Source organism: Chelon labrosus, assembly GCF_963514085.1.
Source record: "Chelon labrosus genome assembly, chromosome: 6".
Classification (NCBI taxonomy): Eukaryota; Metazoa; Chordata; class Actinopteri; order Mugiliformes; family Mugilidae; genus Chelon; species Chelon labrosus.
Window position 1 is genome coordinate 9,915,987 of NC_140342.1, and position 112,928 is coordinate 10,028,914.

General features: G+C 42.0%; 4 protein-coding genes across 6 annotated transcripts; 1 reads left to right on the plus strand and 3 right to left on the minus strand.

Annotated features, from left to right (window-relative positions):
- The first annotated feature begins 10,203 nt into the window (after positions 1-10,203).
- Positions 10,204-18,998, plus strand: nr2f6a (nuclear receptor subfamily 2, group F, member 6a). Of its 2 annotated transcripts, none has more exons than XM_084547410.1 (6): positions 10,204-10,927; positions 11,269-12,048; positions 13,344-13,438; positions 14,877-15,208; positions 15,350-15,596; positions 16,238-18,998. In XM_084547410.1, the coding sequence occupies exons 2-6, from the start codon at positions 11,780-11,782 to the stop codon at positions 16,510-16,512; spliced, it is 1,218 nt and encodes a 405-aa protein (XP_084403536.1). In that variant the 5' UTR covers positions 10,204-10,927; positions 11,269-11,779; the 3' UTR covers positions 16,513-18,998. The 2 variants fall into 2 exon arrangements, with proteins under 2 accessions (XP_084403536.1, XP_084403537.1); XM_084547411.1 differs by having other exon boundaries at positions 14,880-15,208.
- Positions 18,999-19,182: 184 nt separating this feature from the next.
- Positions 19,183-29,362, minus strand: LOC311489929 (occludin-like; the record flags this gene model as incomplete). Its single annotated transcript, XM_084547242.1, has 8 exons — positions 19,183-19,668; positions 20,392-20,433; positions 20,711-20,882; positions 21,854-22,105; positions 23,656-23,813; positions 27,367-27,510; positions 27,595-27,798; positions 28,814-29,362. The coding sequence occupies 8 exons, from the start codon at positions 29,360-29,362 to the stop codon at positions 19,567-19,569; spliced, it is 1,623 nt and encodes a 540-aa protein (XP_084403368.1). The 3' UTR covers positions 19,183-19,566.
- A 2,713-nt stretch (positions 29,363-32,075) lies between these two features.
- On the minus strand, positions 32,076-35,775 carry LOC311489879 (MARVEL domain-containing protein 2-like; the record flags this gene model as incomplete). The annotated part of the gene is made up of 5 exons (XM_084547189.1): positions 32,076-32,192; positions 32,414-32,464; positions 32,574-32,745; positions 32,851-33,059; positions 34,645-35,775. The coding sequence occupies 5 exons, from the start codon at positions 35,773-35,775 to the stop codon at positions 32,076-32,078; spliced, it is 1,680 nt and encodes a 559-aa protein (XP_084403315.1).
- Positions 35,776-44,186: 8,411 nt separating this feature from the next.
- Positions 44,187-87,421, minus strand: kcnn1a (potassium intermediate/small conductance calcium-activated channel, subfamily N, member 1a; the record flags this gene model as incomplete). 2 transcript variants are annotated; one of them, XM_084546166.1, is made up of 9 exons in its annotated part: positions 44,187-45,654; positions 47,508-47,577; positions 50,145-50,272; positions 51,194-51,304; positions 51,976-52,117; positions 61,908-62,326; positions 62,803-62,898; positions 66,197-66,670; positions 86,004-87,421. In XM_084546166.1, the coding sequence occupies 9 exons, from the start codon at positions 87,273-87,275 to the stop codon at positions 45,349-45,351; spliced, it is 3,018 nt and encodes a 1,005-aa protein (XP_084402292.1). In that variant the 3' UTR covers positions 44,187-45,348. The 2 variants fall into 2 exon arrangements, with proteins under 2 accessions (XP_084402292.1, XP_084402293.1); XM_084546167.1 differs by lacking the exon at positions 86,004-87,421 and having other exon boundaries at positions 62,803-62,895; positions 66,197-66,586.
- Between the last annotated feature and the right edge of the window lie 25,507 nt (positions 87,422-112,928).

A 112,928-nucleotide genomic window follows, 5' to 3' on the forward strand; every position in this document is an offset into this window, starting at 1 on the left:
ACCGTGATTTAGAAGGTTTGGATGAATGATTAGCGGTAAAATGTTGTATTTTAGGAAAACAGTATAGTTCTGTTAAAAGAACAGCAAACCACCAAAATTTCAGTTTTTTGTTTGTGTTAACACTATAGAGTGATGTAAATTAACAGCAATTTTTCCCCACAGTGCAGTGACATGCTGATCTGTTCTAAATTCACAAAGCACATTTTGTTGTAGTTTGTAGATTTTGTTAAGACTGATAATGTATTTTTAAACAAATCAATTTACTGTAAAGTATTGTGAAAGTAATCTTGAAAAACAGTAAACGCCGTATTTTTCAATAACAGTACAAAACTGTAAATTTTAGTGACAGTAAAAAAAATGTTAATTTAACAGTAAGATAATGGCAACCCTGCTGTAGTTGTTTACTGTTATTTTACAGGAAAATACTTAACAGTGTGGTATACTTGAACTTGAACTTCAGACCTTGCTGGAGCAAACAGTCCAGGGCAAATTGGCAGTCACTTTAAATCTACAACACTTGTAGATGATTTTCCTTACAGTGCAATCATTTATGGAAATGGACATCTTATTAAAACCTAGATTCTTAAGCATTCAAAAACACATTATTGAAAATAGATCTTAGCATGGTGACACATGCAACAGTACAACAGTATCACCTGATATCAGAGGTTTAAATAAGGACACTCCATAATTGACAAGTATCTGAAACCAGTCATTCTCATTTTAAGGATTTAACAGTGTGTCAGAAATGTTCAGTTTAACGTGTCCTTTGTTTGAGTGTTAATCTGCAGGCACTCTGTCAAAGAGGATCATATAATGGGGAAAAAAACAAGGATTTCCAGGAGGTCTACATGTCTTCGGACTATAAATATAAGACAATGAATAGCGTGATTAATGATCATTTTAACAGACTGTACGAACTGCTTTATGTTAGAAATTCCAGCAGTTAAAGTGAAATCTAAATCTGTTTATCTAAACCAGTTGTCTCCATATCACCAACACACTGTTTATTTCTCAGTCCCACGACTGTTATCAACAGCTGCTCGTGTGTGTCTGAAACAGCCTCCACTGCCAGCACCTCCTACGCACTATGAGCTGCTGGAGGTGTGCAGCATCTGCTCCCACGGCTGAGGTTACACAGTGTCAAACGAATGGAGTTTGGCAGGGGGCTCTGGGCGTCACAGATTACAGGTAATGAGGGAACAGGGCTCTATTGTGTTGGTGGTGTTTAGATATGAAATGTTCTGTGCAACACAAAGCAAACTGAAGAGTGTTTACATGGATGGTTTCCTGTTTGCTGGTGGAGTCTTTAGATTTTCGAGTTCTTGTTTTAAGTGCTCTTTGTTGAGCATGAACTGTACAGTGTGTCCTATTACACTTTAGGCTTGAGTCGTGACGCAGTCAGACAGACTCCCTACTTAACTATAATCTAGTTTAATTCTAATTTAAACAGACAATAAAAAACAAAAAAATTACTAAAATACTTTAACAAAGACATAAAATGTCATTCAAGGCTTGTTTATCTGTCAAACTGGAAGGGTGTGGAGGCTAAAAAGACGGTGTTTTCTTTGAAACCTGAAAACCTCTATTATGATTGTGTTTCTCGAAACTGAAGACAACATACACCCACACATAATCCACTAGAGTTCAACAGAAATTTGCTTGGGTTTGCGTTAAAAGTGTGTACACAATGTACTCTTAGTTAATTTAAAATATATGAAGAAATCAATAAATGGCCTTGCTTTTATATAGCTCTTTTCTGCCTTTTGGTACTCAAAGCGCTTTACAGTCACAGACACATCTACCCATTCACACACCAGTGTCACGCACTGGAAACAACTGGGGGTTCAGTGTCTTGCTCAAGGACACTTTGGCATGTGGCAGATTCCAGGGATTGAACCGCAAACCCTCTGGTTCATGGACAACCCGCTCTAACTACTGAGCCACAGCCGCATGTAGGTATATTCTTCTTATAAATGCTGTGTGCTTAAAAATATGGCTCACATCTCAATTAAAATAATTGTAAAGATTCTCATTACGTTTGTTATGATGAAATATATAGATATCACATACAGGTTTATTTTTTATTTTTGTCTTTGGGTATATATAATATATATAAGTGAACATGAAAGACCAATCTAACATCAGTTCTTGTATTAAACACAGAGATGATGTAATTTGCTTGTATACCGACTAACTAGTGGTCAGTGATCTAAATTTCATTATTTTAAACAAGAGGGGCGGATTTTAGTCGTGATTATGCCTCTTTTGTTATTCTAAACGTGCATATCCACTGATGGCACAGAGACTTGTGTTCGGTGCAACATCTTGCAAGCGATTATCATGGAACACACTGCCACTTAGTGGGAATTTAATACTACTGCAGCTACAGATGTATTGATCAGCGTGGTGAATAAATGCAGCTTCTGAGACGTCTGAAGTAAGCCATCCTTAAGTAAAGCAGCGAAGAACAAGCAGGACAAGGGAAAACGGCTGTACGCAGAATTAATAATGCTTTGAACGAGCAGAATATGTCATGTTAGAAAGTGTTTTTTACTTGTTGTTGAGATCAGAATCAATATTTGATGGACTGAGCCTCACACAGTCCGTGCTCTTGAATTTTTTAGCTATCATCCATGTATAAAAGATGCAAACTAACCCAGAATCTGACTGACGTGAATGTATAGGACTGAATGTTTAAACTATCATTAAGGTAAATTCTACTTCTTAAGAGAATCGTTTCGGGAAATACTCTTATTCACTCTCTAGTGCATTTGTCAGATATGGAAGTGCATTCAGCAGCTTTTTAGCATAAAGACTAGAAACAAGCTAGCCTGGCTATGTCTAAAGAAAACAACGCCCACTGACTACAACCTCTAAAGCTCTAGTTAACACACGTAGCACGCACACAAAAAAGCTGAAGTGTTTATCCACAGCTGCATATACAGTGGCTTGTAAGTCCACTGCGAAGCAACTGTTCCCATATTCAGTTTTTATGCTAAGCTAAGCTACACCTCTCCTGCTGCATCTTCATATAACAGATGCCACATTGTACTCTGTTCTCATCCAACTCATTCACATCATCAGATTTATCTCATGTATGTAAAATTCAAAGTGAATCAACAATTTTCTGTTTTACCAGGGGTGGTGTGGGTTATTTGTCAGACTATGTGTCGGCTGGGAGCACTAACTTCCTGGAGTCTCCACTGGTTGCCTGGCAACTGCTTAATGAGCGCATGGTGAATCTTAAAACGTCTAACTCTGCTTTTAATAACAAATATTTGGACAAAGAATTCAATGTGTGTGCCTCATTCTCACTGCAGCACTTCTCAGTCCTCCCACGGCACATATTGTCTGATGTGCCCTTACGAAAAGCGCAAGTTTCCTAATGATAATAATGCCGGAATAACACAAAGAATCACACCATAAGGTTTCCCTCCAGAGATGTTTGGCTAATTGGTTAGTTGCTCTGAAGGATCTGGTTACCCATGCAACAGCCGCGTGCCATATCAGGTGGCCAGCCTGAAGAAAGAGGTCTCTGTAGTGAGAGATAGAGGGGAGACATGGGTGAAGTGGTAAATACCTTAGTCAACAACCAGACTGAACAAAGACAAATAAACAATCCGGTGCTAAATTACACCATGTGCAGAATTTGTGTTAAGTGGAGGAGGAGAGTGGAAATTCTTCTCTTTGCTGTGTGTGTTTCCAGCCACAGCGATGTCCCGTCGGCCGCACTGAACCGACACTGTACTGCTCCAGCGGGGTTAAGAAAAACTCATTTATCATGGCACTGCATGATGATATCAAAGAAGGGATTGTTCAAATGAATTTTCTCAACGGGCACTGTAACGTGCAATCCTCTCAGATCATTTATTCCAGCTCAAATTTAATTTAAAAATGGTGGTCAAGCTGTGGCCAGTGCCTCCTGCAGTGATGTGATAAGAAAGACAGCAGAGTTCATATCAAAGCAGCCTCCCCCTCCTCATTTTGTATTTATCTGGGGGTTTTTATATATTTTTTTAAGTCATTTTTTTCCTGCTGAGCCAAGTGACAGCTGGGACATTACCGGGTGAAATGAGGAGGATTTCACTCGTAATGATGCAACGACAGTGGCTTTCCGCATGTTCCCATCAGGCACCTCTCATCTGAGGTGGCTGAAAAGACCAAATAATGAATACCCTGAGAGTTAATCCCCCTCTTCTCTCTGTGTCTTCAACACGGCAGATGTTTTCCCTTTGACCCGCACAAAAGGCCTCTGTTTTTGTTACCAGGCTTGTCCATTCCTCAGAGGTCACAGGTCACTCTGGTCTCAGGGTGAAGCTGTCGCTGCAAGTCTAAACATTTGACGGCCACCAGAGCGTGATGAAAACGCCGTCCCCGCGAAAAGGCAGCACAGACGCCTCATGACTACTTTAAGTAAAGACCTACTTTCCATATGCTGATGCAGTTGACAGCCCGCAGCTTACACTCGGAGATTGAATTACAGTGGTTGCAGGGGATGCCTCAGGGAGAGTGCTGGCCTAACATTAGACATTTAAAGGTTAACTTAAATAGTTGAAATGTTAACTGAATCAATAGCTGTGGGATTTGTGTTTGGGCCTGCCCAGAAATGCCAATAGGTGGGGGTTGAAAGACCCACACTGTAATTTCAACCCTAAAGAGTGTGATTATACACAAGGAAAACTGGAGTTACACATTTAATGGGTATAAATTTAAACCCTAAACCGTCTTTAATGTTGAATTGGTGGCAAAAACAGCCATTTAATCATAATCTGGAAGATGGACTGCTGCAAAAATGTGTTTAAACAGTCAAACAAAATACTAATTGTCAGTTGACAATTAGCTATATAACTTCTCCTCAGATTTAATCAAATATTTAAGATATGCAAATTTCTCTTTGATATATGAAGTAAAATGTGTGTATTGCTAGGTGATTTCTGCAGCTACCACAACCTCTATTTAGTATCCAATTAAAAAACCAGCTGCTTGTCAAAGGCTTCACATTTGAAACAAAGGACAATTTACACATTCACCATCTCTGACAGCACAGTAGCTCACATGCTACAATCCCGATCAGGCATGCTCAACCTCAAAGAAAGGTTTCAGATTACAGCCAGTTAATTATGTCCGTCAGATCCACAACAAACTTAGAGACCTTTCACCCCAACAAAGAAAAGACACACCCAGCCGAACGAAGATGTTTGGTCAATGACAAGCTGCATTGTAATGATCTGAGTGCTTAAAACACGCCATGGCACTGATGCTGCTCTATGCACAAACACATTATTCTCATAAATGCGCAGTTACAAAAAGAAAAGTGTCCTCGAGGCAATATCAAAGCAGGTGGTATCCATAACAATGATGTCTAACCTGCTGGTAGAGACACAGACCATCATGGTGCTGCATACAAATGTGTGTACACCTACTGTAGTGAACAGTTGTTTAATTATTTACACCCACTGCTGCTGGTGCATGGAGACTCAACAGGTGTGTTTAACGCAGAGAAACCAGAAATAGAAAATAGCAAAGCAGTTTGCAGATTTAGATCATCCTTAAAACTAGAGAAATCCAGACTAGCTCAAGTTGAAGTACAATCCGAATTCCAGAAAAGTTGGGACGTTCTTTAAATTTAAACAAAATGAAAACTAAAAGACTTTCAAATCACATGAGCCAATATTTTATTCACAACAGAACATAGATAATGTAACAAATGTTCAAACTGGGAAATTGTACACCTTCATCCACTAAACAAGCTCATTTCATATTTGATGCCTGCTACAGGTCCCAAAAAAGTTGGCACAGGGGCAACAAATGGCTGAAAAAGCAAGAAAGTTCAAAAAGATTCAGGTGGGAGACCATCTAGCAAGTAATTAAGTTAACTGAGATCAGGTCTGTAACATGATTAGCTAAAAAAGGGATGTCTTAGACAGAGTCTCTCAGAAGTAAAGATGGGCAGAGGCTCTCCAATCTGTGAAGGCGTGCATAAAAAGATTGTGGAATACTTCAAAAACAATGTTCCTCAACATCAAATAGCAAAGGCTTTGCAACTCTCATCACCTACAGTGCGTAACATCGTCAAAAGATTCAGAGAAACCAGAGATGTCTCTGTGCGTAAGGGACTAGGCCGAAGACCTTTATTGGATGCCCGTGGTCTTCGGGCCCTCAGACGACACTGCATCACTCATCGGCATGATTGTGTCACTGACATTACTAAATGGGCCCTGGAATACTTCCAGAAACCACTGTGGGTTAACACAATCCACTGTGCCATCTGCAGATGCCAACCAAAGCTCTATCATGCAAAAAGGAAGCCATATTTGAACAAGGTCCAGAAGCGACACCGTCTCCTGTGGGCCAAGACTCATTTGAAATGGACTGTTTCAAAGTGGGAAAGTGTTCAATAGTCAGACGAGTCCAAATTTGACATTCTTGTTGGTAATCACGGATGCTGCATCCTCCGGGCTAAAGAGGAGGGAAACCTTCCAGCATGTTATCAGCATTCAGTTCAAAAGCCAGCATCTCTGATGGTATGGGGGTGCATAAGTGCATACGGTATGGGCAGCTTGCATGTTTTGGAAGGAACTATGAATGCTGAAAGGTATATAAAGGTTTTGTAGCAACATACGCTCCCCTCCTGACGACGTCTATTTCAGGGAAGGCCTTGTGTATTTCAGCAGTACAATGCAAAACCACATACTGCAGCTATTACAACAGCATGGCTTTGTCAGAGAAGAGTCCAGGTGCTGAAGTGGCCTGCCTGCAGTCCAGATCTATCGCCTATAGAGAACATTTGGCTCTTCATTAAAAGAAAAATATGTCAAAGACGACCACAGCTAGAAACCTATATCAGGCAAGAATGGGACCGTATTCCAACACCAAAACTCCAGAAAGTCATAACTTTGATGCCCAGACATCTTCAAACTGTTTTGAAAAGAAGATGAGATGCTACACCATGGTAAACATGCCCCTGTCCCAACTATTTTGAGACCTGTAGCAAGCATCAAATTTGAAATGAGCTCATTTTGTGCATGAAATTGTAATATTTCTCAGTTCAAACATTTGTTACGTTATTTATGTTCAGTTGTGAATAAAATATTGGCTCATGTGATTTGAAAGTCTTTTAGTTTTCATTTTGTTCACATTTAAAGAACGTCCCAGCTTTTCTGGAATTCGGGTTGTACAATAAGAGTTAACTTCACACAACTCCAGCTGTCTTTGATATTCATTAGTTTGCAGGTATTGGTGAATTGAAGATACATATTTTAAAAAAGTGAAGAGATAAAGATGATCTCCAAACTATCCTTTTCAAATGGCAAAATGAAAAATTTGAAATTTTATTTACTTTGGCATGTCACTAAAATGGAAACAAATGTGGCCCAGTTTTATTTATTTTATAATCTTAAGTGTGTCGATGATACACAAGTATTACAGACAGTTAGGGTAATTTTTCTTTAATGAAAAATATTAATTTCAAAATTGAATGGAAATTTTTAATTTTTAAAGTGTAATCGACTTTTTAAAGTGTTGATAGGCCTCAAGCCACAGACAATTACTACCTTGATTTATGCAGTTTGGGTAAACTGTTTGCACACTATTTGATGTTTTACCGTGTGTCACTGTTTTCTCTCAATTTGTGTATACTATCAGACTGGCAGCTTGACAGACATGTTTTTTGCAGTATTGCATTTCTGGATTCCTCTCCGGGACTAACCACATTCCTGACTGTCAATTCGAAGGTCACGTCACTCCTGCTCCCAGTGGTACCACTAAATCAGACACTGAAGTGGAAACGCCAGGCTTGTAGAGCATATTTTTCTGTGTACAATACTCCCCTCACATGTGAACCATACAGTCTGTCGACTGAAGTACTGACAAACTGTCGATAGCCTTCAAATACGCTAAATAGGTTAGGCATGTGCCACAGCCATGTTTACGAAGGCAAACTGCTGCAGATTGTTGAGCTAAGGCAGAACTTTCATGAGGAAATGACAAAGAGGAAGTTGACTGGCCAGGGATTAAAACCTGCAATGGAAATTAGGCAGGGTTAGGCCACGTCCACACGTATGAAAACGATCTTTTCCCTCTCAGTTTCCGAGAGCATCGTTTCAAGAAATATCCGCGTCCACACAGATCCGTTTCAGCTCGACCGAAAACGCTACTTCATATTCCAGGCCTATAGGTGGCGCTGTTCCAGTTTCATAAATTCACCAAAAACGGAGAGGAAGAGGCGGAACATGCGCACAAATCTTGAGCGCTGTTTACAAATCGCCTTTTTTGCTCAGCGTGGTGGCACAGGAGCATGATATTTTGCCCTAGTAACCCTAATAGGCTCAATATCTTCTCCAGCAGGAAAACTAGCATGTAGTCCGCCATTGTTGTTGATGTTGTTATGAGACGTCTTGCGGGATGTGGAGAGGCTGCTCGGGAGTGTGGCGATGACGTCATCGTTTTCTCCGTTTGTGTCCGTCCACAAAGAAATGCAAGAGTTGCGTTTGCGAATTTCTCCACCCTGGGACCCGTTTTCAGAAAAGTGCGTTTTAGGGCAATGTGTTTACAGGATACGTGTGGACGATCGGCCAAAACGATGCAAAATTTCTGCGTTTTTGCGTTTCCGTGTGGACGGCCCCTTAGTTTTACTGGGATCAATTTGCAGTTTTTAAAAGACGACTGCTTCCAACACTGTTTCCAGACATTACTGACTGCAACCAACAATGTGATAAACTACAAGTCTTAAGACTTAAACATTTAAATTGATAAAATCCAGCTTTAAGTTGATCTCATAAACAACAATTAGTTGAAACAATGTACTCAGATTTACTGTTTTTCAGATACAAACGTATTGATTAACAGCTCTGTTGGATATCTCATCTACTTACACACACAGTCCTTTTCAAGCGGCCTTTATTAGACAAGCCTAATCTTTCCCAACACAAGAAGTGACAATAAGCAGGCACAGAGGCCTAATTAAAGGGACTTTCATTCAAATTAACACACACAACCCTCTGATGACCTATTAGCTGCACAATGGTTGGGACAATGCTTCTCTGTCACACACACACGCATTGTTTTCTCCGGGGGGTAAAGCCAGGTTTGGATTTGTTGTAAAAGTGGGGGGAAAAAATGCCTTTAGATAAGACAACAAGTTGCAAAGGGTGAATCCCCCAGGACACTTTCATCTGTCCATATCTGTAGCTGCAACCCCCCCCCCTGAATCTGCTTGTAAATGTGCAGCTCTTTAGGGGGGCTAAAGAGCTGCACATTTACAAGCAGATTCATCACTTATCTCTTAAAGCTCTTATCCAGGGTTGTTGTGCGCCCTCGCCTCCCCTTTATCTGCATTTGACCCTGGGCTTTTAGCGTCACAGGGTGTGTGAAAGTCAGTTTGACCTCTCGGGCTAACCTCTAACACAAATCACCATGTGCTCCACAAAGTGCTGAGACAGAGGGTCTTTGAGGAATGAGCAATGACCACAAAATGGTAACCCTTATTTCCCAGCACAATAAGCTGTTCTCAGGCGGGCTGCTCGCAGGATCAAAGTGTGCCATTCAAGAGGGAGAAGATATATCTTTAAGGTGGGAAATGAAGTTCACCTTTTCACCACTTTGCTTGGCTTCTTTAATAGTTTGTTGCAGTGTAAAATAACGTTAACATCTGATGCTCTCTAAGAGACAAAGGGCAGGCAGGAGATGGGCTTGCATGCATTCGTTGCAGGGCTTCAGGGTAATCTGGTATTGTCGGGCTGGTTTTTGAGGCCTTGGGGTCATGCTCTCTGCATCTCTGAGGAGACACATCCTCCACATTCTTCCTGTGCATGTGTGTGTTTGTGTGTGCGTTTGCACGCTGCCCCACACAAGCCCACTCTCTTTGCTCTTTGACTCCGATGGCCATATAAGGCAGCCAGCACCATGGTAACCACGGGGCTTGAATAGCAGTGTCAAATCCCTGGGAGCGCACACACACACACACACACACACACACACACACACACAGGCTGCCCCCTCCCCCTCTGCATACACTCCTGCTACCCTCCCTCCCTCCCTCCCTCTCTTTGCTTGATCTCTCTCTCTCTCTCTCAAACACACACAAATAGGTTGGAAGAAAACAGACAGACGAGAGGAAAGAGGGGCAAGCAGAAAAAAAAAAGCGGACGCTGAAGAATCCAGGCTGCCATTTCCTTGAACCATAATCTGATTTGTGGACTCTGAAACCAGAGAGAGAGAGACAAACAGAGGGGGAAGAAGAGGAGGACCCATCTCTTTCACCCCCTCCGCCTGTTTGCCCGAGCCACAGGGAAAGGCTTCACACACACACACAGGCAGCACACAGGGCTAGGCCGCAAGTCATTAGTTCTTGGTGGGCAAGCACTGACAAAAGGTTGGAGGGAGAAGCCCGCATGAGTGCCTGGAAAGCAACCACAGGAACTACAGAGACCTGAGTGGGACCGACACTCCTGCATTCTTAATTTTTTTTTTTGTGTGTGTGTGTGTGTGTGTGTGTGTGTGTGTGAGGAAGGAAGCAGCACAGAGGACACTGTCACAACCGAGCACTCGAGCCACAGCAAGCAGGGAAGAGAGGGCACTTCCTTGTGTTGAGGATCCGCTGCTCGTGTTGTGTGCTCTCTGTAGGGGGAGGCAGGCAGTCCACGTCGCCTCGTCATCCGCTGCTGCTGCAGCCGCAGCTGGCGTCGCCTCAAACGAGCCCACGGCCACATGAAAGCGATGTTGTTGTTGTTGTGTGGACATCAGCTTGATCTGGAATATCTCCACGACGGGTCACAATGCTGCTGCTGCTGCCGCTGAGAGGATTACGGCAGAATAGGAGAGCTGTGTCAGCCTCGCTGCATGGAAGGAGGAACTAGAGCAGAGAAAGGGATTTCTTTTCCAGCGAGGGAAGCCATGCACACAACACATCACCGCTTGCTCTGAGGTAAGCTTGACAATATTTCTAGAGGAACTAAAGGGGGAATATTTAGCCACACAGACTCCTTATATGAGGAATAACCGCTATGAGCAGAGAGCGAGATTCAGCGTGAGGGGTACTTTAAGAGGGGTGGTCAAATCCTCTCCAGGCATGTGCTAAGGCGAGCTACACCGAGGTCCTTTTTCAGCCATTACTGTTGCTACAGAAACAGGGCTGTACGTGTGAGGGTGAACTACAGTATGTGGAGCGTAAAAAAGATTATCACCTCGTGTCATTTACCGGCAAACATTTCTGTCTCTGCTCTCTTTTTGTGAACGGTGTGTTTGACTCATTGTTTCCCCTGAAAGGTGCTCTGGCCGAAGAGAGCAGCCGTTCGACCGGGCGGCGTTGGAGCAGGCTAGACTGTGACCATCTCAGGAACTGGCCTAAAGAAGAGGACGAGGGAGCACACTGGGGGCTGCCAGACAGACAGGAGAACAAGAAAAAGGAGGAATTGAAATCCACAGGCATGCAAAACTAAAAGTTGCCACACTGAGACTATTTCCAGGTCATAGTGGAGTGGGAGGAGACTGAACTGCTCTTGTTTTTTTTTTCTCTTCTGCTAAACACCCTCTTCTTCAAAGCTTTTTTTTCTCTCATTGACATCTGCTTATTTAGCCGGAGGACTTTTTTTCCCCCCTCAAATAATCTAGAGGCTTAATTAACAAATGAGAGCAACCAGAAAATACTGATTGTCTCCAGGTGAGGAGGAGGGGGGAAAGCACAGGACTTTTTTTTATATTTATGTTACCTTGACAGCAACCAGGTCTCTTGGCTGCCTGTCCCCATTTTCTTCTGCGGTGGTTCGGTAACCAAGCGATGGCCATGGTGAGTGGGGGCTGGGGAGATCCCAATGGGGGCACCAACGGGTTGGGGGACAAGGGATACCTGAGGGGGGAGGAGGAGGACGGCTCTCCCCAGGCGGGAGGCAGCGACATGGAAGCCGGGGACGACGACAAGGCGTGCGTGGTGGACTGCGTGGTGTGCGGGGACAAGTCCAGCGGGAAGCACTACGGCGTGTTCACCTGCGAGGGCTGCAAGAGCTTCTTCAAGAGGAGCGTCAGGCGCAACCTCAGCTACACTTGCAGGTGAGCGAAGCATCATGGGTAATTTTGTGTTTCGCCAATTCATATGCGGATAATTGAAAAATATAAAATAATAATAAACGTACATGTAATGTTGTTACGCACGATACTGAGCTCATGCTTGTGTGCTGAGAGATGATAGTAGACAGAGGACGCTCATAGAGGATATGAGTCATAAAATGAATCGCGGCGTTTGCATTGCACATATGGCTGCTGTCTTTTCTACGCAAACAAGCCTCGTGTTGCACTCAGCTTTTTTATTTACATAAAAAAGCTCCGTTTTTGTTTGTCTTACAAATGTAGAAATGAGCTATAGGCCTACGTTAAAATAATGAATAAATAATATTAAGTCTCTAAAAAATTTCTACTTCTCAAATTCTCTGCTGTTAGGATGAGGAACTCCACATCAGTGCTTTTTTACATTTTGGAGTCAAATCAAGCAAACTGTTCAGCTCTGGGCCATTGTTATGGTTATTTTTCAATTTACATTTTCCCATTTTAGTAACTGTAGTATAAATCTGTCAACTGAGTAAAGAAACCAATCATAAAAACAGCTGTACTTTGTGATGTGCCATAAATGACTCACCGTCTCCATGGTTACAGTCTTCAATTTAAGGTGATTATTTTCACCACCTATAATATGTCTTTGAAACAACCTGAAGACATCTTCTCGATAACTAAAATGATAAATTCTCATGCCAACAGACCAACTCAAAGACCTTCATGTTGATGAAGCTGTAGCCACTTGATTGCTAGGTGTTTATGCTTGAAAACCGATTATATATATATATATGTTTTGTGTGTGTTGATGGACTAGAAGATGAATGATTTCTACATGAGTTAAACTAGAATGGAAAAGTTTATTTGGAAGAGTACAATTAAGAGCAGCCGAGATGCGTGATTGAAATAAGACTGAATGCCATCTGCTTTCTAATATTCCAAGCAAGCCTTATGGAAAAACTAGATGCGTTATGAATTATTAATGTTCAGAAGCTCAGTAAAAAGGAAGTGTGGGCATCAGGCTGTAGACACTAACATAATCTGTGATCAGCTTTGTGTGTGTTCAAATGGAAGATAAAGACTTTACAAGATTGAGCTGCTTTCCTTTTCACATTTTTATTTGCTGTAAGTAAAGTAGGAAGACTGAGTATGTGTTCGGATAGAGTTGACAGTCTGAGTGAAATGAGATTAAAGCCTGGAAACCACTTGTAAATCTGCTGTTATTACATGAGTGCAAATGTATTACTTTCGTTGTTTTGATAACACATATTGTCATATTTATTTGTTCGTGTCCTCAGGTCAAACAGAGAGTGTCAGATTGACCAGCACCACAGGAACCAATGCCAGTACTGTCGCCTGAAGAAGTGTTTCCGAGTTGGCATGCGGAAAGAAGGTAACTATCCTGCTCCATGAATCCTCTCTCATCCACTCTGATCCTCTGCGCAGGATGAGAGATGTTGCTGAACATGTTGTGAGTGTACACACAGGAAATACCGCAATTAAATACATATGAAAAAGGGAAATGGGTGATATTTACTGAAGCGAGAGGCCTCTTAGAGTCTGCTTAGTAAAACCATCAGCTGCTTTTAGAGAAGAATCAATCGCGCTATAGTGGTAATTTGCCTTTGTTGTTATCTTGCCTCCTCTCCTCTGTAGTGCAGCGAAAATGCTACACGTGGCGGCCTAGGCCCTATCATGGCTAAGCTAGCCATGCGTGTCAGCTCAATGCCATGCACTAAGTGGCTTAATCTAGTGCCTACGTAAGAGTGACTGAGACGGATACAGCGCTAAGACACCTGCGTCCCAGAGCCATAAGCCTCTGGTTGAAGCTACAGTAACCCTCTGACTTGTTGGCTCGATCACGGAGAATCCAATACAGGGATTCCACCTTAAGTGGTGGAGCTCAAGTGAGTCATCAGTAAAAATCCCTCTGACAGATACGGTGAAACAAAAGACAAATAGATGCGTGCATACAGACGCTTCTAAAAGCCTTTCAACATTGAAACAATAAAAGCATGCTTAGCTTTGTTTTTTGTTGGTAGCTTGGAGGTTTGTGATCGTAAACACAGGCTCTCCGAGTTGTTTCTCTCCTCATAATCACAGATCATAAAGCATGCTAGCGAGACACATTATGGCTCCCTTTGCTCCACTGCCTCCAGCAGGAGGTCAGAGGTCAGAGTCAGTCACTACATTCCTGTGTCTGGTATGGATTCTCACTCAAGGACACTTAATCAGGACAGATACTACACAGATTCCCTAAATGAATGAGTCTCCATTCAATAATCTGCCCCTTTGCCTCAGATTTGGTTCTAATGCTGTCTGTCACAGTTATGGATTGTTCTCCAAGTGATGATTGGTGTCTCACAGGATGCTTTTGAATGTTCTTTGTGTATGAAGATACAAATACACTAAGGCTACAGCAGTGCAATGTTGTAATTTCCCTCTAGAATTAATATTTTAAAGGTTTAAGTTTAATGGAAAGCAAATGCTTCTCTCAAAGCCTCTGTTTATATAGATAACCTTCATTTGTCCCAACAAGCATGAAAATGAATATTTCACTACAGTTTCATGGGTTTGATTTGTGTCTCCTCTTCATCTTGGAGAAGAACTTCCTAATTGGGTCAAGCTTGTCAGCTTATAATCAGACATATACTACCAGCTGAACTCAGTTTTAACTTTTCTTTCCCTTGGTTTTTTTCTCCAAACCCCCTCCTTCACCTCTGTTTGTCCTTCACAATTTTCTCTTCTCCCTTCATCTCATCTAAATCTCGCCCCTCTTCTCTCCTCTCCTCCTCTCCTCCCCTCCCCTTTGTCCCCCAACCAAAATACAGCAGTTCAACGCGGTCGCATCCCACCACAGCCGAGCCTCAGCCCCTCTATCACTCCCATAGGCGGCGCCAGCGGCCTCGGAGGTGGCGAGTTTTATAACAACAACAACGGGGGAAGCGGTGGAGGTCAGCCAGTGTCAGAGCTCATTTCCCAACTGCTGCGAGCCGAGCCGTACCCCAGCAGTCGGTATGGACACCAGTACAACCAACAGGCCGGTCCTGATAACGCTATGGGAATCGATAACATCTGTGAACTGGCTGCCCGGTTGCTCTTCAGCACAGTGGAGTGGGCCAGGAACATCCCTTACTTCCCTGAGCTGCCTGTCTCAGACCAGGTTAGTAGATTGCATTTAACATTTAAACTACAGTTTGACTTACCTTACATCAGGCATGCATACAGAATGAGTACAGTTAACATTAAACGTACATGATAAGAGTGTAAGAATATCTGATTTAATGCACCAACAAATGCACAGGTGGCCCTGCTGAGGCTGAGCTGGAGCGAGCTGTTCATCCTCAACGCGGCCCAGTCGGCCCTGCCGCTCCACATGGCGCCGCTGTTGGCCGCGGCCGGCTTCCACTCCTCGCCCATGTCGGCGGAGCGCGTGGTGTCCTTCATGGACCAGGTGAGGGTGTTCCAGGACCAGGTGGACAAGCTGACCAGGCTGCAGGTGGACTCTGCTGAGTACAGCTGTCTCAAGGCCATCGCTCTGTTCTCGCCAGGTGATTGTTCTTATTCATCTGTGTTACTGCGATAACCTCCTGCCAGAAGCAGCCTCTTTAGATGTAGTTGTTGGAAAACTTTAAATGCCGTTAGATATGCTGCCTTTTCAATGGATCCTAGATTTCTTGACAGTGCCTGATAAACATCCATATTATACGCCACCGCTTGACAAAGGCCCATCAGACCTACAGACGGCACTTTGTAGCTTTTTTCACTGGCTGAAGCGTTTCAGATCTCAACCAGCCTACAAGAAAGTTGACCTACTATGGCACCACCTCCTGGCTTATTAATGACAATGCATGGGTCATCTTGTATGTGTTGTGTAATTAGTGGCGCCACTGATCAATATCACTCAGCATTTGATGGCTTATGTCATGCATAAGTGACTACCTTACTGTGAGTGTAATGTCTGATAGCACAGATTTTTGTTAAACAATACTTTCAGTCAGGTTTAGAACAAGCACAGTGTGCGTTCATCCTATGATATGATGAGGCGCTATATTTGCCTATGTTCCCCTCAGAAGCATTTTAAATTAAATTACTTGCAGGGATATCAACCTTCTCCTCGGCTCATCACGACTCTTTATGTAACCTGCCCACACTATTAAATAACTGCCTCCTCCTCCTCCCTCCCTCTCAGACGCCTGTGGTCTAACAGACCCAGTCCACGTGGAGTCTCTGCAGGAGAAGGCTCAGGTGGCTCTGACAGAGTACGAGAGGATGCAGTACCCGAGTCAGCCTCAGCGCTTCGGTCGCCTGCTCCTGCGCCTGCCCGCCCTGCGTGCCGTTCCTGCCAGCCTCATCTCCCAGCTCTTTTTCATGCGCCTGGTAGGAAAGACCCCCATCGAGACGCTGATCCGTGACATGCAGCTCTCCGGAAGCTCAATCAGCTGGCCGTATGTCCCTGGACAGTAGCTCCCTGACGGGCGAGGTCTCCGTCTGGGACTAGTGACGACAAACACCCACGGGAAACCTCCTGACTCATCACTATCCATCTGTGTGGTTATCAAACTGAAGTGCCAGCTGGCCGTCATATGTACTGTACTGTAACCGCTCAATTCCCCCTTATGAAACGAGCCCTCGGTCTCCACATGGGCCTCCAGAGAAGAGAGCAGCTTGTGCCAGGCTGGAGCTGTCTCGCTGCCAGCCCAGCCGTTCTGGTGCCAGGTCTCGGCCCAGAAAGCAGCTCGTCATGCTGGGCTCCGATATGGCCTCCACGGCCAGTCATGCCACCACCCACATGTCACAGTGACTAAAGACAACGCAGTTTCATGTAGAGGGCAGCAGCACCCTGCTACAAAAACATCTAGAGGACAAAACTGTCCCGCCACTGAAAGTCAGCGGAACCATTTTTCCCACACTGGGCTCATTTTCCATGGCTCACCATTTGTGATACCTTTTCAACCGCATAACTGACGATACAGACTCGTGACTATAACGGATCTGAGTGAAAAGAGCGAAGCATTAGAAAGCGGCGGGCCTCGTTGTTGAGGGGAAACTTCTGAACAACATTGAGGAAGGAGTCAAAGAACTGCTCAGAAAGGAACAGAAATGAAATTAAACCAAGGGAAAATCACCAAAGTCTATCATTTCATCCTCAGAGATGGTTTCTCAATAGAATAATCAGTACACAAAGCAGAGAAAAAGAGACTCTTGTGACTGCTCGACCATCAGAACAGTGCATTCATCCATAGGGCTCACTGTTGCTGTAGATGAAGATTTAAAAAAAAAAAAAAACAGTTACCGAGAACGGACTAATACCTCACTAGACATCAGAATGCTTTAGTCTGATATTTCCTAAACACAAACCTCTGTAAATTTTTTTCACCAGAAACCGCCTTCTTTTTGACAACTGCCTTGTTATTCAGTACAAATTTGGGACAAGAGCATCACAAGCATTTGTCTTGTATCTTTTTTGAAGAAAAGAAAAAAAAGATCCCCAAAGTGATTTTCAGTTGTCTTTTGAATATGCTTTGATTGGTCAGATATCGTGCATTGTTTCAATTTTTGTTTTTATTGTTTATTGAGAAACGGCAGGCTGATACCGAAATTTGGGTTCAACTATGAGAAACCGTTTAATATAATAAGGATTGGCGAACGCAGCTGGTGATCAGACAGTTTATGAACCAACACTACCAGTTTAAACACCAGTTTACATTAGTTAAGACTGTTTCCGGGGGTTTCTGGATCTCTTGAAAATGTAATGAAATGTGTGTATATATATTATTGAGGCCAACTTTTGTCTTTTTGCATGTTCAGATGTTGTTTTGGATCTCTACGTTGAGACTGTTTCCTTCTTTAACATTATGTAATTCAAGGTTCATTTAAACATTAAAATATTGTTTTCACTGGTAGCTCCTAAATGTTTTTTTCCCCCCTACTTGTATTTTACATGAAAATACCTCTGTCATCTGCTCAGATGTCAAAAAAAGAAGCTCATCTTAATCCCATTTATTTTTATTTTTATTCAACTAATATGACACAGAGCTTTTTCGTGCTCGCATCTGTAAGCGTCTCGAGTGAGCATCTGCTGTCGTGTATGATGTGAGACGATGTGTCAGTGGATGAGATTCTGGTGGAAAGACTGCACTTGGAGGATATTCAATGCCAAAACGTAACGCTGTCTGTCTGTGACGGGTTGAAAGGAGACGGGCCCTGATTTGCTGGTCCGCCAGGATTTACCTCATGCACGTATTTCGAGAAGCGAGTTTACAACATCCCAAGTATTTTAAAGGAAACAATAAAACATAACCCAAATACAACATACTTTGTAAATCGAAAGATGTAACTCTGCTTCTTGATCTACCCGCGGGCCTTTCTGAAGTTATTTGGATCTTCTTCTTTTCATCATCTTTTCGCACCACCATGTTGTAGAGAATTAAAAAAAAAAAAAGATGAATATACTATTAATGCTTTCTTATCTTTGTGTTACTGAGTTTTTCAATTTCATGTGTATGGCGACGTTATTAAAAGAATCCAACTATGACGATGTGTCCTTTTACGTTTGTTTTTCCCTTCTACTTGAAATCGTGTTGTAATTTCATCTGTATGAAGAATGCCAAATAAACACTGCAACGTGGACCACGAATGTTAAAGCGTTTCAATGGAAACAGATCTGTACACCAAAAGCTAACGTGTTTATTTACATACATTTTGCTTGTCTTCCAGTGTATACATTCACATGGAGCCCAGGGAAGGGACACAGAGAGGAGGAAAAACAGAAAAAAAATAAATCTTGTGAGATCTTGTAAATCATCGTAAAAAAAATTGTCAATTTTCTTCCTGGTCAATTTTTAAGAATCTGAATTCAGAAAGTCAGCTGTGGATATTTATATGGCAGATGTCCTGATCCATTGCTTTTTATTCTGTGGGCACATAAATATACGGCTGTGCAGCACTTACTGTAATGTTACTTCACATGGTGTCTTACTGACCTGGAAGTAAATTGACCCAAATGAAAACCCTTTTATTATATATATATATATATATATATATATATATATATATGAAAAGCGTGCAACATCTCACAAAAGTCTGTCAAGCTCTCTCAAAAGTGTATCTTTCTGATTATATCTGCCACTACATGTACTTTCCAGGCCTCCATACAATCAAGACGTACAATGTTTTCATATAAAAACTGACATTCATTAGTCCCAAAAATAACAACCATCTGTAACAATTAATGTGTATTAAAATTAAATTGAAACTGAAAGTAAAAATCTAATAGTCCATGTGGCATATGGAGATTTTAATTCAGGCAGACTTGCATTAAAACCACACAGAGTAAAGTATCAGCTGCCAGTGTTATGACATTAACACTAATGTGAAAGAACAGAACTGAGCTTAAACAACTGTAAGGCCGATACGTCGGCAAAGTAAACAGGAGCCTTAAGTGTAGTCGGTGTATGCCGCACACCCTTGTCAGTTGCCAGTGTACCCTCAGCTGTCTGGACGGAGGATGAACATGCGCTAACAGAGACCCTGGTCGTAGGTTTTCACCAAACGTTTGATGTGGAAAAGTTTTTGACGGAGTTCTTTGCTCTGCTTCCTCTTTGCTTGGTAGTCTGCCGTCTGGGAGTATATAAAGCAGATATTAAGGAATTGACATCAGCATTAACAGTGGGCCAGGGGATAGTTTCACATGCACATTTCAGAGAGTTTAGGTGCAGACACACCAAATCGACATCACAGAACTACCTGCAACAAAGGCTGACTGTGACAATTTCGCATGTTGTTCAAGACTGCACCAAAAAAATGTACTCTTAAACACGCAGCCTCTTGGAGACTATAGCCAGCAGCCACCTCGCACTTTTGCTTGTGTAAAAGGAAATAACTCTTCATAACAGCAGGTGTCTGACAGGTGTCTGTCTGAAAGTAGCGTGACTAGCGCTGATTTCAGATGTGGTACCCACTAACCAAGAAATGTTACACATGAACTAAAGGTCTTTATGCTAAGCTAAGCTAATTGGCTGTTGGTTGCAGCTTATTGTTTGTTTACGTGATGTCAGACTAATTGGCAAAATTAGTTCTTGCGTGTGAAAATCAAGTGCAAAACAGCAAATCTTGTTTTTGGAAAACCTTGGTACACAATCTGTCTGATTATTGACGTCATACATGCAGAAACATGGTGGAAGACAAACCTGAGCCAAACTGCTGTTACAGTTTTGTCACTTGCAAGCTGCATGTTCATCTCTTACAAGCACTGAACTCCACATTTTGGAGCGGATACATCAGTTTTTATGATTAACATGTTTTATTGTCACATTATGATACCGTAAAGCTTACTCCACTCACCTTTCTGAGGTTTTTCAGTCGACTATACTCATCAGCAACTCCCTGAAAATGGAAAATGCAAAATTGATCCTCAATGAATTCTGCCGGCTTTGTGACAAACATAGCAGATTTTAATGTTGTAATTCAAATCCACTATATCCTGACCATCTTTTAAGTCAAAAACAAAACCAAACTGATTGAATTCTGGCTTGGTTAATTTTCATTACTTTGTGTTTGTACAGCCACTGGACTTCAGATGAACTAAACTGATGGACATGATTAAAAACTATATTTTCCTGGAAGTCTACTCTATTTGGTCCTCCCTCCTGTTTTTCTCTACCTGGTACTTCATGGAGCTTTTGTCCAACGTGTCCAGCTCTCGGCCCAGCCTGTGCATCTTGTCACTGATGTCGTCCATTTCGGCGCAGAGGCTCTTATATCGAGACAGGTCCGAGTCAAACTCCTTCTTGTACTTCTGACGCTGGCTGTCCGAGATAATCTCTGGGTACAGCCTGCGAGGAGGCATGAATACATGAATGAATACAAGACATGACATGATAATTGCTTTTAAACTATTATTGAGTCAGTCTTAAAATTGAATGGGGAGTGATCTTTTTTATCGGGGTCAACCAGTATGAAATAAAAACTAATTAGCTAACCTGCCTTAAAGACACTCATCCTTTGTAACATTTCTATCTGAAATAATATACACAGTCTCATTTTCCCTATTAAAGCTGTGATTTTTAAAAATAATTAAAAAATACTTAATTTAATTGTAGAACTAGAGGGTTTCAAAAACTCACACTTTTTTGCTTAGTCAACACCTACACTGGCATCCAACATATTTGAATTTCATCCTCTTCCTGCCTACAACTACAAAATATATAATTACAATGAAATTCATACGTAGCAGAACTTCATCTTTATATTTAAACTAAATAAAAAATGAAAAAAAGAATACATTATTTCAAAGCCTCATCAAATTACTTCCTGGAGAATTTTAATTCCAAATGTGGTTGCAATTTCTGATTAGATATTCTTGATTAAAGTCTGAGTACTTGTACAGTAAAATTCAAGTCAAGATATTGCTAAATAAATAAATACGCAGGTGTCCTCTCAGGACCAGGCATGTTGTCGATAACCTTGAAATTAATTGGAAGAGCTGCAAGTTGTACAACACGGTCAATCACCAGAGGATTACCACAAAGAGTGAGTTGGTAATGCAGCAAAAATAGTGTGATGAGTATTTTATATTAACACATTTCTGTTTCTGTGATGTTTCCTTATTGAGACCCCATGCAACCCTTCTCTGTAAACTTCCACAGCTGATGCCTTATTAGTTTTCATGTAGATCTGAATGTTCTCCAGACAGATACATGTTATATGGCCTGCTCTTATTCCCTATTTTGACTTCTTAAATGATTCTGAATTAGTTCATTTTTTTAACTATATACACTGAGGCTGCAGCGGAGCCTTGACCCACCTGTAGAGGTAATCTGTGCGGTCCAGCTCGTTGCCTGTGTCACCTGTGGTGTAACCAGTCTCGTACTGGGACTCGACCATCACCTGAGCAGCCGGCACGGCGTTTCTGTGCTTCCTCTTTTCCCCCTTCGCAGTGTAAGGAAGAGGGTTCCTGATGCTGTCCATCTCCTCTGAGGAGCTGCTGTAGCTGGCCGCGGCCCTGCTGCTCTGGTGCAGAGGCTCAGTGCCGCGTCTGTTGCTGTTCTCTGCACAACTGTAGAAACACAGAGTGCAGGTATTAGATGATTGGAGTCATTCTTAACCTTAACCCATGTTAATAACATGGAGGACCACAAAATCTCAAACAAACAAATAAACAGATGACTAATCCACAATATGTGACGTAAGTTGATATTGCTGTTGTAAGTGTTTCTGTGATTACGCATTTATGTCCATTTATTTCAGTTTTATTAAACAATGTGTTTCTTTTAAATTGTATCATTGTTTTCCCTTTGCATTTTTTCCACTAACGTATTTATTTCCATAGATTCTTTTTCTCTACGCATTTCTGCTTCATTATGCCAAGCAGGGTGCAGTCCTTATTAAGTGTGTGATAGAGTCAACGGCTGATTGACATCACTGTGCATACACTGTCCACTGTATAGTAGTACACTCATACCAGCCCCACAACAATGGATGCCTTCAGTCAGGGGAATCCTAGAGAACTGAGGAGCTCAGCTTATTTAGCTGACACCAATACTGTCAGTTCTGACTGATAGTGTATTTCAATAAGCAGCACAGAAAATAATTATGTGGGGACACTTGGATGATGTTTTTATGCTCGTGGGTTGACCTGTCAGGGACATAGTGAGGCTTTTTTTTTTTTTTTGCATTGCTGAAGGACTAAATCACTTGTCAGGTAGAAATCTAAACATCAACTTGTGTAAATAATTATTTATTTATTATATTTTATTTTTATTATTTTTATTATTTATTATAAATGTAATATATTAATAACTGCCACGGAAAATTAAATGTGAAAGTAAATAAAATGATGAATTTACACATAGTATAAATAAATGAACAAACACAGAAGCAAATTCAGACGGATATATCAAATTAGGCCACATTTATAAATGAATAGCTGTATTTACTTCAATTTAATATATTTTGATTTATGTATTGAGTCATTTATTGTTTATTTGATTTTGGCAGTTTTGGTCCTCCATGTGTTGATATTAAGGTTCAATATCTATCACTATATTAGTTTAGTTCAGCATGTTATTATTAATAATAATTTCATGTAATTATTAATTGTTAAAGTAAATTTAATTATTAAAGTAAATGCAAGATTTAACTTCATCTGGAAATTAGATAAAATGTCTGGGGATCATCAAGACCACCAGAGTGATGAAAAGAATCCTCCTGAAAGGAATTGATATAAATAGCTTCTGAAATATCTGATGGACTGAATAACAAAACAACATAAATTTATAATTGTTCAATCAGCTCCATCTACAAACTTGTTTTATTAGACAGTTGCATATTAAAAAGGAGAAAACAAGTGAATGCTTCTCCACCTAATATTTGATCGCTTCATCACATGAACTTTAAAGGAGACCACCATCAAAAAACACATCACCAGTACCAACATTAGTTACACTGATATAAAGCCGGTGTCTTTTTGTTGTTTGGTGTCTGGCACCCATCAGTGTCCTGACAGGAAGTAGGAGGTGTGTGTTTTTTAAGGTTCAGGTCGCATGTTCTTTTAATGTGTCCAGTTTTCTGGGCGCAGACCATACTGTGGCTGTAACCGTCAATCACCTGTTGCTGTTATAATTGTGTGGAACACTGTGGACGCTGACTGTTCCGTTGCCATAGGAGACCACGCTGGTCCCCGTCCTCAGGCCAGGCGCTGCTCTGTCCGACATGACAACAGTCGGTGCGTGCTGGGTGCTGCGCACATCTCCGCCACGGTCAACCTAGGACGATATCAGGAGACTCCAGTCATAATCAGTTCATTTACTGTTTCTGGATGATTCAGTTTTTCGGTGTTGAGGTTTTAAATATTTAAACAGGTGTGATCTAATTCACGACAACAGAAAACACAAACATAGTGATCTTTATGTCTTTCAGTAGTTCAGGAAAATATTTAGCATTGCAATATGTATGTGAGCAAATCCTCAAAACGAATCAAATGAGTTTTTCATGCTGGAAAACACTGCGCTAAATCCGTCACACAAGCAACGACGTGCAGAGCCGGAGAGTCCTCTACACTGAACAGCACACTGTGCACAAAAAAAAAACACTTGGCAGAGAGGAGCTGTGTCACTGCCAGACATGTATGCGTGTAGCTAGACAGATACAAGGACAAACTCACACAACAGCCCTGGCTTCAGTGTGACACAGTGTGACAGCGCTAACATCCTTTAGCCCCAGAGAGCACAAGTCCTTTCCTCCAGGTCTCCAGCTTGATCTGCGTGTCACCTCCAATCTTTTCTTTCCACAACTAACAGAGGACAATTAACCGGAAGGACACAGACAAGAAGCTTCTCAGCAGTGCCTGACATGAAATGCACATCACCAGCGTGTTACCAGTGTGAGTCCTCGTCCATATCATCATGAGCACGCTGAAAAAAGGCTGACAGGAGTGAAATCAGCATGTGTCTCTCAAACAGAAAACACCCACAGTGCAACACACAGCAACCGCTGAAGAAGGAAGAGATTTCAACAACAAAATGACACAAGAGAAAGAAAACACGCTCAGATGATGCAAACACTAAAATGCACTATGCTGCGTGTAATCTACTGTCGTACTGTATAATGCATCTTTAATGGCTTCTTGTCTTTGACCCATTTCTGGATCATAGTCGCACAGGGCGAGGATCTAGTGAGCTGATGAGAATGTCTGAAAACAGGAGGCTGTGAAATGGATCTCATGGATGTGGAGTCGTAGGACGATCCTTCGCTGTGTGGAAAAACCTCGCGGAAAGCTGCAGGGAATCTGATACGCAGCAGGAAGGCACTGTGACAAACTCAAGTGTTTTTCACTAGAGTGTTTTTTAGCCCAAGCTGTATTTGTGATCAGTTTCCAGCGATATGAAATTCACTCATTCATGGGATGAATTGGATGAACCAACTGACCGATTCTGGACTGTTCCCATTCCAGTTTTTTCCCTTGATCATCGCTTTGATTCATTATTTTGGCCACTAATAAGGTCTGCGGCATAAAATAAATGACCTTCCCCCACAAATTGAAGCTCTCATCTTGAGGCTCTCATTTTCTTTGGAGGAGCTACACCCTCAACACCTCATCACACCATGATTACAATCCGAGTTCTGCAGCTGATGATGACAAATATTCACTTGGTCCCCCGCTCAACGCGAGCAACAATTCATGCAGAGTTTGCTTCTAATCTCGTTTTCCTCCGTTCTTCTCCCAGTTATCGCTCTCTCCAAGTTGCGTTTAATGAAAACATAGCACGAAACACAGGGAAGTGACTTCTTTGCCAGGAGTCTAATCTGCAGCAGTGTGTAGCAGCCCCTTCACAGACTGAATCATTTAGTGCCACCACACTCTGTGGGGATTCACACAGCAACACAGAGGCAACTCAACCCTTTTTATACATTATACATGCCACATACATTATATATGCCTCCCTGCAAGGCAAGCATCTTCACTGAGTGCCCCAGAATAGGGCCTGCATCTCGATGAAGAGACTCGATACTCCGCTGTGATAGGCAGTATATATATGTAGGCCAGGGCCTCGCTGGATCAACTGACTGAATACGTTTCTTCCCTTTCAGTAATGAGTCATGATGGACATGATACATTTATAACACAGAGCTGCTCTAATAGATAAATCACTGCTAAAGACCATGTGAGGCTACAGCAGTGAAGCACAGCTCTACAGCAGCAGAGGTGAAAAATACAGAAACACGTGTACTGTACTTAGGTAATGTGTTGAGAGAGTAATTTCATTTTATGCTACTTCACAACATTTCAGAGGTGAATATCACACTTTCTGCTTTCAACATCTGCATAAAGATTTGACACAGTAAATAATATAAAACGAGTAAAAGATTAAATCAGTGGCATCAACCATTGTAGCTTCTGGCACATCACAAAAATCAGTGCGTCGGGGTGATGTGTCAGATGTCTGCGAGTTTTTCACAAGAAATCACAGATTATAGAGAAAAAAAAAACAAAAAAAAACTGAATTTAAGTATCAGTTGATCTGTCCGTACATAAACCTATGTCTAAGTATCTAAGTATTGTGTTATGTCCGCAGCTCTTACTAAAACACTGTGAACCCTTAGTAGACAAATTAGGACTAGCAGTTACAAGCCTTTTATGTGTTCAATGTAATTTTTGGCACTTTGCATATTCATCCCACGGGCCAAATTGGACTCTCTGGTGGGCCTGTTTTGGCCCACGGGCCTTATGTTTGACAACCCTGGTTTGGGATGTGCTGTCCAACCTACTCTACATGAACTCCACATTTGCTCCCCCCCCACCCCCCACTGAAGCTGTTTGAGCCTATTTTTGTTGAACATGTTATTTGGTAGTTTTTACATCTTCAGTTTAGTTGTAGAATGTAGAAACCAGTTATAAATAATGAATAACCTTTGAATGAATGGCGTGTGCAAACTTGTGACTGTAATCAATTCCTATGTTGATAAAATTCTTATTCATACGGCCGCAAGAGGTCACACGTTGGACGGGAATGCCACCAGAGCCGTCAATTTTACGACGAAGACTCCTAATTTATTTCTTCACAGCTGTAGTTTTTACTGCTGCCTTGTTATTTTTGTTAAAGTGACGGCACGAAAAAGACAAGAGCAGATAGGAAGCTGTTCAGTTGTTGACAGTGGACAATTTCAAACCTTTCTTAAAGACTTTTGAGAATTGATAGATGCTCTTTTAGAAGGAAGCAGATGTTTTTGGCTAATGCATAGCAAATCAATAAAAAAACTTTAACCACTCTTGCGTTGGAAAATTTCACTGTCTACACGATGCTTTGTGTTTCAGACATGCTAGTTTTGTGTTGTGACAGCTTAAAGTTCAAAACAAACACAAAAACTTTACAATATATTTGTCATGTGAAGGAAAGTGTTCCCAACAGCTTGAAACGAGGTCAATAACTTTATGTGTGTCTCCCGTCCTGTTTCCCGTCACAAAGACCCATCTCGTGCTGCCTGGCTGTTCCTCTTTAAAAGGTTTCTGTGTGGCTGTTATCACTACTCTGGTTAATCATCAGTCAGAGTGAAACTAGGGTGTGCCGAATATCAACACCAGTGTTCTCTGTTTGTGTAATGAAGATCATGACGCTGTGTTTACATTAACCCTGATCATTCATATGGACTAACCACAGTAAATAGAAGCAGTATTCTGGCTATTGTTTCTTTATGTAGCTGAAAGAAAGGAAAACTAAAAATAACATTTTGTTTGTGTGAACTCATTTATTTACACTGAACTGATTATTCCCATTCATTCTCGGTTGAAACATCATGAAAACATCAGAAGTTACTCACCCAGTCCTGGACACCCTCTGACGGCTGGTCCCAGTAGATGTTATCTTTTCCATGGCGCCAAATCTTGCTCCGGGTCTTGTAGGCAAAGTAAGCAGAAAAGGACAAAGCCAGCACCACCATCAGACCCAATGCAAACGCCACTGCCTGAAGACAGAGAGTAAAATATGGATCAGAACAGAATAAAACAGAATAGAGGCGAATAGAGTAAAGCAGAACATGCCCTCGAACCTCCTCGGGGTCCATGTAGCAGTAGTGGTGCAGGTATTGATTGTACATGGGGAACCCTCCAGGGAAACCGGCTCCCACGCTGCCGCTGAGACTAGGACTTCCCTGGATGTTCTGACACATCATCAGCATGGGGTTGTACAGCATGCTCTGTGAGCTCTGAGACATCGGGTTCACCCCGATCACAAAGATGATATCGATGATGGCCTGGAAGTCAAAATAGATGAGGATTTAATCACAGTAATGATTTAAATTCTTTATATGCGTGATTGCATCATTGGTTCCTGGCATAATTTTGTGCTGGGGTAGACACTGACTGATCAAGCTTAAAGCTGCACTAATCGATATTTAGACAATAGCACTTGTTCAACTGGCAATATGTAATGTGAAAGGAGTCGCTCTTATTGATGAACCAACAGAGAATCGTCATCTAATTATCCTCTAGGCTCTATTGAGCAAGCAGCAAGCATATTTTTCTAAGAATAGACAGCTGCAATAGACAACTGCTAACAAGTTGGCTAAATTAAAGGACCAGTGTGTAAGATTTAGTTTCACTGGCGTCAAATCAAATGTAACTACACATTTCTCTGCTTCTGTTAGCTTAGAATAATTTCTAGAATGAAGTTTATCATTTGTGCAGTAGCCCAGAAAGGACTGTCTTCAGAGAGGGCATATAATGGATGTTGGTTGCAATCTGCAACCTTGCCACTAAGTGTCACTAAATCCCCCACACTGACTGGACCTTTAAATGCAGTATATACTGTACAGTGAGTCAGTGTTGTGATTGAGATTTAAAATCACAAAAAGTAATATCTTAAAGTATATTTCTGGCCTTTTTTAAATAAGAGGGAGAGAGGAGGGTCCGGACAGGTGGGAATCGGACAGTGGACACAGTAGCAATGTGGCATGTGCCCTGCAAAACTAATACTATGATATCAACATTTCTAGAAATGTCAATCCCAGAGACACTTGGTATGTGTAATCATACCATGCAATTAAACAATCATACACAGTGAAGTCCATCATAGAGGGATAATGATGTGGTTTTTGAGTAAAAGTCTCTTTTACTAGAAACTAGAAACACTGGCATTTACTTTTAATAACCTTCAACTGTAACTGATGCTTAAAGTGAAATATCATTATGTGTTTCTAATGTAACACAACCTGGCTGAGAGACTTTTTATTCAGTATTTATCACTTGATTTGGGTCAAGCGGCCTCACCTGAAGGACAGCTAAGATGATATCACTGATGAACACCGTGAGGTAAAACTTGCATCCCCGCATGGCCCGCGACCGTGAGAAACTCCCCACCAGGAACCCCAGAGAAATCAGGAAGTTGATGGCAGCCACAGAAATCATTGCTGACTTTGCAGACAGCGGCGTCATGTAGGAGCTGCCGTAGCCGTAGCTGCCTCCATAATATCCGTTCTGGGTCCCTCCGACACTTGCGGAACCCCCGGCGCCGTAGCCCCCGTACCCAAACCCGTTCACGTCCCAGACCAAGGTTGAAGCCACGCAGGCGAAGATGATGAAACACATGATGGCCGTGGCTCCTTGGAAGGTTTTGACAAAACCAGGAGGAGAGAACCAGCGGTAGAAGAGTTGAGGCTTCCCCTCCGTGTAGTAGGAATCTGGAGGAGGGTCGTAGGTGTAGGGGCCATTCTGGCTCTGGGGTGAGTGGACGCTCCTCGGGGGATAGATGCTGTGGGAGGTGGTGCTGTAAGGTGGGGTGTACACAGGGGGACTATCGTAGTACCGAGGCTCATGCATGGTTTAGTAGATTTTGCTGCAAGGATGAAAAATTGTACAAAATGAATCACTGTATAAAAGCTTCATATTACTTTATATAGTTTAAACATGTTTCACTACTATGTAGTAATGCATAGTAAGTAATGCATTTTATAGCAGCTTTGAAGGTAGTTCATAGTTCACTTCTAACCTTTTGTCGCCCCAGTCCATCCACGAGTGACCTTTACAGTACAGACATCTAAATGCCTGTCACTGAATCCTTCCAGCAATTTGTTTATTTCATGTAACTAGTTCAAGTTTGAAGCCCTTTCCTGCTGCACAGCATGCATCTATCTGCCCTTCATTCACCTCAGCCCATCCCCTGAACCCTCTCTCTGGTATCGCTGACCCGCACTTCATCACTCCAGAGGAACTCGACCCAACGGGCTTCAATAATTCAAACGGACAGCAGATAAGAGGCGAGCCGGGGCAGCCATGCGTGGTGGTGGTGTTTACTGCGGGGTAGACCCACAGAACCACTGTGTTCCCTCCCTGCGCCGCAGCTACAGAGTGTTACCTGCGTGCCCCTGCTGAGTGTCAGCCCACTGAGGGAGGGGGGACACTACAGAAGAAGCCCAGTCAGGCATGGCACAAGTGTTGGGAATTTTTTTATTTTTTCAATCAATTCTGTATCTAACATTTGAAATTTGCTCTCAGGCTAAACAACAATTAGTCCTCAATTTATTTATCCAAAATTCAACATAAATATATTACGTTTGACTGTAAAAAGTAGTCAGCTCCAAGTCATATTAAATATTTAGCTTCTACTCCAGCTGTAAGATCAGTACTTATTCATTGTGAAGTAATTTCCATTCTTCGAATCGGCTCATTTAACAGTTACTAACAGCAAGTACTATTTTAAATACAGCATATGAAACTTCAAAAAGCACAACTTACCCAGCCTCAGTGGCGTTTGAACCGTTCTTCAACTTTGCCCCCTTCCAGCTCAGCTGCTTTCATTCCGCGTTATTTACGTCTCCTTCTCTAACGTCACAGTGTCTGCTTTATACCTCATCAGCGATTGTAAATCATTTCCAATGACAGATACTCGTTCCCAGCAAACGTACCCGCAAATGAAACCTATATACGGAGCAGCTTGACTTAGCGTGGGTCTCCGTGGGCCCCGCGGATCTTGTGCGTGTCTCAGCAGGGACACAGTTCACCCAGTGCTTGTCCCACGTGTTCTCTGATAGGTTACAGGCTCCAGGTAGATTCAAATTAAACATTAAAGTCTGCATATTAACTACTCCCTTTTCCACGAAGTTCAGCCCAGTTTATACAATAGAATAGTTTAAGTTTACGAATGTTTTGATAAATTATATTATTAAATAATACGTTATTTAAATGATGATCCGTAGCTTCCTGGTAGTTTAAGAATCAACAACAATGTAATAACAAGAAGTAATAGTACTAAAAGTAATAGAAGAAGAAGCATAATAATGACAAGAATATGATGAACAAGATGTACAAGAAAATGAGAATAAAACCAGAAAAAGAAAAAGGAGGAGAAGAAGAAAATGGATAATTATAAGAAGAAAAAAAGAAGGAGATATGGGAATGAGAATGAGAAGGAAAAGGAGAAAACGTATAGGCTAAAGTAGTTGTCCTGACTGAAGCAATAAAAATTATTAATTCATTTGTGGATCAACAGAAAATCTACTGTAACCTACTACATTTGGTAACCACTATAACCACTATCTCCTTGCTTTTATTTGTGCTGTGTTGATTTATGTTATATCAGCTGGGATGTTTATAACATATGTCTATGTTTTAGTTGTACCTTTGTACTTTTATAAATTACCATTAGAATACATAATGAAAACACATTACTGTCAATTTCTGTATCTGTACTGTATCTGTTTCTGTGAAAGATGTTTGCTCCGAAGTTTCCAGAAAGGGTAAGTAGAGTCAGTTTACAGCATGTTTTACTGCATTGGATTGTCTCATTAAAGATATTATGAGTAGATGATTGACATGATCTCCAGCGGTGATTCATAAAGGAGAGGGGAGATTAAAGGCATCTCAGGGTTTTCTCAGATTGTTTTGTGGTGTTTTAGAGTGAGCTGTGTACTCGTCAAATAAGCCAAAGTTCAACAATCAAAGATTTGTGGCATCAGTTTACTGATGGAGTTTTTAATTCATGAGTCAAAACACTCAGATTCACAGCTTTTAGTACTCTTTTTTGGTACCTGCAACATTTATCCCCCTGATATTTAAGGACATCTTATTCTGATGGCTGTCGAAGAAAATATACTGATTATCTAACGCACATTTATCAATAAGGTGCTTAACTAGTCAGTTAAACAAGATGTCAGAATGGGAGTAAAAAAAAGGAAAGAAAGAAAATACAAAATAACTACCAGCATACAGAGAATGTAAAAAAGAAAAAATACTTCATACATGACATTCTTTACTGAACTTTAATTAGAAATAAGTGAGAAATGCAAAATGACTTGTAGAAAAGGCTACACAAAAGGAGTCTGCTGCTGTACCCGTTTCATGTTGTAGCTCAGGTGTTATAATCATGTTACAAACCACAACTCTTGAAAAATCTATTTTTTAATAGAAAAAATAGATTTGGAATGAAAAGCGCATGTCCCTCTGAAGACAACCCATTACATGGATTCAAAGACAAAGAGATGCAAAAAGAATCAAGAAAAAGTCCATTGCTGAAGGTATTTCTTCCTGTTCTTCATCATTTCCAACCACTTCCTGTGGTTTCCTGGTCAAAAGTATGAATTCGGTTTTTAATGTGGTTTAATTTAGCCTTCAAGTAGTCGTAGCGCTCCTTTTTCTCCATGAAAGCAGGGTCCTGTGAAAGACACACACACAAACGTCCATTAGCTAAATCTGTCTTTTTTCTTTTCATCTTCCTCTCCTACCTGATCCGTCCTGTACAGTTGCACTTTTCAGACATATGACGGAAGCAAAGCTATTATTTATCATCAATGAATCGTGTGTTTTCAACTCTAAATTTTAACACATCGCTGGGTTAAATATCAGAATTTCATTTAAACAAACTCCATCACTTACATTCTTTTTCTGCTGATATGTCTTCAAAATGCTTTGGATCCTCTGTTGTTCCTGTAGATAAAGCAGAGAACTAGTTATTAATACTACCAGCAAAACTGGAAGCCTATCATGAAAATGGTTTATATGGAAATAATTAAACAAAGGTATCGATCTGACTCACCTGCCGACTTTTTCCCTCTCTGGGGAGTCGTTCCATCACAGCGTCCAGCTCTCTAAACTTATTCAAGGTAGTGCTGATATCTTTGTGGAGGTCTTTGTATTCCTGATACTGGTCGTTGAAAACTGCTTTGTACTTGTCCCTTTCCTCCACACTGCTGATCTCTGGATACTTCCTGAAGAGAGAATTGACATGATACGGCAACTACAAACTGTTTTCTTTGCTTAGTGTTCAGTATATGAGGCTAACACGTGCAGGCACCGCTTAAATGTTAACTTACACAATGTAGTCTGGAATGATGTGTATTTTGGGGAAGTAGTCGGATGTTGTGTCTCTGTTCACACCGGCTGGGTTCTTCTGGAGCTCAGGGAGGAGTGTTTTCTGATGAACAGGATCTTTATTCATGGAGTTATCCGTTTCATCCTTGAATGATATGTGTCTTGATCTCTGGGGGGCTAGCGGGATGGACTGCTGAAACTCCTCTCGAGGCTAAGACAAAACAAACCATTCAGATAATATAAATCAACAAATCACATTGTTTAATACATCGATTGTATGCAGGCATGTGTGATTACCAACTTAAGCCATTTGGAAACTAAATTTGGATAAAGCCAAGAGAAATTGAAGGTTAAAAGCACAGCTGGAATAACTGCTCTATTCTTTGCCTTTGAAAGTCAAACCTCTGGAGCTGCACTGCCCTCAGCTTGAGACAGAATTATCGCGTTCACTCCTGGACTCTCACTCTTTTCTTATTTGACATTAAATACATTTGCTGACCGCGCAGTTTCTCACCTGTAGTGTGTGACTGCGGTGCTTTAAAAACATGCCATGTCAGTTATTTTAACACACTCGTTTCAGAAGGACTGCACGAGTTAATACTTAAACATGTTGTATTGTGTGGGATGGATTATGCAGTGGACATGCCGTGCTAAACAAAAGCTGAAAATGGGATCACATGAAGTATGGTCCACATTTGTTAGCTATTTGCTTTTAGCCTCTAAAAGCCTCTGTGGCTCTATAACATAGGGAAAGTCAGTTAGTTTGTGGTGATCCAGATATCCCAGCAATATGCTAACATGCTAAACTGAGATGGTGAATATCAAGTTTATATTGTTAACATTTGCTAGTGTTACTGGTGTTAGCTAACAACCTCAAAGAGCCGCTAGCATGGCCCTAACCCTAGCCCTACCAAAGAGGTAATCAAGTGTTGATCTGCACAGAAAAGAGTATAATTAATAAAATAACTTGTGCTGTCCTTGTGTCGGAGATACAGGTGAAAGCGACGTTACCAGCATTTACACGCTGTGTTCCTGCTATAAGCCACACATCTTTTTAATTATTTTCTTTTGGTGGATGAAGATGTGGGCCATTATATACAGTAAAAGTAAAAGGAGCCACACAAGCAAGGAGATAAATGCTGTGCATATTAATGGAAATTGAGAGGGAAGCCTGCGATAGTGAACACCTTAAAGGGGAACTCTTCTCTCTCGCTGAAATAGTAATAGGTTCCCCCGTCCCCGAAAGCACCGGGTCCGCGTTAGACATGAAGCGCTTCATAAATAAATGCCAGTTTCATATACCCCAGACTCACACTGGACAATCAGCTCAGCATTGACCTTCACATCAAGGACATTCAAAAAAAGGAGGAAGCAAAGACTAGCAGACTTCCGCAAAATTAAATGACTATTAAATGACTATGGTGCTTCCCACCATCTCCTCCTTCTATTGTGCCAAAGAAATGTTCAGCCCAGTTCAGCCCAGTGCATTATTATAATGTACCTCATGCATGTTATGTTGAACCACACAAAAAATCATGGTGTGTCTTATGTATGTTGTCATTGTGCTGTAACCCGTCTCTCTCTGCTTGTTACTGACATGCAAAGTCAATGCATAGTTTGGGAAGAAATGTATTTCAATTAAGTCTTACTAGCTAACTTCTATAGGAGTTATACAGTGAATCTAACCTAACCTCTGTGCTACATTCACAAGGAGAACTTTTTATATCCAGCTTTGAAATGTATTTCCCTCACACTTTGAATTTAGAAGTAGAGTTTCTCTTTCATTTTTTTTTTACATTAATCAAGAACTTTACCTTGTTGTCAAAGAACTGCCTCTCCCTTCGTGTAGCTTCATGCCTCCACATCTTCAGACATACCAAGAAGCTTCCCAGGTACATGGTCATGTTGATGAAGATGAAAGCTGTCCCTGCCATCTGGCCCCCGTCAACCCGACACAGCTGGGCCATAATGGGGTTGACTCCTATGGTCATGTAGCAGAGCCCTCCGCGGTTCAAGTCGTTCAGGTATACAATCCCCGCTGCCATGTAGAACAGGAACAGAGCCACGTTGGTGAAGGCCTCCGTCAGGGGCCACCAGGGGGAGTCGAGAAGGATGGTGCGATAATACATTGTCATTCCAATCACCAAGAGGCAAAAGGTAATGATCCAGGAGACTCCAGCTGCAGCTAGAATGAAGGGGGTCATAGGTCCTCTGTAGCTGTAGCCAGACATACCAAGCCCATCGTTATACACACCATTATAGAGTCCGTAGCTGTTGGACCACTCATTGTCTTTCTGAATGTAGGCGACGACACATGCAATGACCATGGCCCCAAATAGGAGCTGAAGTCCAGCCAGAAGCCTGAGCAGACCCGGCCATGATTTCAAATACGAGTACTTCTGGTTGTAGACCTCCAACTTCTCAGCGTAATACTCTGCTGGGTGGATGCTGGTCAGCAAAGATTCTTCTTGTGGAAAAAACAGATCATTAGTAGGACTCTCCCTTAACAAAGGCTTCTGTGAGCTGTGGCTGGAGTTTCCCAGTGACTCGTTGTAGTTCCTGCGCTCCAGCAGCGGACTCACAGGAGGGCTCACCCTGGTCCCATTGGGAAGAATCTGGATCCCAGTCGTGCTCGCTTCACAGTCACTTTCCTCTGTTTGTTTGTGGAGGATGCTGGCCCATGACTGAGGGATGAGGGATTTCAGCCTGTACTTCATGCTCCTTTTTGTGTCACTGTTCTCATTTTCGGCATAAGGTGAAGGGCTTGATGAGCGGCCTGTGGAGTTAGTACCATCTTCATTGTCACCTGTTTTATTGCCAGGAGTGGGTGTGTGAGTGACCCACACAGGCACTGGTGGATCCCCAGTGGAGGGCCCGGTCTCACTGCCCTGCTCTGATCTGTTAAATTTCCAGCTCCAACTTTTCATGCTGCAGCCTGAGTCTGGTACTTCATTGAGAAAGAAGTAAACATAAATCTTTATGAGGCGATGTGAAGAAGAACTGTGTGGGACAAAATAAAACGATATTAGCATTACAGAATTAACATGGTTCTATAATAAACCTCTGTGAACTACATTCGATTAAAATAAATCACACTAATGATCTCTGAACTTTACATCACATTCCAAAAGTCTCTTTTAAGGAAAATAACCTAAACATTTTTGTGTGAGGCCTGTTTTACACATTGAGATTAAAAAAAAAAATAATGAAAACAGTCTGAAAACTATTAGCACATACTTTTAACTGGCACTAGCTGTTCTTTTTGGCAAACTTTTAACAAATTTCTCAAACAGGGAGCAACATTTGTGTCTGTGCCTTATCAATGTAAGTCCAATATTCATATTCCTTTTAGCTTCGATTTGTTCCAGGAAGTACTAACAAATAAATGCTGCTCTGCGTTTACCAGCTAGTTGATAATTGATTGTGTCTGTTTGGCACCAAACCGATGAAAACAACTCAGAGCTGCATCTGAAAATGTTGTTGATTCAAACATCGAGACTTAAAACAGAAGAGAACTGTAGCGCTTGGTTACGAGTATCTCTGGGTTTGTAACAGCTTTAAAATTTAAGTTCAGTAAGTAAATCACATTTTTTTAAGCACTTTTCCAGGACAAAAACTTACAAAGTCAAAAACCAGAAAGGCCCCAATATATAGACACGATCATCATACGGTCAGGACAAAAAAATAAATAAGAATTGCAGTCTTGATGTTCATTGTGGTTTGTCAACTCATAAAAGTCTGCCAAAAGACATGGACAGGAAATAAATTGGTGCCAAATGGAAGGGAAGAAAAAATAAAAAAACAGTATAAAACCACCTGAAGTTTCTTTAACCTACTAATCACAGCATGTGAACACCATCATAAATACACAGGAACCTCTTCTACAGCAGAGAAACTTACAGAAAGACCAGGCCGTGACTACGGTGTTGCTCAAGGACTAATTACAGAGGCGTTTAAGCCAAGCCCTGACGCACAGCAAGCTACTGCACAAGCTCTTAATACACATCTACGGTCAGGAAACTGTCACTGCACATTAAAGTGGGAACACATTAAAAACATACACCACATAATAACAAAAATCTCAAAACCAGCAGCTTACCTTTCACGTTTGACCTCAACTCTTTGGTCATGCAGAGTCCTTATGAGACTTTGAGTGGCTGTTCTGTTTTGTTTTGTTTTGTTTAAATGAGACCTGATACCTACTGTAAAATGGCCGCCCCGTCCACCAAGCGCACTCAGCTCACCCTCTTCACTCTCTCAGGTGACTCACTGCTGGTGTTGGACGCTCTCTTCCACACACGCAAGGCCATTGGCCAATGTGTGCAGAGCACTGAGGGCGGGAGTAAAAGCTTAAACATTAAACCTGAACCACCCCTGTGCTGGTGCTGACTGGCACTACTAGGTTAATCTGTGGGAGACACAGAGAGGCTGAAACTGGAAAACAGAAGCGAGGAGGTGGTGAGCTAACCTGAAATGATGCATGTAACCCACAGGTACGGGCCTGGAGTCCACACACGCAGCACATCGTTGATGTTGCGTCGATAAGAAAATGCTGAAAAGTGGATGATCTAGTAATTAATGTTGCTTCAGTGACTCCTGGGAAAGTGTAACAGTACTTAAAATATTACAGATGCCACTTTATCAGCAAGAGTAGCTTGTGCACATGTTTACATTTGATGTCACCCAGACTTTATCAATTACATCTCATATCTACTGTAGCATCTGTGAAATACTGCTTCATCATCCCGTTGTTTATGAATAATTCATTCCTATCTCAACTGTGTCGTATTGTGTTACACAGAGAGCTGAGTGTTTGGCACTAGAGGGCAGCAAGCTCCTGTGCTTCTCAATGGCAGTTCACCACCTCTCTGTCTCTCCCACTCTCTCCCTCTCTCTCCCTCTCTCTCATTTTGTCCCTTTTATCCAATTTACCTGCACTCTCTTCCCCACTTACCTTCTCTCTGTTGCACTCATGTTTTCAGTCCCACCCCTGCAAACACATCAACTAAAATCTGTGCTCAGGCTCTTTTGGTCATATTTCTGCAGTCAAGTGTGAAGACTACAGCAGCAGGTCAATTCACAAAATACACTGATTTGTTATAACGTTTGTCATAGTGTAAACTGCAGGCTGTAGTAGTTATATAATATAACCAGCATCTACTTAGTCTTACTACATCTCGTCCCTGTAATCAATAACACTGTGCTACATGTCTGAGATTTAACCCTCCACGTCTGACTCCAGGAATCATTGCTAGTGTTTAACGTGACGTCACTCTGTGCCTGTGACTCTTCCAAAACAGTGAGGATTTTCATGTAGAAAAAGCTCAGGGCAAGGACATCTGTAGTCCACCACCCACCGCCCTCCAGAAAACACACACTGCAGTACTCGTAGTCGATACAGTACAGTAAACACGTAATGCAACCCACTCTCTCAAGTGAGTAGCGAGTCCCACCAGTAGTCTTGGCCTAGGGCTACGTCATCTGGTTCTGGCGTGCATGTCCTCTGCTGGCACAGGTGCCTGCTCAGCTGCAAGTAATATGCAGAGCAATGCAAGATCGCGTATGATGTATAAAGCAAAGGCCGAAAGATCATGTGAATCTTCCGGTCCTGTGGAATAATTGAAATAAGTCGTGACTCAAATACTTAATGGATCAGTTAAATAAATACACAATTTGTATGCCCGTTATTATTTGTGATATATAATGAGACTGACATCATGAGTAAGAGTAATTTAAATGTTGAATCAGTAAAACAGCTTGGAAAAGACCTATTCACCCTCTTTTCAGAGCATTAAATAGACTTACACCACTCTGTCTGTAGGCTAAACATGAAGCTACAGTTAGGCCATTAGCGTGAGTCAAAAGCTTTGCTGACAGCTCTGTGAGGCTGTACTTAGATGCAATGGTGCATTGAGCAAAATGCTAACATACTGTGTTTGAATCTGAGCATCTGCCAGTTAACAATAAACACAAACCAAAGCTGAGGCTCAAGAGGATGTAACTGCTCTTGTTTGTTGGTGGCTTTGAACAAAATTCAAAGTAATGTATAACTTACACATTTGACAGTGTTGCTAAAAGAAACGTCCAAGCTAAGGTAAGCTAAGCTAAACTAAGCTAACATTCTCCTGCCTTTGACTTCATAAGTAACCAGCTTTCTCACCTTATGTTTAGCAATAATAGATGATGACTGCCTAAAGCTCTTCCAATGTCTCTGCAATGCTTTTATTTACTTTTTTAAATTTAGAAGGATATATTATAAACACTATAACTGCCCTGTTAAAGAGAATTTTACACTGTATTATTTTGTGATTTACTTTTTAGATCTTGTATAAATGCATTTGTTTTATTCATGTAAATAATATTTCCATTGTCTCTGCTGACATCTCACGTTTTCTTACTCGTGCGTTTGTTGTTGCTTAGTCCCTCATATTTCTGTCACATCATTTTATAGCCTGACTTTTGCTGCTTTCAAATGCAACCTGTGAGCCTGCATTTTGTGTGCATGACACTGGAAGTCGTGTACACAAAAAGGCTTGGCTTTCAAGTGGTACCATCAGTCATGAGAACGCTGCGGCAAGGCAACTGTTGGCGCCCAGAAGCCACAGAGAACAGTTTGGCGTGTGAGTGACGGGTCAACTTAATGTAGGAATGGCAAAGACATAATGAAAGGATGAGTAATATCAACATTTTATCAAACATATGATGAAATTATGAAGAAAATCTTATAAAACTAAACTACAAGATATTTGCTAACCGTAAACTTATGCCTTTTCTGGATTCTTCAGCAAACGGGTCACAACTTGTCAAAAATGTCCACCTCTGAAAACTGTGAATAGTACAAGAGTGTGCTATTTATACAAGTATTAAGAACAGAAATGAGTGATGATAATCTTAGCCTATATAATAGAAAAAAACTGTACTTGAAATTTGTACAATTTGTACTAGATTTGAATATTGAGCCTTGGCTGGAAGGATCCCCTAGTCTGGAGTCATGGGAATCTGCATACATCATGTAGTGTACGTGAATCTGAGTGTACACATGCACATACACACATGTACACTTTCATGGTTCAAGTCCTGACACATGGCCTGGGGGGGGGGGGGGGGGGGGGGGTGAAAGAGCTCCTTTCTTCGTTCACAGCAAGTGAAGCACAGAAGACGCAGCAGCTTCCAACAGACAACCTCATTTGTATCAGTTCATCCTGCCTCGGATCCCTAAGAGAGAGAAATGGGCAACAGACGAAAAGATACAGATAAACAGAGCTGGAAAGACAGACAGAAAGAGGGAGAGAGAGAGAAACGATGGACGCTGAAATAAATGGCACTCAAAAAACATTTGGTGGAATGAAATGGCCCTTCACACCCACTCTCCACCACACAGTGCATTAAAATGGCCAAAAAAAACACCAAATCAATACTCCTGCTCGGTCTGATATCCCCAAGTGTATGCCAAACCATGTTAGTTGAAAGCGATAAAGCAGGGCATTAAGCATAATGCTGCCTACTGCCTCCCAGGTCAGATGGAGAGAAAAGTAGGGCCTATAACAAATTCAATAAATGGATGAAATACTTCCTCCTGCTTGCCACAAGCTGTCCTCAAAGGACCTTTTCACACTGTGGGATCATCCTCAACACCCTGCAAGCTGATTCCTCCACCTGTCCTTCCCATCTCCGAGGGTCATCTTTAGCCCTGTGCAACCTGCTTCCCTCTCTTTTCTCACTGTGGGCTGATATTCAGTACCCTCTAGGGGAAGTAGCTGGTAACTTGATGCCTCCTTTCTTACCTTTCACACTTAAGCACAGGAATAAGTAGTAGCTGGATGAATTACAGTAACTGTGCCAACTAAGGGATGTTGTTAGAGAAGGAAATGATGGCAGACACCTTCTCAGTTTGTCTTTAACCCATTATTATCATTTTTGCTTTGGCTTGTACTTCAAGGCGAGATTTTTGATCTATTAGCGCACATACAAAGTCAAAGATGGTCTTTATCATTTACTCTGTTCTCAGCGACTTGCTGGGGAGCAGAGGTGCTACTCGCCGTGTTTCCACTGCTGCATGTCTTTGGTGTTGTGTAGCAACAACTGCAGGGTGACTGACTCTGCCACTCTTGCAGGATATCGGTCTGCTGCCAAGTCCCTCCTGATTTGGGTGTAATTAACCAGGCTGAGCCTTGTTTGTGCATGTGGACATGAATAGTAGCTTGTTATTTGAACATTAATGGCTCGGCGTGTGTGTGTGTGTGTGTGTCAGAGAGTGTGTGTGTGTTTGTTGCATGCAGACCACAGTTCACCTTGGAACAGCGCCTCGGCAGCTGTGTGTCCTCTGGAGCCGTGTTTATGTTTATATCAATACATCCTCCTGTGATCATATTTTATGACGCTTCCGCCTCGCGGTTTTTACAAGACGTGTGATGTCTGTATCCGACAACACATTTGCTAGCCCACCTTTCAAGTGTCACAATTCTCTTTTGTCTTTCCCTTCCTCTTTGTGTGGATAAGATACGAGGACACGGATTTATTGTGAAAGAAATTTCAAATTAAACCTTCATCTTCGACTGCAAAAAAGTAAAGAGAGTGACTGTCATATCTGAAGATAGTCTTTAATGGTTTGACCTTGGTGTCTCTCCTTGCTAGGACAAAAGTTTACCTGCAAAATGAAGGAACAAGGAACAGTATACAGAGAACATGTTAAATCCATTTGCCATCCATTAAAAGTTGATTTATTCCAGTGCTACTACGTACATTATGCATCATGTGGCAGTGTACACAGAACAATGATTGGGTTACATTTTTTTCAGTTTTCGGGGTTTTTTCACTCTGGTATTGTTCAGCAGAGGCATGTTCTGACGCCTGCTCTATGAGGAAAGCCTACTTCTCAGGATAATAAAAGACTCTGGGATGCATTGATCACTTTGACTCATCTACCGTCATCAGAGTAACACCATGAATGTTCCTCACTTCACTACAAAATATAGTTTTGTTTTGTTCCTATTTTCTAGAGGAGAAAATTGGGTCATTAAATATTGGAATGGTGTTTTGGCAGGTCTTCGTTGTGGACAGGTTAAGGAGAGAGAAACATTTCAATAGAGTAAAAAACAACAGAACCTGGATTAAACCTCCCATCTGCAAGTGCGATAAGAAAAATGATCTTTTAACTTGACCAAATTTCAAACCCTTCACATCGTTTTGAATGCTGTTTTACTAGTGCATACCTACAACATGCTGTGCATCAAACCTAGCTACCTTTACCCCTGCGGTTCCATTTGTCCTGTTTAATTGGCGACATCTACAATGAGGTCATATTTACAGGACACCCACTCTTGCTGTTCACAAGCCCCCTGGGCCAAAACGGACGTCTGTCAGTAAATGAGCTATAGCTCTCATCTTACACCAGCACCGTCACCTCTCTCTGGGGAAGACGCTGCAGCATCTGTGATCCTTCCTGGTGAAACTGAATATTGCACACCGAGTGCAAAATGGAACATGACCTGGGGTTCCCTCGCTTCTTCCTTTCTTTCTATTTTTTTGAACCACTTAAAGGCCTTTGCTGCGGGCCATTTGGGAAGCTTCTTTGCGTGTTGAGGACTGATGGTCTTAATGATGACAGATGACTAACGCAAGGCTTAACCTCAGATAATGAAGAGGTGGCAACCTCAGATAGGAAAAGGCAGGTGAGGTCGTAATCAAGGAGATATTCTTCCATTAGCCTCCCTGACTCATTGGATGTCACTGATTGAAATGGAGACTGTAATGGCATGAAATATCCCTTTATAATGTACTAACAGAGTGGAGTGGAGCACTGTATGAGATGTGGCTAGAGGTGGGGGAAGTAAAGAGTCATGCTTCATCAACTCAAGTTGAAAAGAAAAAAGCTCATATTCATGCTTGATTAAGTTCCACTCGTAGCAAACGGAATATGTTCTTCGAAGAAGTGCTCTCTGGTCAGTCCAAAGCCTGTGGGAGAGTGGACTGTCTCACAGGGTTTGACTTTCACCTAGTTAAGCTTGTTGGCAGTTTGGAAACGTAGGACATAATAGTGATGCTATTTTTTGGTTTGCTTAAGGGGCAATAAAGATTATTTTCAGGACAAATATCCTTTTGGGACTGAGATTACCTACCATTCTATCTACAGCATGCTAGCCCTCTAACACTTCCTGCTCTGTTCCTAATTCATGTGCTTTGGTAAAACCCTCACTGTGTCTTCAGATAAAAAAATAAAAAAAACATTGGGATTCATCGCCACCTAGGATCATTGCACACCCTGCCTTTGATATTTTCTATATTCTCTATTTTTTTCAGCTATAATTGTCTCATTTGGAAAGACAAAGCTAATGTTGGAAGAATAGCTCAAATTTCTCTTTTCTTGCTGACAGTTACCTTAGTACAATTAAGTCTGCACGGTAAATATAAAGCTAATGCTAGCAACCAGTTAGCTTAGCAAGCTGGTCAGGAAGTCACAGTAAACACGTAAATCCACAAACATGGTGTAACATGTTAAGTAGTGAGCTTTGGAGTGGTTAGCGTGTGTATTTTGGTAGCTTTGGGTTAAGCCAGGCTAGCTGCTAGCTGTTAATATAGCCAGATGCTGACAGTAAAATTTTAGAGGTGAGTTTCCCCAGTCTTCCAGCTAGGCAGCTAAGCTAATGTAAAGCTAATTTTATATTTACAGTACAGACATGAGTGGTAACAACGTAACACCCAGCAAGAAAGCACATGTATTTGATCAAAATGTCAAACTATTCCTTTACATTTGCAGACGGATCAATTCACTGTTCTGTAACCATCAAAGTTTCTTCAGCACTTTTATTTGTAACCTTTCAGGATTCGCTTGTGATAGTGATTTTTTCCTCACTTCATATCATATTTTGAACAGGGAATGCAATTACACAATCACATTACTGCAACTCTCTAGGGTCTGCAACTACAAAATTCCAAAGTGTTCTTCTAGTTAAAAAAAAAAAAAAAGAAATTTAATGAAATTCAGGAGTTTAGTAAGAAAACAAATGAAATGACAAAGAAAGAAAACAAAAAACAAACTAAAGTAAAATCAAAATCAGATAAATAATTGAGCCATCCGAGGATATTTGCACAGAACCATGCAAAAGAGCCCTGTTAGTTTCTCAGTTTGACCAGTGATGTGAAGCCGTACACCAGCAGACCTTGAGCCATGCCATCATCTGAAGACCACAGGAAGCTCTAATCAGTGTTGGTGAGAAAGGTAGACTACTACATATTTTATTGTTGTGTGTGTGAGTGTGCAGCATTGAGCTAAAAGTGAACTCATTCTCTGACAAACACTCTCTCGGTCTGTCTCACTTTCTCTCTGAACGTCTTCATTTCTCACTGTGTTAGTAGAAATAGAAAAAAAAATAAAGGTTTTCAAAACATTTAGAGTTGCGATGTAATGGAGGCAATGTTATGCATTACATTAAGACATTTTCTTTAGATTTTTGGAGAGGAATGTATCTGAAAAAGGAATGCAATGCTGTATTCAGACTGTTAACATCGTAAAAAAGCTCTGAAATTAGTAATTAAATAACCCTCTACTATTTATACATTCAGGCACTGAAAAATCACATGTCAATATGTAACTAAAAAAGATAGTCGCTCTCATTTTTCCCTTGGTAAGAACAAGGAAGCTGATACCTTGAAGTTGGCAATTGTGTAAATTTTTCCTACCCAGTAGTAATGCCATATGCATCCCCTTTGCTATTCTTTTGTGTGACAGTTTCCCCTCCCCCTTAAGTGCATTTTCAAGCTCTGACCTGAAGTCAGAGCTTTTGTAGCATCTCCTATAGCTTTCACCCTAACCTATGGGAAAGAATCCATGACACTAGTCTTTTGAAAGGGAAATCCAATGGTTTGTCTCGCTCTCCTCACCGGACAAACAGATGGACGGACGGATGGGTGGACAAATGTCCTCCATGGCCTCAGAGGGCCAGCAGGTGAGCCGAGGCCCTAAGCTCCACAGACCAGCTTCCCCCCTTGTGGTTAAGGACTCTCCGGTGTGATAGCCAGCTCTCACCCCAGCGACCCTGAACTCAGTCATTTTTTAACTATACAAGGGCTTTTACAAAAAAGCTAACTTGGACAGCCATACAATGGCTAAAACATAAACCATATCTCTACTTTATCTCGGTTTTTCAGTCATTTTTTGAATTTTTTTCTCTTTTTCTTTTTTTGGATGCATTTGTGTTTTTTCTTGATTTAAGTCTTAGTTTGCCTTTCTTTGTTCTTTTTGAGTAGCTCTAATCCAGGCCTGTGCTGAGAGGCTCAGTCACAGAGGAATTGGTTTTTGGATTTTTCATTGGTTGGGGAGGAGGGAAAGAGGGAATGAGTGGTGGGAGGGAGAGACAGGGCAACGATCAGGTCAGGGGCCAAGATATGGGTTGGTTATTAGTCCAGACGTGGACTCGCCAGCCGATACAGGGACAGCTTTGGAGGGGACAGAACGAGATGAAGCATGGGTTTGGGGGATGACTACAGAGGGTTTGTTAAGGTTATCCGCTATCAGAGGAGGTGTGTGGTGCTGTGGATGGAGAGCGCCGCCTACGGGCGGTGGAAGTCCAGGATCGCTCTGAGCGTTCAGAACGCTCGGAGGCTAGCGAAGCGGGCCGAAAGCGGTGAACAAAGCCGTCCAGGAAGTCCTGCTGCTGCTGGGTTATGGCTTGGGAGATGAGGCAGGGCAGCGCCTGCAGGCTGCCCGTCACCGAGTCCAGCTTGTCCTCCAATGTGCCGATGCGCTTGTCCAGCTCCTCACTGCGCTCCTGCAGCTCTGACACCAGGTCATACATCACATTCTGGGTCTAATGAACGAGAGAAAGTAAATGTGGTTTGATAGAAGCCAGAAGGAGGAGGAGGAGGAACTAAGGAGGTAGAGGCAAGATAAAAAACATTAAAAAGCTGATTTACAGCTTAATATCCACAAAGTGAGTTGCAATAATGAAAATTAGCTGAAGATACAGTGCGTACACGTTGCCAGGGATAAAACCTTTCACGTAATAGCTCATTGAAAATTTCATGAGCAGACAGTCTAATTCTTACTTACTCAGTATAAAGGGAAGGAAATAATGTCAAGAAGCAGCATGGAAGGGAGCTGTATAGATTCAGCAAGTCAGCATAGATTTTATCTTCCCATAGATTTAACAACCAGCTTCTCCAGTCCATTTATAGCTAGAGAGGTCTTTAATGCCTTAGGTATTTGCTTGATACATCTCATTCTTATAAGGAAAAATGTCTGCATTATTAGGGCACTTATTGTTCCGCAGTGCATGAAGTGGTGGCCAGTGTTGCTGTACAACATTATAAAATGTTAGCCTGACTTCCCCCACCCACCATTGAATTGAATTTGACTGGTTGCAAGACTAACCGAAATGTGTGCAGAGATATTTTCTCTGTATTGGTTGAAACACAGCCTATAATGAAATCCAAAAGGTGTGTTATCAGACTCATATTCTGATGAGAATAGAATCTGGCAACACTAGGCTAATAATTTTATAAAACTCTGTATAAGAGAAAATGTGGTAACTAAACATTAATGCTGCAATATGGTTTTGCTGTAACTCAAACCACAGCCATTAAACATCTCCACAGTGATGTGGTTCTTTTGACACGAGAATTTTGCAGGACATGCAACTCAATGGTGGACATGTGTGCACCACAGAAATCAAATGTGTTGCATTTTATGTATAATCCAGAAACCAAAGGGTTACTTCTCTATAAGGCTAACAAAGAGGGCTGTTGAACTGCTGTAGGATGTACACAGACAGATCTGACCACGGAGCACAGTAAGGGCAAGTAAACACACATTAAAGGGATTGGCCTTAGATCCTTTTAAAATACACACTGGAGTGCAAATGCCAACCACATCAAATGAGGTTGCAGCCATGCACCTCCCTTTGAACCCCCTCTCTGCTGCGGTGGGTCAGCTGACAACTGTATGCCGGGACAGAAGCTATCGAGGCACGACTGTATTCAGCCCCTCACAGGCACACTCTGTTTACTAGTCACACAAGTCGGATTTGTTTACAGCAAAATGGCTGCTGCTGGAGAAGTGAGCTGCTTAGAGTCCACTATCTCGTTGAGTCTGTTATAAAAGATATTGATATCAAAATAACTTTTAACAGTTAACAGCGATTATGGTATTTTAATCACTTAATGTCACATACTTTGTTGCTCTGATTGCTTGTAGGACTATCCAGTTGTGTGCAGAGGTTTTTTTTTCTCTGTTTTGGGTAAAACACGCCCCATAATGAAATCTCAGCTAAGCTATGAAGTATAACCAGACTCATATTCTGATAACAACTGAGTATGGCTACAAGGAGTATCAAAATCCATGTGACTTGTAATAATTAATTCTGGGAAACATTAACATACTATATATGTTAGCAAACAGCAGCATGATTTACACAATGAGCGGTAACACAGCCACACCTTCATTTAGTGTCATGTTTCTGATCACACTGGAAGAAGCTAAAGTGCTTCACAGCCCGGAGGGAAAGAGCTGCAACCAAATACTAATCCTCTGTGGGTTATCCCCCCCCCCCCCCTTTTTTTTTTATTTTAGTGCACGACTCGTATATTGCTGAAATAAATAAACTGACCGGAGAAGCTTTAATGCGTCTGTTCAGTGGATACAAATATAATTTAGAAGACTTACCTTTGCCAGGTCCACCAAGGTGTTGGCCTGATCATTGAGTTTCCTCTGCTCCATCTTCACACTGCGCAGTCTGTGTGGGGGCAGAGGGAGGTGTGAACAGGAAAGAGAGGGAAGGAGGAGGTGGACAAAAGGGAGAAAAGAGGAGGCGAGGAAGAAAGGAGAAGGGGATATGGAAATAGAGGGACGGGGGGGGGGGGGGGGGGCGGTTTGCAGGTGTAGAGCATAGAGACAGGTTGTTTGGGGGACAGAGGCCAACAGAGAAGAAAGAAGGAGGAGGAACAACATATGTTTTATCAGGAGTGTTCTCTCATTGATGAAATTGAAACGAGAGAGAGAGAGAGAGACATGCATTGCAAAAATGTTTTTTACATAACCATATATATATATACATATACGTGGGAATATATATGTGTATATATAAATATACAAGCATTCCTGGTCTTGGTCAATACAATACCAACCAAAACATGCAAAATTACAGAAGCATACTACACCCGCTTTGAAAAAATAAAGACTGTGTTTGCCATGATTTAGCAAAGTCTTTTTTTTGTTATAACAAGATTTCTTTTTCTCATAATAGTGTGATGCTTTAAGCAGCAAGGATTTTTGCTGCGACGAGATGAAAAATAGTCTTGGTACTGAGACATGATCTTGTTACAACCCACAAAAGAATCTGTGTTTGAATAAGAGGAAAAAGATCTCGATACAAAGTGAATAAGATGTATTCTTAGTGCGACTAAACAATATTTTTTGTATGGCAAGGATGCAATATGCTTCCATACAAGAAAACCTCAAAACCTGTTTGAAATCAAAACATTCCCATCTCTTTCCACCCAAAAGTAAGACATTAAAAAAAGGAAAAAGATGGCATGCCCTTAGTCAGACAGCTCAGTGATAGGACTCCATGTGTACACACTGGTCATTCAGTAAGCGTGCAGTGACTATGACTGAGTTTGTGCACAATGAGTTGAGCGTTTTCAGTGCTGGATTTTGCGCGTGTGTGTTTGTGTATGAGCTGACGTGTGTGAGTGTGTGTGGATGCCACAGATAAATGATGAAGCTCGCCAGAAATAAACTGTCTAATGACGCTGCTGGAACATACGGCAACATAGACATTTTAAATAACTTGTGCAATGATACATCGGGCATGGTTTGTGATGCCTTCAACACTGTGCCTCCTTATCTCTAATCAAATGCATTATGGCGTTGAAGAACTGTTAACGCTGAGGTGAATAATGTGTCATTGTTAGCGGTGGCATCGCACAGCCATCATCTGAATGTGCGAGGGGAAGAATTTCCCTGTTCGGCAAATTATGAGACAGGATGACATTCAAGGGCATTTATTCATGTGCAAATCAGTATATCAGAGCAGAGTGAGAGTGCTCGCTTACGGCTCTATCTCTGTGGGAAACCGTTTCAGCTCGTATGTGTCTGTTTGCTCGGGCTTTGTTATCCCTTATGGCTGTCAAAGAATAGGGGCTAAAAGCTAAAACTTATTAGCGTAACACATTTTGAGTACAATTTTGTTCGACAAAACCCCAACGTAGATGCTGCGTTGTGCCTTGCTGTGTGCTGTGTCGTCAATGTCATGTACCAGCTTTGATCTCATATTAAAAAAGGAAAAAAAGCATAAATCAATGTTAAATCAACAGCAAACACTCCAACCTCTTTAGGACTAAAGCACATAACACTGTGTGTATTTATGTCATCACAAAACCATCAGGAGTGTGGATGAGATCAGTTGATGCAGGTTAATATAGCCCCCAGTGCAGCTATATTAATCATGGGCAACATTGTTCACTACATCGTAGATGATTATGAACTGCTGGCCAGGCCAACAAAGCTCCAAGCTCATTCTGCGCAAGATGCTTTTTCTTTCACACACTCTTTCCAGACAACCCTCCACTATTGACACTGGTGGCAAAATGTTGATGCGTTTTTTTTTTTGTTTTTTTTTTCCATTCAAGGGAGAATGGGAGGGAGAGGGAAGTAAATGGAACATTGAATAAAGGAAAAACCAAAACAAATCAGCATCCAGCTCTTTTTTTTTTTGGTAACAAATGCTTTTTTTTCATGCATGTCAAACGCAGACATGGAGAGAGGAGAAGGAGGAGGATGTTGAGGAAACAGTAGGAGGAGGATACATAGAAGACTCAACTTACTTCTGAGCTCTGCAGTGATAGAGCAAAACAAAGACAGAACACAGTACAAAGTTTTAACCCCACAACATTCACGAAACGAGTGAAACCATTACACTTCTCACTGTAAGCACGGGGTAAGAGAGGGTCGGAGGGAGAGGGGGACGGGGAGGGAAATAGGGAGGACCATTACACTAGATTGTAGTGTGTGTGTACGTGTGTGACTGTGAGAATTCACATGTGTGTCAGCGTAACAATAAAAGAGCACAACACTAGAGGTGATGCTACCAAATATACACAGCTAACACTATCAGATTATTCAGGTTATTAATAACAGGGTTGGTAACACAGCCTAACATTAAGGCAATCACATGGATTGAACATTTTGTTTTTGTTGGGTTTTTTTTGGCATGCTGAGAGATTCCCCTTGGTAGTTGGTGGTGAACAACAAGTCACATTTAAATTAGAGCACACAGAACAACCACAGTGCAGGACTTACTGGTGAATGGCTTGGAGAAACTTGCGCTGGTGTTTCCGCACCTTGGCGTGATCTATCTTCTTGACCAACTTGGTGTGTTTGTAAATGAGCCATGTTTCCCTGAGTACATTGGCAGCTGTGTTCTTTACCTGTGGAACAAGGTTGAGAAAAGGGTTTGAGGAGCAGTAACCTGGGGCGGTGTGACATATGAAAACTTTACATTTAAATGAAGCAGAAGTGGGAAGCTCAAACGGCCTCTTGAGGCAGCAAATGTTTGCATCCAGGGGTGAGTTAGCTTTTAAATTGTATTTAGGGCATGGACACTTTGGTTGCTAGCCATATGCCGACCTCAGCTCCACTGATGCTTCGTATCAGTTTTTGAATTAACCGGGATCTATAGGCAGAGTCAGGCAATGTCCAGATGACAAAGGCCTGTGCCCCCGACTATGAGCTTCAAACCAACTCTTCCAGAATATATATGGGTGTTGTCCACCTTTATGTACAGTCTATTATTGCTAAAGGGCCAAAAAGTTGAAATAGTTGCAATTGTGCCAACTAAGCATGCAGATCAGAGGTAATAGTCAAATAAATAAAACTAAATTAAAAGAAGTAATAAAAAGTAGTAATAAGGGATAAAAGTGCCTACCTACGCTGATGGGTGTGAAAAGCTTATTTGAAGTAGTGGCACAGACTCAGCAGATTTGATACAGAGAGGAAGTTTACAAGGTCATGATACAAGATTAGTATCAGCAAAACATTTGCACTGGAGCTATAATGAGGACATTCTGTAAACCAGTAGCTTGGAAAAATTATGTTTGACCTTTTTCTAACTTTAAAAAAAATCTTTTATAATGGGCACATTTTACTTCTGGATGGTTTTTAGATTTTCTACATGCCTCTGAACGTGGACCTGAAGCATACTGTTCCTGTCTACTGGTCTAGTTTTATGCTCAAAAGAATATTAATAATTAGGAAACGGCATGTTAATGGGTGAGGAGACAAAGCTTCGTTTTGGGGGGGCTACGAACAAAAATAATTGGGCGCCCTTGTAGAAACAGATTGTGACTCACTCGTTTGCAGAGTTGTGTGTCCATCATGAAGTTGTGGACATGCTTCTCGGCCTTGGTCAGCTCCAGCTTCCTGGCCACCACTGCAACCACCAGTGCAGTGCAACCAGCTCCCTGTTACGCAAAGACACAGTCAAACACGCCCGGCAGTAACCTTTTAAGGTGCAATTTCTTCACTTTACTATGTTAATAACGATAATAATAAAAAAAGAGAATCTGTGAAAAGAAAACAAAGCAGCAAAGGAATATTTTTCTACTAAGTTGCAAGTGTCTGCTCTCACTTGAATTTTCACTGAGTGGTGAAACCTGTGAAGATTTTTTATTTTATTTTATTTTTTCAACATAAATAACTATAAAGCAGTTTCAGGTGCATTTTAACCACTAAGTAGAGCAAAATGACAACAGATGTTTGAGCTCTACAGGAAGACCAATAACTACTGTACATATACCAGGATGTAAAAAATAGAGTAAGAAAACAGAGACACGCATATGTGGGAGTCGATGTAACTCATTATGGATCTGTGTGATAATTCATTCTGTTATAAGCAGTCCCAAAATACTGACTGGGAGATGCATGTGAGCTTAAATGTTGTGTTGTTTCAGTAGCTTCAATTACACTGACCCAACTCTGTGTTGACTGTCAACAAACACATAAAGCTAGATGTTTCTTTTTGCAGTAAGTTCATTCATAGCAAGAAGCTGGCATTGAGTGTAGTCAGAGTTGAATTTTAGTTCTCTGGGAAGAATCCTTTGTTTTCATCTGGGAGGAGGCAAGAGGAACCTACCATGATCCCTGTAAGCAGACACACGCCTTTCCCACAGTACGTGTGCGGTACCATGTCCCCGTAGCCAATAGAGAGGAAGGTGATCGAGATGAGCCACATGGCTCCCAGGAAGTTACTGGTCACTTCCTGTTTGTCATGATACCTGAAGTAACGAAGATAAGCACAGGTGGAAGAAGAACAGTCAGAAAAACTGGACACAGCTCCTTGAACGTGAGCATGCTGGAGAACGGCGTGGTGCTGTGTGAACCAAACAGGGGTGGTGGGTGGAAGACGTGGAGGTGGTGAGCACTGAGGAGTAGGAGGAAATCATGATACAGGGCGAGACACTTGTTTTTTTAGTCTAAAAAATGCTTCAGATACATTTGCTAAAGAAACCAGATCTAGGTTTTGGTTTGAGTCACTTCTATGTGATGTTTCTATCTTTAATGGAGAAACGTGTTTTTATGGGCAGGAAACTTAAACTGACATGAAGGCAGAAAAAAAGCAAATGGTGTTTGAATTTGGAATTCAGAATTTGGTGTTCGCTGTCAATATATGAATGAATCATTTGGTGAGATGAATGATGTGAGGAGGCATTCTGAGGCCAAATCACTTACTCTTGTCACACATTAAAAAAAAAAAAATTACAGTTTTACAAAACATGTTTTTAAATGACAAAGAGACAGGCCGTGTTACTGGAGGTGAATGGATAGTTTACCGCAGGTCAAGCTTATTTTGAACATGACAGCCCAACGAATGTAAGAACATCAGTGCATCCAAAAAAGCATATGCTGCTGCGTTAAATCAAACTAAACAGTTGCTTATTGGTCACGGTTTGCTGAAAATCTTTCTTCATAGATTTTACACCTGCCCCGAGAAATGGTTTGGCAATGCAAGTCATCACTTCAAACATGTTGTTTGCCGAAAATAGCTACAGCCATGCTTGAATTGTCAGTCCAAAGGCCCACAGTGCATATGCAAAGATAGTTATATTAAAAAAAAAAAAAACAACACAGATAAAGTACAAAGCCGGATTGAGGATGACATTCCCATACCTTTTGCAGCAAGACAAAAGTCCATCAGAGGCAAATCTGCCTCATCCACCCACCCTCATTCAACTCGCCTGATTAATCCCAATGGGCTGTCTAGGAGGAGATCAGATAAGATTTCATTTTGGAGTTAAAATTAAATATTCATTAAGCACTTTGAGACAACATCTCACTAACATCCTTATAACAAGACGATGTCGATTGGGTTTAATTTCTTAAGATTTTGTTAAGGCTTTTCCAGAGGGGACTCTGCCTGTGCCAATCATGAATTTCCAATGAGTTTGAACTATCCAGCAGTGACCCAGCGTGTGGACTCAAAATGACCGCAGCAATCACATCTAATTAGTGCACAAGTACAGATGGGAACACTTGGGGCCAGTCCATGAATTTCTGAAGTTTTCCTATCCAGCAGAGCGTTGGTTTTATAAATATGCCTTCTCCTCCTTCTCCTCCAAGACAGTCCATTGTTATCAAATATCATAAATGAACTAATCATGCCTTCTGCGGTTCTTAAAACTCCCACTCTCTGGGTTTCTATTCATGCTCAAAGATCGGGGGGGAAATAGCTGTGAGCATTTTTGTCCCACAGAACGTCAGAAAGTGAGTGGTCTGTGGGATTCAAGCTTTTTCGATGACATGCAGAGAAGCAGTCTGTACAATACCATGCAGGAATAAGAAAAGATGTCTGCATCCTGCATGCTTCAAAGCCAGTATATTGAGAGCAGGGACGCGGCAGGAAAAACCTAGGGCCCGTTTAGAGATGAAAATCACCTCTGACAAATTCTGCAGTGTTACCAGGTGGAAGGGGATTGTACGTCTTCTCGGACAGGCTTTCATTTGTAAACAGTGGGGTGAGGATTAGATGAGGAACAAAGGAAGAAGCTCATTGAATTTGACACCCCTGTCTCTTTTACCTGCATCCCAACACTTCACCAGCTGCCCTTTGATAGCTGCCAGGGGGCTAAACTTGATCAGCTGGATAAATATTGTAATTACAAGTGACTAGTATGTTAATTTCATTCATCTTGTCATCAAGGCGTGCAGAGAGTGAGTCATGTCTTCAAAGCAGGCAGAAGTCTGCTGCACCTTTCAGCACAGTGAACAATGTATTACAGTGTAATACAGTGGCTTTCTCTCTGTTGTAAATATGACCCATAAATAGGCCTGACAAGTGCAGAATGTGTCTTTTACTATCAGTTATTTCTAATGGCCGTACGTTTTTATGCTGTTTCAGTTATTCACTGCTCTGGAAAAGAGCAGAAGACGGCAATACGGGAACAGAGACAGAGGCTGGATGGGGAGCTAATCAATAGCATTTTAAAGCTCTCAATATACTGTGTCAAGTTTTGGAATAGCATGGAGAAGAGCTGGCACCACTTTCAACCTATTCCAGGACAAGAGGTATATAATGTCAAGAGCAGATCGTTTTATCCCCCACTGTTAAATTCTCCCTGACAGACACTCACAGTGAACACTTTATCCTTGGATCAATTACTCAGATGTTTTTGTTATTTATCTGGTACTAATACTGTAATTAACATCTCTGAAAGGAGCTCTGAAACTTGAATTCTGCGGTGGGCCGGAGGAGAGAGTAAAGTGTGCACCGAACAAACGGAAGATAAGGTAACATCCCAGTCTCTCAAACTAAACACAGCAACAACGAGAGCAAGAAACCATTAACAACGGCTTCATCAGTCAGTTCAAATTATCACCAATGTATCAAACAGTCCCGTCAGCCCTTCCCTCCACACATGGATGTTTTCTGTTTATGTGCACTAATGAGCAGTTCCCAGTCATTTCATTTTGAGGCTGCCACTGTCTGTAGATGTGCTCATGATACATGTGATGAGGGAAACACAGCGACCAAAGCAGACAGCACTTAATCTAAACAATCAGAATAGTAAAGATGGATCAAATGTGAATGGACCATACGTTTCTCTTTGTCAACATGCACACACACACACACACACGCACACAAACTATTAGGGATATTCAACACGTTTGATCAAACCCCCTACTTTAAACAATAATTTTAACATTGGAACAAAACTAAAGACTGCAACACTTCAGTCTCAATGCTTTCCAATGGAAAGTGTAGCTGTCTTGTTAGCGGTTACGTTAATGTCATTTTTACATGATGTTTTAACTGAATCACCTACATACTGTAAAACATAAGGATGTCAAGGCAGGTTTCACGCACATAAACAATAGGCCACTACTGTGTTTTGTGTCCCAAAAACATGTGCTGAGAAACACAAAACTTGATTCTACGCTAACATTTCTATGTTCCTCCAGTAGCCAGCTACCACGGCAAATCAAAGGACTTCCTCCACGCTGAAAAGCTTCTGCTCAACATGCTGAAGCTATCGCGTGCGCATCCCCGATTCTTTCCGCATTTTCGTTTTCATGGCGACAAAACCAAATTAGAAAGATGCTTCAAGGAGCACTAGTCTTATTAGGGAAATGAATCTGAGTACTGATTGCGACGACTTGGGGACAAATATGTTGGGATGCTCCTCGGGGAGTGTGTTGGTTGCGGTAAACATGAGCAGATTAAACTCAAAGTAATGATGACCTAATTGAAAAACTGCAACCCGAACCGTGTTTTTACAGCACAGCCAATACGCATAGCAGGCGAGCAAGCAAGCAAGCAAGCAAGCAGCAGCGGCGCGCTCCAAGTAGCATATGTGATTTCATCCTGTGCATTCGTCTACATCGTTAAAAAGTCTCAATAGTATTTGTGATCAAAATACTATCAATATGTTTTAATGACAGAACTTTTTATAGAGATTTATCTGGAATCATACCAGCGCTACTTAAAAGATTTGAATTTAAATGTTTTTTAGAGACATACATAAATAGTAATGTAGTTGTCTATTTGTATGTCATTCCAAACTAATCATTAGATGGATTCTAATGAAACTCTATGCACACATTCATGGTCCCCAGAGGATGGATCCATTTCTGGTGATCCTTATGACTTATTCAGCAGCACCATGAGATTCATCTCTCAATTGAATGCTATGAAACTTGCAACACACATCCATGGTTCTTCTAGGAAGGTCTCAGTTTTTCACCTGGCTTCATCGGGTCAAAGGATCCATTGTTTTTGTCTTGATTACTGTAATTACTGTATTTTATTGGCCAATGTTTATCTGCTAACAAGTAAAAGCAAGGCAGAGAACTTGGTGGTTTGCGTGGAAAGTAAAACATTTTTACTCTAAAAGTAAAAATGGATGTGTGTATACGCACAGCAACATGGAGCCCTCTTCATTTTATATACAAGTGCACTCTAGTCCTGTAGCGTGTACACTGGAAAAGCTCACACACAGGATGAGAAAGGAGACGGCGTATAATTAAACCATAAAAAAAAAAAATCAAACAAGCAGGACGGGAAGTAGAATCTGCGGCCATCTGTATCTCTTGGCTTTGTGCCCGAGTTCAACTCTGTTCAGTGAATTCTTAAACACACTTGAGCAGTCAAGGGGCTCAAGGTCACAGTGACCCTTCATCTGAAAATCAAACATGGAGGAGTGGCGGTGTCACAAGGTTGTGTAATTGTACTTAGGCCAATTAACATAAAACAGAAACTGAATGGAGGCTTGCAGTGTTGCAGAAACAGAATAGCAGCTTTAGATTAGCCTGTTATCCATCCTGTAGCCGTGTGGTGGGGGACAAAATGATTTTGTTACACAAATGTCAATATGATTGCACTTTAACAATGCGCAAAACCCACTAATTTGAAGTTTTTTCACCCCAGGGCTTTGTTGAAGAAAAGATCGAGCGGTTGAGTTTGAGAATCTCATCCATACTTTTAAAGGAGCCAAAAGAAAACTTAAAAACAATATGATACAGTGTTATAACTACTGAGATTCTTCACAAGCTATTGAATTACAAATGAAGAAGTAAAAGATGTGAGCCAACATCCTATCAGTGTACCCTTGCAAACTTTCATATTTAAACAGAGGACTTCACTCAGGTTTTTTATTTTATTTCATAAAGTCAGGCCCGTCTCTGAGCTGCTGCGACTGTCCTTAATCTACAGAGCCACTAGGCAGGAAGTTCTATGCACGAGGCTTTTAATCTTAATGTTTCAGTGCTGGAGTGTGTGCTAATGTCCAGGGTTATCAGCTAGAGAGTATCCCATTACAGATGTTTTATTGAATTAGTCTGGAAAAGAATCAGCAGTACGTTTCCAGCCGCAGCATCACAGTAATGCCATTCTCAGCTGAGAGGTATAGTGGCCATGCTCGAGCTAAAACCAAATTCAAAATCCCCATAGCCCCCATTGTTATTAAAAAAAAATAAAAATAAACATCTCCTAGAAACAATAAGCTGAATTTGTTGAACACTCTGGGAATCAAATCTTTAGGGGACACACACAGACACAGAAACATTGAAACACCACCACTCCACCTCAGCATGTCTGCCCGATCCACTCAGCTCTCCACTTCACATTTCTGCCCACAACACCAAACCTGGCTTTAAGGAAGCACCTGCTCATTAGAATCATCTGTCTCTCCTGCCTCGGCCCACTATCACATCCTCAAAGCATTGCCTTACCTAACATTTGAATGATTTTCAGTTTTAATTCCTTCCTATCAGGTGGTTATTTATTTCTAGTTATTTGTCCTCTCTAGTTTACAGCTATGAAGGGGGTGCCGTCATATAATTGAGAAAGCATCATCGCTATTATTAATTTTTGTTATTAAACCATGATTTTCACAAGTGAAAACCCGAGAGAATGAACTGCTAGAAGCACAACCGCTGCTAGTTTTGTCTCTCACAACACTTCTAAAAAACAAACCCGCAGAAGCAAAAACTAATAATGGCTTCACCTGAGGTGCATTAAAGTGCCAATTCCATGTTAAGCTGCAATTGTTCTTTAAACAAAGGACAGCAGAGTGGTCACTGCTTGAAACACATTGTCAGAGCACGTCATGAAACCCAGAAAATCTACCTGTCCTTTATGAATTAGATGCTTGAATGTAAAGACGATACTACATGTATATGCAGTATATAGGTTCGGTCTCAGAATCACATTTGTTTGGGTTTGTTTTCCACTTTCCCTCCAATGTGTTGAATTTGTGGACATGACGCTGACAAAGGCCACGAGCTGAAACGTGTTGGTCTAATAAAGCTGATCCATACACTACAAGTTCTGCTGGAGTCTTCACCTTTCTTGAATTTGTGAACCAAAATACTGAAATTCTTGGAGTTAAGTTAAACCTTTATCCAGTTGTTCTGTCGGTGCCTATTTTGCGGCATTACATTATAAATATACATGTAAATAAACTAAAACAAACATCAGTACTGTCGGATTTGTGTCCGTCCAGTCCATTAACCTGTAAAGTTGTAAAATCTACCTGAATATTTTATGTAGGCCTGTGGCTGGTGTGAGAAAGTTCAAGTTGCACTGGTGCTTGTTTCTCTTGTTAGACATTCGGACAGCCTGTTCTTGGCTTGGCTGTCTCTGTCTCGTGGCTAAGCGGTGACACAGTCTGGATGTCAGCGCTTCGGTGTAGGTGTATACTGACTAGTAACTCAAGCCTGATAATCTGGTGCTACGCTGTGAGGGAAAGTCAGCTAAACTTCCCGAGAGCTTGTCTTTAACGTAGCCTACGGGTCCTATCTGAGGAAAGCAAGGTGGAAACAGCAGTCTCGCATCGCCTCGAAATAGAGCATTTTGTTTCAGATAACAGAGTTAGAACAGGAGAGGGAGGGAATTAGATAACTGTTAAAGAGAAAAAGGAGCGAGAAACCAGGGAGGCAGGCAAGGCACGCATGCAAGTGTGTAACTGAGTTCGGGCTGGATTAGGCCTGCTTGTTATGGATCAGGAAAGGCAGAGGGACAGGGAATCAGTAGTGGGGAGAGATGAGGAGAAACTGCAAAGCATGCCACGTTAGATGGGTACAGTAGGAAATCTGAAAAGGATCAGTCGGGAGTAAGAGAGAGAGGGAAGGAGCTTGTTGGTAGTGAGGGAGAAGTCAAAAGAGCTTAGTTAAGGAGCTTAGTCGAGGTAGGTTAGCTCTGCAGATGGGCTGTATCATGAATGAAGGGAAAGGGGCCAGTGACCAGTGTTAAATCCATCTACTGTAACATTAGCATTTCTCCCATCTCAGACTTCCCTCCACCCCTCTCAGTCCCCATGGTTGCATGTCTTTCATTCCCCCCATCTAGGCGTTTCCCAGGTAGACTCCGTGCTCGTCCAATCTCACGCCGTACGGCCCTTTGATGTACTCAGGAGCGTGGTCTATGTGACAGGGTATCGGCGCATTTAACAGAAGATACAAGTCACAAACAGCAATTTGGGAAACAAGCGCCTCTTTTTACCACGTTCGTTTTACTTGAAATGATGGGATTGATTCGTAAACATAAAAACTTGCATGCTGTTTCAATGTTTACTAAAAGAGGGGAGGAAGGGGAATGAAATTCAGTTCATGGATGCAAACAAAAACCGGAGACACTGCATTTGGCACAGAACAACTTCCTGTTTCAAAGGTGTCTCCATTTAAGTGTGTAGCAATGGAAAGCAATGCCCTGATTTACCTTCCTAATTTTAAATTACATCACACTGCTTGTATACATCTCAATCAAAAGTACGATGTTCTAGATAGTATGACACACACCAGACCAAAATGACCTCGACTAGTACACAAAATGACTTGACATTAGTTCTCTCCTTGGATGCTCGGACCTTCTTTTGGGAAGACAAATTGTCTTCATCTTTAGAGAAAAATCATTTGGGTAGAAGCAACAAAAGTCTGTGGAAAACCATTACAACACAGTTCAATTAATTTTGTGAAGGGAGACATATAATGAGATGGTAATGTGTGAACACAAAGAACAGAAAGGCTTTTGCTCCTCAAAAATCTTTGGAGTCGCTGCTAAAAAGACGTTTTGTGCAGTATGGATCTATAACAATTACATAAGGAGAGAGGGAGAGAAAAAATGAGACAAATTGCCCTCTGGTAGACTTGTGAAGGTGACTTGAAGGAGTTGTTCCATTTTATCTCAAATTTCCTCCTCCTTCAACTCCTCCTCCTCCTCCTCCTCCTCTCCCAGCTCCAACAGGCCTAACACACAACGGTTAGCAAAGAGACGCTTGCTTCAAAGTGCTGTGCACCTATAGCCACTAAAACCAGTTTTCTTAGCAGGTGCCACTGTCATGCCAACTAGATGGCCTACCTCATTCTCCTTTGGCCTACAGAGTTTGAAAAGTATCATTGGTTAATTTGTTTCAGAGGGGCGGCCCCTTCTCCCCACCACCACCCCCACCCTCCAACCCCACTCAGGGCAGCAGTGGCGCCAGCTCGGTGAAAAAAATGATAAGTTGGTTTTTCCACGGCTAGAGAACGAGGACTCACATGGTATCCCTATGGAGCAGCATAGTGGGGAAATAGAAAGTACAACAAAACATTATACAAGCACGCACACACGCACGCACACACACACACACACAACCTATGTGCATGCTTGCACCCTTCCATATTAGCACATGTAGACATACACACTCATATCTGCCCATACAGTAGCATGCACTGCTCATGGAAAGTGAGCGTCACAAAATGTGTAAACCAATCTACAGAGACTGTGTCAGAGTCTGTTATTCTCACCAAATCATGTGTTTGGATCCAGATTCTCAAACTAACCTCGAGTGTCATTATTTTTCTAGTATAAACCACATAAACTTCCTGTCTTTATATAATTTATACTAGTAACTGGACAATTGGCAGTAATGTCAGTCTAAAGCCAATTTAGACCATGCCCTGGTTAAATTTAAGGCTGGGAATAAGAAAGAGAGATAGTGAAGTAGTGTACAGCCATGGCCATGAGCTTGATACTTTATCAATAGTATACAAGTCTCCATTGGGTTCTTGTGAACATATGGCAACATTAAGTTAACGGTAAACTCTCATGCCCATTAAACCTCACTGTCCTGGCTTAGTGTTCAAGAGGAGCTGCAAAGTTCAGCTTATTGGGCCCCGTCTATGAGCTTTAAACTGAGGGTCTCAGCGGGTCCTGGGTCAGGTGTGCGAGGGGAGGTTGTTAGTGACAGGTTAACAGGGGACTGTTAAGAGGTAGGGTACAGGGAGGAAGGGTTGCTTAGTAAAAGCAGGCAAGGTGAGCTGCAGAAGGAAACTAAGCGCCTGTAGTCAGGGCCATGTTGAAAGCATGAAAGTACGATGCTATTACGATGTACGTACAGTAGCATATTTGGTCTGACAAGAGCTGCTGCTATAAGTCTTCGGCTTTCCACCCACCCTACTCAAGTCCCCCTTCCACACCAACTACGCAAAAATGACTTTACAACATCAAAGCCAGTATTAACGTCTCATTTCCCTATGCAAATGCAGAACGAGGAAGAAAAAGAAAGTTTCTCATTTCTTCCTGCCTCTTTCATTTTCAGTGAGAATCTTTGTTGCCCCCTTGAGAAGAAGGCTGATGTGCAGTTTTGGGGTTAGGGGATCCTGGGGGCTGCTCTGCATTACCAAAACAAACCATTCAGCAAACAAACAATTAGACACTCATGAATTATGGACAAGTCATCTAAAATAGCAATAAAAATAAGGAGTGGGAAGTCGTAGAGCGAGTGCTGAGCTAATGAAACTGTACTGTATGTCAGAGTGCTATTAAACACTCTGGGCATGGTGTAGTGTGTGGGCGTCTCACTGTACGCCTCCCTGCACACATGTGTACAGTATTTACATCTAACTTATTCTGATGATTCCACACATTTCGCATGAGCGACAGAAAACAAGGTAACACTTAGAAGCATGTGACAAGACTGAGACGAAAGTGAAGGGAGAAAGGGTGTAATCCACCACGCACAAATGTGCATCAGCCATTTTGTTTTTCAGCTTGTACCCAACAACATCCATTATTCACAACCCTGTGTTTACCTCTCACAGACACGCACAGTCCATGCAGCAATGATCCAGGAGGATATACTGAACACCAGCAGAACAGTTCCTGGGCAGATGGTCATGAGGGTCTTCATGACAAAGCGTGTGTTGAAGTTGATCTTGTTGAGGGCGCCGATGCTGCGAGACGAAGCATCTGTGAACAGTTTGCTGTGGAGTAACATGACCCTGCCGATCAGGTAGAGTCTCAGGAACATGGGGATGGAAAGGATGATGTCCACGTCAGCATCGGCCACTGACGGCATGTAGGTAAAGGCCAGCCGCGCCGTCCAAGTGAAAACATACTGGCCCGGGATGGGATGGATGGCACACACCAGTAGTTCCAGCACGATGAAGAAGATTCGCTCATAGGTCATGGCTATCCTCCAATCGTCCGCACCATTGTCGACCATAAACAGCTGTGGAAAAACGAACACGCGCCACATGACTTTTTAGTTGGTATATTGTTTTCTTACACATATAATTCCATAGATCTTTGAGATTTTGGTTTTCCTTGTAATGCTCTTCAAACACAAAGCTTATAAATGTTCCTCATAACCCTACCGCCGCGTTCACACTAGCAGATATAATTCCTTTTCAGTGGAAGCCAATGAAATAAAGACTTAACTTAAGTACTGGCTTCCACTTTTTTCAATGCTTCTATGATGCATAAAACCAGTCACGTGCATTTGCTTCACTGGGCACCTTTTAAAAGGATAATGTCACCAACAAAGTCAATTAACACTCGAGCAACCCTTCAATACAACTGGGTGTAGCTGGCCACACTTTGCAGTTTTGTAGCAGTTTTGTAACTTATTGTTATTTCACTACAATCACACTGATCCCACAGGGTCCAGATAAAATAATCAATATGAAGTTACTGCAGTAGACTCACCTGGATTTCCCGGGCATGGTACATTATTATAAGACCAAGCAATATAACAGTGGAAAGGCTGATAAGGCATTTCAGTGCAAATGAGTATGAAGACTCCTGTGGGGAGAAACAGACATGAAAGAAGACATTAAAAATAGCCATGTTAAATAAACACAGTTAACATTGTGCATGCAACATAAAATGTCATACTATATACAGAAATAAACAGATAAGCCTTGTATTCATGGTAGACTTTCTGTATTGCAACATATGCACTGGGCCTTAATTGAAAATAGTAGTAAATATTTTCTATGTTTAAAAGAACACTATGAATAGCAGAAATGCATAAATAAACATATTACACATGTACTGTGCATTCAGTGTTTACACTGGCACACATACATGGGACATAGACACACGTGTACACAAGTTACTTAATAGTAAAAGCAGAGACCAGATAATGGGGTTTTACAGACAAACAACGTAGTCAGGATGTTGCTAAACAATGCAGCTGCAGGTGTAGGTGCAGCCTGATATTATCTATGGATGCTGTTCCCCATCGTCTAAACTACCAATTAATCAAAGCCCAACACTTACAGGGGCCTTTCCACGTAATGGTAAGTGCAGAAAAGGCAAGGCTAGCATTAACAGGGGAGGCCCCACAGTGAGCGTTGCTGGTGATAAATACCGTAGGCCAGCTGGATGCTAGCACTGCAGTACAGTCTGTGTGTATGTGTGTACATGTAGGTCATAGAACTAGGAAAAGAGAGCCTGCACTAACCAAACCCCCCTCTACGTTGGTAAAATGCCAACTGATAAATCAATTTAACAGCCATGGTGTAAAAATTCCACTTTCCAGCAGGGTAATGATCATAAGATTGTTATTATAACCACAGCACCAACGGCAAATGATAAACAAAACACGTGAGCATATTGTTCATAATCGTCAGCGTGATGACAGTCAGACCCATTCAATATTACTCTGTCCTTCGGTGGGCCATATTACAGAATGTATTTTTAGCCATCAACTAGATTGCTTTGCCCCTCAGGTCGGCGACATGTTCTCAAGACATTCTAATGTCTGAAATTGTTTTGAGAAGTCCCTGGTGAAATAACATTGAGTAAACCAATTAATCCACCTGCCAGAGGTTCAAGGATTTTTCAGTCCCAGTGCTCACTGCCTCTTAACGTGTTTCCCTCCTTCGGGGCTCAGAAAACCTTGGCTTTCTGCTCTGTGATGTGACGTGAGACGGAAAATGGACCATCCACAGCACATGCTACCTGTCTGATGTGGGAGAAGTGCTGTGCCACTCAAGAGACGTTAGGTCATTTCCATTTCAGCTGAGGTCAGCTTGATGAATGGACTGAACCCTACTCAGTAACAGTCACAGACATATCTATTGACTTTCTTAAAACCCCATAAATCATCCTCTTGATTACCCCACCGACTTAATATATCTTACACACACACACGCAAATACAGCATGTAATCAAAAACACATTTATTCACAGACACAAGTGGAAAAAAATCTATTCCTCATGTCCCCTTGTGTTACACTATAGCCCCTTCTCTACAAATGATCATTAATGCTGCTGATTTCTCAAATTACACAAAAATCTTACATTCACCAGGAATTTGAGATTTGTAACAAACATACCTGCAGGTACCTGCATGTTAACTAGATCATTTTGAGAACTAAATCTGGGTGACAACATATTTATCTTAAAGCATATTATACAATCCAAAAAAGGTAGCAAGTAAGTTTATTTTCTTTCAGCTGAATGCTGTAGGCCTATGTCTTGTGTTGTATGCATCAGTCAGTACAACAGCCTGCTTAGTATATCACAGTCTTAAAAGACTAGCCTGATTGTTGCAGGTTAAAACGCATTTCTTAAATCTACTTCTATATGAAATAAACGGACTGTAATGTAGAAAAACTAAAATTAAAATCTTAAATTAGAAAGTCTCTAAGGAGAGGTACATTTTAGTTTCACCATATTGTGGTTTTACAGTTATAGCTGATGGCAAACAGTGGATTTAGTTAGTAACTAACCTGTAAAAATGCAAAGTTAGCAGCTAGCTGGTGGAAAGACAAAGTTAGCAGCTAGCTGGTGGAAAGACAAAGTTAGCAGCTAGCTGGTGGAAAGACATAGTTAGCAGGTAGATGGTGAAAAGACAAAGTGCTATTGGTTCAGAATTCAACCTTAGAAGCTAGAAAGTAATAAGGTGTAAAAAGGCCAGTGAAGAGATAAAGTTAGCAAGACGGTGAGAAGAAAAATTAGCAACTATAGCTAAAAGAAAGAGTCAAGTTAGCCACTAGCTGGTGAAAAGACAAAATTATCAAATGGCTGTCACAAAGTCAGCAACAAGCCAGTTAAAAGATGTTGAAGCAAAAAGTTATCAACTGGCTGGTGACAACTCAAACTAATAAGCCAGTGACAAGTTAGCAACTAGTCTCGAGGCACAGTATAGCGTATGGCAAGTCATTTTTTGATGGCAGTATAGTTCTCTGAAGTATCTGAAGAGTAGAGCCTTAACAAGATCAAATGTTGCATGCAGTATGTCACTTTGATAGACAATCATAATAAAAGCTAATGCCAGTTGTGCAACCATATCAAATTCATAATAGCACCATTAACAAATGTTTATGATCTGTGATCTGTAGCACTTGTGGTTAACGGTTTTAAACACGTTGTGTGGTTTACACAAGGTGAAATACACTTGCTCCGTGGCCTGTCATACTGTATACTGCAGTGCGGTGCAGTTTCCTTTTAAACAGCCTAGTAAATACTGTGGTAGGTGCTGCTCTAACGGTGACTTGGTCACAGTGACTCCGAAACTAGCACAGTCCTCAATATTTTAATCTAGAGCATGCCGCATCACTAGCTAAAAGTAAATGTTGCAGTCTGAAGCATCTGAAACTTCATTCATATCTTTTCCTCTCATTGGCCTAATCATTACGTCTTATCATTTTCCTCCCTCCTACTCTCTCTCAGTCTAAAACTTTGCAACCTCCATCTCCTTTCTTCCACTATCCCACTTTCCATCTGCCACAACGGCTCTAGTAGTGGAATTGGTCCTGGGCTCAGCGCCAATGTGATGCCAACTTGCAACAAAAGTAGGTCTACAGTCAATAAATTACTAAGTGGGAAATTCGAAAGGGCAAAATCTGAGTTTTAATAGAATAAATAGCCTATTAGTCACTGTGCAGATTACATGGCACTCCTTTTTATTTATATCTGAGCAATATTCCAATAGCTTTGTTAGATAATATATGTCAGTGTCTGCGCTAATAATTACTCTTCATAAAACTGGCAGCTGCCAACCCCACACAACTCAAAAGATTACAATAGCATTGACAACACACAGTGCTCCCACTCATGCATCACATGGTGCGTTGCGTGGACAACCTACCTTAGTGTAAACCCCCCATGACAGTTCCGTCTCTGTCACCATGACAACAATCCCAAACATCCCAAAGATGAGTGCGTAATCGCTCAACCGCTTCCGCTTCTCAAACAGCGCCCTCCGGTGGCCGAGCTTGTAGCCGATGTCTCGGTTCTTCTTCTGGGGAGCCCTGCCTCCACTGCGCCCGCTGCCCTCCCTGACCAAGCTCTCGTTGGAGGCCTTGCTGGGGTCTTCGCCGGAGTTGCCCTTGGACACCACCACCTCCAGGCCAGAGCTGTGCAGCGTCTGCAAGGGTTGCGTCTCTGAGTCGAGCTCCGCAAGGTTGCGGCGCGACGAGGACGCCAGGCTGCCCACTAGTGGTCTCACCACTCCGCCATTGTACTTGCAGGTGTTCATGGCTATCTGAGGGAGTCGGCCACAGCTCTCAGAGAGGGAGGGCTTGGATCCAGCATGGCTCAGCTTCTTCTGCTCAGTAGTGGCCTGTGAAGAGGAGGGAAAGGAATACTATGAGAACAAAAATGGTGTAAAACTGACAGCTGGGAGAAGAAACACACACAGGTTTAGACTTTAAATAGAGCATTGATGTGGGAGTTATATCTCTGTAGCGCTGAAGAGGGCAAAGAGAGGAGGGATCTTGCAAAACAATTTTGGTTATAAAAGCAGACAGATTTAGAACTCAAAAGGACATGTGTCCAAATATGCAGAATAAATCAAAACCGCAATAGTCCCAACATAAATGGAGAAAAGAGACAATGTTGCTCATTAAAGTCCTTTGTTTGTAGGTTTGATAAAAATCACTATTAGAAGATCTTTTAAAACATCATTTTGTTTTTCTTGACTGTATGTTGCACATATACCCGCTTTTCCATCAAGGAAATGGCATCAGCATTGGATAACTAAAAAACAAATCAATAATGAATGGAATTTGGGGTATAAATAAAACCATATAACCAATAGTAGACCCTACAAAGTGCAGAAAATTGAATCTTTGCACTGCACAAATTTAGATATGAATGATTGATGCTCGGCATGACCCTGTTTCCTGTGAGACAAACACTCTTCCCCTGCAGAGATGAGCAGGAGTCTGCCCAAAAGAGAGCAGGGCAGGAGAAGACGTGGACCTTCTCCAAACAGGCATAACATAGAGCTTCCAAATATGTCAACAGGAAAACAAAGGACTCAAATTTTGAACTCAAGGACAGGTTGTAGTCAAGCTGAACAATACTGGACAATACATACATAACGTTGCCACACAAATACCATTTCAATAAGATATAAGAGAATATTTTAAGCTTCTTTTATGTCTTTTAATTTAAAATCACCTCCACATTTTTCTTTCTAACCCAATGCCATGAGACCAGCCTCTTCTTTGACTGAGACGTGTATCGTTTCTGCTGTTCTCGGTAGACAGGAGTGTGCAACGCAGAGACAGAAAATGTTCTATCCAAGCAGATGCTGCAGAGCAGTCACCCCAGAAGCATCTATCTGCCTGTCTATCCCCCGTCCTTCAGAGACTCAAGCAGATTATCATAATGGGTTATGAAAACTTAACATGGAACAGTGCTTTTTCCGAAACAAGTCGAGGGTGTGTGTGATAGCACTGCTAGCCCTTTTTATTAGCCTTGACAAAGCATGCCTAATGCCTTTAAATGTGCTGGTGGGAATACAGGAGGGCAGGCCTAATGGAAATTTACTAACTCTGGTCCTGTGATGCTATCGTCTTGAGCATATTGTGGCTCCATGAGAACAGGACTAAAGGTTAAGGATTAGTGCAGCCCATAGTGTTTCTAATCCCCTTTTCTGTATTAAATTGCTTTATAATCTGTGCCATTAGGACCCCTTTACTCTTTTGAAGAGTGCGGAGTGAGCGAACTTTAGCTTTGAATGACAGGAAAAGGCTGCAAAAATAGATGCTGATATGGCAATAAGGGTCAAGATACTGTTCTTTGCATGAGGATAAAATTAGAGCAGGGAGCGCTGAATACTAGTTTGATTTCCATTCAAATTAATATAACAGTAAATTCCCCACAGATGATGTGGATTAAAGTGTCTTGTCCCAGATTTTTATAATTAATTCTAGCAATTTACAACTTATTGGCAACAAGGATTGGAATCCCAACATATTTAATTATTTCTCTGCCATGCAGTTAAAAAAGCTTTGATACAGATTCTAACCTCCTTGGATTTTCTCAGCTTCAGGAATCGCTTATAAATACGAAAACCTCAGATAATGTATGTAGAGATCCACTGAGGAAATATTGTTGGGCTGAGCTTCATTGGACTGCATCATTTTAGATGGCTATTTTATTAGGCTTTGATAAATATTTCAAAGTAGTGTGTAAGGCCCGTCAGTGTTTTGAATGTTTTGGATCTACACCATAATCGGCACTGAGCAACCGCAAAATATCATTATTCCTTTGGTTTTGAGTGTCACAACACGATGTCAGTCATTCTCAAAAGCGAATTTCCTACTTTTGTGTAGGAGATAAATAACTCTGAAGTCCTGTTCTGAGCTTGGGAGTATTTTTAGTCACAACTGTCAAACCTGATATGCTTCATGTGTAAATATGGATCCTGGATGACAAAATCTGGGAGAAAAAAAAGATCCAAAAGACCACTATCCACTTCAACAAAGCTTGGGGATGTTTGGGTGCGAATGTATAGGAGCGAAATATTAGAAACTACTTTTGACTGGAGCGTTTCATTATGTATTATTCATTTTATACAGATTTCCATCATACACAAACACACATCAGAAGCAATTAGGGGTTCAATATTTAACCAACAAACCTTCCTCTGTTAACATCCTCTATCACCGGTATTGTAGTCTGTTACAACCACCATTTATGTCCACATTCAGGAGCAACACTCTTTGTAGGACTCTATTAGATGGTGGTACAGTTATTTCTTATGTTGCTTACTTTGCCAACCTTCATAAATACAGACCTTGAAGAAATTAAGGTAAATTCCTACACGCTATCTCAAAACATAATTAATTAATGGAAGCTATGGGTTTGCTCCTTTGTCCACTTGTGTGCAAGGAGCAGTGTCATTAAGTGTAAATAAACAGAAGCCTTTTCTCAAACTAAGACACGAATTGTCCGCCTTATTTGGTTTCCAATGACTACATTACATGTCCATAATAATTACATGTCCATAGATCAGAGTAAAATGGCTGTGTTGTGACAGTCATGGGCCGAAACAGCAGCCTGAGATGTAAATGGAGAAGATCTCGGGACGTACTGTTCCAATAATGTAAATGAACAGGATTGGTGATGGATGCAGAGAGTGCAGGGCTGCTGTTACAAGCTCAGCTTTAGTTACGTGTTTCTGGTGATCATTCGCCACTGAACCAGGTCAGGGCTGACCCAAATATGGGTGGGAACTGCCCCAGCAGTCAGTTTGTGTGAACACGTACTGTATGTTTCGTGCATTTCTAGATTGAAATGCACAAAAATGCTGTGAGATTCTACATAAAATAAGACACAAACTACAAAATTCTGCCTGTTCATCTAAGAAGCCGTTCACTGACTTTACAGCAGGAGTCCTCACATCACTTTCCAAAACCTCAAAGCACTCCATCAGTTCCATACTCTCTCTCACTCAGCCAGCTAGACCAAGCTTTTTCGCTGTTTGCATTTCCCCTGCAACCAGACTAAGCAGTGCGGTGGAAGGACATGGTGGGCCAGCATGCCCTTGTCTTCCCCTGATGCCCCCACAGAGGAGACACGGGGAGGGTGCCTGTCCAGCCAACCAACGGCTCAATTTCATTCTGAATAGCACGCCGCATCCAAGCTCTATAAAATGGAGACTCATAATCAAATTGAAAAGCCTCAGTGCAGAACAGTTTAAATGAAGGCAACTCTCCGCCTTGCTCCTGTCTCTCTCTTTCTGTCTCACTTTCCAGCCAACTCAAATCTAATAGAAAATCCTTACTCTCTAATGCGGGATGGGGCTACTGTGCAGTACTTTTGAAGGCTTATATCCTCTAAAAATGGAACTGTACATTAATGTGTCAGTTCTGTATGCGTGTGTGTATGTTTGTGAGTTGGAGCATGTGGGTGCCAGTCTGTTTAATTTTGTGTGTGTGTATGTGTGTGTGAGTGGGTTGATGTGTGCATATGTGTGCTAGCTGAACAAGCTGAGCCTCAGCCAGGCTCTGGATTAGGTCGGATATTGATGCAGACAGCATGTAGCAAGGAAACAAGCATGGGGAGAAATTGTTTGAGAAGATCCACGTGTGCGTAAAATCTGTGAACAACAGACAGATGCTGACAAGGCTGACATAAAAGGATGGTCGCAAAAGAGAAAGCGGAGGGGAAAAGCGACAAAATAAGGCAGAGATCTAGAAATGGGGGAAACATGATAGATAGAGACGACGAAGAGAGAAAGAAAGAAATGAAAAAGAGGGAAGACAGTTCCCTGTGGGGGTCTCTGCCAGCCCCTGGAGTGATTGAGAGCTGCAGGCTTCACTCTCCAGTTTGTCCCTGCACACTAGACGCTGTCACATTTCTCTGACAGGCCAGCAGGCATCAGGGCTCTTCCGTCCATCCCTGACCAGCATGTGGATCATTACCCAGCGCTGGTAAAGACAGGGGAAAACCAGTGGCTGCATCTTCACATTCATAGCTGGCAGTCTGCTGAGGTTAAGGACATAAACACTATATATTTAATGTTGAATCATGTTTGAGCATCAGATGTTCAGATATGATTAGCATAGGCACACACACATCATGTCTGAGGAATAAGCCATAATTTAAAATTTGTCATCTAGCAGGAGCAGAAAAGGTGAGCCTCTTAGAGTCTTATCGCCCTATACTTCATGCCCTTATATCTCTGCAGGGATGTCTGCTGTTAAATAATGGCTGCCTCTCCTCTTAAGGATAAGCTGAAGCTATTGTAAGTGTTTCACGGGGACACGACAGGCATAGGGATTGAAGAGGAAGACGATATTCAAAGTTTTCACTGAATACGATTAATTCACACATCTGGTGAGTGAGTGTATGGACAACTGCTTGATGTATATTAAGGTGAGCAACTCATCTGTGTCTGGGATAAGACCAGAATGTGTGTGTTGAAACATGAAAAGCGCATTGCTAAGTGTGTTTTCAACTCATACATTTATTCAAGCATTTCCAGTCCTATGTCTGCTCATGTCCGGTTGTGCATATTTTTCAGTGTGTAACATCCTTGATACTGCAAAGTGGTGTCTCATACAGTCGGCTAATCACAGTCTTCAGGCCATTGACTGTATTTTAGAATCTGACAATGTCACTGTATATTGATACTTCACAGTGTCAGCATTATCTGTCACTGTGACCATTGTGATGTTGTGATACGGTAGGACTTTCAATTCAACTCAAAGTACCTTTTGATCTTTAATAATCAGTTTAAACTTTACAGTGCATCAGAACATCTGGGTCATTGCCTGCCCTGTTTCCCCATCAGTAAGCCGCTATTATACCAGGAAACTATCCCATTTACCCATTGTTTCTCCAGTATTAAGTCAACTCCCCTTCACACTCTCATTTTATTATTTTTTCCCATGATCCCATTTGAATGGCCTTTAAACTTTATTATGAAAAATAATTATGGATCAGTGATCCATAAGTTCTGCAGGCAGTAAGGCCCGTCTGATGCTAAATGAATTAGGAAGCTAACGTAGTTGTTGTCAGCATACCAGCAGGATGGTGTTCTACAACTAACGTAAACCAGTAATGTCAGGCAGATAACTGCTAGTAACGTAGCATCATGTAATGTAATAATGTGTAGCTTTTTGTAAAAAAAAAAAATAACATGAAAAAGCACTTCAAGACAGAACAGCAGAACAACAGATACTCCCACTACCGCTGTAAAAACAACAACAAAAAAAATAAACATATTTTGAAGCCTAAATGTTACCTGGTATGCTAAGCTACTGTTGTCTTCATAAACCATGCATAACACATTGCTTAAATGCTGAATTTTGTCCAAATGAACTTGCACGTATGTTTTTATAGAATGATATGGTGTCCAAGTCACAAGTATTATCTGCATAAAGACGAAACATTAAAGAACATTAAAGAACCAGTGCGTAGGAGCGAGAGCCATCTAGTGGTAAGGTTGCAAACTGCAACCAACTGAATATCCCTCCATCACCCCTGCAGTGGCTGACACTTCATCTAGAGTCAGTGTTTGGATCATCCGTTTTGGGCTAGTGTAGAAACATGTGGGTGCACCATGGTGGGCTCTGGGCAGGAGGACACTCTCTATGTAGATATGAAGGATTCATTGTAAGCTAGAAAAAGTATAATTACAGGTAATTTCAGGTGGAATTATTATATCAAACACAATAATAATATTCAGTTCTACTAATTGATTCTTCTGAAACCTACACACTGACCCTATAAACCTGAAGAAATCAGAAGTACTCTTTGTAATATCCACTGATGGCAACAAATGAATTATCAAAATATAGTGACTTTAATTGTGAGACAGAAATTATAATTCTGTATTTTACTAAAAACATTGTGTTTCCTAAACTAATACTAAAAAGATACAGGACACAAACGGCAGCATCAGCTTCAAGTCCCGTGCTTTGAAATGATTAGTCTTGTTACTGGATTGGATAAGGATGGTCATGAATTGACCTCTGAGTGCTTCAGATGTGGGGGGAGGGACCAAATGAACAATTTGTAATGGCTGCGACATATCTGATAAACACAACCACCACGACCATCACCTCAAACACTAAGGCTTAAAAGCTCACCATCATTTAGTGGAGACGGTTAAATGTCCGTATGCTAGAGGTCTGCTGAAATTGTGCCATTATACCGTCATAAAATCTACGCACTGTAAATTGTGACAACATTAAGTTTAGGGCCGCAGTCGCCTCAGGGAAGCTATAACCTTTACTGAGGCAAAGAACGAGATATAAAATATGGGACGATTGCATTAACTCAGAGCAAAAACAAATAAGATGGGGCATCATTTAAAATGTATAGTCAATGATGCACATCAAAAACATGATGTGATATGACAGATGCAGAGGTATGGCTACATAACGAGAACTATAGATGGGTAGAGACGATAAAAAATGTCTGAATCCCTGGCCAAACATTCACTGTCCACACAACTTGCAGTTAAAAACGATTGTACGTTTGATAACATATCAATCAAAGGCTTCTAACAAATCTCAGCTGCCCTCAATCAGAAAGTAGCCAAAAACAACACCTCCACGGAGAAAAAGTACAGCAGTTCATACCTGTGGGGACATGTTATTGTTAGGACTAATAATGTCCTGTGGTCAACAGAGACACAATGCTATTATAATTAGGAACCAACCAGATTATCCCATGTGTTCATGCCTGAGTGTCTCATAAACTAGGTCCTGGGGAGATTGGGGTTAGAACCGATGGGGGGGTTACTTTTCTTGTGGGACACCCACCGCCTCATTAGGAGCAATTTTAATTTCCAGCAAATTAAAGGAGGACGTTGTTAGAAACCTGATTTATAGGTCGGGCCATAAAGGAGGGACTGATCGTGATAAAATGGTTAATAAACTAAACCTCAAAGCTGGCTATGCATGTATCAGATTTCTTCCTAAATACTGCAAAGGTGGAAAATAACTAATAACATTTACTCAAGTACTGCACTTTTCAGGATTTTACATCGGATATTTCCAGTTGATCATTTTAAGCCACATTATTATTCTGCTCTAACACATTTTAGAGGTAAATGCTGTACTACAGATGCATTTACTTTTTCAGATTCTGACTTTACCACAACACAATTTGGCCCAGACTTTGCACTTAAATAAATCCAGTAAAATCCAATTATGTGTTGATGTAGAGGACTGAGAAAGAGACTTGAGCTCCAAATTTGTATCTTTGCTCAGACATTACACACATATTTTTGCATTGATAACACATCCTGAAGATAGCATGTCTCTGGTGCCTGTTGTTGATACATCACAACAAATCTGCTTAAAAATGACACAGAAATGCACTGACCTTAACAACATAACACTTGACTCAAGTTTTTAAAGTCATCTGATGGTGGGATGTGGGGGTGATGGAGGGGTGTATTCAGCTCAGTTTTGTCTAAAGTTTCAGACTTTGAAAGCGCTTGACTTACAGTAATCAGATAAAAGGCTCAGAAAAACACAACATACCCATAAAGGCCAATCCATCTCCCTATCGCCACAACCAGACCCACCGCTCTCTTCATATTATTGATTTGCTTTCTAATGAAGAAACTGTATTATTAAGAATGTGGCCATTACATGAGTAAAGGCACGGCACTCATTACTAAAGAACTAGCGAAGATCACTGAACCAAAGATGGATGGCCAGCAGAACCACTCAGAGCTCAGTGAGCTTGCCTGCTTTCAACGGTGGTAAAAATGACACAAGAATGGAAAAGGTGTAGCGGTGAGAAGGTTTAAGAGAGCGTCTTAGACAACTCTGTGATGTGCTGTACAGAGACGGTAAACATTTAGAAAAAGAAAGTGGCAATGAGAAAGTGACAAAAACAATTGCGTGGTGTAAGCACTTTTTTTAGTGCAGAGTGAAAGGACACATAACTTCAGACTTGAACAAGATCTTTGAAATTATGAACACTTCACTTGTCAGAGGAATTACAAAGAGCCTATTCCAGGTTAGATAGATGATGGCGGAGTGCGTAATGTCAGGTGAAAATGTCCCATCTGATATTCTCAGTGTTAGTGTGAATGTCTCCATAAAACCTTGCTCCTTGAGATCTGACATTGTTCAGCACATGAAAATGGGAGCAGGAGAGCATTCAAACTTGTACTAATCAGCTCTCCAAAGCGTCCATTACGCCCGGTTGCTCGATTGATGGCGGATTTGCGCCGATAAGCCCCGCGAAACGAGTCCTTGACACATTCGCAGACAAACTGGGACACCTTTAGGCCAGAGGTCACAGTTTCACAACACTTACCCTTTCTTACATCACATTATCTAGACAAAAAACATATGCATACACTATATATTGTAGTGGAGTGTAGTATTTCTATATTGGAAGAAAGTTGGCGTTAAGTGTGTTACTCAAGGACACTTCAGTATGTGGACAAGAGCCCAGGAACAGAACCCACAAATGTGCCAACAGCAATCTCTCAGCACTCACATATACACAACATTATAAGGTCTAGTTTGGTATAGAAGTCTCCCTAAAGGTTAGTTTATTAAAGATCAACATCATTTCTTCAAACAATTGGTTCTGTGTGCAATCATTTGCATTTGTTAGCTCTGTATTTGGGGAACATTTAAGGCTGATTCCCTGATTCTCTTGTTCAGCAACTTATACAGCAACATAACTTTTAGTGTTCACAAAAAGTCTTTGCAAATTATCTATACTATACTCCTAAAACCCTGGCATGGCATGTGTCAACAAGGTTTTAAAATTTTGTATCAGCAACTCTTAGGCAACTCACTCTCACAGTGAATATATTGTTGTGTAACTGTAGAACAGGTGTGGTATTAATGTTTGATGATATTAACTTGCCCACAAAAGGGAAGCAAGACTTGGAGCCAACAGGTTGATCCCGGGGTGTTTTATTTTTTACTTTATGAAATGTTGTCAGCAGTGGCAGCAAGCAGCAGCACAGCTTTCAGATGAGAGAAAGCATGCAGCAAAAGAATGAGCAGAGCACTGACAGCTTAAGTACATCAGAGCAGGAGCCAGGACGCCAGCCACCGTCAGGACTTTACTAGGTAAAGGCCAGCAGGCACAACGGAAACATGGCCGAATTCCCCGAAGACACATCAAGTGGGAGATACTTTAGTCATCATTAATCGTTTGACCATAGCCCACTAGATATCTCAACAAGTGGGGAATACTGTGCCTTGTGGAATTGCTATTTAAAAATGAATGGCTCAGAAAAGACTTAGAGAAACTTTATGTTGCTGCATGATAGCTGGTGACCACCTCACTTCGTTTGACAATCCAAAATGATACAACAACAGTGCTGCATCTTTCACCACAATGGATTTTCTTGTAACGCTGGTTTGTCACTATTTACCAACAAGAACAGAGGCCAAAAGTGACGACCCATCTGCACAAATATGAGTATAAATATTTGTTGAAAAGAAAGAGAAGATTTATTAATGGGAGTACTAGCAACAGAGCCAGTTCCCAAATTCTGTACATTATATACTTTTCTATTGCTATCCCAGCAGTATAGATAGTGTTTTTCATTTAGGAGAAGATGGTGGCAAGTCAAATGGGCTTAAAGTACAAGAATAAAAGGTTCGGAGCCCTGTTGACACACTTCACAAGCAAACATTCCTGAACCACAGTGTGGAAAGAAAGCCAAAAGATAAGAAGGGGGAAACGAGGACAACATGGTAATGCACTCCTTAAACTTCCTGAAGCGACATAATCCGACTGATGTGGCAGCGGGCTGCTTTCAAAATGTTACGATCAGGTTATCGTGGCAGTGATGTGTTTTTTTTTTAAAATACAGCCAGTGGTGGCGGCAGAGGCGGCGGCAAGCAGCTGCGTAGCTTACAGGTGAGCGGTGCGCGCAGGCACGAGGGAAAAGAATTAGCAGAGCAGAGCACTGACGGCTTAAGTACACCTCCATGATTAAAAGGGCGTGTTGAATATGTGGTGCGTCGAGAGGAGTATTTAATCTGATTGCAGAGGTGGGTTCCTAAATTGGGCTTCCTAAGCTAGCTACGAGCCTTCGCTCCAGTCATGGTTAAATATAAGCAACTTCAGGTAGTGGTTAAGTGATTGGGAAGTCAGCGTTCAGACCGTCAACGCCCAAACCATCCACCACAGTCTCCTCCCTTTTAGTCAGGGTGCCGAATGAAAACCATGCCGTGTATGATTTATGAATTTTAAACCAAATCATTCCTTCAATTCATAATTCATACCTGACGGATTTGAAAGTACTAAAAATGAAAAAACTGTTTACAAGAGAGAAGTTGATTGGGGAATTTATATAAGAGAATTGACTGCTGTAATTGTACACTGGAGTGAAGAGTATAATTAAAGAAGACACTGCAGTCTATGTTGAAACGATGAGATACTATAACTGTATTTGAGGACAAGAACATGTGACACCCTAATGCTATGTTACGTAAAGTTGTTCACGTGTACAATTATCCTCTCATGCCATGAGTATATGAAAGTAGTTATGTGCTAGAGATCATACTATGTACTATATGCATGTAGCAGCTAGTGGTTTTACATATAAGAGGTAGTGTGTGTAGGAGAGCAGCATTAGGTAACATAATGTTTTGTATGATTTATGACACAAATGGTCTCTTATACCAATGTCCTTTCCCCCCATTTATCAAAACGACCAGTAATGCATGTGGTCGGAGACGGAAAACACACAAACACATCAAACCACAAAAGCCTGAAATACGTACGGCAGCTTACGTCTTCGCGCGCCCACAGGACTAAACCTCATTAGCTGACTGTTCCCCTGTTGTGACTATTTGACATCCCAACACAACCAAGGTGGCCATATATTCCTCACAGGCATTATCACCCTTAAGTGCCCCATAACCCGCGCTACAATCTCTGCAATCTTTAACAGATCGCATTCACCGACAACGGCATCAATGTAAAAACAACACCGCCCGTCAATTTGTATTATCAACCGTGATTTGATTGTAAGTCACTTGAAAACGAGCCCTCCATAAATTCAGGCTGAGGCCGTTTCTTTCTTTCCCCGAGGCAAAAAGAAAAAAAAAAAAAAACATCAATAGCGGAGAGAGATGCCAGGACAACCTATAGCACAGGACAGATCGATAGTGCAACAAACTCAGTAAAGATTGACTGGAGAGTTGCCTGGAAACATCCTGCTTGAGATTTATGAAGGGAGGGGGGACACGAGCCAACGGGAGACGCTGGAGGACAAGACGGGAGGAGAAAGAGAGAGTGATGGGGGAGTCAAAGGAGTCTTTTAGAATTTCAGGGTCAAAATGAATCCTCCCGACATCTTTTGGGGACTGAGTCAATGCCTTTTTCTACGGGGAATAAAAAAAATTTAATCTCAGACTGTGTTAATCTGGAAACCATTCCATTTTATCACCCATTTTCTTTACAGAGAAGAGACCTTTTCATTGAGAAAAGAGGGGAGAAATTATATCTACTCAAGCAGACCGTATATGACATTCCAGTGGAAAAATTACTGAAACAGTGACAAGATGAAATGAGATATCAGGTTTCATTGCTTCTCGCAATCTAACAGAGAGCCCTTACCATATGTCAGCCGGCTCTAGCATGCTCTGACTGGTGCAGCCGCCTTCCATAGACTCACACTAATTGAATATCCTTATCTGGCAATGAACTCCCCCTTTTTCTCCAGTGAAGTATTCACCCACAGACTCTTGGCTACAGAGAAAACGTAACACACACACACCTACTGCACCATATTGCATGGCATATAATCTTGTTTTGGGGTGGGTGAACCATAACCGGACCCCACACCGCACGGTACTACAGTCAAGATAAAGTTCTGGGAATTGTGCTAACGGCCTCAAGCTACAGAAGCTTCCCTTTGTGATTTTCTTTCTTTTTTTTTTCCAAGTTATGAAATTAAGTGCTGCAGTTTCTAATACCCCCTGGGCCCTTTAGTGTAAATTGATTCTATTTAAAAAGGTTTTTTTTTCAGTCTGACAGAAAAGAAGAGGTGGCCGGGGAGCGGAAACCAGTGACGGAAAATGGACTCGCACAGTAAGAGACGGGGGAGAGGCGGGAAGCGGCTTTGTCCGTGAAAGGGTTAAAGAGAAAATGGTAGTGACAAAAGGGGAACTGCACAGACCGCTGGACCATTAAGGGGTTAACCGTTGGAGGGAGGCCGATAATGGAAGCTCAGGCAGCTGTATAGGAACTGCAGCACGCAGAGAGACAAACACCATAGAAACCACTATCATAAACCAGAGAAGAGAAAGCGCGGGGAGAGAGGACGGGAAAACAGGCGCCACATTTTTCTCCTGTCGGCGCCGTGTCAAAATCCGATAAATAAAAACAGCATTCAAGTCTTAAAAAAACAAAACGCTTTTTTTTTTATCTGTTCCTTTAATAAACAAATCTGGAAACACATGCAGGCTAATTAACACATGCAGCGAGTAGGTTCAACGTCACTGTAAACACTACAGCGGACGCATAATTAAGCACGGAGCCCAGATGCTAAGACTCCAACCGAAATTTAAAAAAAAATCATTCCTGGAGGAGACTACGGAGCAGCGATACAGCGGAGGATCCCAGAAGAAGAGGGTCTTCTACATAACCAGAAGCCGCAATCGAATTAATGTGACCTTTAGCATCTGAAGACAACACTGTGGCTCCCACATGATAATGATATACTAAAGCTATCCTCCCACTCGTTCACTCACTCTCTTGCCCTAACGCTTGAACATACATGCAGCGGAACATAGAAACCAGAGAGATGCTCTATAAAACTGATGTTTTTCTGCAGCTGTGCCAGCTGTTGTCACCCTCAGCAGTCAACAGATCTGCAGTTCATCCATGATAACTGCTTTTTATTCTCCAGTAGGCGAACAGAGGTAACAATGAGGGGCTCGACAAAGCTGAGGGAAAGCAGCTTCATTCAACCTTTCTCCTGAGCCACTATAACTGGAGATAGAGATGCAGAACACACATGTACTGCTGGAATATATATATATTTTATAATTCCCACAGAAGCATCTTGTTTGTATAAACGTAACAAATAGTATTCACATTATAAACAGCTTGAAGGCAGGGTACGTCTGAAGCTGATCAGCTCCAGCTTTTTGTTCTTCACTGAATATTTATCAGTGGCCAGAGGAGGCTGTGATTGAGTTTTGCAGGGAAATGGTTGTGCATCATGGGCTGTAAATTAAGTAGTACAGCAGCTCAGGGGATCAGCAGTCAAACTCTGACCTGGGGGTATAAAAGAGAAGGAAGGGAAGAAAAAGAAGGAGCATGTCCATTGAGAGCTCCACCGAGCAGCGTCGTGAACGTATGCACCTGCGTTCACGCGCACTCGTAGCGCACGCGGAGCGAACGCTCTCTGTGAGGAATTTCACAATGGCAGGAGAGAAGCTTTCTAAACCTGAACCTTCAAGGGCAGGCTGAGAGCGAGGCGTTAGTCGATTTGTGTGAGCAAAGTATGATGAACTCACACACTTCTCACATCTCATTACTGCACCCTGCGCTCCTGCCGAACACTGTGTTTAACAAACATTTGAAAACAGCCAGCAGGCAATATTGAAATGACTCAGTGAGCTTACGATATTCCTGAGATATGCACGCTGGAAGGGCGCACACACCTGCACCCTCACACACATGCGGAGCCGTCGCTGCACCGCACTGCACGTCTGAATCTCGCCAGAGTTGTAATGAACGACAAATATCTCCTTAGAGCTGCATTACTCATACTCTCACAATCTTTTGTGTTGCGATCATGCCCTAACGCAGGAACAGCCTCAGATCAATAACCTAATTAGCCATAAAGCATATGCATTGCGGTGATACATTATATGCCTGGCATCACTTGGCTAGCATCTCAAAGGAATTACCATATAAATGAACTGCGGTCATTTATTAAGCAGAGAGAGCCGCGGTGGGGACTTGGCATCCAACACAGGTTTAAAAAAAAACAACAAATAAATCTAATCGTAACTTACAGCCCAAATTAGAAAACAGAAATATAACGAGAGGTCGAATAGTCAAGCTACAAATTGCATGAAATGCTGACAGAGTGAAAACATGCTGTGACTCCACCGGTGGAGTAAGTAAGCAGCGAGGCTCACGGCGACAGAGGAAAACCCCCCCAACACGCTTTCTTTCCACTCTTTGTAGTCAACTGGACCGCAAGTAATTCAATACACCTCTCCTTGTGCAGGCTCACTCAAATGAAACGTAAAGCGAATGAACTATATCAAGTGGAGCACTATTTGAACACCACTTACAGTAATATCGGTGTTTGTGTGGGCTTTCCTGACACGGTGCGTGTGTGACGTGCAAGCCTGCGCGAATCACATGTGTTAAAAGCCAAGTGTGTAAATCCAAAAGATAATCTCGTTCTGCACACGATTGCTTGACCGGCCAAACTCAATACCTCCAAGAGAGAGACTGCCACACAATACCAGGCTGATCTCTCCATAGCAACACACATGGTAACACAAATCTATTTCAGAGCAGGAGCACTTAAACGCAGCAGACGAAAAAAAATAAATAAATAAAATGATGAAAATAGGGAAAACGGCGATCAATTATTAAAAGAGCTCCAACGTCATACTTACTGCCTGTGTGCGTCGCCGGCTGCAGACAAAAACCAAGAGGCTCCCACAGCTCCCACAGCTCACACCTAGCACTCTTCAGTGCTAGCTGTTATCAGAGATCTGGAGCAGTGGCACTCCTTCGTCATACACAGAGGATGTGAGCTAGGATCTGCCCCTTGTCTGACATTTAATTGTTCAGCAGGGTGTGTTTACTTTGGAGGTGTTGGCTGCCCTCTCAGACTCGAATGCAGAAGGCAGTGGAAACACGGACGCCTAATGAGAGGAAAACAAACGGAGGCCCTGTAAAAACAGCGCAGAGATGACCGATAGAGAAAGTTTAAATCAACATAATGTTTCTCCCGGCATGAGCCCGCGTGCAAATCATAATAGTGTAAGCAGATCTGTCGGCATCAATTGTTCCAAGCTCCAGCGTTTCAGCGTCAGCGTTACTACGGAGCCAAAACAAACACACAACTGATAAGACAAACCAACTTTTTTAAAGGCAGCACGGAGCCAGGTTACCTCAGCATTTTTGCTCAGTTTAGCTAGAAAACGTAAGAGCTCTGGTAAGATTTCCTGAAAATGGTAAAAAAACAAATACAGGAAGTATTAAATAAAAGCAAGAAAACACTCCCAATAATACTGACAAGATGTGTTTCTTTTGTGGGAAATATTCAACTTACTGGGAGATAAAATCATTCAGTATTCAAAGCTCTTACACACACTCGCCACTACACAGGCCCACGCTAAATCCTCCCAGACAGGGTCAAAGAGACACTAAGTTGGTAGCAAGTGCCACTTTGATATACACTGTGTTGACCTTTCCCAGATCATATAGGGTGATTATACGCATGTTGGACTGCAGTTTGGCAGGAGCTGCACAAAAGCCTTTACTGTAATAGCTTTCCTCCTCTTTCTAGCCATCCATTCTGCACTGACACATCCAACCTCATGTTCTCCTGAAAGGTGGGCCGACGCTAACACACACGCACGCACGCAGGCAAGGCTACAGCAGAGCAGCTTACAGGCCTGTTGCACCCAGCAAACACGGGGTGACGTGACAGGCAGAACAGAGAGATGGCAACCGGGCTAGAAACATTTTTATTGCTTCTTCTTTTAACTCTTAATCTGCCGTCCACATTGAAGTTTTTTTTTTTTTTACTTCAGGGCAGTTTCATTCAAGTGACATTTTCGCACCGCACGATAACTAATAGAGTCGGGATACAGGAAAGCTGAGCAGAGCTGTCGGTCCGCGGGAAATCAACAAGCAAGCGTATTGATAATTAATCATCTGTGTCATTTTTCCAGCAGAAATAGCACGTTTTCCGGTTACAGCGTTTCAGTTGTGAGTTTTTCTCTGTGCTTGTGACAGTTGTATGAGGGTTTTAAATATTTGATCAGACACGGTGTTGTTTTAATCTGACTGCTTTGATTGTTGGAAACTGTAGTATCCCCCCCCCCCCCCTTTTTTTAAACTATTTTCTGATATTTTACAAACCAATCATACAATCCGCTTTTCATTTATAATGATTTCCAACTCAGATAATGTACACACAACCAACAGAGTTATATCTGCAGCCTTCAAGTGCTACGTGAATGAAGCAATCCCCACACACAAACCATACAGGGTGTTGCAACAAGAGACATCGCAAACAAGGAAGCCCAGTTTTTTTTTGTTGTGGTTTTGTTTTTTGCTGCATTTCTTGTCTCTGCATTTCAACTTTTGCCTGCACTCCGTCTAGTTTTAGGGTCCCGAAAATCTGACGAACTAAAATGTGAATAATCACGGGTTCCCACCGGAAACGACGTCTATGCATCCTCCCAAAACAGCCTTGTTAAATGAGAGCGAATCCATCGGTGTTTATGCACGACAGTGTCCCTGTAGGGGATATCACCATAGCAGTAAGTGGCAGACATTAGAGTACTTACACAGCCCATCACAATAGAAGCAGCAATGCACCTTTCAGAGCACAGTGTTGCAGAGGCAGGACACAATATCGTACTACCCGCCACCAGCTCATTGGGCTAGCTATTGAGTTTCAGGGTGTGCTCTGGGATACTGTAATCGTATACACTTTATCGAGCTTGTTCTGTCACAAGTGTTTTGTTTAAGGGATCTCAAATGGGGAGCGGTGGTAGGGGTTGTCTCATTAAAGGGCGAGTCAATAAGATGAAACCACGATCCCACAAATATCTGTGAATGGATCTCTTGCTGTATCAAAATACTTGGCACGGACGGATCTGAGCGAGCGAGGAAGGTTTGATACTTAGAGTGTCATGGGAGAACTTCTAAGATTTTTTCTTTCAGATTTTATGATTGAAACTGGATTATGTGATTATGTTTTGTAGCAATAAATTAATATATTTTAGGGATGAGTGTAATAGAACCGTCATAATGCCATTTTGATTAGAGTGTACGAAGTTCAACAACTTCTGACAACTTTGTTGGCATGACTGTGTCCTGACATCTGAGACCTGCTTTTAATTTCACTTTTTTCCTTCAGATGAGTTTAGAAAAGATAAAAAAAAACTCAAATATCATAGATATATTAAAAGACACATCATTTCTATAGCTTGTTAAAAAGCAATAAGCTCTAACATGGATCATTTTTCATTTTATCTGACTGTAATATATACTAGTGCTATATAGGCTTTGATTTGCTCCTATACTGACGTGATTGTATCACAATATTCTTATATTCTTGGTCACTTGTTTGTGATTCATATGAATGTTACACATCATCTCGCTTTGAACTCCCCCTACGATGCAGTGCAGTCAGCAGATTAGACGAAAATAAAGCCCTGGAATCTACTATTATTATTTCTCCTACCATGCTGTTATGTTAGCCTGTCTCCATGTACATCAGAACAACTATACTGAGCATGAAACCAGAACAATTAGCCACACTATTCTTGGTTTAGGCCTTCTTTCTCCCTGCCATTTTAACTGCAACAGGATGACATTTTCAACAGAAAAAGTTTACTTTCCCTTCAGCCATTTGGTCATTTGGGCGTTCTGCTGATGCTCCAAAAACCGAGATGGAGTTCAGAACAGTCGTGTCAAGGTGGTTCAATGTCCCACCTTTGGCTACCGGTGCCAGCTCAGTCCCTGATATACAGCCGCAGCATTCTAAAAAGGAGTCTGTTGGTCTCTTATTTAGATGCTGCACCTTCATCAATGCCTCCCGTTGTTTTCTCTTTCCCGTCCTGTGGTGTAAAAACTTCACCTTGACTGCACCGGGAGTGAACGCGAGGGGAGGGGAAATCATAAAGCAGTGGTGGGAACTAAAATTAACATACGTTCAAATTGTCACATGTTCACTGATATAAGCAATAATTAGCCACGTTTTCCCTCACCAGGGGGATAACTGGTGGCTCTTTTGTCTAATCTGGTGAGGCATTTAGTCAGCAATAATCCGTTTTATTTTTTTTTCCACTTCAAAATCCAAATTCTCCCAAAAATAAACTAAACGTTGTCCAACTTTTCAGTAACCGGACGAGTCAGCTCCCTTAATTTTGTCCACAAAATATTGACCACATGCTCAGCAGCTCTTTCCCAGATCATTTGTTTTCAGTTAAGACGCAGTGAAGCACGTTGCATTGAGAATAATTGCTTTAAACTCCCCACAAGACACCTATTTCTCCTTTTAACACATGCATGCTGGCACGCAGCGCACACACGCAGCCCTCCACTTGCTATCACACGTTCACATATGATTTCATTCCGTGCTGTGCGGGGATGCTTTAACTTATTTTGCCCTGCCATTAGCTCGGTGATGTGTTTTGATCCTTGTTGTCAGACTCTCTTATCCAATCACCATGCTTGTCCTCTTGATTTTCATGTTGTTTGGTCAGACGCAATAAACACATTTGATGTATTTATAGCCGCAAAATGACATATGTTCAGGACTGATATTATGCTTAGTATAAGATGTGGCATTACATGGTTGCATCTCTCCCAGCAGAACATACAGAACACATTGTATCAAGTGTGTGAGGTTAGGTGCATGCTCACCCTGGCAGGTACAGGCCTAATGACATGAAGCTAACCATTGTCTCTTGTGTCTGGAAGCCAAATTATTAAAATTCCCCCGCTCAGGTACCCCTCTGTTATGTGGAAACAACAACAACCGCTTTGTTTCTAATTCAGCTGCCGGGGAGCGTCATTTGAATAATTTCTGTGGGCTACCCAAAACAACACCGCAACATGGAACAGGTGTGTGTGCGCGTCTGTGTGTGCGTTCGCCGTCGCTTTTTTTTTTTCCTCCCCGTGCATGCGCGTTCTTGTGTAACCAATTGAAATTGATTACAAGAATACCACTCACCGGGCTTACATGTACCGTAGTTAGCTGCATCCTGGTAAAACTGGTTAATACTGAATGACGATCCGAACCCCCCCCCCCCTCCCCTCTCTTTACATAGGCTACACATACCACGAACGCGCGCACCAACACGAATGTGCTCTATCAAAATCATATGACAGGCGTGGTCACTGAGTGAAAACATTGGGATTAGTTTGTTTTTGTTTTTTTTGTCATTAGAGGCCAATTAGCTCCGCGATCGCACCGGGAAATGTGAGGGATCTACCTTATGGAGGTCGATGCGTATCGTCTCCTCTCCTTTATGCGGGCTCTCTGGCCACAGGTGATAGCTCGAGCCGTAGTTGGGGCTGTCTTTGCTGCTGTTGCTGCCAGTCGCAGACGAGTTCCCTGCGTACGCCTGTTGTGTTACCGGGGGGGTTACGCGGGAGTCGCGGCTGTGCGGCTGCGCCTGGTCGCCTTGCACGGTGTTCCTCCCAGACTTATTGCGGTCTTGTTCACAGTGCTGCGGACGCTGGGGACAGAGCCCCGGTGCGCCTTGCTGCTGCTGCTGCTGTTGCTGCTGCTGCCGCTGCCGCTCTTGCTGTTGCAGCAGTGGAGCCTGGTGAGTCCTACATAGCTCTCCTGAGCCGCTGGCGCAGTAGTTGATAGGCAAGCTGCTCCCCACCAGTAGCTGTTGCTGCGCTCGTAATTGTGGTATCTGTTGCTGCTGCAGGTCCTGAGTCTGAGACTCGAATGCTCTCCTAGCCTCGGTTGACTCACATACATTTAAAGAGCGCCCTTTCTGTGAGTTTGCATGGATTCCTTCAGGGGAGGGGTCCCTCTGTTGGAGTCTTAAATGACAGTGCTGTTGATGCTGCTGCTGCTGCTGCTGTTGCTGCAACAACTGCCTGTGGTCTCGGTGCCCTCCTGCTCCTCCTCCTCCCCTGCAGCGTTCCACGATGCTTGCCTGTTGGTAATTATTGGCACTCCTTTGGAGACGATCCCCCCTTTTAGATTCCCGGGAAAAGAGCAGAGAGGAGGAGGACGACGTTGGTGGCGGCGGTATAGGCGGCGGAAAAGGTGGGGAGGGCTGCGGTGGGAGAGGGTCGACAGGATGGGGCTGATTGTGAGAAAAGCTCGCCTCCTGCTCTGAAAAACTGCAGTGGCAGGTTGGAAAAACAGGCTGTTTCTCTGACTGCGGCGGCGGGTGCTGCTGCTGAGAGCCGGCCGGGGCCCAGGGATCCTGCTGCAGGTGCGCCGGCTGCCCGGTGCTGGCTTCAGTGCCTCGGTGGGAAGGTCGCTGGGTGGTTTCGTAGCTCGCCAGAGGTAGAGGGTCGCCGCTGTGAACAGGTCTCCGAGAGGGCTGGCTCAGACAGGGGAGCTCCTGGAGGCTCTGACGGTGAGCGGCGGTGGTCGAAGTGCGGTCTCGGTGGTGAGAAGAGGGCGGGGGCGGCAGGCTGAAAACAGGCGCGACTTGGTCTCGGCTCTGCTTGCTGCTTCCTTGCTTTTCGTCGGGGATTGGGTGCTGATGGACAGCTCCCGCGTACCGATGCCGCATCCCCTTGATCGCCTCGTCTCGGTGTGGTTGCTCCTTTGCCGTGCAGAGCTCCGACACCCGCTCATCGCGATCAGTCCCAGCAGAATAGGACCGACTTGTATCATTGGTAGATTTGACCAGGACCTGCCTTAAAACGTCACCGTACAGCCAAAACACCGCCTTCGACTCTATATCGGTCCGTTGCCTGCCATGCGCACAGGTTGCAGCGGATCGATCACTCCATACGGGGTGTTAGGTTATAACCAGAATGGGATGCAGAAGGTGTTTAAATCTTGCTCACGTAGTCGATCATTTTAATCCACCGCGGGGCGAACAGATCGAGTTTGTCAATGTTGCCATAACCACCCTGCATAATCAGAAATCACTTTTACTGCTACGTCACCCGAACAGATCAGGCCTGTCAAACGTGATGCCATAAACCCTGAACGCCACTTTAGTTTATGATCAGCTCTAAATGATCACCTTCCCTTCTTGTTGATGTGTTCATAAAGTCTCACCATTAAAAATAAATAAATAACAGTAACAAAATGCACCTGATTTCTATTTGCAAAACACATTTCCACTTGTTGGCACATAGGAAAGCGCAAAATCAACAGGCCCGTAAAGATTACCACATGCCACACAAAGCCTCGCTGTATGGTGTTTAATAATTGATACGCCTGGTTTTGTATTACCGGGCAGAAATATTCAGAATGGGTGCTGCATGCAGCGCCTGCAGTCGGCTCGCAGGCTGCCGTGTGCGCTCTGCTGCCCGCCGCTGCTTGCGTGCTCCTCGATATAACACGGCTCTGCTGTCACAGCGGTCAGGACACCGGCTAGATGGAGACAGAGAGAGGATGGGCGCAGACGGCGCTGCCGCTGAGTTAGGACAAACACTACTAAAATAGCTTAGCCTCTGTTGTGGTGTCATGTAGCCAGAGGATGATCAACTGTCCATCAGATGTCAGTCGGTTTCTCGCAGCTGTGAGGATTATCCATCTAATAATACGGAGCTTGGACTCAAGGATGAGTTCAGATTTATAAATAAAGTGTTCCTCATGTCTTGCCATGTGGGAGAAGACTGTAAGAATGAAAAGGGGTGAACAAAGTTTACAATCCTCTCTCTAAAATAAATCTATGGACACTGTTTTATTGCTAAGCTGTAGTGGATGGATAGGAACACACTGATTCTAAAAAAAAAAAAAAGAAAGACATTTATAATCTTACATTTTCATGCTCATGGTTGGGATTTTCTTCTGCAGCACTTTAAAAAAAGCTGGATAAACCTATTGCCTGCATTTTCATGAAGGGCTGAGCTGCTGGGGGAGAATTTGTTCTCAAGTGTTGCAGCTAAAACAATAAATGCATGGCTCTTGTCTTGAGCCTGGATTGTGCAACTCCTCACAACATATAAAATGAAAATCTCAGGTCTGAGATCTGAAGTCAGGTGGAAAACATGCTTAACATCACTTTAAATCTGTTCAATGGAAGATTCTGAACAAACGATCGTAGGTAGCTGTCAAATCTGCTTTCTATTGGTTACGGTGTGGAGATTCTGACTGTGGCGTAAATGTCAACTTCTACCTTGTTAGATGATTTTCCAATGTTTTTCTCTATTCCATTGTGCACATTTTAACGTAAAGCACATGCCTTTAAAGTGCAAATTTTCCGTAAACAAAATCTGTGGTTTCTGACCCCCAAACAGTCAGAATAGAAAGAATAGAAAGACCATGTAAAAGAACTTTTTTTGTTCGTTTGTAGGCCAGTAAGTGAAAATCGAGGGAACATCAACACAAATCCACTCAAGAGAAATAAGCTGAGACCAAGCTAAAAAGACAGGAAAGGAGAAAGATGAAGAAGGAGCCAACTTTTTCATCATACATTAGCCATTTTTAATAAGTAATGATAGTTTCCTTAAAGCTAGCTCAGCCCTTTGGAGTTTTGATGGGTCTAAAGACTGCAACGGTGGCACACTTTGCCTAACCACTGGAAGAAAGCGGGGATACACTGTTTTATAGCTGCGCTGGAGGACTGCAGGAATTTGGAGAGCAGTGCCGGCCAAGGCTGCATTAGAAACCTGATCATTTTCATTAAGTAATTGGTCGCTGTGACCTGTGTGAGTTCCTTGGCAAGATGGAGTTTCATTTGCTAGTTTGGGAAGCAATGTTACTGCTTCCACATGAATAATTAAATCAAACTTTACAACTCTTGGACACACAAACACTAAGCCACCAACCGGTCACGTTCGCCAAAGCCTGTATTTCCTCTGTCTTTTTGTTAATTTCTTTCTTTCCTCCTATCCCGTTCGGTCCAGCCATGTTAAAAAAGCATATTGTGTGTCTCTGTTCTCGTTGGCTGCTGGAGGGGGAAGCAGCGGAAGATCTGTGACACTAAAATGGTAGAGGAGGAAACACGGAGGAGGCCAGTGGCTGCAGCACGTAACATAGGAAGTAGATTAGAAGCCTGTAATTACAGAGAAAGAGAAAACCAGCCAGCTCAAAGCAGAGAGATGTGGAAGAATTTGAGTGCGTGTTGGAGACAGAGATGGAGAAACTGACAGTGGGAGCATTTATCTGTACGCATGTGTTAGAAGCAGGACAGAGAGAGAGAGAGAGAGATATCTAAAAAGAGCAGGTGCGCCATCACAGAATAGATCAAAAGAGTTCAATTGAAAAGGGGAGGAAAACAGAAGATGCACTGCAGTGTGAGGTAAACCAAAAAAATAATTACACACAGGTACAGAGATTAGCCTATTATCTTAAGACAGAATCATCCTCACTACGAGATAAGTCACAGGTGTTCTTATAATCTTATTCCTCTTTGTGGTATTGTTTTGTTCTTGGTTTCTCACTGAACATATTTGATGAGTATTGATGTGCAGTTTTACCTTTAGAGGCTTTAAATGGACTAAACTGTCAGGGTCGTGGCTTGACATGCTCTGAGACACTTAGTGGCTGGATGGCTGGTGGTGTCAACCGGAGTCCATCTCCTTGTTAGACCGTTTCTCTAAGACTGCCATGACGCCATCGGAGAATGAACTGCTGTCCACATTTGCTTGAGCTACGCAATTTTCCTTATTGTGACTCAAACACCGTAGCTGTGGAAGTATGCGCATGTCCTGTTAACTGTCCGTATTGAAAATTAGGGTTTAAAAGATACACGTCACATGTTGTAATTTTGATATGGCGCCAGTAACAATCCAAATTGTACCAGTAAAGAACCCAGAGCTGACAGTGGCAAGGCAAAACGCTCTTTTAACAGGCTTATATGGGTGAACCCATCTGCTTGGCCCATCCACAACGTAGAGAGAGACAGAAAAAAAGAGCGAGCAGATGAGGTGAGGAAAGGGTTAATGTATGCATGCATCTGAATGAAGCACAAACCTGATTACATGATCTCTAGGTAATGCAAGACTGCATCTCTGTTTTTCTATGTTGAGTGCTTGATTTTGAGTGCTCAAGAAGTCCCTCAATCCATTAAAACACCACTTAATTCTATAAATCCAAATCTATAAACTTGATGTGACATGATTTTCATTGGACAGCAATGCCGCAGTTTTACTTGTTTGCATCTTTACCCTCAAATATTTGCAGTATTCTTCAAATGCTCCTAAATACTTTACATTTACCTGTGGCCCTTTAGTATTTACAGTAACATGCACACAAGTATTGTATTTATTAAACTAATTAAAAAAGAAATTAGTAGTGTGGCAGTGATTTTAAAAAACATTTTCTCGCCTCGTACTTCAGCGAGAAAGAGCTCGGCCTTTTCCTCTGCCTCCTGTATCGCAAACAGAAATTACTTCTGAATATCTCCCCCAGCACAACCTGAAGCTATTCTGTGTAACGAAGAAACAAAAGAAATGTGTTGTTAAAAAAGCAAACGGGTTGGGTTTCTTCACTCACTCAGCAATGACTTACTGGAGCAATGCCTCAAAAACGGCAGAAAAGAATGCGTGGCTCGATACCGCGTCGTGGCCGGTGACTAATGTGACACATATTCAGCTGGACTGGTGCAGCTGGCCTGTGTAAACACTGATATGCTCCTCACATGATGAACTACCTCCGATCCCGGAGATAAGAGCAGAGTCGTGACTCAACCGGCGCTGCGGCATCATCGCGCACCAGGCACAGCCACTGTGAGATGATAGCAAGGGGCAGGCTCCATACAGAGCGTTTGGGAGATACAGGCTGCCAGACGCAGCAGTGGCAGCAGCAGGGCCCTGTGCCCAACGTTGGAATTTATCTCTGACAGTTAAGATCATTAGAAAGATTTGCTCCGGTACTCAAATGACTGAGCAGCTCCGCCATTTTTCACGAGGAGGCAGGTACGGGAAGAGTCACTGTTGAGTATCAGCTGACAAGTTTGCATCCCTCTGCCCCGTAAATGGACAAAAAGTCCTACAAGGCGGACAACTGTGATGAAGTGTTTTCTATTACTGCAATGAACAAAGCCAAGGGACGAGGAATGACAGAGAGGCCCATGCAGGCAGCAGCTGTAACGCACAGGTAGCATTCGAGATGAGACGAGGTGAAATGAGATGAGATTTAACGAACTGCTTAAGGAGATACTCAAGAAGCGGGCTGGGTAATCCTAACAAACAGCTGTAGGAAGCAGAGGGGTTAGCGTTCTCATCCCTCTCAAGAGGATAACCAAGAGGGCAGTTTGTCACCTTGGTCACACAAAACACCCCTGACACACAGATATCACAGCTCACTGAGAGATGGGCCATCACAGCACATCTCTGTTCATTTACTCTACAACAGGTCTCCTCTTGTCTTCTATTTGTGAGATTATGAATGAAGGAAATATATTACTGTCAGCCAGCAATAATTTCCACAAGAATCCCCCCACCACCACAAAGTCCTATAATCCTTATACACTGTTGCCCATATAGTTGGATAATTCTATTCCCATTTATATAAACCACAAAAATATTTTATATCAACTTTATGGGAAACAATGTATAATTCATACTCTTCCCTACCTCTGATCCAGGTGTCCAGTGTTGATGCAGAATTGACTGAAGTGTCTCTGTGTTTTGTCTTTTGCCGGTTCAACGTGACGTCTTCTTCACAGCAACCAGCACCTGCCAGTTTTTTTTTTGTTTTGTTTTTTTTTCCTGGGGTGGCCTTGGGGGAAGCACTGGACCATCAATGTCTTTTCACAGAGCACAATATTGGTATAGAGCATTAAATGGAGCAGTTGACGATTAGGTGCAGTGACGAGAACAAAGACAAAGAGAAAACACATGCTACGGCCCATTTATAATGCAGTCTGGTAGGTGTGTGTGTGTGTGAGGGAAAGCTACAATACGTTTGTGCCTCTGCATATAGGTGTAAAATGATCATGACACCAAGCTTGTGCGCGCGTGTGTGTGTGTTCACAACATGTGCCTCTTGTGAACACACGTGCACGACCGACTGTGTGGGCGGACGGGACCAGCGCCTGACGAGAGAGCCTCGGCTCGTCCAGTTGTAAAATATGGTGATGAGCGACAGAGAGGAGAAAAGCTCATCAGTGATGCAAAGGTTCAAAGACTTGGTCCGCGTCTCATCATCAGAGCCGCCACAAACACAAAGGAGGTGACCAACTGACCCCCCCATCCCCACGTCCCCTCATATTCACCACCAGCAGGCAAAGATGGACAACACACTGTACTCCACACACAAAAAAAAACTTCTCTAGAAAGCGCTTCAAGAAAAACACACACTTGAATGTCCTTAAATCGATCCCCTCATCCTATCTGCATAAAGACAGGAAGATGGTGTATAAACCTTCCACCTTATTGCCTATTATAGGACTAATCTGAGGCAGGGAATACCCCTTTTATATTCCACCCTGCACAGCAGCAGTGCAAGAAAGGTCTATAAATCTCTGCATTCTCAACATGAATGATGTGATGTTAAGTGAAAAACAGCAACTGGAATCTCCTCTCTTTTTGTGCCACTAATAGAAAAGAGAACGACCTGCAAGGTAAGGAGACCAGGGAAGGAAAGAAGGAAAGGACGTACCTTTTATCTGATGGAGGCTGCAGAAGGCTCTGTCCCTGTGGAAGACACATCAGCGATGATTATAAATGACAGCACGAAAATCAATAGCCTCCTACTAAGAATAGGGGCTCTCCCCGTCATCCATCCTGCTGTCGCTTTTGGAATAACGGGAGAATACGCGCTCTGAAATTTACAAGCACATGCTCGGTTTATTGTCACAGCTATACTGGCTGCTCCCTCTTCTTTGCCTCTCCTCCAACTGTTTGCGCGTCGATAAAAACCCGATTTCTGCTTTTTTTGTTGTTGTTGTTGTTGTTTTATTCCTTTTTTTTAATTTCTTTCTTTTTTTTCTTTTTTTTTTTTGTCTTGCTTCTGCAGTTTAATCTCATTCCCACCCCCGAGTCGTGAAATTAATTATAGGAGGGGCGTTTAATGTGATTTACAGGGGATCGATACAATTTGGACTTTTATCAATTCGGGGCGATAAAATAAATTCTGACACGGTGTGGGTCTTGCGGGGGGGGAAAAAAAAAACGCTGATGGGAGCTGTGACAAATCAAGAAAAGCAATAGATGGGGGTTTTATGACCTTGTGTGAGCTGATGCTCCCCCCTCCTCCTCCTCCTCCTCCATCTGAATTGATGCGGGGATTCCTGGTGCTATTTTTAGCCTCGGTCGTGGAGAGCCGTGCGTGGGTGGAGGAGAGAGAGAGAGGCAAGAGGAGGAGGAGGAGGAGGAAAGAGAGGAGCAGCGAGGGGATGAAGAGGAGGGAGAAACTGAAGGGAAGGGAGGAGAAGAAGATGAGAGGAGAAAGAGGAGGAAGGAGGGGGTTTGGATGAGGGTAAGGGGGTGGGGAGGGGGGGGGGTTCCCATGCGGACTTCAGCTGCGGCAACGTCAACGCGAATGCTCCACGCTGTGAGGGCTTTGAATCGTGACCAGACAGCCAGGAAAAAAACTGGAAAAAAGGGAGCGCCGTGTCATTCTCTCCACGCAGGACGGTACTGCTTTCTTTGATTTAGCATGGTTTTATTTTCTAACACCAGCTCTGAAAGCGACGGTGCAAGAGAAATGATGCAGGGGGGGGGGGGGGGGGGGTGTAATTACATGAGATGATATGAGAATAGATGAGGGAGAGAGTTCAGTAATAAACCTACAGCAATACACACGTTTAGATCACAGCCTGCTAATGCAGACACGTAGAATATTTCAGAATTGTCATCAGCAGGATTGATTTAAACCTTATGTAGGCCACACTAGCAGAAAACATCACGACTCTTTCATGTAATCTTTAAAAAAACTAATAAAGTTTTTCAATTGTTTTTTTTTCCTAATCCTAGCTGAACCGGGTGTATCTGACCCATACATTCCTCTACAGCGTGTACCCGGCAAATTAAGTCGTACAATTAGCCGCACAGACTGGAAATCAGGAGGAAAGCGGAGGCACTCTTGGCATATGGGGAGAGGTTTTATTATTTATCACCAGCGGGCTATTTTTAGCCCGCGCCGCGCCGCGCTGGCGTCGAGGGTTTCCGGGCACATGGATGGCAGGTTTCCCCGTCACCTGCAGGTCACACGGCAGGGGGGGAGACCCAGGCATGCATACCGCAGGCTTCAGAGAGGACTCCTCATGGTTCAGTCACACACTTATTAATCAGAGGTGTGTAATTACTGAGGAGGAGAGCGACGGGGACGCACAGAATCAGCACCGGATAGAGAAAATTGTAAAGCAGATTTACCACTCAGATTACACCTGCGACGCACACCAGAATTTAACCGCACCAGTCCTTTACAAATAATGTTCAATGAAGCTTCTGCAATAATGCGTTTGCTGTGCAGAAGAATGGGCTATATATTGCTGGTTGTCTGCATGCAGGTGCTCTTCTCTTTATAGCTGTTGGCTTTATTATGTAGACAGAAGTATAATTCATCAGCGGCTTCATTGTTTTGTGTGACATCTGGGTTTCATCATCGCTGCATTGTTCACACCACAGACCCTGGTCTCCAAGTTCATCGCTTTGAATCTGAAATGGATTTGGTGAATTGATCCGTGACGGTGAAGTAGCAACAGTTCCTGGATAGAAACAGACACTTGAGTGCGTTTCTACAAAAATAATTAGCCCCATTTTCTGGGAAGGAATTATCAAGTTCTCTCCGCAGAGGACTCGGGCCGACATAGGTGTGAATAACAGCCGAAAGGATCTCAATGGTGCCGTTTACCCTCATTAATATAAAAAGAAGAAGGGCAGGAGAGAGAGATAGAGAGAGGGAGAGAGAGCGCAAAAGGCATAAAGTGAAAAGGCACAAACAGAGAACAATGGAGGGAGGGAGACAGGGTGTGTTAGAAATGACTGGAGGGGAGCGACAGAAAGAGCGTAGTGGATGGAGGTAAATTCAGATGTTCTGGAGGATAAATCTGCCCTGTGTCGTAATGAAAAAACCCTGATGCTATCTGGCTGCTGAATTTTGCCGGACCTCTCTTCCCCTCTTGTTCTCCCTCTCTCTTTCTTTCTTTAGTGGGGATTACAGCTCTCTACTCTTTGAGGGCAACTGGCTAAACACGGGGGAATTATTAGCTTTAGCTTCCCCTCGCTGCTAAAGTGTCCTCGAGGCTTGAAGAGGTAGCAGCTCTGCCCCTGCTGCCTGTTGGTCTGTCTGGCCTCCATCTACTCTGCGTGGATGCCTGAATGTCTTCTCATCCATCAGTCTCCATAAGTGTGTGTGTGTCTGGCCGGCTGTTTGTCCAGTCTGTGTATTATCTGTATTCCACATGTACCCAGCTTTTCCCCCCGTCTTCCCCCCTGACAGCCTCCCTCCCTCTCATGTCTCTCCGCACATTGACGCCGGGTGCCTGTGTCTATTTGACTACCTCCATTTTGCTGGGCGTCTTCGCTGCTCGCCGCCTGCCGTATGCCGGGCCACCTGTCTGCTTCACTGCCTCCTTGCTTCTGAAAGGAAATCGGAAAGAAAGAGGCTGCAGCCACACCCAGAAGCAACATCACTTTGTCGGTCACAATGCAGCCCTTACTCTGTAGGTTAACTGCTGCGCACGTGTAAATTTGGGTAACTGTGGCTAATTTAAAACAGAGCTGAGGGAAATGCAGAACAATGACACAGACACAGTTCTAATTAAGGAATTAAAGGAGCTTAGGTTTAATATGTAACAAGGTCTGTTCAGCTGAGAATTTAACTACGTACCTTGCATCGGCTGTTCAGGATGAAGCTAAGAACTGACCTCGTGTTTATAAGGGTGGTGAAATACCATTATTGGTTTAACCTTCAAGGCACATTATGACATTTTAAATTTGACTCTGTTGTACTTTTATTTTCCCACAAAGCTTTTAAGTGTTGTAGAGTATACAAAAATAGCATGATGGCTCCGGCTAGCCTTTGCAAAGGCTAAAACTGAATCTAATCATTGATTTTTGCAAATGAAAACTATCCACTTTGATGAAGTGACATTTGGATAATTCAGTTAGTTACTCCACGTGACTAAATGAGGCTGTAGCGCATCTTCATCTTGTGAAGAAGAAAAATGCAAAATGGAGACTAGCAGATCATTGTAAATATATTCTGAAGTGGTTTATTATGTTATTTTCAAATTAAATATTAATAATTGTAGAAGAAAGGACAACATCTAACAATAAAATACAGTTTTCTTACTTTAAACCCTTCGTACTGAACTTCACTGCTCTTTGCTCATATGTAAAGAGGAATAGGCAGCTATGTTATTTGCAACAATTTTAAAATTAGATGATGAATTATGATGTCTTTTATTAAAGAACATGCTTTTTCCATGCACTCGAACAATCAGCAATATCAGTGGACATTAAACAGTAGTGAGGGCTAGATTTTAATCGGCTGAACTGAAGAAGCTTCTCCCGAACTGTTGTTCTTTGTGTCTGATGCCATTTGTTGGTAGTGGGCCAGGCAGATGTGCTTGCTATCCATCAGCCCACAACATCTTCCACGTGTCAGTAGCGGTCTATTTCCCCGTGGTGCTGCCTCTCTTTAAAATGTGTCACTTTATTGTTCTGATTTCTCTGTCCTCTCCAGGGAGTGGAATATGATTTCACAGAACATTAAGTGGATGGGATCTAAGGGAATAGTGTGTACGGAGTGGGGATTGTGGTGGTTGTGGTGGAGAGTGGCGGTGATTCTGGCCTAATTAAACCCTCTCTCCACCGCACCCTCCTCCACCTTCACTCCCACCCACCGCCCAGCGTCTCCCTACCCACCCGTGCTCTCTGATACGTTGGTGACTTTCACCGTGGAGTGTGAAGGGTAAAGGCGCACTTCTCAAATCATAATCCGTCTGACTTTGGGAGAAAAAGGATTAGTCTAGCAGTAGGCTGAGCAGCAGCTGGACACGTTTCGGTGTCCTGTCCGTTTTGTGTCGTCTGCAAACGCGCAAGCGAGAATAAATTGACATAGTAAAGCATCTGAAAGCAGACTGAAATTATATCTATATATAAAAAATGTCTGTTATATCTTCCACCTTAAATGTTGCACAATGCAACCTCCTTTGAGGTCATCAGTTTGTAATGTTGCTACTTTTCTAGGCCACATTAGGGTTTACATATACAGTCATCCATTAAAAGGCATGACCTCATATTTCCATAATAGCTCTAACCCAAGAATCCCTGAGTGGAGCCAGGTGGATGTAAACTAATCTAGTTTTCCTCACAGTGAGCACAATTACTACCCAATTATATCCGGTCATCAAAAACATCGGCTTCTCTAAACGAAGAAGGAGACCCGCAGAGGTCATGCAGGGACCCAGACACCGAACACATGCTCTAAACGCACAACTGAGAAGCCGAACGACTGTGAGGACGGAGCGCACGGCTGGAAGGAGGCAGGGACTCCTGCAGCTACAACACATGCCCCCCTCTAGCACATCGGGCACGAGGCTCGGGCAAGCACGCGGTGATTGATAGTGGTGCCAAGACAACATCTCGTCAGGGGCCCGGTGCACAAGGGTGCCTAGCGGAGCAATGATGGACGAGCCTGTAGACCCTACATAAAAATCGAACCCGGCATATATAACGCACTCCCAGCTCCCTTTCTTAACCTGTAATGTATAGTGATAGGAATTTGTTTCGCACTCCATTGCCGCGGACAGTGATGGATGCTGAAATGAAAAAGAGGGAAAGGGAGAGCGGATGGGAGTAGGTGTGAGGTGAATTTGTTGTGTGTGCGTGTGTTGAGATGCATTGTGAGAACGTCTGACCGCTTTTCTGGTGTACTTTTTGTTTTGTGCACTCATATATTTATATCCAAAGACTACGATAAATATAGTTTTAATCAGTGCCACCTACAGTCATTATTTGCATCCCTCAGAATTTTTGACATTTCTGCATAAAAATCAAAACATGAAAACATAAGCAAATCTTCACACACGTTCTGAAAGCAGACAGTGAACCCAATCAAACAAAGGTATTTATTAAAGGTTTGTATTTGTTTATTCAAGAAAATGACTCGTATGTTTGATCTGTGATGTGCAAAAGTTTGGAGCCTGGAGGGATTTCAGCCCATTTCTCTGTCCAGGCATCTATACCATGGTTTAGTTATTGTAGAAATGATTAACATTAGCCAGTGTGAGAGAGGCCTTCAGTTGCTAAGAAGCTACCCTGGGTTCCTTTGTGACCTCTCAGACTATTGTGCGTCTTGAGTGCAATAGTCGTCTTAAACCTCATCCATTTGTTCGCATCTGCCTGACTGTCCAAATTCTTTAGAAAGGTTTTGTAATCTTTTCCAACCTGATGATCAACAACTCTTTTTCTGAAATTAAGTTGCCCCTCGCAGATATGTAATATTGGCTCATTTTCCTGAATAAACAAATACCAAAGCATAATATTTCGGTTTAATTTGTTTGATTGCAAATCATGACTGGTCCTTTCAGGACTTGGGTGAAAATCCGCTGATGTTTTGAGTCATTTTTATACAGAAATGTCAAAAATTCTGAGGAGTGTAAATAATTTTAAGCTGTACTGCATATTTAACATTTATTAAAACCAACATAAAAAGACATGATAAACAGTAGTTAGCACTGTTGCCTCAAATCAAGAAGTCTGTAGTTGCATGGCTGCATGTTTAAAATTTTCTAAATTGGCCGTAGGTGTGCATGTGAGTTTGAATGGTTGTTTGTCTTTCTGTGTTACTTTTGTGTTAGACTAGCTACCTGTCCAGGGGGGTATCCCGCCTCTCGTCCAATGACAGCTCAGATAATCTCCAACCACCTGCGAGCCTCTAAGGAGCAGAAAGCAGAAATAGATAACAGATGGATGGATTATATAAAGGTATTATCTCATATAGCAGTGCTCACTTTGTATTTTTTACCACGAGAGGTTTGAGTTCGTATTTGTCGTATTTTTTTCAATAGCTTGGTGAGTTTAGGTGTCCACCATGTTTCAGTACAGCCTTCACATCTCAACTCACTTATTGTTGTTTCTAATAACTTTGGGAAAAACAAATTCAATACATCACTTGTGCCAAGACTGGGTTGAAATTAGTCAAGTGACTGAGGTGATCGTCATCTGTGTTAGCAGCCGTGTGTGTACTGTATGTGAAAACACATCCATTTACTCATGAAAACACACTGTGCGCACGTGTGCTGGCTGTTTCCTGATCACATGTCATACTCGGCCAAACGCATGCACACACATGACCTGAAGTACTCGAGAGCTGCTTTGTAAATGATTGTTTCACAAAAAAAAAAAAAAAGACGTACAAAGCACTTCGATTTACATTTGATACAATTTCAGTGCATTTTTAATAAAATTACATACATTTGCAATATATTGAATTAACACTATGGCTGTGTCTTCTAAATTATGGATAATTATACTTTTTCTTTTAAATCATGTGTGAAAGACTTAAAAAAAAAAAAAAAACACGCAAATAAATGTATGTATTAATCAGTTGGTTGATTGTAACCTACCACTGAAAGAGTCTGTGCTCATGGTGGTGGCTCCCCTCAGCCTCCATGCACATGCCCTTCCATGTGTGTGCGCACAGCACCGACCACCTCGGCGCATTGTTAGCCGATCAAATTGACTTGTCGTCACGAATCGCGCAGTAGCTGATGAATATTAGATGGGGGCAGATAATACCTCGACGGAGGAGGCCTCCCCCCGCTAAGGCAAGAGAGGCTGCACACTCAGCAGTGAAGCGCTGCCCACTGGGACCAAACCCAGGCTGCTGACAGATTTCCTCGCAGTTGCGTGCAGGATGCTGTATAATTGTAGGTGGGTTTCGTGTAACTCGGAGAGCGTCAGGGAGCGTGTCCACGTGCAAGTGTGTTTAAATCTCTGCGTTTGTAAAGTAGAGAGAAAGAGAGCGGGGAAATAGAGAGAGGCATTCATCTACGCCTATCTCTGTAAACCTCCAACTGGATTTTTCAGCAGCTGCCTCCACATGATGAACTGCGATGGACTGTATTCTAAAGCCGCAGCTGTAAGAGGAGGATTTCAGGGCTTAACATTTTAGTTATGTGTGAGAATGACAGGGAAGGAAGAAAAGCAGAGTGTCAGAGATTTTGTATATACATATTTATGCATGGTTTTGGAATATAATCCGTGCATGTATTTGCACATGTGCAGAATGAATAATGAACATAGAATCAATGTATTAATGTATTTGTTGTAGGTCATCTTAAGAACTTATTTATTGGTGTTTCCTTTTTCCTGAAGTCAAAATCTGTGATTCAGATGTGAACAAATGTAGCTAACTGATCAGACCACTGGTAAAAAGTGAGACCAGGACCTCCCATCAATGTTACAGAAGGACAAAACACAAACAAAAAAAATGGCTGTCAATATTATACACACTGTAAACACTACTTTACACTACTAAAGATTATATAAAAAATCTATAAGCCTTAACAATGTGGAAATTCCTCAGATCAAAGTCAGAATAAGTGATTGAATGGGACTTCAAGAGAAGAATTACAGATTAGGGTTGTTTTGACAATGTTCCCATTACGTCAAGTCTGTCTTCTTTTTTTATTTTTTTTGGATGCAGACTAAAGCTCTAGCTGGAGATTTTAATACGCAGCGTGGTAAAACATGGGTCGAAACACAACTTACATCCACAGCATTACTTATTTATCACCATGCGGTTAAAATTTTATTTGTTTACGCCTGTGCTTTAATTTACGCGAAGATCAGAAAGAATTTGGCTTGATTAATTGATGCCGACACATCGCAGGGCTGTTTCATTGTATACGATGTGATGTGCTCAGTACATAGCAAAGTGTGATGAGGCTCCAGCTGCAACTAGGCATACTGCAAATCATGTTATACATATGACCACACACACCACTATGTGTTTGTGCTTTACTTCAGAGAGCCGTGGGTGGACTGCTTTCTCCCCTGCATCAATCCACATGAACAATCAGGCAATGTGTCTCCCATTAGCAGTTCTATCTGAGGTGTAATTAAAAAGTCCTTTTAAGACACTGTTAAAAGAATAGTTTAACATAAGTGGAAATCAGTTTATTTGTTGCCCATCAGCGCCTGTGAAGATCGCTAATTAACACCTTATTTTGTTTGTTTACTCTGTACAACAGTGTAAAAGCAACCAGTTGTAGTCTGACCATTTTTTATGTGCTTTTTTTTTTATTTATTTTTTTAATATTATTGCACAGAGGAAGACTAGCCGCTTCTTCCCGTTTCCAGTATCTGCCAAACTGAGCTACGTGGCTGCAACAGTAGATTCATTGTACAGATCAACCTGAGGATTCAGTTTCTCGGGAAGGGTTTTAATTATACGCATACAGGCTTTTTGTGACCAAATGACAGAAGAAAGGGAGGCAAAAGTTGTTGTTTTTTTTTGAGTCTGACATAATTAATTGACCATAACTAAAAAAACATATCTAAAAAAATAAATAAATAAAATGTTGGGGTTTCAGAGGGTTGCCAGTTTTTAAACTACACACAACTCTGCTCACTAAGTCCCGTTACATGTCGTGTGCAGGAACCTTTAAAGTAGTTAAAAATGACAACAGCGCACAATTCACGATGAAAAGAAGCTATTCCTCTGGGAATGAAAAAAATGAAAGAAGAAGAAGAGGAAAAAAGAAAGCAAATCAGAGGTGAGTGAAGTAGATAATAATACTAAGAATAATAAATGACTGCTGCTAGTCTAGCCTTAACTATGGGGGAGAGACTATCATCACTTTATTTCGTGTGCTCCATCTTTGACAGTTAACATTCATTCACTGTCCAGCTCTGAAGTCTGGGCCCGAGTATAGTGTGTGCGCCACCAGCTGGGAAACTACTGTAAGCAGTACTAGACCTCGAAAAGCACTGTAAGACTTAAACCTGCAAAGCTGAAAAAAAAAACGGAAGAGAGTACCAACATTGGTAAAACCAAGTTCATGACATTATTTCTACCAACTAAAAGGGTCAGGAGTGCACCTTCTGACGTGATAGATGACATTTATTCAAGCAGCTCCAGACACTGCCGGAGGAAGGCCCTTGTGGTTATGTTGTGTATTTGTTCTGTGTCAACCTCTTTTTCTTTTTTAAACTTTTTAATATGATAATTGTAAACAAGAGACTTTCTTCACATAGAAAAATGTTTCACAATAAGTGTACAGTCTGGGATGAGCTGGCAGTGGTGTATTCAGTTAATAAGCTGAGGAAAAACTGTACGGAGTGGGTCAGTGACATAGGGTTCATCAACCACACTGAAACCATTCTGATTAGAGATTTCAACTTAAATGTTTACATGGATGCTAAATAAAATGATCTGATAATTGATGTGGCTTTACATGTTAGAATATAAATATATTTGTGCGAATTGGTTGGAAATGTAACAGAAGAAGATATTCAATGGAAATTCCTTGGACGAGGAAAAGAGGTGACCAAGACAAACCGAGATGGACCCATGCTTTCATCACAGCTGCAGTTCGGGATATGTTCATCCAGATGCGCAGATACAATGGATCTGTGCAAACAAAGAGAAATGATCGGACCAAGTGTTTACATGGCTACAAGGCGCCAGAATTTTCAATCAATACGTCAATCAGATGGAAAATGTCTTTGGATACAGTCTGTCTTCAACTGAGCTGATTACATGAGGCATTTTTAGTCTGATTCTGTGTTTTACATATAAATGTAGCCCCTGATGACCAGTGCACTCAGTTGAGGAGTCAGTGTTTAAAATGTATTTGTCTTTTGACTCCTCTACCTGCACAATGTCATCATCGTAACTGTAAACCCAAGGTTTAAGTCTCAGGAAGACATTAAAAATCTAGCAATTAAATTTGACTTCACACATCTGTAAAATTGCTTCTCAAATGTATCAACTATATTCATATTCAACTCCATATAGCAGACATTGTAGGACTCTCCATCCAAGGACTGTCAGAGCACAATTGTATTGAAAGGACTGACACAACTTAATTATCATATCGAAGGATCAACAGGCAGCGTTGGATTATTTTCAAGACTTGGCTCAAGTTAATGTGATGGACATGTTTGACATAGGAACTACCTCTCTGCTCATGAACACTTGATTCATCCAGAAAAAGGTTTTCATTGGACAGACTCCAGTAAAGCCAAACAAATGGTTAACTTCTAGATTAAAATGTTTGTACTTATTTAATGTCTGTAGTGTCTGTAGAGTGTGTGGTGGCACTCCCGTTAAAAAAATCCAGACATTTACTTGATGCCTATGTAATGAATCACCGATATCCTACCCTAACATCGGCCATGGGTGAGCAGACAGCCAGGTACATTACCAGTCTAAATCTTGTAAAGCCTTAAAGCTAGTGATAATGGTACAGTGGCTGCCGGAAAATGCATTAGCTGATAAGATGGACTACCTTGTGTAATAGTGACACAGCACTGGCAAACAAGTTAGTTAACTATCGTTTCTCATGGTTACATGTACATGACCTGAGCCCCCAGTGTAAAGATTTAAACTACTTAGAGAATGATGGACAAAGTAATTCTTTTGTTTTGTAGTTGTACTATATCACAATAAATTTAAATTTGATCACAGTAAAAATGTTCTGCATAACATTGTTATATTTCTGTGTTCACGCTCAGTTTATTTATATATTACTTCATGAAAAGGAAATTACAGGTGAACACATTCAGACGTAGTGTTTTTAAAAAGTAATGTGCCACTTTGATGAACTGCATCGGAGTGAGCAAACACACAAAGAGCTCGACTCTCATGGCATCAGAGTTTTGATTAAATAAACACGTTGTGTCACTGAGAATTTTGTCTGTATTAAACCCAACCACGAGAGTAGAAGAACCAGAGTGTAGGATTTAGAGGCATCTTGCAGATTGCAATTAAGTGGATACCCTCCCTTTCCAAGTGTGAACAAGAACCTAAGGTGCCCACATGTTCTACCTGAAACCATGACTGGCCCTCCCTCACTTGAATCGGCACACTCAGAGAAACTGCAGAAACATTGTGGCAAAACATAATGGACAAAGCTAACAACAACACTAGCATTTATAGTTACACACGCTAATGAAACTATAATTAGGAATAGTGTATATAATTTCTGACAATAGATCCCCCTGAATCCAACACACTTAAACCAAACTGCCTTTCTCTAGCCTTAGTGCTAATATTACTCATATGTTCAGTATCAGCGTATGACATGTGTGATTTGTCAAATATTCAATTACAAAAACAGAAATCTGGTCACAGGTTTATGTTTCCTTCATAAAGGTTTAGTCATATATGAACCTAATTTCTAGGAAACAGGGTTAGTTTTTAAGGTGTTCGAATTGTTCCATTTGGAGTCGCATCTCTCCCGTTGGCAACGTTTAGAGCATCAAGTGGTGGGGGAAAAAAAAATAGAAAAATAATAAAAAAAATACAAAAAGATTTCAGCAGCTTAAGGTTTTAAGTGTTGATAAAACCCTTGGTTGATTGAGACTCTTTGCTTTGAGTTAGAGCGGTTCACATTTACAAAGACTGACTTCATCCCACATGAACAGACAATCTTAGAGATTCTTCATTTTAAACGTAACTGTATTCGACTTTATTGTCGAGCGTTATGTGGGAAAGATGCTAAATTTGAACTTATATGTGTAATGAATGAAAAAGACATGAAACTGAAAGAACGAAGGAAGTCCGATACTTCCCCCTCATTAAAATGCACATTAACATGGTGTCGGTCAGGCCTCGAACATCACCTTGTCTAACGCAGGCTGATGGAGCTCCTGCATTTCGTATTGATGAGCGCGACTGGATAGGGTGACAGCACAAAGTGAAACCAGAGACCCTTCTCAGAGTGAGGCGGGAGGGAGGCAGGCAGGCGGTGACTGTGGTGGCTGGCTGTGGCGGTGTGATTTAGCATTTTAACATTATCACTTAACAAGACAGGCCTGGCACTCGGCCCCAGTGTTGGCTCCGAGGAGAGCAGGTGGTACAGGGAAGAAGAAAAGGAACTAGAGGAAGAAAAATAGAGATGTTCTTACAATCTCATGCCAGCCTTACCTTTCGTATCCACGAGAGAGCAAGAGAGGGAGAAAGAATGACACGGAGGGAAATGGAGGAATCCAGGGAAACGGGGAGGGAGGAGAGCGTTTCCACTAGAAACCTAATTATGCATGGCCGGGCAGCTGGAGGAAAAGAGTGGAAGAGAGGTGGATGGAGAGGGAAAGAGGAGAGCACCCACCTACGCAGAAGTATGAGGGGGAAGGTGGAGAGAAGGGGGGGGGGGGGGGGGGGTGGAAAAGCAAAGGAGCTAAAAAATGAGGGAGCGGTAGCCCCATGGGGAGGGCGCTCTGTCAAGCTTCAGGGTGGTGAAAGTTGACCAACACAAGAGAGCTCATTGTGTAGAGTGGGCTGTAGGGGATTCCGCATTAACAGAAGTCATTTTCGCAACGCTTTCAGGCCAAGAGTTCTTGATGGTAGTTGTGTTACAGCAATTTGACAAAATCCTGCTCTGCCAAAAGAGAACAAAAAACATGAAGCCACTGCACAATTTGCAATATGTCACCAAAGCTACAGCAATCTCTTTTACGAAGAATAGAATAGATAGAACTTTTTTTTTTATCTTTTACAAAGCTTAACTAATAAACTGCATGTTTGTTTGGAGCAGGAGAATAAGATGACTAACTTGTGACCCCCACTTACTTCTTCTTTTGCACTTGCTAGGTTCAGGTTCACCCCCTTAATGGCACATTTACCACAGAGGGGGGCAAACCTTGACCCATTAGGCCTATGTATTTGTTAATGGGTTCACTTAGAGGAGGTGACAAAGAACCAACGTTTCAATTTCTTAAAAAGCTGCCTCACTGTACGAAGACACTGTACCTGCTGTTGTTCTACTCCTCTGGGGTCAAGTATCCCACTGAGTCACACACGTAAAACAACAGCCCAAAGTGTTGTGTACACACACACACGCGCACACAAACAGACTCATGGACTCATCATCTCTGCCAGGAAGCCTGTGAACTCTCATTCTGTCTTCATCACACATCCTGATGGTTTGGGGACCTGGAAGTTACACAAGCAGCTTAGCTTTGATTAGGTGAAGTGTATTGAATTGACTGCTCATGTTTTAACAGCAGCCTCCACCTGAGATCGACCGGGCCAATAACAGTGACAGGAATATCGAAGCAGACAATCCAATAGGAACGCAGTGTTTGTTACCATATAAACTACTTCAGCGAGGCAGGAATGTGTTTTATTTCACTTAATAGAGTAAGGATTTCAAAAACATTTATTTGTCAGGACGGCTCCTTAAGCATTGATCCCTCCACTACATTATTTAACTCTCTGAGAACGTTTTACCATCCCCTCAAGTGTAATCCTCTCTTCCATCCTCATAGCAACAACTTTAAATGTACATCACTGAAACTAAGTGCTTGCACAGAGGAGTGATTTGTCAGGTTTTCATCAGCTGCAAACAGCCCAGTCACACATGAGCGTATGGAGAGACGTGATGGACGGAGGGAAAGACGTGCAATGGAGCAACTGGGAGCAGCTGGAGCAATCACTTTTCTGGGCCAGCCCATCGCTGTCTCGTTCATTTCCGGTCTCGTGTTCCCTCCGAGTAGGCTTTGTCACTCATTCAGTCAGTGACACACACTTCTTAATTAGTATAATACTGAAACTAAATTTCCTCATTCACTTCTGTCCCCTGCAGTTGGAGAAGGCTTATTCCTATTTTCAGCTGTATAGCGCGTGCACACGCACGTCCACAAACTGCATGTGGCGGGCAGACACACGTAAGCACACATGAAGCAACAGCTGAGTCTTAGTGCTTGGTCCAATTAGCTCCAGCTTCACAAGAAACCCCACTGGCCCCCTGCATTGCCGGCAATGGCCAAGCTAGATAGGTCAGCATCGCGTAATTACCAGGCCCACGTCAGACATTGCAGGTGACTACCACCGGTTATGAGATCACACGCGAAGCTCTGAGGGTGAGCTGTAAGAGGTGCTTGGAAATCTATCTCTCTGCAGGATATGGATTTAACAGCAACAGGTACCAACTCACAAACCAAACGCAGCTTGTTGCCAAAAAGTGAGACTGTGAGTATTCTAGGGAAGTGAAAAGATGATGAAAGAGGACATGTTCTTTTTGTCACAAATTATGGGATGTCCACACTCATCTAAAATATATATAAGCCATACTTATTTTGGACATTTGCCTGCGCAGCGAGTTAACCGTGCCTGGAAAGGATCCAGCACTTTTCATCCTAATGCATTGTGTGCAACACCACACACAGGTCAGACCCAGTCGGAGCAAGATATATACATTTTGGTGTGGTTTTTAGATTTATGATTTAGACAGGGGTTTTTTTTTGGCCTGTGGTTTTCACAGAGTAAGCACCTGTAAATAAAATATTGTGAAAAAGACTTTTTACGTGCTTTTAAATATAAATAAAGTTTCATTCTAAGTCCAAAATTCTGTTTAAGCTAATCAGCAGCAGGTATATCTCTATTTTGCAGCTAAATCTGGTGTCTGTGGTGGAGGAAAGAGGGTGGCGAATGTGACCATGGGTTTATGATTCCACCATCTCTGAGGAAGAATGAAATATAATCGAGGAAGAGTCCGAGAAAAGTTTCTGGTACTCCAGATGAAACATTATCTCTTTGTTCAGAGGTATTACAGACTACAGTTCCTTCATAGCCTTTGGAGGCTGTCTCCAAAAGCAAGTCAATAGCCATAGATCTCTGTGTTAAAAAACCCAACTTTAAAGCAGAAATAAATATGTTTACATCATGCTACAAAAAAAATAAAAAGGCTTTGGTCTTAAAGCCTTAATTTACATTTTTTTCATAATTTATGGCATGGTGACATTGAGTGATGGGCAGGATGCTGTCACAAATTGCCAGGTGTCTGTCTAGACATAACTCACCCATGTCAGCTCCTCTCAGGCTCCATCTCTTTTCCCATGTTTGAGATTGTCTGGAGTTAGGAGGAGTACAGAGCTGAAGATATGCCAATGGCCGGAGCACCAACATTGAGCTTCAAAACCTCTCTTCTGGAAATCTGTGGGTGACAGAGGGTTCATTCATCTTTATATACAATCAGCAAGAAAAACATAAACTGACACTTCTTTGTTAGAGAGCGCTGAAATGAGAGAAAGTACTGAGGGAGTGTAGACAGCAAACATTCAGTCATACACACTTGTCAGCAGTGTTTGTGTCATTGCTACTACTGCTGCTACTACTATTAAAGGTTTCACACTGTAGCTTTAACAAAAATAAAGAAATATCCGACTGAACCAGATGATTGACACATATTATCATTGCACTAAATATAAAATATCTAGCAGTCTTTCCAGGTGAATATATATTTATTACACAAACAATAGATATTCAGTGATTCAGCAATGCCATCAGATTGTAGCAAGGAGACTGGAGCATCACTTTATCTGTGATGCACTGTGGCATTCAGCTCTGCAGCTGCAGAAAACGCCTGCAGTTAGTTCAGTGGCTGCCGCTGCTGCTGCCGCCACCGCCACCACACTGCCCTCTACCAGCTCAGCTCTATTAGTTCAGCTTCACCACCTCCCAGCAGCCCCAAGGTTGTGACAAAGTGGCAGTTAAAGTCTTCGTGTGTGCGCGTGGTGTTTGCTGCATGTGCTCCTATTTTTTTCGCTGGACAGATTAAGCGAATATAATGACACGCATATGAAAGACCGTATAGGGCGAGAAAGTAATTAAGGAAGTGGAGGTGGTAATTGGCTTTGGTTCAGAGGCCACCGGCTATGAAAATCTGGGCATATATAAATGTGTAGAAGAATGAAAAATAAAACGGATGCTCGTGGCCTTAAGCGCTTCAAAATAATGCACAGAAGCGTTTAGTAAGGCGGCATTTTCTTCACGGTTGACCTGTGTTGTAGGAGATGAGTCCTTTTATTGAGTGTGAAGCGGTAGTGGGAGGAATCCTGACGCAGCAATAAAAAGAAATGGCTGTTGGGTTTGTAAAAATATAACAGAGCGATGGCTTTAGTGTGGAGAGAAAAGTCGCAATAACAACCTGAAGGACCATCAGCACTGTCAAAGCATTCAATGCCATCTGCCACCCTCCAGGTCCCTGTTCTGTTAACAGGGCTGTTAGGAGGGCAGGTCGTCAGGTGTGAAAGGATCTCCAACTTCCACCCATCCCCGCAGGCCTTACATTACAGACACCCCGCACTCCCATTCCTCACTGTATTTCCTGATTAATATAAATAAATTATCAGGCAAAAATGATATTCTTTGTGTGTGGCCTCCTCTTCTTGTCACCAACATGAGCCGGGTTTTAACCACTCAACATCTGTCTTCTAAATGCTAAAGCAAACTAAATGCTTTTTATTAACTCTACAACAAAGAGTAAAGATTTTTTTAATGGGTAAAAGAGTTTTGTCATAATATTATAAGTTATGAGTCTACATAAAATGAAGTTCCCCCTGGCAGCCTGTAATTTATTAGATAATATACTGCGGGTTTGTGATAATGAATCTGTCTTAGAGGGAGAGTTCTATCAAAAAATGCAGACATGTGCAAAAATAAATGTGAAAATATTACAGTGATAAAATATAAAGCTCTATTTTGCCAAGAGCTAAGGAGATACTGATGTACTACTCCATGATTGTTTTCCCTGTCTATTTGCTGTATCTCATGGTAACAAGGCTAAAGATAGTGTAACAGAATCCCAGGCACGCAGCTAGGTAGATGAGAGGCGATAAGAGCACATGGAAAGACAACAAGAAAGCGGTTTTAGTAGCTCTGTCTTCTTCTCCCTCTTCCCCTGGGAACAGCATTTAATCACATGACGCTTCTGAAGCTGTCACTGCTGGTCAGGCCGTCTAAATGTTGTCAAGCAGAGAGGAAGACAGACCTGTCACTTCACAGTAGGAGATGGCGGATGGTGCAGTTGGAAAGATAAAAAAAAGTTTCGCAGTATATGGGATGGCATTGGGGGGCCTTTCAGGTCCAGGGCCATGTGCATTCATTTGACAAATCGTTTATTGGTTTACAGAGTTCATATGATCTCATTATGAGTTATTAGAAACCTTGGAGGTGGTTTTAAGTCCAAAATGTGTTTCTATATTGTTTTCTGCAGAGCACAAAAAGCAGCAGTGTGACTATAGATTTATAACTCTTCTAACATTATAGCAAGAAGTGTCCATTTCTGGTTCTCTTGTTTTGTCCATGTTAGCTCTCTGGACTTGAGTTCCATCATTAGAGTTAATAGTTACACATGTGCATTTTCTGCTATGCCAGAGTTGCTAAAATGTCTGCCGGATTAAAAGGTATGTATACAGAATTAAGAATAAATGCCCTGTGTTTGGGGGTGATCCCTGCATTTTGGACAATATAAGACAAAATCAGCATCAATAATCAAGAATATTTTTTTCAGCATTTTTGTAGTTTCATTCATGTCAAGCTTGACGGATTGGACATGATGCCATGTGTCACGTCGAAGGAATGGTTTCCACCTAAACAGTATTCACATCAGTGACTTAACATTACATCCAGTGTTTCTGATACAACTAACTTTCTGTTTAAAGTTTAAACACCTAAAGTCCAACCGACATGAGCACTAGTTTATCCATTAATCGCATTTAATGGCTATAGAACTATACGTCAATACAGTATGTTTGTCATTGACTGAAGAGAAGCACACACAGAGAGTAACACCATTACAGAGGGTCGCATTTTTTAATTCTACTGTAGTAATTCATTTTTAGATATCGGTCTATTATCGTTTGTTTACTTACCTTCTGTGTTGGCGCGTTCCTCGGGTCAAACAGAGCGTCTGTCCAATCACCGGCTAAATAGGTAGCGACGCATTATGATGACGTAACAGTCATGTGACTGCTAAGCGTTCCCGTCCTTCTGATCATAGAGCATAGACTGTATAAAGATGGACATTGTTTTTCAAGGATGTTTTCATTATTTAAGGTAACTCATGAGGAAGTGTTAAAGTTTCTGTTTTAGTTAATTTTAAGTTATAAAGTTCCGGGCGTCACGTGACATTTTATTTGTTGACACCTCCATATTGGCAGGAAAACTGTGAGGAAAATGATGGCGTCAGCGCTAAGTTCAGGCCTACAGAGTTTACTGTGCACTTTAAACATATAAACTTACCAGTACAAGGAACAACGGCACAACATCGCTCCTTCAGGCCCCTTAAGACTCCTTTTATCCCACAAACCTTCATCATGACCAACATCCTTATTATCTATGTGTATTTAATAAATAAAAAGAAAATGAATAAAAACACAGATTGTGCAGCAGAGTAATTTCATAATGCTTTTAAAGAAACATTGATCTAAAGAATTGAAAATGAAATGGGTGAATCAGAGTCGAAAGATGATTTAGTCAGTAAGTACTAATTACTGGGGAGTTTTGAACCTCCTTCTCAGAGATCCAAACAGTGTCTAGTTAGTGATTTGGTCAGTCAGTTGAACATTAGCTCTGATTATTGTCTCTGGCAGAAATATAACTGCTACATGATGTGTTATTGTGCATGGTTTGTTTTGAGCGGGAATGTCTTTACAGACCCAGATTCAAGTACTGTAAATGCAAGTAGTGTCATATAATTTTGTCAGTGGGTCATATACTCAAACACCTTTTTTTATTTATTTAAACAAAAGTCTTCAAGCCACTTAATTTTAACTTGCATTTTGCAGGCATGTCATGTCTCCTAGCCCTGTTTTACAGGATGGATGGATCTAGTAAAAATTATAGAATAGGAGCCTTCATGTGTCAAAGGCTTTGAAAACATTACAAATCTTTCTCTCTTTGTATAGACTCTTCCAAGGGATTGATTTCAGTCACCTTTGTCGTCTTTACAGCTAATGCAAACAGACATTAAATGAGCCTTTCTTTGAATGATAATCACCTATTACCATATATTTTAGTAAAAATAAAAATAACCTTGCTACTGCTGCATGCTTCCTCTGTAATACAGGAGGAGGATGCTTTAGATTTCTAACAAAACTAAGTGCAAACAGGGCATCTGGACCTAGCCAAACCAAAGCTCTGTGTCAGGAAGGAAATGCAAAGATTTAAGGAGCAGTTGTCACAGCCCTCAAGCAGAGAGATAGCTTTTGGCTTTTGAGATGTACATGGCTTAACTTATTCCGGCCCAGAACCTTCTCGCTATGCCTGCGTCTCAGGCTTTTGCTGAGAAAGTTTTCAGTATCACAGGTGACCTGAGTCAGGGCTGTCGGAATTGTGCCAGGTTGATCTTGGAAAG

Bases quoted from the DNA above. Each gene is read 5' to 3' on its own strand.
- nr2f6a (XM_084547410.1), top strand. From the start codon at position 11,780: ATGGCCATGGTGAGTGGGGGCTGGGGAGATCCCAATGGGGGCACCAAC. The intron at 12,049-13,343 runs GTGAGCGAAGCA...TCGTGTCCTCAG, and splicing joins AACCTCAGCTACACTTGCAG to GTCAAACAGAGAGTGTCAGA. The intron at 15,597-16,237 runs GTGATTGTTCTT...CCTCCCTCTCAG, and splicing joins CATCGCTCTGTTCTCGCCAG to ACGCCTGTGGTCTAACAGAC.